This window comes from Neofelis nebulosa, chromosome 1 (assembly GCF_028018385.1).
Source record: "Neofelis nebulosa isolate mNeoNeb1 chromosome 1, mNeoNeb1.pri, whole genome shotgun sequence".
In the NCBI taxonomy this organism is placed as follows: domain Eukaryota; kingdom Metazoa; phylum Chordata; class Mammalia; order Carnivora; family Felidae; genus Neofelis; species Neofelis nebulosa.
In genome coordinates this window covers 92,168,301-92,312,479 of record NC_080782.1, presented here as the reverse complement: position 1 = coordinate 92,312,479, position 144,179 = coordinate 92,168,301, and the positions used below count along the sequence as shown (strand labels likewise).

General features: G+C 35.7%; 1 long non-coding RNA gene across 2 annotated transcripts; it reads left to right on the top strand.

Annotated features, from left to right (window-relative positions):
- Positions 1-59,197: 59,197 nt before the first annotated feature.
- Positions 59,198-108,351, top strand: LOC131510547 (uncharacterized). Of its 2 annotated transcripts, XR_009261091.1 has the most exons (4): positions 59,198-59,575; positions 72,161-72,293; positions 72,424-72,591; positions 108,251-108,351. It is a non-coding gene; the product is annotated as an uncharacterized LOC131510547 (long non-coding RNA). The 2 variants fall into 2 exon arrangements; XR_009261090.1 differs by lacking the exon at positions 108,251-108,351 and having other exon boundaries at positions 72,424-73,105.
- The last annotated feature ends 35,828 nt before the right edge of the window (positions 108,352-144,179 follow it).

Sequence of the window (144,179 nt, the reverse complement as noted above, 5' to 3'; positions counted from 1 at the left end):
AAACAAAGTACAGTAAACTCAATATTACTAAAATATATACTTAGGTAAACTTCTGTTTAACAGAATGAAAGGTGGTCAGAAGAACAGTGAGTGCTTTGAAGAGAGGAAGTAGTGAATCTTTCAACTAAATACAGTGTTTCATAAGTTGACTTTGTGAAAATCAGCACATCAGAGCAATATCAGACACTTTATTCTGCTCTGAAATTTTAGCACTTTTAGGTCCCTACATTGTTCCTGGCCAAATATAAAAGGTGGGAAAATAAAAGACCATTGACCTTCCAAACCTTTACCTGTAAATTTAAGGTACAAGCAAAGGTCAACAACAGTTTCTTTAGGCTTAGAGGTAATTCTTGACAAGTTCAAAAGATGTCAGTGTGAAAAATATGTGAGAGCTCCTATTTTATTGAATTTACTGTGGTGCAGTAAGACTTTCATTCCTGGAGATACCTGAAAGAAAACTGGAGTCCCTGACACAAAAAACTTTTAGGGTTTAAAATTTGGACGTTGTGAGTCAAACACAATCATAATTTAAAACTGTATATGAATGTGAGAAAAAATATGAAATAGTTGAGTAGTATGTATTTATGATCCTGTCTCATCCTGACATTTCTATGAGATGTTGTCCCTGGTTTCAGAAGTACCTGAGAAAAGAGAAAAGGGGTAGGTAATTTATCCAAGATAACAGAACTAAGAAAACATGAGACAGAGTCTGAAATCAAGATGGTGAGGGAGATAAGCAGACTGTGAAAAAGAAACTCATTTAGGTCATTCAAAGGCATCAGTGTTTTCTCAACAGATAAACACAAAAGTTCCATAAGAGAAACATCTTCATTAAAAAGGCAATTGAAAATTTCAAATTTTGCAATAGACCATTTTCTCTAAGTGTGTTTTGAAATGTGTCGCCAAAAACGTTTTTAAAGTAAAAAATTAGCATTTTTTCTAACCTTGTTAGGGGCAGTAGCAGTAAGATACCAGCTCATGTTTATTATGTCCAGCAGACCCAAGGTACACAGGAGCCCAGTGTCTTCAGGCACTGGCACCATAGCCCCTGCAGGTCATCCAAGGTAAGTGTCAACAAGGAGAATCCCCTGCTTCCAAGATGAGCCCCCCACTCCTATCTCTTCTCCCCAAGCCCGCAGCCGGAGCTGGTTTCCAGCCCTAGAAGAACCTGCCCAACTCCAGCCTGTGGTAATTCAGCAGGGATGGCCACGATGTGAGCACTACATTGGTGGAAGCAACAAAGACCTCCAGACACAGACAAGACCCAAAACACTGGAACTCATGCTCCATAACCATCCTCCACTTCTGCTCCAGCTTCTGTAGGCAGAACTTCTGGTGAAAAAGCCAAAGGGCTCCTAGGTCCCCAAAGCAGGTGAAGAGGATTTGTGTATCATCTAAGATATATGGAAACTGATTTGTTTTTTCCTTCAACTGACAGCAATTCCTCAACCTCTTGAGAAGCTCCACAATTTTTAGTAAATACTGTTGTTAGTAGGCTTTCCTCCCGATGTCCCCCCGAATTCTGCTTCATGAAAATTCAAAGCAAAATCCTTAATACCTGTCCTTTACAGAAACAGGGAGTATTTGCTCTATGAATTTTTTCAGTTCTTTCATATACAATGCATACTGAGGAAAATTTACTTTTTCCTTAGTTATTATGCATCTCTATCTAGTCTTAAGATTGTATAGCTTTTAATTTTAAGCTTCTCTAACAACTAGTTCATATTATTCTTTTCAATAATGTAGACTTACATATTTAATTTCAAAATACTATATCACTATCATTTAATATATGACTCCTATCATTTAGTATATAACTCTCTGTCTCTAATCTTAATGTTTCTGGAAACGAGTAAGTAATTCCATATCTTTAAATTTATAATCTTTAATCTCAAAGATGATACCATGTATTTTATTCTGCGGAAGTCAACTTACTCTGGAAAGACCATTCTACAAATTTTACTGCTCTGCAGTAGCAGGGCTACATAAGTACAAGTACTACAAATGTTGAATTCTGTGGAACCACAAAAGACCCTGAAGAGTGAAAGCAACCTTAAAGAAGAATGAAGCTGGAAACATCACACTTTTTGACTTCCAGCTATGTTGCAAAGTTTTAGTAATCACACAGTATGATATTAGTATGAAAACAAACCAATCGATAATGGAACAGAATAGACAGACCGGCGGTAAGCCCACACATATACGGACAATTTGTTCCTGAGAAAGAAACGAAAAATATAAACTGGGAAAAGTTTATTAAATAGTCATTAAATATTATAGTCATTAATATTAATTATTAATATTAAATATTAATTATTTATTTTAATAATAAATAATCTTTACTATTTAACAATATTTAATAATATTATTATTAATTAATTAAAATATAATTATTAAATAATTAATATTTAATAATATTTAATAATAAAATTAAATATTAAATATTAATAGTCATTAAATAAATGATGTTCAGAAAACTGGACAACCACATGCGAAGAAGTGTAACTGAACTCCTTACACCAAACACAAAAATGAACTCCAAATGGATTAAAGACTTTAATGTGAGTCCTGAAACCAGAAACCTCCTAGAAAATATTGGGGGAGAACTCCATGACATTAGTTTTGGCAATGATTTTTTGGATTTAACACCAAAAGCAAAGCAAGAAAAGAATAAAGAAAAAAAAAAAACTGTAACTACAGCCAACTAAAAAGATTCTATGCAGCAAAGGAAACCACCAACAAAATGAAAAGACAACCTACAGAATGGGGACAACATATTTGCAAATCATATATAAGGTGTTATAGCCAAAATATATAAAGAATTCATAAGACTCAATAGGAAAATAAAAACCAAGTTATGAATGGGCAGAACTGAATAGATGTTTTCCCAACGATGACATAACATATGGCCACCAGGTACATGAAAAGGTGATAAACATCGTTAATAATCACGGAAATGCAAATTAAAACCACAATGAGAGACCACGTGAGACCTGCTAGAATGGCTCAAATCAAGAAGATCACAAACGTTTTAGAAAATGTGGAGGAAAGGAAACCCTTGAGCACTGTTGGTGGGAATGTAAATTGGTCACCACTATGGAAAACAGTACAGAGGCTACTCAAAAGTTAAAAATAAAACTATGATATGGTCCAGCAGTTTCACTTCTGGGTATACATCCAAAGGAAATAAAATCAGAATATTATGATATTTGCAATCTCATGTTCATTAGAGCATTATTCACAATATCCAAGATATGGAAAGAATCTAAGTATCTATTGATGGATGGAAGGATAAAAAAAATATATGGTACATTTATACAGTGATTATTCATCCATGAGAAAGAAGGAAAATATGTTATTTGAGCCAACATAGATGGACCTTGAAGGTATTATGCCAGGTTAAATGAGCCGAAGACAAATACTGCATGGCATCACTTATAAGTGCAATATAATCAAAAGTCAAACTCATGGAAACAGAGAGTAGAAAAGAGGTTGCCAGGAGCTGGGAAGTGGCGGAAATATGGAGAGGTTAATAAAGGGTATACACTTTCAATATAAGGTGAGTAAGGTCTGAGGATCTAATGTAAAACTATAGGACTACAGTTTTATATGATATATAGTCAACTATGATGAGTATAGTTGGTAATACTTTATGTACAACAGTAATTCACTAAGAGTAGAACTTAAATGTTCTCACAAGAAGAGATTCACAAATGTAATTCTGTTCAATTTGGTGACACTGGTTTATTAATTTCCTACTGCCACTTAGCAAACTGTCACACAGTTAGGCACTTAAAAGTGCATACATTTATTATCTCAGTTTCTGTAGGTTAAAACAGGCATGGGTTAGTTAGGTTCTCTGCTCCATCCTAGAAGGCAACAATCAAAAATTTCACCAGGTTGTATTCTCATCTAGAGGCTAAACTTGTGAAGAATCTGCTTTCAAGCTCATTCAAGTTGTTGGTAGAATTGATTTCCTTGCATCTCTAAGACCCAGGACTTCTGTTTCTTGCTGGCTGTTGCCTTTGACTTCCTTAGGTCCTAGAAGCTGCCCATAGTCCTATGCCTTGGCTCTTCTTTCTTGGTAGTTTCTAATATGGCTGTTTTGTTTCTTTAAGGCCACTCGTTCCAGTCAGCTAAGATAGTGTCTTATGCAAAAAACGTACATAACTTAGCTTCTATTTTAGTTTTATTACAGGAACAATAAACTTGTAATTTGCTCCATTTTGCATTTATTCATATCTTGAGGTCTTCTCTTCTTGTAGCAAAACATATTTTTGATATTCAGTTATGGTTTCATCTACAATCCTATTTGGTTTTCTTACAAAAAGGGAGAATGAGAGAGAGGAAGCTCTACTGCTAGCAACTGCAGCTTTCAGAATAACAAAGATAGGCATTGAAAGGCTTGGCTGGATTGCCATCAGTAGCAAAAACAAAGCATTATTTATGAAGCCTGCCTGGCTACAATTTTCCAATGGTAATTTCTATTCCCTGACTCATTCCTCTTTTAGCATACACATTTAATGAAAACATTATGGAACAAAATCCAAAAGCAATCCGATACCAAAGCACACTTAAGTATTGCTTAGCAGGATGAAAAATGTGGTAAGAACACATCACTGTGACTGGGATATTAATGGGACAAGCCGTGGCTTCAGAGTGGCTGTGGGTGTAGAACGTGGCACACCAGGTAAACAAAGTAGCAGTCTTTGCTCTTGGACCACACAGAAAACCACACCCCTGTGTACTTGTCAGGCTAAGTCTTCCCTCCTTTTCAGTAAAGCAGTAGCGTTTGTACTTGGAAGCAGTTTCCTTGTGGAAATCGTCACGATGGACCAGACGGCTGAGGTAATAATGTAACCAGGGTTACTGAACATTACACTGCTTGCATTAGCAAGGAGATAATATAATCAATCCACAAATACTTTCTGAATTCTTATTAAATGCAAGACACATGGCACATGGGCCTATAATCAGAGGAGATAATGCAAATGACAGTACCTTGTAAACTGTAAATCTCTGTTAAAATGTGAGTTATGATTATTTAGAATAATATAACTCATTATTTATATTATTTTCCAGCCTGACCTCTAAGTGGGAAGACAGTGCTTTTATTCTGTTGAGAGTGACCCAGAATTATCTGGATTGAAGTACATTTTGGTTACAATAAAGCATCCTGGAAACTGTTTCAAGAGTTTAGCGGTGATGGATGCTAATTAACTTTATTACAGTAATCATTTCACAATATTTCAAAGTGAAAACATTATTCTGTACATCTTAAGTTTATAGGTTATATGTGTCAATTACATTTAATAAAACTATTTAAAAAAAAGGGTTAATAGAAGGCAGGTCAAATTCTTAGGAAAGTACCTGCAAGATTCCTTTATTTTCACTATGTAATTAGCAAGATAAAGGGTCTTTGCTCCCCAGTGAATAAATGGACTAAGAGAGAGAACAGTGCATTTGTAGATGACCAGTACTGTAGACTAATCTACTTTATTAAACAATGTTTTCAATTAAAGGTGTTTTTCTGCTATGCAAAGTGCTATAGGCCTCAGTACCATCATGTTATCAGTACATTTACCTTTGATTATAAACGTGTAGCCTGGCATAACATTGGTGCATTTTATACATAGAGACATTAAGAAATGTTTTTTATACATTTCACCGGTTATGAAAGGGAAGTTATGATTTAGCCTTAAGCCAACTTCCCTGCCTTGGGCTGCAGGCTTTTTTTCTTATTTTCTATTTCTTTATCATTTACTGAGCAGCTTCTGTTATTCTTCGTTTCTCTTCCACGAATGGAGCCCTGGACTCAAGGCAATATATTCAAGAGAGAGCACTAATCCCAGTTACTTATTAAGCGGGCTTTGAATGCTTATAATTCAACGCCATCTCTTTTGACTTGTCAGTTTCGTGTTTCCTTCAGCTGGAGGGCATATACAGGGAATCCCCCCCTTTTTTTTTCTTTCTTTCTTCTTTTTCTTCTCCTTTTTTCATTCTGCTTTGCAGTCAGCACCAATAATAACAGAACATAGACAACCAACGGCTTCCAACCCAGATGGTTTCTGGTGCTGCCTTCATGTTCTTAAGTGAAGGAGAGTGAGACTTTGCAAACCATTATAATATCCTTCCAATCTGTGCATTGCCATTTTGATGCTAATGCAGTATTCCTAAAGAATATTCCCCAAACTGCTAGTTGCTAAACAGATGCATTCTCCTGACATTCCCCTTCAATTCATAGGGAGTTTTGAATTTAAAGATACATAAAATAGTCTCCTTGCAGTGAAGGCACTTGCTTCTCTGTTTGCCAGTTAGCATTGCATACTTTTAAGGAAACCTTAATGTGTCTTGATTTTAAACTTAATTTCCACCTTCTTTATAATATTGCCAAGCTAATAATCAAGATACCATATTTTAGTACTTGGATATTTTTATTTTTTTTATGTAGAAGGTGCTTGGAGCTTAATTAATATCCTTTGAATCCTCAAGGAACCTAGCATACTTGAGCCCAAAGCACATTGGGACTGAGATTCACCTCTTCAAAATAGCCTCATTTTACCCACCTATCCACCTATACAGAGATCATTTGGCCAACATTGTGCAACAAGTCCTGAAAATCTGAAGTTTTCATTTGAGAGACTCTTACAACATGAGTGATTCCATGGTTATTTGGCATTCTTCTCAGAATATCCTGATATTGTGTGGAAAGTTCTTGATCAAGAGTGGTTAAGTATTGAATGCCATATGAAGAAAGCCACCAGACAAGGGTAGGTAACTCCAAGCTCACTGCCTACACACAGAAGATTAAAATTTAGAAAGAAATGAACTTTCCCAGGATAATCTACTTAAAAATAAAAATATGGTTTGATGGTGCATTTTGTACAGTTATTCCACAGTGTAGTGTAGTCCCTTTAATTAAGAACCATAGTGCTAATATGGGTGACAGAGATAATGATAGCAGAGGAAGCATTTTTGTTTTAAACCAGTTAATATTAAGCTAAATTTCGACAAAATGAAATAAAGCTTAATAAATCCAACATAAGAGAAATGTAAATACAGACTTTTTTTCCTTCTCAGGTAAAAGTCAAATAAGCACGCATAGGGCTTATAGGTTGAACTACAGGGTCAGGAACTCAAAGACACCTACAATTCCATTGTATGACCTTAACATCATGTCAAAGACTATAGCATCTGCGTTATAAGCATCAGGGTAGAAGGGACAGAAGGCAACAATGTGTGTGTGTGCTAGCTGTCTCTTGAGAATGCTTTCTGGAAGTAACTGTACTGCAAAACAACACTTTTTTTTTTTATATTATTTATTTTAAGAGAGACCGAGAGAGAGAGGGAGAGAGGGAGAAAGCAGGGAAGGGGCAGAGAGAAGGCGAGAGAGAATCCCAAGCAGACTCCACGCTTTCATCACAGGGTCCCACGTGGGGCTGGGTGCCGTGAACCCTGGTCATGACATCATGACCTGAGCTGAAGTGAAGAGTCAGACAATTAACCTACTGAGCCACCCAGTTGCCCCCAGACCACTTTGTTTTTAATGATTCATTGTCCACACCATACTACCTGGGTGTATCTAGCTGCAAAGGAGTTGGGGCAATGTGGTCTTCAAGATAAAAATTGAAAGATCCTATTCTTATGGAAGACAGAGAGAATAAATTACTGCAGAACAACACCAGCCATAACTGAGAACATATGAAATAAATAGTGACACTTGAAGAAGAAGAATGTACGAATGTCTCCTGAAATGTTATCCAAAATTTATAACAATTTTAAATATATTTTAATAACATGTTTAAAATAATTAAATCCTATCTGAATTCTTGCTATAATAAAACTGTGTGATTTAAAAAAGAGTCGCCATTGTTATAATAGAATTAGAATATTTCAAGCAAAATATAAATTTCAGATAGGTTGATAAAGTTATTATGGCATTTCAGAGGCATTAAATACAACTTGAGTAAAAAAATTAAAATCATTTAAAAAATGTAATTTCTCCTAGAGGCTGAGAGAAATGTGCTATTCCAACACGGTCCGTGAAGATGACAATTTGATTAATTTTAATGAGAATTTTCAACTTATTAATCAAAGGAGAAAATTATTTGGTAAAATTAGTAGATTTAATTGGAGAGGCAAGAATAGAGGTAGGCTGAGGGTTGGGTTAGAAGACTAACCATTTAGGGGTGCCTGGGTGGCTCAGTTAGTTAAGCATCTGACTTGAGCTCAGGTCATGATATCAGTGTTCATGAGTTCGAGGCCTTTGCTGACAGCTCAGAGCCTGGAGCCTGCTTCAGATTCTGTGTCTCCCTCTCTCTCTGCCCCTCCCCCATTCACACTCTGTCTCTATCTCTCTCAAAAATAAATAAACACTAAATCAATTAAAACAAAAAGAAGATTGACCATTTACTAGCAGTGTATTCTTAGGCAAAATAATTAAATATCCAAGCCTCAGTATTCCTATCTCTAAAATGAGAATTAAAAGACCTACTCAAACAGTTGTTACAAAGACTAAATGATAAAAAATAAGCAAAATGCATATAGTAAGGTATTCAAAAAGATAATTATCATTATAATTGTGCCTCATCATTGCTACATATGTCATTTTTTCTACTATCTGGTTGAGTAGAAAGATGGAAGATGAACTATAGTGGGAGAAGGAGAAGGGGAAGCAAATCTGAAATTGAGTTCATTGCACACTAGTTATTCAACCCCCCTCAAATATTTACATGAAATTATAATGAACTTCCAGTTTCCAGTTCTATATGCAAGGAGCTTGGAAGTTGCCACTTCATCTTAACAAGTAAAAAGCTGAAGAAACTGAAAAAATCAACTCCTCTTTAAGTGAAGGAAGAGAAGGAGTAGAAGGAAGAGAAGAGCAAAAAGAAGAGATGGGGGGATACAGGGCAAAATACTGGCCTCCAAGACTGAAGAGAAAAGCAGGTGAATATAAGCAGTTACAGCTTATCAGAGCAGAGACTCACTACCAGAAACAGTCATAGGAACCAATGTCTGGAGAAGAAAGCTGAACTAAAATTACTGATTTGCTGGAGACTCAGTCTGGACACTGAGAATTTAAAAAAATCCAGGGGGTCCCGAAGATAAAGGAACTTGCCAAAATATTTTGAGGTTTACCTCAACCTGGTTGAGCTCAAGCCGGTTGTCACAGTAAATATTGGAGAAAACTCCCTTCCTGCTTCCTATGGGGGTGGGGGTGTGCTGGAAAAGGAAACATTTGAAGTACCCCAGAGCACTCTGTTCTAAACAAAGCTTGCCCTCAGGAAAACTAGTTTAAACGTTGTTACTAACCTTATCAGAATCAAAATAATTTTGGGGATGGGAAATATCCAACTCCAGCCCACTTGTGTTTATGCTTGTGCTTATATATACATGCTTATACAGAAGTGAAATATAGATAGATGACAGATATATAGACAGGGATATATTTATGCTTATATAAGCTTATATATAACTGAAATGAATGGCAGCTATGATATAAAAAATGAAAGGGAATAATCAGCATTTATTTATTATAAATTATTTAAATTACATGTGAAGTGTTACAGTGCTATTTGAAAGCAGAATTAGAGTAGCTATTAAGTATGTATCGCCAACTCTAGAGGAAGTGCTAAAAAAATTTTAAAAAAAGATGTATAACAGACATGGTAGGATAGGAGAGAAAATGGAATATAAAATGCTCAATTAAACCACAAGACTGAAAAAGAGTGGAAGACAAAGATAAAGAACAAGGTCAACAGCAACAACAAAATAACACACATGGTACATATTAGTTCAACTATACCAAGAATGTGAATGGTCAATGTGCATAAATTAAAAGACAGAGATGTCAGAGCGGATCAAAAAACAATACCCAATCCTATGTTGTCTGCAAGAAACACATTTTAATGCAAAGACACATACAGATTAAAATAAAAACTGAATAGACAAAAAATACCATACTAACACTAATCAAAAAAACACAGTAGTTATATTAATTTCAGACAGAACAAGGAAGGATATCAGAAATAAGAGAATATGACTAATGACAGAGGGTTCAATTCTCCAAAAAGTCATGACATGTGTGAGCCTAACAATAGAGGATCAAATTCTGTGAAGCAAAATCTTTTAGAACTACAAAGAAAACTAGATATCCACTATCATTGCTGAAGACGTCAACACTCTTATATTAGAAATGGACAGATGCAACAGACAGAAAGGAAGAACGTATTCAAACCAAACAGCATCATAAATTAACTGGATGTAACTGACGTCCATAGACTACTTCATCCAAAAGAGCAGAATAAACATTCTTTTTTAAGCTCAGATGGAATATTCACTAAGCCCACATAGTAGGCTATAAAATGTACTTTAACAAATTGAAAAGAATAGAAATCATGCAATGTCTGCCCTGAGGCCACAATGAAATTGTACTAAAATCAACAGAAAGATAACTGGAAAATCTCCAGACTCATGGAGATTAAACAATACACTTATAATAAACACATGGATCAGGGCACCTGGGTGGCTCAGTCGATTAAGCATCTGACTACTGAGTTTGGCTCAGGTCATGATCTCACAGTATATGAGATAGAGCCTTGTGTTGGGCTCTGCACTGACAGCACAGAGCTTGCTTGGGATTCTCTCTCTCCCTCTCTCTGCCCTTTCCCTGATCATACTCTCTATCTCTCTCAAAATAAATAAACATTAATGGGGCGCCTGGGTGGCTCAGTCGGTTGAGCGTCTGACTTCAGCTCAGGTCACGATCTCACGATCTCGCGGTCCGTGAGTTCGAGCCCGCGTCGGGCTCTGGGCTGATGGCTCAGAGCCTGGAGCCTGCTTCCGATTCTGTGTCTCCCTCTCTCTCTGCTCCTCCCCCGTTCATGCTCTGTCTCTCTATCTCAAAAATAAATAAACGTTAAAAAAAAATTTAAAAAAAAAAGCACACGGATCAAATTAGAAATCTCAATAAATTTTTTAAAAATGTTTTGAGTTAAATGAAAATAAAAACATAAAAAAAATTGGATGCTATGAAGGCTGTGCTTAGAGGAAAATTTATAGCATTTAATGCATATATCACAAAAGAATAAAAACCTGAAAATGATAAGCTATGTTTCCACCTTACGAAACTAGAAAAAAAAATTTAAATCCATAACAAGCAGAAAAAAATAAAAAAGAGAGCGGAAATCAGTGAAATTGAAAATAAGAATTCAATAGAGAAAATGAACAAAACCAAAAGTTAGTTCTTTTAAAAGTCAATAAAATCGGGGCGCCTGGGTGGCTCAGTCGGTTAAGCGTCTGACTTCAGCTCAGGTCACGATCTCGCGGTCCGTGAGTTCGAGCCCCGCATCGGGCTCTGGGCTGATGGCTCAGAGCCTGGAGCCTGTTTCAGATTCTGTGTCTCCCTCTCTCTCTGCCCTCCCCCATTGATGCTCTGTCTCTCTCTGACTCAAAAAATAAATAAACGTTAAAAAAAAATTAAAAAAAAATAAAAATAAATAAATAAAAGTCAATAAAATCAATATCTAACCAGGCTAACAAAAAAAAAGAGGACATAATTACTAACATCAGAAATCAGAGATGGGACATCTCTACATATCTCATGCTACATATCTCATGGAAATTAAAAGGATAATAAAGGAATACTACTACCAACTGCATAGCCAAAAATTAATAATCTAGATGAAATGGGTCAATTTTTTAAAAAAAACTAATTTGCCAAATGCATATGAGAAAAAATAATTGGCCTTTATTTATTAATGAAATTTAATCAATGGTTATAACCTTATACAACAGAAAACACTAGGTCTAGATGAGTTCACTGGTGAATTCTACCAAAATTTAAGGAAGAAATGATACCAGTTCTCTATGATCACTTTTAAAGATATACACAGAAGGAGTATCTCCTAATTCCTTCTATGAGGCCAGAATTACCCTGACACCAAAACCAGGAAAAGACACCACAGGAAGAGAAAAGTACAGATCTTTCATTCACATAGATACAAAAATCCTCGACAAAATATTCGCAAGTCAAATCCAAAAATATATAATAAGAATTAAGCACCGGGGCGCCTGGGTGGCGCAGTCGGTTAAGTGTCCGACTTCAGCCAGGTCACGATCTCGCGGTCCGTGAGTTCGAGCCCCGCGTCAGGCTCTGGGCTGATGGCTCGGAGCCTGGAGCCTGTTTCCGATTCTGTGTCTCCCTCTCTCTCTGCCCCTCCCCCGTTCATGCTCTGTCTCTCTCTGTCCCAAAAATAAATAAAAAAAAAAATAAAAATAAAAAAATAAAAAAAAAAAGAATTAAGCACCATGACCAAGTGAAATTCATACCAGGTATGCAAGCCTGGTATAACATTGAAAAATCTTTTAACACAATCCATCAACAAACTAAAAAGAAAAGTCTCATGATCACATAAATAAGTGTAAAAAAGCATTTGACAAAATGCAACATCCATTCATAATAAAAACTCTCAGTAATCCAAGAGTAAAGTTTCTCAACTTGATAAAGAATAGCTAACAAATACCTACAGCTAACACCATAGTTCTAACTTTCCCATTAGATCAGGTACAAAACAAAAAATGACTCCCTCAACACTTCTTTTCAACATCATACCTGAGAGTTCTTGCTAATGCAGTAAGGCAAACAAAACAAAACAAACAAACAAAAAAACCCACCAAAGACAGAAATGACACTTCTTTACAGATAACATGGTCATCTACACAAAAATCCAAAAGAATTGACAAAAAAACCCACATGCAACTACTAAGCAATTAGAGCAAGATTGCAGGATACAAGGGACACAGGGTTAATAAACAAAAGTCAATGGCTTTCCTATATACCAGCAATGAAGAGGCTGAATTTGAAATTAAAAATATAACACCGCTTACATCAATGACTCCCCAAATGAAATAGTTATGTTTACATGTAGCAAAACATGTACAAAATCTATATGCAGAAAACTACAAAACTCCAATAAATGAAATTTAAAAAGGAAAACAATAGAGAAAGATTTAATGTTTACAGATAGGAAAGCTCAATATTGGCAAGATACCAGTTCTTTCCAACTTGATATGTAGATTCAAGCAATCCCAATTAAAAGTCCAGAAAGTCATTTTATGGATATTGACAAACTAATTCTAAAGGTTACTGTACAGGCAAAAGACCCAAAATAGCCAACACAATGTTGAAGGGAAAGCACAAAGTCAGAGGATTGACAATAACTGACTTCAACACTTACTATTAAGGTACAGCAATCAAGGTGGTATGGTATTGGTGAAGGAGCAGACAAATAGATGAATGAAACAGAATAGAGAGCCCAGAAATAGACTCCAATAAATATAGGCAACTGATCTTTGATAAAGGAGCAAAGACAACACAGTGGAGCCAAGATGGTCTTTTCCACAAACGGTGCTGGAACAAATGGATATCCACATCCAAAAAGTAAATCTAGACACAGACGCTTACACCCTTCACAAAAAGGAACTCTAAAAGGACCACAAAGCAAATGTGAAATTCAGAAAAACAAAACCAAAACCCTAGAGAGTACCATAGGAGAAATCCTAGATGACATTGGATATGGCCATGACTTTCATAAATATATAGAAAATATAACATCAAACACATAATTCATAAAAGAAATAATAGATAATCTAGCCTTTATTAAAATTAAAAAGTTCTTCTCTGCAAGACATTTTTTTTTAATTTAAAAAAAATTTTTTTTAACGTTTATTTATTTTTGAGACAGAGAGAGACAGAGCATGAATGGGGAAGGGGCAGAGAGAGAGGGAGACACAGAATCGGAAGCAGGCTCCGGGCTCTGAGCCATCAGCCCAGAGCCCGACACGGTGCTCGAACTCACGGACCACGAGATCGTGACCTGAGCTGAAGTCGGACGCTTAACTGACTGAGCCACCCAGGCGCCCCAAGACATTTTTAATAGAATGAGAACACTGTCACGGACTTTGTGACTTTGAAAAAAAGCACAAAAAACATATTACAATCTTATTCAAAATATACAAAGAACTTTTAAAATTCAACAATAAGAATACAACCTGATTTAAAAATGGGCAAAAACTGGAACAGATACCCCAGCAAAAAAAGATGTACAATTGGCAAATAAGCATATAAAATGGTGCTCCACATCATATGTTATTAAGGCATTGCAAATTAAAAGAAGATACCACTACATACCTATTAGAGTGGCCAAATTCTGGAATACTGACATCACTAAATGCTGGTAAGTATGTGAAGCAATAAGAACTCTTATTCATTGAGAGACTGCAATTGGAGAAGGGCATCTTGATGATTTCTTTCAAAAAAAAGTACACCCTTAACATGAATCCAACAATCTTCACTCCTTGACCCGCAGAGAAGTACCCAGTCATGTAAAGATAAGGACAAAGTAGTCCAGACAATGGAACAGCAAAGGAAAGCCTTCTGCAATAAGAATGAACAGAGGGAGACTGTTGGGACTCGTACAGAGTGTGACCAAAATGAATGAAGCAGTTCCTAGGACATAGCCAGGGCCACACTCCCTTATGGTTGAGGGTTCCTTATTCAACAGGACCCACCTTCTGTACTCACAGGTACCACATGTCTTTATCACATCTTTTTCAAGGGTCAGAGCTGCTTTTCATTCATTGAAATAGACCCCATAAATTAAAAAAAAAAATGAAAAAAGGAGCTGAAAACCTATGTCTGCAAAAAAAACCTGTGCACTCAGGTATTTAAAAGCAGCTTTACTTGTAAGTTGTCAAAACTTGTAAGCAACCAAGATGTCCTTGAGTAGGTAAGTGGATACTGTGTTATATCCAGACAATGGAATATTATTCAGCACCACAAAAAATACGAATCAAGCCATGAAAAGACATAGAGAAAACTTGAATTCACATTAGTAAGTGAAAGAAGCTAATTCGAAAATGTTACCATATGATTCCAACTATATGACATTCTGGAAAAGGCAAAACTACGGACACAATAAAAAGATTAGTAGTTGTTAGTGACTGGGAGTGGACGGAGGGATGCATAGTCAGGGCACAAAGGATTTTAGAGCAATGAAAATACTCTGCATAAAATTATAAGGATGGAAACATATCATTACACATTTTTCCAAACTTACAGAATGTACAAAACAAAGAGTGAATCCTAATGTCAATTATGAACTCTGAGTAATTATGATGTGTCAATGCAGAAACTTCATTTGTCATTACTGTAGCACTCTGGTGGGGGGCGGGTATTGATAATCGGAGAGTCTCTGCATGTGTGGGAGGAGAGAGGATATAGGATATCTCTGTACCTTACCTTCAATTTTCTTGTGAACATTAACTTTAAGAAATACAGTCTTACTAAAGAAAAATAATAATCAAGGAAACTATAATACATGGTATGTGTCCTTACAAAATTTGTGATCTAATTATAGTAATATATTGTAAGCCATGAGAAGTTAAATAACAAATGTAAGATGTGATTCATGGTATTACATGCTGAGTGAGTCAAGAAAGAGCGATGAGTTAAGAACAAGGAAATCTCTGAATGACCTGGAGTTTCCCAGGAAAAATGAAATGCTTGAGATATGAGACCCAAGTTGATACTTGACAGATAGTTTGGTTATAGGGAGAGGAGAATGAGGAACAACAGCATTCATACCTTTAGGTAGGGTCCCTGCCCTTCTTGTTCTGAGATAAATACAGCAGTTTGCTGCTCGTGAAAAGATGCTTGTGTTGCTTTTTCAAAGGACTGGTGTGTGATTGTTACATAGTGTGGACAATCTTTATAATATTATAGTACTGGGTTTGAAAATGAATTTGATAGGCCACCTGGGTGGCTCAGTCGGTTAAGCGTTGGACTTCAGCCCAGGCCATGATCTCACGGTTAATGAATTCAAGCTCCACATTGGGCTCTGTGCTGACAGCTCAGAGCCTGGAGCCTGCTTCGGATTCTGTATCTCCCTCTCTCCCTGCCCCTCCCCTGCTATCGCTCTGTCTCTCCCTCTCTAAAAACTAAATAAACATTAAAAAAACAACAACAACAACTCTTAGAAAATGAATTTGAAAATCAATTTTTTTAGAATGTTTATTTTTGAGACAGGGAAAGCATGAGCAGGGGAGGTGGGATGGGGTGGGGGGAGAGAATCTGATGCTGACTCTGAGCTGAGAGAACAGAGTCTGATCTAGACCTTGAACTCAGGATCCATGAGATCATGACCTAAGTTAAAGTCTGATGCTTAACCAACTGAGCCACCCAGGCACCCTGAAAAACAATTTATTGATTTCATGAGAAAATGCTATTCTAAAGGAAATTTTATATTAAGTAAAACTTGTCTACTACTGCCTCATTTAAAATGAAAGGGTAGACCCCTTTCTTACACCATTCACAAAAATAAACTCGAAATGGATAAAGGACCTGAATGTGAGACAGGAAACCATCAAAACCCTAGAGGAGAAAGCAGGAAAAGACCTCTCCGACCTCAGCCACAGCAATTTCTTACTTGACACATCCCAAAGGCAAGGGAATTAAAAGCAAAATGAACTATTGGGACCTCATGAAGATAAAAAGCTTCTGCACAGCAAAGGAAACAATCAATAAAACTAAAAGGTAACCAACGGAATGGGAAAAGATATTTGCAAATGACGTATTGGACAAAGGACTAGTATCCAAAATCTATAAAGAGCTCACCAAACTCCACACCCGAAAAACAAATAATCCAGTGAAGAAATGGGCAGAAAACATGAATAGACACTTCTCTAAAGAAGACATCCGGATGGCCAACAGGCTCATGAAAAGATGTTCAATGTCGCTCCTCATCAGGGAAATACAAGTCAAAACCACACTCAGATATCACCTCACGCTGGTCAGAGTGGCCAAAATGAACAAATCAGGAGACTATAGATGCTGGCGAGGATGTGGAGAAACGGGAACCCTCTTGCACTGTTGGTGGGAATGCAAATTCCCACCGCTCTGGAAAACAGGGTGGAGGTTCCTCAAAAAATTAAGAATAGACCTACCCTATGACCCAGCAATAGCACTGCTAGGAATTTACCCAAGGGATACAGGAGTACTGATGCATAGGGGCACTTGTACCCCAATGTTTATAGCAGCACTCTCAACAATAGCCAAATTATGGAAAGAGCCTAATGTCCATCAACTGATGAATGGATAAAGAAATTGTGGTTTATATACACAGTGGAGTACTATGTGGCAATAAGAAAGAATGAAATATGGCCTTTTGTAGCAACGTGGATGGAACTGGAGAGTGTGATGCTAAGTGAAATAAGCCATACAGAGAAAGACAGATACCATATGTGTTCACTCTTATGTGGATCCTGAGAAACTTAGCAGAAACCCATGGGGGAGGGGAAGAAAAAAAAAAGAGGTTAGAGTGGGAGAGAGCCAAAGCATAAGAGACTCTTAAAAATTGACAACAAACTGAGGGTTGATGGGGGGTGGGGGGAGGAGAAGTAGGTGATGGGTATTGAAGAGGGCATCTTTTTGGATGAGCACTGGGTGTTGTATGGAAACCAATTTGACAATAAATTTCATATATTAAAAAAAATAAAGTTTATTATTAAAAATTTTAAAAAATAAAATGAAAGGCATGTCATTGGTTCAATGTAAATATCATAATTTTATAGTCTTGTGAATTTAAAAACGTTAAATGAATAAAGGAGATTTAAAAAATTAAGTAAAAAAATCTGTAATAAATCCTGGGTACCTTGAGGACAATACCTAGTTTTACTTATTGATGCTTATGTGAAACCTAGCATATAGAAGACACTCAAAAATCTTTTTCTATGTTGATTTTAAAATAATTCTAATTTAAGTCTAAATCTCACATTAAATGGTTTTTTCACATTTTTGATAAGGGTCCTTAAATAACCAAGTCATGGCTATTATACTGTATATATATATTTTTGCAAACCTGCACATAAATATACGTACATACACATTTAGATCTTAAGGGTCTGCATGTATGCAGATTCTAAAATGTGCTCAAAGATAATTATTACATAATATTTATATTTAAGAGTTGGTGATTTATGCACAGAATTTTGAATACAGTAACTTTTATGCATATAAATTTATAGACCAGCATATTTTGATTATGGAATGGGGATTCATCCCCTGTTGAACTTAATTATCTGAATGATACATTTTTCTCATATATATTATTTCATCTCCCCATATTTACAAATTTTTTTAGCTATTTCCTTAAATAATCAAGCAAGTGATTACAGGCCAATTCACTGCTAACAACTTGTTCAACTTAAAACTTAGAAAGAGATTATTAAATTTCTGAGACTCATTCTGCATTAACACTCATTTATACTGATTTTGACAGCTTTTTAGTATATTGAGCTTGATATAAAATTAATATAAATCACTATTCAATGTTATTTAAAAGTTCCTAAGCCTATCTGTTGAGTAGCAGACATTTCTATAAATTGCTCAGGTATCAATAAGGCCCACATCTGAGCTACAAAGACTGATGTATGTGATATAAGGGCCATGTTCCATTCACTTATCTGCTAAAGCAGTCATGCTCAGTCTTCTAGTTCCTTTTAATGTCTTTCACACTTGGTGACTTCCACATCAAGAGTGATGCACCATCTTTAAAATCTCTCACTGACATATTCTACTTTCTGAGCACATTACTGCATCCATTAAGTTAATGTGCTAAAGAAAGCCCTTTCCCTGAGTTAGAATTCTACAACATTTTGAGAATACCAACCTATGAATCCTATTGCTTCTGTCAATTACTTCCTTCCTTTGTTGCTCTCCTCACCACACCTGTATTTCATGATTCCTAATAATCATATTCTTGCAAACACGTTCTCCCTATCTTCTTCATGCTTGGACCCACTAACTGAATAGTTCTGATAAAAGCAAAAAAGTTCAATCCAAATAAATAAGTAAAACCCCACAAACGAGGAGTTTGGTTTCACTGTAAATGTGTGGTCACCTTCTACGTGTTTCTTTCCATCTTCTCCTCTCCCACTGCCACCAACTTCTTTCTCCTGATCTCTTCCTTTATACTAGTCTCCAACCTTAGCTATTGCTCTCCCTACTGCCTAATCTTTGACCCACTTTCATTGTGATCTTTGTGAAATGCAAATCACTTACCACCACTCCTGAGCTTCAAAACCTGTAATGGCCTTCAGTGGTCCTTAAGCACTACCCTAAAATCCCTTAAGGAAGTTTAAAACTTGACATCACAGAGCCTGTTTATCTGCTTCTGCTTCTTCTCTTAGGCTGTTTTCCTCTTCAGTACTCTTACTCCACAATTTTATTTCACTTCCTCAAAGATTCCAAGCTCTTTCTCACCTCATCTTAGGTCTTCTTTCATTCCTGTAGTTAGGTTGCTGGAAAGTCCCTTCTCATATTCAGGGAGACCTTCCCTCTTCTCCAGATCTAAGGTAGATTCACCATTATTACCTCTCAGAGGACCTTGTTCTTCTATCAGTTTTCACCATGGGTGAAACTTTTATATTTTTCTTTGCTGACTTTTATATTTTTCTTTGCTGACTCTTCAATTCTTACAGTAGACTCTATGTTCCAGACAGCAGAAAACATCATTGGATGCCTTTTGCAAAGTACAGTATGTGGAACACAGAGACTGCTCAATAAGTATTGGTTAAATGGATAAATGAATGAATAAAGTGTGCTATTACTTGGCAAATACAGTAACTTGGGAACATTATACTCTAAATACCAGTACCTAACTAGAGAAAGAATCCATTGGAATTTTTTTAAATCACCAATGGATTGACATGTTTTTTCCGAAAATATTCTCTCAATAGGTAATTTGCTCCTAATACAATGAGGTGTACCTTCACTTTTCCCACACAGATGTAATTGTGTAATTACTGATTTTTGTATTTTTAATAGCCAGCAAGAAGTGAATACATCATACGATTCTAATTAAACCTTATTATACACAGGTGGAAACAGGGCCACAGAATTTAAAGGAATCTCCAAATGCCACTACCTACTACATGGCAGAAATGCTACCAGAATCTATATGTAAATCTTACATCTTCCTTTTCATAAACTGTAATAAAAAATCTTCCAAAAGTTGTTTAGGTTTTACCTAACTACTTATTAAAACCATCATGAGAGAGAGTTTTAATAAGCTAAGTTACTGAGTATTTTAGTTCATACAGTGTAACAATAATTAAATACTTTCCAGCTCAATGGAACCCAGTGTCACTCTGCTGTAGTTGGTTTCCACTGAGCCTGAGGCATCCGTCCACATTACCGTCGTCTCCCCTGATCTATGGGGGGTACATTACAAGGATGTCAGTGGATGCCTTACACTGCATACTATACCCAATCCTAAATTCTGTCCTTTTCCTACACATACACATCTGTAATAAAGTTTAATTTATAAATTAGTCACAGTAAGATATTAACAACAATAGCTAATAATAAAATAGAACAATTATAACAAACTAGAAAAAACATGTAATACAAATCTAACAAACATAACAATATAAAAACAAAATAATAAAAATAATGTGAATGTGGTCTCTCTCTCTCAAAATAACTTACTGCCTTGTACTCGCCCTTTTTCTTATGATGATGATGATGATGATGATGATGCGGGATGATAAAATGCCCACGTGATGAGATGAAGGGAGGTGAATGACAGGCATGATGACGGAGGGTGACGATATGTCACGAGGACAGCCATCAGCTTCTGATAACCAGATGACCCTAACTGAATTCACTGAAGGTGAAATTGTAGCGGTGGGGGGACTACTGTATTTCTTTCTCTTCCTTATGTTCCTGGTAGAGGTTTTCCTATATGAAAGATACTTGCTTACTAACATGCACACTGATATTTAAGGTCTATTGAGCCTAATTCAGCTATCACTCTAAACTTATTAAATTGTATTTAGTTCTTGGTTGAGAGCTGAAGATAAGATCAGATCTGTCAATTTAACTGTTTCTCTAAGACTTCCAGAAAGGAATTTACAGAGGAATTAGAAGGAGACAGGCAGCCTTCATACTGAATCTCTGTCCATCCAGAGTAAAAACAATAGGCAGAATTTGTTGTAATTACATTCCTTTCTAAAATGAATTAAAATATATAAAAATAAAAATTACATATATATATTCCCCACAGCTTAATACTTGTCAATATGCTTGGAGAGTAAATTGTATTCAGCTTCTTTCCTTATCACCACTCTTTCCCAATTCTCTCCTGTCCTTGTCTCATTGTTTCTTCTTCCTATGGCTCATCTTTTAGTTAACTCAAAAATATTGAGACTTCAACAAAATAACTGTCAGAGAAATGTTTCCAACTAGGCAGGTTCATTCAATTAAAATAAAGTGAGCTGTATTTCATTGGAATAGGTAATGTTCTAGAGTTCCAAGGCAGAGATAATTGCATCCACATGTCTTACTGTTTTTATTTATGGTTTTATTAAATTGTATTGCTTATTACCATGTACAAGTCTATAACCCACACTCATTCTGCTTTCTTTTTGTATTTCTTTGTTCCTCAAGAATAATATGCCTCTACATCTATTTCTAACCTCTCATTCATAGGTTGTTTTATGTTTTTCCCCTTTAGTTTGTATTGTGATTCTCTCCACTTTGTAGAACCTTTATGTAGAGATCCCTGAGAGCATTAGCGACAGCTATTCATAGCTTGTCTCTGAATTTTAAAAAGGTACAAACACAGTTCTCACTACAATAAGCCTGGCTCAGTTCATCTACATGCCCATCACATTGCAAATCTCTTGATCTACAAGTGGTATGAATCTCAAAATTGAGAAGCATTGTTACCTTGGGCAAATCAAACCTTTAAACTTCAATTTCTTTAGGGATAACAACACTGTCCCTATGCAATCCATAAATTATTATAAGGCTCAAATTACATATTCATTGGAAAGCAATTTGTAACAGATAAATATAATAAAACAAGCTATCATTAGGTCATTGTTCACTAAGTCACATGCAGAAAGTAGGAGTACACACAGGGGGCTGTTCACCAATGAGAAACCTCCAAAATGTTTGAGAGATTTTGCAGTCTTCCTCAGCTTCTCTTCTACTCAAAGAAATGTCAGTATAGAACTCACAGACAGAAGTAAGCATTGTACTTCAATTTTTAACTTGCCGCATTAAGTAAAAGATAGCGGTTTTTTTTTTTTTCAAAGTCAGATTTTCACAAATGCAAAACTTTAGCAGGTACATTAAAGATATTGTTTTTTAATTTTCTCAGATCAAATTTAATCTCCATATTTTAAAACTTTGTACTGTTTTTTAAGGTTTTTTTTTATGAATTTAGCATTAATATCTGTTTGATGGCTTTAATATTGTTAGAGTCACAATAATCTCATCCATTTGCTCAAGCACTGGAACTTACATGTTATCTTATATAAATTATTCTGTTAAGTTGCTTAAAAACATTTTTTTTACATTAAGGTGTGGCTATTTTAATTCTTATACAATTCAGTTAGAATTAGTTAAGTTTCTAAGTTTCTTTCAAATGGTTAAGTTATGTTTGAAGCTTCATTTTAAATATTCATTTTTATTTTTCAAATATATTGGGGATGAAGGTACATGTTTTTGGGGGGAACAAGCCCTTTAAGGCACTAAGTTTTAGCTAACAAATCAGTTTGGTTATTGGCTTCACAGAGTTCTAACCTAACATCCTAAAATTGATGGAATTCAAAAGATACTTATTCCTGGGACACCTGGGTCACTCATTTGGTTAAGGTGCTGACTCTTGATTTCAACTCAGATCATGATCTCACAGTTCGTGCAATTGAGCTGGGCACTGGGCTCGGGGCTGACAGCAAGGAGTCTGCTTGAGGTTCTCTCTTTCCCTCTCCCTCTGTGCCTCTCCCACTCACATGAATGCTCTTTCTCTCTCTCTCAAAATAAATAAATAGACATTAAAAAGGATACTTAATCCATCAAACATGGTTGGTGAACATTGCTGTCCTCATCAGAATTTACTGATAAATACTTAGCATGACTGGCTGTAGGGAAACTGGACATTGCGTGCTCCTAACATGACCATTGTTCTCAGATGTGGCTGCACATTAGAGCTTCCTGAGGCACCATGAGAAAATAAAGGCAGCAATAAAGAATGCCCAATCCATACTTCAGACCAGTTAACTACATCTATCTTTGGTGGTAGAACCCATCCTTGCGAAGATGGAGTGGTTAATTCTCCCAGGTGTGCAGTCAAGATTGAGGATGAGTTTAGCCAAATTTGAATACGATCAAGCCTATAAAGCTAACTTCTATTTACAGAAGGGAATTCAGGTGAGAGACAAGAGCTTTTCAAATTTGAATGTGTACAAAAATCACCTAAGGATCTTTTTAAAATGAGGATTCTAATTGTGGTCTGGGGAATAGCCCAAGATTCTGAACTTATAATAAGCTCTCAGCTGTCTGGAATCCATACCGCTCATTGGCATCCACATTTTAATCAGAACTGGGACAGAAGACATGTCAAATGACACCAGGAAGCACAAAGTAAAAAATGTGAGATTTGGCAAATCAAAATTACTTTAGGCTTTTTTATATCCTTATGGGAATTTTGTTGTTGTTTTTATTGTCATTGCTGTCAGATAAACTTTTTATTATAAAATATAAAATTTACTATAACTATTTTTTTTTTTAATTTTAAAAGTTTATTTGCCATGCATGGCTCAAACCCACAAACCCGTCATGACTCTTGATTTTGGCTCAGGTCATGATCTCGCAGTTTGTGATATCTCCTGGTTTGTGAAATTGAGCCCCTGGTTGGGATTCTCTCTCTTCCACATTCTCTCTCTGCCCCTCCCCTACTCACGCTCATGTTTTCTCCCTCTGTCAGAAGAAATATATAAACAAAAAGAGTGGATTTTCTTTTTCTTTTTTCATATTATGTATCCCTACTGCACCCTTGGATGAAGGGTTTCTTAACCTAATGCTTGTTATTTTTTTAGCCACAGTTCCCATTTCCCTATTTACCTTCCCACTGGCCATGAGATCCAGTTTTAACATGAAACCAGAAGTCCTTTGGGAACAAAAGCTTTTCTGATAAAAAGGAATAGATTTGGTTGGTTCATTTATTCACTTTTTTATAAATGCTTTTATTTTTTAGTTTATTTATTTGGATTGAGAGACAGAGAGAGAGAGAACATGCACAAGTAGGGTAAGGGCAGACAGAGGTGGGGGGAGGGGGGGGAGGGAGAGAGAGAGGGGGAGGGGGAGAGAGAAAGAAGTCCAAGCAGGTTCCCAACTGTCAGTACAGAGCCTGATGTGGAGCTGGAACCCAAGAACCATGAGATCATGACTTGAGCTGAAACCAAGAGTCCAATGCTTAACAGACTGAGCCACCCAGGGCCACCTCCCCCCACCCTCGCCATTTTAACTATTTTAGGTGTACTTCTCAGGGGCATTAAGTACATTTGCATTTTTGTGCAACTATCACTACTCTCCCTTTCTGGAACTCTTGTCATCATCTCACACTGAAACTCTCTACTGATTAAATAATAACTTCCAAATCCCCCTACCCCCCAGCCTCTGCTGACCACTATGTTACTGTCTCTAGGAATTTCACTATTCTAGGTACCTCATACAAGTGGAATCATACAATATTTATCCTTTTGTGTGGCAGTTGAATCACTTAGTATAGTTGTCTTCAAGACTCATCGTTACAGCATCTATGAGAATTTCACCCCTTTTAAGGCTGGGTAATATTCTAATGTTATCTGTATACCACATTTTGTTCATCCAGTGATCAACATTTACCTTCTGCATATTGTGAATGCTGCTGCTATAAACATTACTGTATAGTTTGTCTTTTTGTAAACAACAGAAATATTTGATAATCTGTACTGGATGATTCAAAAGAATGCCAATTTACTAAGGTGTGATTGTGGCATTGCAATTATAAAATAAAATGGTTGGTTGTTTCATTTTGTTTTTGTTTGTTTTTTGCATAGGAGTGAAATAAGATGGTATTTGGAATTAAGTCCTAACAACATTTCAGCAATGAACAATAGGGAAGAAAAAGTCATTAATAAAAGAAATGTGACCAAATCTTGACAAGTGGTGAGTTTGGGTCTTGGGTTTGTTGGATTGATGCTTTCTATTTTTTTGGATATTTAAAAATACTCAAATACAGAACAAGATATATTTGATACTCAATTTCAGCTTCTGTATTTGTGAGTTTGCCCACTTGCTAAAATATATGGGTAACACCAAAGCCAGTGCTTGTGGTGCTTTTGTGGTCATTTGCCAACATGGACAGAGGGCTGAAAAATTTGAGTCCTCCAAAACTGTATTTTCCCAGCTGAGATTAAACAAGGTTACACTCTGCCATCATGATGCACCTCTCATACTATGAACAGATGCCCTTTTTGCAGTTTAGTGTTATGTTTTGTGAATTTTTGTGCTTGTTATTGATGATTTTACTGTTCGAAATGCTGCCCCCCTCACACCAAATATAGCGCTGAAGTGTTTGCTAGTGTCCCTAAGCTCAAGAAGGCTGTGGTATGCCTTATGGAAAAAATACATGTTAGATAATCTTTGTTCCAGCATGGGTTGTATGGCTATTAACAATTAATTCAGTGTTGAGAAACAAAATATAATAAATAAGCCTTCTTTAAACAAAAACACACATAAAAGAAAGTTATGTATTGGTCTATTGAGGAAACATGTGGTTTGTAGAGCCCTAACCCTCTTTCTCCCCTAGGAACAATCATTCAGTATTAGCTGATTTAGGGTTGGCAGTGAATTTATAAAATATAACTACTGTGAATAATTAAGACTGACTATATTTGTTAAATGCCTAGATAATTTATCCACTTAAAAAATTTCAAACTGAGTAGTAAAAATACAATGTAAAACCACACATGATTATTATATTGGTGGCATCACACATAGGAGTTACAGGTAACCAGAGGAAAGTCAAAATGGCAGTGGTGTGTGAGGAGCCTAGACCAAAAACCTGGGGACAGACATTAACTGCTTATTCCCTATTATTCTCCATCTGTAATCAATCAATTTGGACATCATCCAATAAATAATATGTCTGTACAATCCATCATTTATTCTATCATCACTTCTGGATATGTTGAATAATTTGCTGACCATTCTTCCCATCTCCAATATTGTCCTTCTTACATCCATTCTATTGAAAAGGCCATAAGGATACATTATTTAAAGTGCCACCCTGATTAACATAATTCAATGACTCCATAGGACTCTAGTAAGGACTTTTAACCCTGGTCCAAGAATAGTGTTCACGGATCAGTCTCCATGAAACTGTATGCAAAACTTTTAAAATGCTACTAAATGGCACACTCCCCATCCTTCGAGTAGACAATGTTTTATCACATTTTACAAGGAGTCTTGGTTACATATCCTTGCCAAAAATTAAAAGCCCAGGTCCTTAACAAAGCCTAGAAGACATCCCATAATCTCATTACTGCTACTATTCCAGCCTTGGTTTTCACCCTTTCCTATTTATGCTGCAGCAACATTAAACTGCTCATAGTCCCCAGCACACCCCATGGCTGTGTTCATCATTACCACATTCAATGAAGTGCTTTTGATCATACATTCCTACACTTTACTTGGTTAAGTTCTTATTCTTTATAACACCCTTATCTAAAATTTCTAAATAAATTAGATGGGTTAAAGTAATAAAAAGATCAGCATATCTGAGCATGGGGAGGAGGGAGGTAAAGTGGTGTGAAATGATGTCAGAATATCAGAGAGGTAGTCAAGAGTCAAAATGTGTGGAGTTCTGTAGACTGGGCTGGTAAGTTTGGATTTATTTCTTAAGTCATGAAATTCCATTAGAGAACTGTAATAGTAATAAGGGAGTTCACAATATCCAATCTCCATGTTTACAAATATTCTGATATACAGTGTGGACTGTAGGTGGAATGATGGGCTGAAGTAAAGAGATCAATTGGGAGGATGTTGTAATAATCCATTCTAGATGGTTGTAATTTGTCAAGGATGGTAGTAGTGAAGATGGAAAGAAGTAGACCTTGTGGATTTAGACTGGGATATGTTTTGGAGGTCAAACTGACACTATGTACTGATGGACTCTATATGGGAAAAATGGAAGAACTCCTAGATTTTTTACTCCAGTAATTGGATGGATGATTGTGTCTTTTGGTGAGGGAGCAAAAGAAGAAAGGAAGCCTGACTCCCAATACCCTTGCTTGGAAGACTGAGTGGATGGTAAAAGGAATTATAAATATATAATCCATAAGGAAGAACAGATTTTCTAAGAGATAGACTGGATTATATTTAAACATATTGCATTTTAGGTACTTGTGAATACCTTCTTCAGAAATCTATCTCTAATTCTAAGTAAGTTTTGTTTTCAATGAATAAGTAGAAAGACTATCTTAAAACCAATACTCTTACCCTGATGACGTTTATGAAATAACTCTGTGGACATAATAAACTCTGTGAGATGAAGTCTTCTGGCCCATCTGGAGAAGATTCACATTTAATACAATTATCCATACAGTGTTTCAGATTTTCATGTCAAGCTTTTAGGAGTATTGATGGTAGAGATTTATAAACGAATTGACTCGGGTCATTAAAATTAATCCATTTTTGGGGTGCCTAGATGGCTCAGTCGGTTAAGCGTCAGACTTCGGCTCAGGTCGTGATCTTGCCGTCCGTGAGTTCGAGCCCCACGTCAGGCTCTGTTAGCCTGGAGCCTGTTTCAGATTCTGTGTCTCCCCCTCTCTCTCTGACCCTCCCCCATTCATGCTCTGTCTCTGTCTCAAAAATAAATAAATGTTAAAAAAATTAAAAAGAAATTAATCCATTTTTAAACAACTGACCTTCTAATAAAATACTAAACAGATTCTTAACAAAATCCTTTGGAAATTAGAGGCTGTAATTTTAAATCCTGACAGTTGTGAGAGGACAATGGCTGTAATTCTAACTGTTGCATAAAAGTGACAGAATTTATTCTTTTGATCTTACTGCACAAATACTTCAATTTTTTTGGCAACTGTGGAATAAATACTTTGAATTACCTTTACTTAAACTATGCTTTATGACTCAAATTCAATTACCTCATTAGGAAACTACTTTTCTCCGTTCTTTATACTCCTTGGATTAAAACTGCTACATGCCATGCCATGGTGACAATGCTTCCACCTGCCCTCTTTGCAGTTACATATGAAATCCAGAAGGACATTTCCAATCTCAAAATTCACATGGTCCACATGAGCTCCTTATTACTCCTTCAAGTAATTTTTGTCATTTCCCCTTCCATATGCCTCCATGCACTTGAATTTACTTAACCTCACTCATTTAAAAATTCTGGCTGACTTCCCATTTCCAAATGCCAGTATTTGCATCTCTGAGCCTATGGACTCTTTCCCCAACATTAAAAAACCCACTCTGAGAGTCAAATTGCTGTGGAATTAACATCATCCAATGAGTGACTTGGAGTGGACAAGCACTTCAGCTTTTTCAATACCAAGGTGGGATAATTTGGAGCTGAGGTTCTGTTTCCCAGCCTTTTCACATAGCAGTAAGTCTCAGACACTCTTTGCATCAACTGGCTTAATAAAATAGTACATCTATATTGGCAGGCTTCCCTTGTTTCACCTCCACACTTTCCTACTCATGTTCCTTCAACTTCCCAAATACAATCCTCATGTTTCAACAGTGTCCAAACAGAGATGCTCTCCTACAAACCTACTTTTCTTGACATCTTTCCTAGGTTAATCAAAAATGAAGATTTCAATTCTACTAGCTGCTGGGCTAAAAGCCAAGGTGTCTTTCTTGATTCTCCTTTTTTCACATCTCACGTTTGCTTCATCAGAAATTCTTGTAGAATCTATCTCAAGTTTATTTAGAATTTCACCAGCTGTCTCCATCTTTAGTGACTGTGTTCATCTGCTCTGATTGCCGTAACAAAATACCACTGAGGGGCTTAGACAAATATATGTAAATTTTCTCACAGTTGTGGAGACTAGAAGGCTGAGACCAAGGTCCAGTAGGTTTGGGTTCTTTAGAGGTCACTCTCCTTGGCTTACCTTCTTCCTGTGTCCTCACAAGGCCTCTGGTCTGTGAGTACATTCCTGGTGTCTCTTTGTGTGCCCTAATCTCCTCTTCTCATAAGGACACCAGTCACATTGGATTAGAATCCACCTAAATGGCCTGATTTTAAATTACTTCCTTCTTTAAAGGTTCTATCTACAAACAGATTCACATTTTGAAGTACTAGGAGTCAGGGATTCAACATATGAGATTTGACGTATTCAATTCAGCCCAGAAGAGTGAGTCTGCATCTACTGACCCCAGTTTGGCCAAGCCATTAAACTTATTCTGCCTGGAAAATCAATAGCCTCCTGTCTGCCCCACTGCCCTTTTCCTTACTGCAGTGAATTCTCAACACAACAGCTAGAGTTATCTCACTGAAACCCTCTCTACTCAAAACCCTTTACTGGCTTCCCATCTGACTTAGAATAAAATCCTATGGCTAACATCATCTACATTGCCTCCACTCCTTTCCTCTCTGGCATCATATTCTATTACTCTCTCCCTCTGTCACACTCATCCAACCGCAATTGCTGTTCCCACATTAGGGCCTCTACATGCTGTCTCCTTTACCTGAAATGATAGTCCCTGCTACCTCTGCATGGCTGTCTCCATTCCTCCTGCCAGGTCTTTATTCAAAACTCACCTCAGGGAAGCCTTTCCTGGCCACTGTATCTAAGAGAGCAACTCCTTCCTGATACTTCCCACATCCTACTACCATGTTCCATTTTCTTCTCCTTAGCACTTGTCATCTTCTAGAATATATATTTTACATGTTTATATGGCTTCTTGACTTTTTCACGAAAATGTAAGCTTTATGAGGACTAAAATTTTTGTTTGTTTGGTTCTTTTGCTACCACAGCAACTAGAAACATGCCTGCAACATGGCAGGTGTTCGAGAATGATCTGTTGGCTGAATGAGTAATTTTCTTCAGCATGTCAGTAAAATCATCATTGTTCTAAGAATTTGATCTAATATTGATTTGTCTGAGTATTACAGAACCTTTGTGTGTATCTTCACCATAATTTTTAGAAGAGCTTTTTTTAAACTGAGGCAAACTCCATATTTACAAATATAGATTTCTTAACACATGTTTTCCCATCCTACTGAGAAGCCTGAACCTGATTTCTTTCTAGGCATGTGCGTTTGTGAGTGGGGAGAGGGCCTTATTTGGGGGGGGGGTTGCTTAAACCTGGGCATGATTATTCCAGTCCCAATGTTTCCTCACGGGCACATAATAGTTGCTGTTAGCAATGTACTTTTCTAAAGTTCAAAGCTACAGCATAAGTAAAATAAATGTTTATAGATATCAGGCCTACAGCCAGTGAAATTGAAACAAACATTCTTAAGTTGCTCCTTAGAGATGCACACAATTAATTGAAGACAGATAATTGCATGTGTAATGGCTTCTTGTACACTAAGTACCTGTTTACAAATCAAATTATTCAATTTCGAATCTCAAGTGTGTGCTGTCTCTGCTCAATTAACCCCTTATGGCTATGCATAAACACCTAGTTTGTAAAAATGTGGCCTTTAATATTTTTAAGATCATTTAAATTATGACTCAAATTTATACAACCAATTGTGAAGTAAAAATCTGTTCTCATTTCCTAAGTAAGGAGATGTAACATATCAAATATTGCTCTGAGTCATTTGCTGCTATTGGTTGAGGCTTATATCTTTATTTGTAAACTTGTATTGAAACAAGTTCTCTATGCAAGTGATACATACTCTAAGAGATATTAAAACATGCCTTATAAAAATCTAAAAAGGCAATTTTCTAAAGACATTTGAGAGCGACAACCAAGCTTCTCTAAAAAGCTGATGCTAAATGCAAAAGTAGGTGTATTAGAGTTTCTCATTTAATCATATATTCATCTGAATGTTACTGCACACCAGATATAAAGCACCATGGAATGTGTGCAAAGAAAATAAAGATACGGTCCCTGCATTTGACACACATTGAGCTGAATCTGATTCATAATGCTCGATTGCTGCAGGAAGCATAGACATCGTGCTCTGAACTCAAATCCTGTCGTCACACAGCCTTTAAAGTTAGCTCCATATATCAGGAAGTGAAGAAATAAGATTTGCATCATCACTTTTGGCCTCAGTTTTCCTAGCTATAGAAGTAGACCAATAATGTAAACTGCCCAGGTAATAATTTGAGAATAAAATGTTTAGCATATTCTAAAAGAAAAAAAATACACTTCATTGCTGTCAAAGAAAAATTATTTTTTCTCTTTTGCCATGATTTAGTTGCTGTCATCTTGACAGATGGTTAAAACTGGAGGAAAAAGACTCATAAAATAAGTAATGAAGCAAAGTCAAGTAGGCAGGGTAAAGAGAAGCAGAGGTAAGTTTAGGATTCATATAGTCAAGTGAGACTATTTCCTGGAAGGTTGTGGGACCACGTGGCTAAATAAAAGGCAGAGTAATAGGGTTAGAGGCAAACTGTAGAAAGTATGCAGTGGATAAAAATTATACTTGTGTTTATCTTGTCCTTTAAAAAGTTTCCTCTCAATAATAAAATTTGCTTTGGAGAACCTGAGTGGCTCTGTTGGTTAAGCTTCCCACTTTGGCTCAGGTCATGATCTCATGGTTCTTGCAGTTTGAGCCCCACATCAAGCTCTCTGCTTTCATCCATAGCCTGCTTGGATCCTCTCTCCCCTTCTCCCTCTGCCCCTCCCCTGCTAATGCTCATAATCGTCCTTGTTCTCTCTCTCTCTCTCTCTCTCTCTCTCTCTCTCTCAAAAAAAAAAAAAAAAAAAAAAAGAAAAAAGAATAAATAAACATTAAGGGCGGCTGGGTGGCTCAGTCGGTTAGGGGTCCAACATCAGCTCAGGTCATGATCTCGCAGTCCCTGGGTTCAAACCCCTCATTTGGCTCTGTGCTGACACCTCAGAGACTGGAGCCTGCTTTGGATTCCGTGTCTCCCCCTCCCTCTGCCCCTCCTCTCCCCATGCTCTATCTCTCTCCATCTCTCAAAAATGAATAAATATTAAAAAATTTAATAAAAAATCAAAATCAACATTAAAAAAAGTAAAATAAAATTGGCTCTTTTAGTGGTAGCAAATGAAAATACAGACATAACCCTGGCATTGCTTCCCCCAGGAGAGGAAAGTTGAAAGAAGGTTAATTAATTTCCCGAGCATTATTGTTTTTAACATTCACTTTAGTGACTGAGTATTGAATGTTTGAATTGGGTGAAGTTTGCTAGTAATCTATATTCATTTTATTCTGCTTCTGAAATATAACTGCATTGTAAGAGGCTTACAGGTTCAGGAAAAACAAAGCTTTCAAAAATGATTTTCTTTTTTGTTTCATCTCCCTCTCCTCCTCCCCTTCCTTCCTTCTTTCCTTCTCTTTTCCCTCCCTCATTCCCTCCTTTATTTTTCCAAAAAGGTGTAAGCAATGCTCCCTATTTAGGTTTATATTAAAAGGAAGGAATCTTTAAAGTTATTTTTAAATTACTGGTGACTTATGCTCACGATGATTTGACTACATAGGTTTATTGTGTAGTATAAATTAAGTTTAAACAGAAAAGACTGATTCTGTTTTTGTAAAAGCACTAGGGAAACAGCTAAGTTTTATTGCATAGGCTCCCATTGTTATAGTTAGGTAGCAAATATATATTCAAAAATAACCATACATCTGTTGCATGCCTTGTGCTGCTCTTTGGGGATTATACTGCCTATGGTGATTGCACATTTCCAGCAGTGATCCAAACCATAGGCTTCTGTGTCCCTGATGCATCTCAGCCTTTTCTGACTCAGACAGCCTTTGAATATGCTTTTGTTATGGCCATTTTCTCCATGCTCAGCGGTGTTTCACGAATGCATTGAGTTGTCAGCTAAAGTATATTTGTTATATACTCATCACTAGAAGAGGATATGTGTGTAATTCCATTAGATGGAAGAGGATTGAAAATATTACAAATTTATCAAATATTCATTACTGAAAAGATGATATCATTATTGTAGCTTTTCAAAACAGTAGGCTGTGGCTTGGCTTGTGTCTGAAATAGTGGCAAGGAAATGGGAAAAGAATCCTTGACTCCATCTATCTCCTTTTGCACTGGTTCTATTCCTATGTATTATAACTCATTTTTAACTTTGTTATTTTTTGAAGACAAATGTTATTTAGAACATGGTGGTGGAGTAAAATATTTTATTCGAGAAAACTGAAGCATAAAAGCAGCAAATAGCTATCTTAAAAATATCGCGAAAGAAAAAAATGGATATATGTAAAATATTGATAATGGCAGAGCAAGCATTTCTTTTAAAATGCGGATCAGTTTCCCAGAGACAGAAAAATGTGACTTGTTGCCAAAGGTGTCACAGTAACCTTCATATTACTAATAATTAGGTAAGAAGATTTGCAGAAGTAGCACGGAGTAATGGCAAACATCTGAGTCTAAAATAGCATGGCATCACTGAATCTGTTGTTCTGATTTTTATTTCTCTAAAGAACATACGGTATTGGAATATCCTTATCTTTTACCTTTTCTACCTCTTCTGGTAGTGTGTGTGTGTGTGTGTGTGTGTGTGTGTGTGTGCGCGCGCGCGCACACACACACACACACACACACACACAAGGTTTCTTTCACCAACTGAAAGAAAAATATATCAAGATATCTAAACTGCAGATGTCAACTTATTTACTGGATGGTATGGGTATTTTCCACATTTCTCCAAAATTAAAAAATGAAATCTGGCATTTCTCCTGTTTATCTGCCACTTATCATTATGTATCAGAATTCCTTAGTTCCATGGTTTATTTTGTAACAAGACAACAATAATCTTCTGTGTTATAAGGTAGAAGTAATGTCTATTTTAAGTATCTCCCCCACACAAGTAACGGTGCATGAGCTCTGTGTTCCTACAACCGGTGATGATCTCAGATGGCCTGGCGTATTGTGCATGGCTCTCATCAGATTACAACAAACTGAACTAACAGTAATATTTGCTTGTAACTCTAGTAACCATTCTAGTGATATTGGTTGAATATCTGCCTTATACCACGTACTTGATGTTTTGGTCATTTGGTTCCGTCTTCTTGTTCTCTTTTTAGGGTTTTGGTAGCGTAAGCTTTTAACACAAACATGAATTATTAATTGTGGACTTCCTGTAAATTCTACTAGATTACAATAATTCAAGCACAGTTAAAATCTACATATAAAGAATGTCTCTGGAACAGTGATGAGGCAGTAGGTGTTAAGTGTAGCAAGGGAAGTTGTGCGGGAGGGAAAATGCCCGGGTTCCTCCAAATTACATCTAGATAATCAGTTGCACCCTTTAAACAACACCCTTCTGGAAAAGGAGTAAGACTTCACTGTCTAACTCATGTTTATATCCCTTTAACACAAAAGCAATGCATTGTAAGTAGTGGAAGCTTGAGACATACTGACTGAATTGGAGGAATTCTACTTCTGGAGAAGCTCTGGAAAAGGTCCTACTCAGAAACATTTTCTGGAACTTTAGTGTTCTTAGTAAGGCAGTGTTATTTGCCATCTACCTCCCCAGATCCACAAATAAAGTAAGACCATCATAAGGTCAATTTATCAGACATATTAGAAACGGGACCTTTTTCTTAATCAATTATTTGAATATACATCTGCATACCTGCTATATACTAATGACTTTTTACATAGTAGAGATACAACAAAATACACTTAGTACTAAAATTATAGGTATGAAAGATAAAGCTACATCAATGGGAATTAGAGTTAAGCTCTAGGAATGCTTGATGGGTTACCATTATAAACGTCAATTATACTATTATAATTCAAGCAGTCAAGAACATTTACTGAATTCTCATAGGACAGAGAATGTAACAATTTACCTTATTGGAACTAAATAGATGGTCAGTAATTTACTTTTATTTTTAGGTCTCTAGCCTGAAACCAGAAAAATAATTTTCAGAGAAATATTGACATCTTTGCTTTTTAATGTACTTTTATTGCCTTTTGCTAATATTTCTTAAGAAGTTTTACATTTTTTAATTTTTATAATTGCATTTTTCCTTTCTTTCTTTTTAAAAAAAATGTTTAAAAATTTACTTATTTTTGAGAGACAGAGTGTGAGCGGGCAAGGGGTAGAGAGAGAGGGAGACAAAGAATATGAAGCAGGCTCCAGGCTCTGATCTTCAGCACAGAGCCCGACGCGGGGCTAGAACTCACGGACCGCGAGATCGTGACCTGAGCCGAAGCCGAAGTCGGCCGCTCAACCGACTGAGCCACCTAGGTGCCCCTAACATGGGGCAGATTTTATATTCACGTAAGTATCCCATGCTTTCCAAAAGAAGTTTCTTTTTACTAACTTTTCTTCATTGGTTTTAATTTTTCCCTAGGAACCCAAATTGATTATGAGAATAAAAACCTTATTCATCAACCAGCTGCTTAGGTAATGATGTGGTTTTTCTATTTTTATTTTATGTTGTTGAATCATATGATTTACAGAACAGTGCTGAAGATTATCAGGAGAGATGTATGTTCTATGCTTAATAAAGAGAAATTCAAAAAGGTGAATCATCAAGACAGAAATATTTTGAGAAGATAAGTAATATTTTTTCCCTGACTTAACCTAATGAGTTTACATTGATCACACTCTTATATTAATCTACTCACTCCACGTCATTCTTATTGTGTTCTGCTAATATAAAAATGCTACCATTTTAAAATATAATTTCCTCCATAGGGGCTACATATCCATTATGCTATAATATTTGGAAAACAACAATTCTATAGGGTGTCATTTTTTTTTCTGAAAAAGAGTAATGCTTTCTTTTTTATTAGCCAGAGAAAATGTGAAGGCCAATTGTACTATAAAATGTTTCTATGAGTCATGAAACAACCTGATAACCTTGAGCCATAACAAGGAATAAATACCATGAACAGGAATATCTTTAAGGTATGACTATCTTCAAGGTATGACTGTCTTTGTCACCAACAATTTTTATCAAAAAAGATAGTGGCAACAGGATGAATGCCTAAAAAAAATAAAATATGAAATGGGGTTTTGGGGAGATACTCTACCAACATGTTACCAACAAAGGAATACATATTAAAGTGTAAGTACAGTCATTAATTGGAAGGTAAAAAACAACAATATTGGAAGAATAGCTAGTTAGCTAACTTATGCTCTTCAGAATTTCTGAAATACATCAGAGGAAAGCATTAGAGTCAAGAAATCTGTGTCCAGAGATTTTCCAGAGAGTACAAAGAAACATCAGAAATCTGCACGTGTATATTAGATTTATTATTTAAATTTTACTTGGAGTTTTCAGAAGTTTTCACTTAGAACTACATTTTAATCCACTGTTTCTTAACCTTGAAAAATAAACTTAACACATTAAAAAATCATGAATTCATGGTGTTGACATAAAATATTTTAATCACAATGGTATTTATAGTCATAGAAAAATAGGGGCACCTGGGTGGGTCAGTTGGTTAAGTGTCTGACTTCAGCTCATGGTCTGATGGATGGTGGGTTCAAGCCCATGTTGGGCTCTGCACTGACAGCTCAGAGCCTGGAACCTGCTTCAGATTCTGTGTCTCCTTCTCTCTCTGCCCCTCCCCTGCTCACACTCTGTGTCTGTCTCTCAAAAACGAATAAATGCTTAAAAAAATTTTTTTAATATAATCATAGAAAAATAAACCCATATAGAAGTCCCTTGTGCTTACAGCTCTGGCACAATTATAAAGCCAAACAATTTTACAAATTAAATATAAACTATAAAAACAAAATTCAAATTATCAATATCAATTTTGTTTGACAAATAATGTTTTGCTGAAACTAAATTGCCTTTCATGATGCAAATAGCAGCTTCTTACGCACAGGCTCTTCCAACTGTCATAAAATTTTCAATTTCAAGCTGTACTAAGATTTTTATGTGGAGGACAGTGACACTATTTACTGTTCTCTCAGTGTGAATTGTGTTATTGTGTCCACTCAGTTTTTTTTTTTTTCCCGTATTAGCTGGTGACAAAATAGTACTATTGCCAACTCAATCATATAATAAACACAAACAGAGTCACGCAAATACAGTGATATTTGGTCTTAGGCATCTAGATGATCCAATATACACTAAAATAACTTTTAAGGTTTTATTACTGAGTACTGAGTGATCTCCTAGGATATGTCTGGAAAGTCTCAGAGAGCCATAGAACTCAGGAGGGGAATAATAAATCAATTATAAACACAATACAGGAAAAAAAACTTAAAAAAAAACTATCATCTAACAGAATAAATGATGTCAGTAGACAATGTCACAAAAAAAAATAAAAAAACAAAATGAAAAATCTTCCAAACATCATGCTAGAGTATCAAAACAGGAGAAATACAGGAAAAAAAAAATTGTTTTATAAAAACAAAAGCAAACTGAATTTCTAAAAATGAAAATTATGAAGTAGCAGTTACAATTCAAGTCCTTGTATTTTTATTTTTTTCTCCCTCATAGAAAGATAAAGAGTGTTCATTAGGAATAATGCTAGGAGGAGGGTGGAGTCAAATTGAAGGTGGGCCAGGATTAGGACCGGATGCAGAACTACCAGAGCTCAAAGCATATCCTACTTCTAACCGATTCAGAGCCCAAAAGAAACTAAAGTGGCCAGAAAAGGACAAATATGTTCACAATTATTTTTTGGAGATTTAATTTTGTTTGGCAGCCAGGCCTTTGTCCTTTGATGTAAACTGACTTCCAACTAAACTTGAAATGATTTTCATTCTCTTTATTTTATTTTCTTATTTTTAGCATCATGATACAGAATGTTTTCCCTGGTTTTTGTCATCAGAAAAGGAGCTGCCTTGCAGGACAGAAGGAAGGGCCCTAACTATTTGATCTTCCCACAGAACAGTCTGACTATGATGGAAATAAAACCTTCAATGGCATTCCACATGAGGGTTATCTCTGTAGTATCCCAGGCTTGTGTTTTCTCTTCTGTGACTACTGAAATGGTAATTCTGTTGTGGTTTAATACAGAATTTTTGTCATAACATCAGCATTTCAATCAGATTCTTGCAGCATTTACTGCATTTCAATCAGATTCTTGTTTTAATGATTTTCTCGAAATGTGTATACTGGGTTGACATCTGTATTAACATTACAATTTAAAGGAAATCCAAATTTCTAACATTTCACAGGTAAATTGAGTCCCAGATTATATTTTAGTTTGGTAAAAGGTAAAAGTAAATAGTAATCAGAACTTCTAAGATATGTGCCAGAGATTTGCTGAATGTGCAAACTTTTAAAAACAGATTCTTCAACTATGGTAATCGATTTCCTGCTTGTAATAACAAAAATAACCATAATTATATAACTATTATATTTGGGTTTCTTCCTTATGTGTTTGCTTAAACACATTTTACATAGATATAATGCATGCTCTCTGTACAGTCTTGATTCCCATTAATATATCATAAGCAGTTTCCATTCTGCTATGTAGCATTTTATTTTTTTTTAATTTCTTTTTTTTTTTCAACGTTTATTTATTTTTGGGACAGAGAGAGACAGAGCATGAACAGGGGAGGGGCAGAGAGAGAGGGAGACACAGAATCGGAAACAGGCTCCAGGCTCTGAGCCATCAGCCCAGAGCCTGACGCGGGGCTCGAACTCACGGACCGCGAGATCGTGACCTGGCTGAAGTCGGACGCCCAACCGACTGCGCCACCCAGGTGCCCCTGTAGCATTTTGACTATAAGCCTTACCACTAAGTTTTATTAGAAAACATTAGATTATCAGAGAAACCTCAAAACACTGAAAAGCTAACCAGAAACCCAAAATCTAACCACCCAAATATTATCATTAACATTTTTTTAGATTTCAGATTTTCCTTTATCTAAAAATTTACCCCAAATTTCACCTAGACCCTCAATGACACATGTTCATGATGTCCTCTTGAAAACAACCATCAGGCTCTGCCTTCGAACTTTCTTCCCCAGGGAGCAGTCCTTGGTCAATAAAGATAAAAATTAAAAGATGACAAGCTTAGTTTCTTTGAAATTCAGGTGGGATGACTCTAAGATATTGTGGTGGTCCACTCCTAAGAGACATGGGACTCCTCCAAGAAGCAACTAAAGCTGGAGAACTTGCCATGAGCCTGCTAAAGCTCATGGAGTCTCTTTCTACCCAATCCTCCTCCATTCCCCACTTCTTTTCATAGACCTGCACTGTGGTCTGAAGACTTTCCAACTCCTCTTCCTCTACTATATTCTTCAAAGGTATTTTCCCAATAACCTCTCTTATATCTAATTCTCTCTTGACTACTTTTTAAGAAATCCAAACAAAGGTAGTGCCAGGAGTAGTTAGAGAAAATAAGAGTAAGTTTTGGAATTAGCCAATTCATCATTCAATGGGAAAAGATGCCATTGGTAAGATAAGGAAAACATGAATAATAAGTTATAGCCACCACTTTGGGGACAAAGGCACTTTGGACTCCAGATGAGAAAAGGAGTCAACATCTTGGCCAGAGTAATTGACCCTCATAAGCAGAAGGTGGTGGAGCTGTTTTTATATACCTGGGGCAGGTGGAGTATGTATGCAACCTGGTGATCCACATGTGCTCCTCAGTATGCTCATGTCTCTTGTAACTGTGAATGGGCATTTGTAACAACCAAGGCCCAAGAAGCTATGGTTGCCAAGGGTGTAATCCCTCAGGAATAAAGGTTTGGGTCACAAACACAAGGTTAGGCATCAAAACCTGCCAAAGCAATAGCTGAGGGTGAGGACGTTTTAGAATAGAAAGTGGAAAAATAGAGAATAAAGTGGAAAATAGCTGAGTGTGACTTAGGTCTTCAAAACCAATTGCAGTCGTGGGTGCTGTAGGTGATGTCCTCAATCACTCTCTTCAAAGTTTCCCCTCAAAAATAAAGGGCTATGCCAACTGTACTGGAGCTTTTCTTTAAACCTACATTGAAAATCAGATGTATGCACTACAATGGATGGACTACAGAAAATACACTCTTCAGATCTTATTCTGCAGGGATCATAGTTGACTAACAGTTATAACGGCCACCTATCTGGACCAGACCTGATTTTGTGCTGCAGTCATACTTCCCCAGGGCTGTTCTCAGGGAATGATCAAGTGTGGTGGACTGTTAATGTCAGCACTTTTTGCAGTAGCTGAGATAACTTTAATGAGTACTCCCAATGGGCCTGACTGAAAAACTTTTAGAACTGCATTTCTGTTTTGTCTTTTTTTTATTAAAAAAAAAAAGTTTATTTATTTATTTTGTGAGATGGAGATAGAAAGTGAGCAGGTGAGGAGCAGAGAGAGAGAGAGAGAGAGAGAGAGAGAGACCCAAGCAGGCTCCACGCTGTAAGCAGAGCCCTATGCGGCACTTGAACTCCTGAACCATGCATGACCTGAGCTGAAATCAAGAGTCAAATGTTCAACTGACTGAGCCACACAGTCACCCCCATTTTTTTTTAAAGTTTATTTATTTTGAGAGACAGAGAGAATGGGCAGGAGAGGAGGAGAGGGGGAAAGGGAGAGAGACAGGGAGAGAGAGAATCTCAAATAGGCTACACACCATCAGCAGGGAGCCAGATATGGGGCTTGAACCTACAAACCATGAGATCACAACCTGAGCAAAAACCGAGACTCAGAAGCTTAACCGAATGAGCCACTCATGTACCCCTACATTGCTGTTTTAGACTCTGCCTATCAAATCTTCTCTCCTTTCCCTTCTCCCTTCACAGGGTCATGCCTGCATTGTAATCTACATGCTCTCCCTGCCTACTTTTTCTTCTTTTTAATCCTTCACAGGAATTTCCCCAATGCATTTATTACTCATCTAATTTCAGTTTGGTATCTGCTTCTCAGAGCACTCAAAATAACACAGGCATGTTCCACATCATCACCTAGAGGTTCCCAGTAGGAACTGAGCCCAGTTGCACACATTAATTATTAATCTGCACATTAGCATACCCTGTTTTGAATGTTTTCCATTCCATGTTTTATATTTTTATTCATCTATCATTCCTTCTTGAGACTAAATTAACATGGTGGTTTTAAAATAATTCACGCAGGTTTTGAAACATCTTGCAAGATGTGGAACCTAATCCCTCACCCCTTGAGTGTGAGCTGAAATTAATCACACAAGTCTAATAAAGAGAATATAGCAGAAGTGATGGTATGTTCAGGTAACAGCCAGCAAGAAACTAAGGCCTCCTGCCAATAACTATGTATGTGAGCCCTGTTGGAAGCAGAACCCCCTGGTTAAGTCATCAGATGACGGGCTGACATCCTGACTGCAACCTCACGAGAGATCCTGAACCAGAATTTCCCAATTAAGCCATTTCTATACTCCCAACTCCCAGAATCTGTATGAGATAATGTGTGTTTTAAGATGGCATGGTTTTAGGTAATTTATCACTAACAGATAAGTAATGCATCCCTTGGTGCAGGTCCCACTTTCATTCCCATGTTACTATCCCTCCACCGAAGAATCTCCGGGGCCAAAGAATATCCAAGGAGATACTGGTATATACATATCTGGGTTTCTTTGTAATTGCATTGCATCTTGCTTTAAGAGCAAAACTCTGAAAGGACAGCAAGTTTCCAGAAAGGGAACATCTCAAGGGTCTTAGCTTCTTGACAATCTCATTCAGAGTTTTATTTTGAAGAGTGCTGTTAAGTTTCTCAGGATGCACATATGAGTGAAGGCATAGGATATCTGTTCTTCTCTCACTGACTTATTTCACTTAACAGAAGACCATGTAGGAAGGGAAGGGGAAAAAAAATAGTTTCAAACAAAGAGAGGGAGGCAGGCAAACCACAAGAGACTCTTAAATACGGACTCTTAAAATACAGACTCTTAAATACACTGAGGGTAGATGGGGGTTTGTGGGGGAGAGGGGAAAATGGGCGATGGGCATTGAGGAGGGCACTTGTTGGGATGAGCACTGGGTGTTGTATGTAAGCCAATTTGACCATAAATTATATTAAAAAAAAAAGTAATGCATCCTTAAATTTACCACATATACTCAAATTCTTTTCTCAGAATCAGCTTCTGGAGGAATATAATCACACATACTGTCACACATGTGTATCTACATGATATATATACCAAGAATATTATCTACAGGTTTCTTACATGCATGAGTCATTTAGAAACAAGAGTTTGTTTTTTACTATTAACATATTTTGAAAGAAATTTCACAAATGTCTCTATATAGCATCACATAAGTCATTCTATACCATTCTATTGTTTTAGCGTCTCAATATGTTATAGCATCCCCCTTTTTTGTGAGAAAATGAAGATATTTTTCATTTTTAGGTGTCTAATTATTTAAAAAAAATGAATAAAATAATACTGGTTGAAAACCACTGATTAAAAATGTAGAAACTTGGGGGCACCTGGGTGACTAAGTTGGTTGAGCATCTGCCTCTTGGTGTTGGCCCAGGTCCTGATCTCACAGTTTTTGAGATCAAGCCCTGTGTGGGGCTCTGTACTGACAGTGTGGAGTCTGCGTGAGATTCTCTCTCTCTCCCTGCCACTCCCCAGTTCATGCTCTTTCTCTTTTTAAATTAATAAATAAACATTTAAAAATAAATTTAAAAAAATCAAAACATAAAAATGTAAAAAAATTAAATCAGTCTGTTTTGTTTTGTGACATAATTCCTACTTATATTCATACTCATCTTACAACTATAACTAGAACAAAGGAAAGACAGTAAAGGTTTAAAATGATGTGTTTATCAAAATCATGTGCACTGTGACAAAATTTCTCACCATCACAAGTGTCCATTCATTAGCTGCTCCACTGAGACAGGGTCAATAAAATTTCAATGTTAATAGAATAAGTCATTCTATTATCTAAATATAAAGAGCATATTTATTATCTAAGGGAAAGCAAATAATGCCATGAACAAGTGTAACTTATAGTCTCATAGTTTTGTCTTCCTTAAATATAATAAAATGTTGTAAGAAGTCACAGGCTAGTTGATGGATTAAAAAAATGAATAAATGGGATGCCTGGGTGGCTCAGATGGATAAGTGTCTAACTCTTGGTTTCAGCTCAGGTCATGATCTCAGTTTGTGAGGTGAAGCCCCACATCCGGCTCTGCACTGACAGCACAGAGCCTGCTTGGGATTCTCTCTTTCCCTCTCTCCCTCTCTATGCCTCTCCCCCACTTGTGCCCTCTCTCTCTCTCTCTCAAAATAAATAAACTTAAAAAAAGAATAATGTAGATATTATTGTGGGTATATGTTAAGTTTCTCATTTTAGGTATGTCTCTTCTGCTTGAAAAGATATATTTAAAATAATCTTAAGCACACAAAAAAGTCTTATTATGAGACTAGCAGAGTGGCTCACGGGACACCAACAGAGGAATTTACTAGACATCGAAGACAACAGAAGACAAGGACTCCAATACCATCAATTTAGTTATTTCTTATTTTCTGTAAATGAAGGTACACTTGCTCTAATTTTTGGTCTATAGTATTCTTAAGCAACAACAAAACAAAAGTAACAGTAACAACCATCAGTTACAGAGTATGTAATAACTTCCAGGTACTCTACAGATATTTTACCCTATGTAATCCTCACAGGAACCCCAAGAGATAAATACTTTTATTATTACTGATTTACATATGTGGAAACAGACATCAATTACATGATAAAGAAAAGAACCAAACTGAGTCAAGTCTGATTCAGGAGGCTGCACTTATTACTGCTTTTCACACTGCTGTCCAGAATTAACTTGATTTTCTGAGTCTCAAGTTCAAATTCATGAGAAACGTATCCCCTTTACCAGCATGGATCATCTCCCTACACCTATTTACTTAGCTGTGGCTTAAAGATTGGACCATTTTGTGCTGTGACGTCCTCTTGAAACAAAGGATAATGAAATAGTGGAGGCTTTTCCTAGAAATAAAAACAATGTGTGGCAAAGTACAAAAGAATAAAAAACAGATGAGAAAATATGAACAAATATGAAGTTTTTGCTAAATTTGGATGAGTAAATAATAGTAACTATTTTTGGTTTTCAATGGATAATTAAATAGTACAGGAAAAGAGCACACAGCGATTAAAGAAGTGTGACTTCTTATCCAAAAAATACAATGATGACAGATTCAATTTTAGAAGCTTAATTTTTTAAATGAATGTTCTAAAAGCATGAAATATTCTTTGCAGTAGCTCAATTTAAAAGTATACTTTATTATTGAATGACACAAACCTGCACAACATTAAACATCCTTGAGAGTTACATTTGATGCTGGGTAGAGTGCCTATAAGAGGTGAATTTATGGTTTGGGTAAAAAGATACAAGAAGGATTATAGTAAGAGGTGAGTAAAGTGTACTATCTTTTGTATATCCACCTATGTAAATGCCTATCCTCAACGAGACTTTCTAAACTGGTCAGAGTTTTATTCCAAAAGAGCCAGGTATCTTCCATCATTTCCCTAGTATCCAAGAGCATGTGTGTATATGTGTGTAAATGTATGTTTATGTACATGTACACACACATACATATACACACACACAGACATATACACATATACAAACATAGATATACATATATATATATATATCTATGTGTGTTTATATATCTATAGATATATCTATATCTAGATATAGAGATATATAGATATAGATATATAAATTGTTAGTCCAGTTTAGGATTATATGTTGGGCACAAATAGCGAAAAATTGGTGATAAGCAAAGTTTAATGTTACATGGGAAAGTGAAAAACTGTTCCAGATTATTTTTCTAAGTATGGGATTTTTACTGATAGCGTTTTGAGGGTTTTTTTTTCCCCATGATCATGGCTATGCTTATTCATTATTTAATTAAAATTAGTAACAGTATATACAGAGTCTACATATTAAGGCAGAAACTTAATTAACCTGGCAGAGGTGATTTGTTTTTTTGAGATAAAAGGAGAAGAATCCTAACAATACAGACGTATTAGACAAAGTCCAAAATTGAAAAAAGACAATCAACCCAATTGTTAAAATTAAGGGAATTGAATTTAAGAAGCATAATGCATAAGATGAAAAAAGACTTTCTTTTCCTCCCCATCTTCTTCAGCTTATTTTTGTAATCATATTTACAAAGTGCATACCACAGAACTAGTATTCAAAATCCAAGCATGTGTGACCCCCCAAACATTTAAGTAAAAACAGAACATGACTCAGACTCTAAATATGACTCAAAAATGATTTTTTATGTATTAAAGTATTCATCATATATAGTGATTTCTTTGAAGTCTGGTTGAATCAGTTTTAAGCTTTGGGTGTGGGGAGAGATTAGAACTTTGCCTCCTTTCCTTCCATACTTCTGAAATGTCACCCATGGTAACGCCGCTTTTTTCCCCTGAGTCTTCTATTGATTTTCATCCTTCCATTGTAAATAGTTCACATTCAAGTTCTGGCTTTCAGATTTCTATCTTGTTTCTTTTTTTCCTAACTGTATCTAATTATATGTTGCTGTGGAAAAAAAAAATACACCAAAATCAAGCACTCTAAAGCACACCCATTTATGATTTCACACTTTCTGTGGGTCGGGAATCAGGCATGACCTCTCTGATTCATGGTCTCAGGAGGCTGCATTCATTTCAAGGTTCAAAAGGATCAGGTCCCCTTCCAAGCTCACTCAGTGTCTGTTGGCAGGATTTTGTTCTTTGCAGGCTGTTGAATGAAATCCTTTTTTCTGGCTGTTGACCAAAGACCACCCTCATTTTTCCCTTCTAGTGGTCCTCTCCATCACAGCAACCATGTGAGAAGAATGGAAAAATACCAGAAAGATGAAAATCAAAGTCTTCTATAAATGAATATTGGGTGAAATCACATCACTTTTGCCATATTATATATATTAAAAACAAGCCACTGGAAATAGCATACACTCAGGGGAGGGGACTCCACAAAGGTGTAAATATGAGAAGGCAAGGATCATTGAGAATCGTTATAGAAGAGTACCTAACGTATCTACTCTGTACCAGTATCAACCAGGCAACATCAGGATTATTGTGGAGATTTTATTTACTTTCACTTTTTATTATGAAGGGATTTTAGACTTACAGGAAAGTTGCTATGAATAAAATCCCTAGGAATAAATTTACCCAAGGAGGTGAAAGACTTGAACACTGCAAACTCTAAGACATCAAAGGAAGAAAGGGAAGATGACACAAATAAATGGAAAAATGTTCAGAGATCTTAGATGGGAAGAATTAATGCTGTTGAAATGTTCATAATATTCAAAGCAACATACAGATTCAATACAATCCCAAACAAAATTCCTGTCTTCTTTCACAGTAATAGAAGAATCCTAAGATTGCATGGAAACACAAAAGACCCTGAAGAGCTGAGGGAAATCTGACAAAGATGAGCAAAGCTACAGGCATTGTATTTCTTAATTAAAAACTATATTACAAAGTTATGGTAATCAAAACTGTATGCCATTGGCATAAAAACAGATAAACAGATAAATACAACAGAGGAGCAAGCCCAGGAGTAAACCTATGCCTAAATAGTCATTTATGACAAAGGAGTCAAAAATATACAATGAGGAAAGAATAATCTCTTCAATAAATGGACCTCAGAAAACTAGATGGTCACATGCAAAGGAATGAAACTGGATCCCTGTCTTATACCATACACAAAAATAAATTCAAAATGGATTAAAAATATGAATGTAAAATGTGAAATCATAAGACTCCAGTAGAAAACATACACAAATCTTCTTGACACTGATCTTGGCAATTTGTTTTTGGATTTGACACAAAACACCACAAAAGCAAAAATAAACAAGTAAAACTGTATCAAATATAAAAAAAAATCATTTTTGGGTGACAATGGAAATGATTAAAAAAGTGAAAAATCAATGCAGTAAATAGGAGAAAATATTTCAAATCATATATTTAATATTGGGTTAAATCCAAAATATATAAAGAACTCAGATAATTCAAAAGAAAAAAATCCAATAAAAATGTGCAGAGGAACTGAATAAACATTTTTCCAGATATACAAATGGCCAACAGGTACCTAAAAAGATGCTCAGTGTCACTAATTATCAGGGAAATGGAAATCAAAACCACAATGAGATGTTATCTGTCACCAGTTAGAATGACTGTTATTAAAAAATATAATAACTAACAAATACTCAGTAAGATTGTGGTAAAAAAGAAACCCTTGTGCACTGTTGGTAAGAATATAAATTGATGCAGCCACTGTGGAAAGCAGTATGGAAGTTCCTCAAAAAATTAAAAATAGAATGGTCACATGATGGAGCAATTCTATTTCTAGGTATTTACCCCAGAGATATGGAATTGCTATCTTAAGAGATAATGGTATTCCCATGTATGTTGCAGCTTGTTGACAATAGTCAAGAAATGGAAACAATGTAAGTGTCCATCAAAGGAAAGATGGATAAGTAACATGTGGTGTATACATACAGTGGAGTATTATTGAGACATAAAATGGAAGGATATCTTGCGATCCTGCAACAGCATGGATGAACTTTGGCGGGGCACCATGCTTAATGAAAGAAGTCAGAGAAAGAGAAATATTGCAGGGAAACACTTACATATGGACTCTTAATGAAACAAAACAGAATTCATAGATACAGAGAACAGATTGATGGTTGTCAGAAACAGGGTTTGGGGAGATGGGGAAGACAGAGTAGATGAAATTATTCAAATGGTACGAGTTACCACTTACAAGATAAGTAAGTCCTGAGAACACAATATACCATGAGAAGCATAGTTAACAATACTATATTGTGTATTTCAAAGTTGCTAAGACAACATATTTTAAAAGATCTTATCACACACATGCAAAAATTTCTAATTATGTGTGATAATAGATATTAAATAAACTTACTGTGATAATAATTTTGCAATATACACAAATATTAAATCATGTTGTAATCCAAAACTAATACAATGTATGTCAGTTATATCTCAACTAAAAAATATTAAAATGAAAAAAAGTTGACACAGTATTTCAGAGTTCATTTATATTTTTAAGCCTCTTTAAACTATTTTCACAACTTACATAACTATAATACAACTATTAAGAACACAATATTAGGGGCGCCTGGGTGGCGCAGTCGGTTAAGCGTCCGACTTCAGCCAGGTCACGATCTCGCGGTCCGTGAGTTCGAGCCCCGTGTCAGGCTCTGGGCTGATGGCTCGGAGCCTGGGGCCTGTTTCCGATTCTGTGTCTCCCTCTCTCTCTGCCCCTCCCCCGTTCATGCTCTGTCTCTCTCTGTCCCAAAAATAAATAAAAAACGTTGAAAAAAAAATTAAAAAAAAAAAGAACACAATATTAATAATATTAAATGAACTAAAGACCCTGCTCAGATATCACTAATTTCTCAACAAATATCCTTTTTCTGTCTCTGGATCCTATAAAAGATTGTGCACTGCATTTAATTTTATTTCTCCCCCTATAAAATGCAAGGTTCTTCTGAGCCACTCAAATACTTTGAATGTATAGAAAAATTAATTTCATGTAACAAATAACCAACAGAAAAGTTTCAAACTACATATAGAATTGATGATGAGAAAGTAAGAGAACAAAGAATATAACATTCCAATGAACAATCCAAGTCCACTGGACAGATCTACTCATCTGCTCATCTTATTTGCTCACAGAAGAGATGAAAACCATAACCTAGCGTTTCAAACTGATGAAAAAATGACAGAGGCTAAGAGGAAGGAAGAGAGCAGCGGAGCAAGAGGACCCTAGGCTCACCCAGCCTCACAAATACAACTAGATAACTATGAAATCACCATTAATCCCTAGAAATTGACCAGAAGACAGGGAGAACAAACTCCACAACTAAAGGTAGAAAGGAGGCCATATGGAAGAGAGGGAGTGCAGAGATGAGGCTTGGGAGAGAAACAGATCATGCCTTCTGTGCTGGGGAGGGAGCTGTGTTTGCACAGAAGGGTAAGAGACAGTAGCACAAAGGGATTGCATGGGGAAAACAAATTTCCATAGCAGTTGGCTACAGAAATGAGAGGGACTGTACTTTGTCAACTTTTGCAACCAGTGGGGCTTGAAGCCTGGAGTTTTAAAGGTCAATGGAGACTTAGATAAGATAGAGCCTGGGAGTCACTGGGGCTGCTTTTGGAGAGAATGAAGTGCAAATAGCCCACAGACCTACCAGTGCAACCAGTGATCTGAACAGTGCCTGGGGCATACAGGGGGGGAGGTTTAGTTGCTTATTTTAGATCATGTCCCAGAGAAGCAGTGTTCACAGAGAGATCATTCTAGAAATACAAGAAATGGTAGGTGCCACATCTCTCTCCTGTCCTTCAGCATAAACACAAGGCCACCTCTCCAAATTAGGCGAGCCCTTGACCTACTCACTTCAGAAAAAGGAGGGACTTATAGCTTTCTGGGGGAAGAATGTTGCTATTTTGTAAACCAATCAGGAATAGTCAGGACTAAGGTTAAGGAACTCAAGGAAAGAATTCAACGTAGACAACAGGAAAATATCACACAATGGAAAGGATGGGATCTCATGGATTGGGTATCCTGGCTTCCTACCCTGGCAGGGCCCCTCCTTTACCTAATTTTACTTGTGACCATCAGCCCCTGTGTATTAAATACCCTGGTACGTTTTACTGAAAACACTGTTGCTCGCCAATTTGTAGCACTTATCTTAACCCTCCCAGGGGACCAACCCTAGAACTAAAAAGTGATGCCTAATAAAAGATTTTTAAAAAGGCATCAAAGGGGGGAATGTTGGGAAAATGAATAAAGTTTTACACCATAAATGGATGATGGGACTAAAACAAGCTCTGGTCTCTGGCTTCAAAACCCCTCTTCTGAGTTCTTGCCCTGTTTGCCAGGCGCACACATGAGCCCTCCTGCCAAATATGGAGGCTGACAACTATAAATTACCCCTCCCACTTGCATTCGGAGCTCAGATATTTGGAGAAAGAGTCTCTTCTGAGCCCACTGGTGTTAAATAAACCTTCAATCCACCAAAAAACAAAACAAAACAAAACAAAAAACACAAAAGGCCACCTGTGGGAAACAGTGCAGTGTCAACACTTACTACCTAACTGGCTTATACCAAACTCCACTCTCTGGAACCCTGGAAAAACCACCATTCCCAGTCATCTTTGCCTCAGTCCCAGTGCTGTGGGTCTCCTGAGAAAACTGACCTCAAAACCTGCCAATCCTGTGTCTCCTGACCCAGGAGTTTCAGAAGGCCTCAGTTTCATTGGAAAGAGTGACAACAGTTCTCATTTTACAAGCAGGCCAGAGCACACCAGTGAAAACATGCCACATTCAGGCCAGGGACCTATCAGTGCCCACAATAGGCAAAGAGAGACCCTGTACATGACTGGCATTAACATGACACAACAGCAGAGTGCACACATCTCTCGGGAGACACACACATTGGAGACACTCCTGGAAACACCAGGCCCTGGGAAACAGGGGACATTACTTGACAGGGCATTATAAAACCTCTTCTTTAGGAGCACCTGGGTGGCTCAGTTGGTTAAGGGTCTGATTTTGGCTCAGGTCATGATCTCACAGTACATGGGTTCGAGCCCAGTCTCGGGTTCTGTGTTGATAGCTCAGAGCCTGGAGCCTGTTTCAGATTCTGTGTCTCCCTCTTTTTCTTCTGCTCCCCCACTCGTGCTGTCTTTGTCTCTCAAAAATTAAAAAAAAAATGTTAAAAAATTTAAAAAACATATAAAACCTCTTCCTTATAAAGTCATTACCCTCAAGAAGAAGAGACATAGCTGATTTTCCTAACATAGACAATCAGGTAAAGAGACTTACACAAAATGAGAATACAGAGGAATTTGTCCCAAATGTCAGAACAGGACAAGTCCACGGCCAGAGACGTGAGCAAAGCAGATATAAGTAACATGCCTGATGGCGAATTTAAAGCAATGATTATTAAGATACTAACTGGACTTGAAAAGAAAGTGGAAAATATCAGTGAGACTATTAACACAGAGATAAGGAATAACATAGCAGATATAAAGTGATCAATAAGTCAAGTGAGAAATATGATTGATGGGATCAACAGCAGGATGGAAGAAGAAGAGGAACAGATTAATGGCCTAGAAGACTGAGGATGGGAGAGTAATCAACATGAACAAAAGACAGAAAAAAAGAATCATCCAAAATGGGAATAGACTTAGGAAACTCAGTGACTCCATCAACCATAGTAACATTCATATTATAGGAGTCCCAGAAGAAGAAGAGAGAGATGATATCTGACGCCAGTCAGAGTGGCCAAAATGAACAAATCAGGAGACTATAGATGCTGATGAGGATGTGGAGAAACGGGAACCCTCTTGCACTGTTGGTGGGAATGCAAATTGGTGCAGCCACTCTGGAAAACAGTGTGGAGGTTCCTCAAAAAATTAAAAATAGACCTACCCTATGACCCAGCAATAGCACTGCTAGGAATTTACCCAAGGGATACAGGAGCGCTGATGCATAGGGGCACTTGTACCCCAATGTTTATAGCAGCATTCTCAACAATAGCCAAATTATGGAAAGAACCTAAATGTCCATAAACTGGTGAATGGATAAAGAAATTGTGGTTTATATACACAATGGAGTACTACGTGGCAATGAGAAAGAATGAAATATGGCCTTTTGTAGCAATGTGGATGGAACTGGAGAGTGTTATGCTAAGTGAAATAAGCCATACAGAGAAAGACGGATACCATATGGTTTCACTCTTATGTGGATCCTGAGAAACTTAACAGAAACCCATGGGGGAGGAGAAGGAAAAAAATAAAAAGAGGTTAGAGTGGAAGAGAGCCAAAGCCTAAGAGACTCTTAAAAATTGAGAACTGAGGGTTGATGGGGGGTGGATGATGGGTATTGAGGAGGGCACCTTTTGGGATGAGCACTGGGTGCTGTATGGAAACCAATTTGACAATAAACTTCATATATTGAAAAAAAAAAAAAAAGAAGAAGAAGAGAGAGAAAAGGGGCCAGCAAATTTATTTGAAGAAATAGTAGCTGAAAAATTCCCTCATCTGGGGAAGAAAAAAGATACTCACATGCAGGAAGCAGAGAACTCCCATCAAAATTAACAAAAGCAGACCCACACTAATATATATGAATTAAAATGGCAAAATATAGTGATAAAGAAAAAATATTAAAAGCAACAAGATAAAAGAAGAAAGTTAAATACAAAGGAAACCCCATAAAGCTATAGCAGATTTTGCAGCAGAAACTTTTCAAGGTAAAAAGAAGTGTAATGATATATTCATTGAAAGGGGTGAATGGGAAAAATCTGCAGCCAACAATATTTTTCCCAGCAAGGCTATCCTTCATAACATAAGGAGAGATAAAACGTTTATTAGACAAACAAAACTAAAGGAGTTTGTGACCACTAACCCTGCCCTGCAAGAAATATTAAAGGGAAGAGTAAGTGAAAAGGAAAGATGAAAACTGACACTATTAAAGTAGGAAGGACAAAAGCAGTAAAAATTAATATTTCTGTAAAAACCAGTCAAGGAACATACAACATAAAAGTATGTAAAAGATGACATCATATTCCTGGAACGTAGGGAAGAGAGGAGTAAAGAATGGGTTCAAATTTAAATGGCCATCAACTTAACATAGACTGCTATATGCAGGTGATGTCACACACAAACTTAACAGTCATCACAAGTCCAAAACTGCTAATAAATATTCAAAGAATAAAGAGAAAAAAATCCAAATATATCACTAAAGAAAAAAACCCAGCAAACTATGAAAGAAAGACAAGAGATGATCAGAAATGATCTCCAGAAACAACCACAAAACAAGAAATAAAATATGTATCTATCAATAATTACTTTGAATCTAAATGGATTAAATACTCAATTTTAGGACGCAGGGTGACAGAATGGAATAAACACACACACACACACACACACACACACACGACTAATCTATATACTGCCTACAAGAGACTCATTTTAGACATCTTTACATCACCTGCAGATTCAAAGTGAGGGAATAGAGAAACATCTACCATGCCAACGGATGTCAAAAGAGTAGAAATTGCTTATATTGGACCAACTAGACTTTAAAACAGACTGTAACATGAGACAACTAATGACACTGTATCATAATAAAGGCAACAATCCAAAAGATAGAACAATTGTAAATATTTATGCACCCAACATGGAAGAACTCAAATACATAGAACAGTTAATAAAAGCATAAAGGAAATCATCAATAATAATACAATAATAGAAGGGGACTTTAACACCTCAAATACATCAATGGATAGATCCTCCAAAGAGAAAATCAACAAAGAAACAATGGTTTTGAATGACATATTGTACCAGATGGATTTAACAGATACATTCAAAACATTCAACCCTAAAACAGCAGAGAAGACATTCTTTTTAACTGCACATGGAAGATTATCTAAATAAATCACATATTGGGCAAGAAAACAAGTTTCAAGAAATTAGAAGAGATCAAAGTCATAACGTGCATCTTTTCTGATCACAACACTCTGAAACTTTAAGTCAATCATGAGAAAAAATCTGTAAAGACCACAAATACATGGAAGTTAAATAACATGCTACTAAATGATGAATGGGTCAACCAGGAAATCGAGTAAAGAAATTAAAAATCATATAGAAACAAATGAAAATGAAAACACAATGGTTCGAAACCTTTGGGAAGCACCAAAAAATGGTTCTAAGAGGGAAGTTTATAGCAAAATAGGTCTACATCAAGAAGCAAGAAAAATCTCCAACAACCTAACCTTACACCTAAAGGAGCTAGAAAAAGAAAAATGCACAAAACCTAAGACCAGCAGAAGAAAATATTAAAGATTATGGCAGAAATAAATGATATACAAATAAAAGAAATAACAGATCAATGAAACCAGGAACTGGCTTAAAAAATAAAATTGATAAACCTCTAGCCAGAATTAAGAGAGAGAGAGAGAGAGAGAGAGAGAGAGAGAGAGAGAGAGAGAGAGAGAGAGAAGGGACCCATATAAATAACCACCACAAAAATACAATTATAAGAGAATACTGTAAAAACTCTATGCCAACAAATTAGAAAACTGAAAAAAAATGAATAAATTCTTACAAACTTTTTAACTACCAGGAATGAAACAGGAAGAAATGGTAAACTTTAACAGACTGAAAACCAGCAAAGAAATTAAATCAGTAATAAAAAATCTCCCAACAAACAAAAGTCTACAGACATGATGGCTTCACAGAAAATTCCACCAAATATGTGATGAAGAGTTAATGCCTATTCTTTTCAAACTATTCAAAAAAATTGAAAAGGAAAGAAAACTTCCCATTTCATTCCACAAGACCCATATCACTCTGATACCAAAACCAGGTAAAGACACCACAAAAAAGAGAACTACAGGACAACATCTCTGATGAACATAGATACAATAGTCCTCAACAAAATATTAGCAAACTAAATCCAAGAACACATTAAAGAAAATAACCCACCGTGATCAAGCGGGATTTATTCTTGGGTTGCAAGGGTTGTTCAATATTCACAAATCAATTAACCTGGCACATCACATCAATACGAGAATGGTTAAGAACCATATGATCATTTTGATAGACACAAAGAAACCATTTGAAAAAGAACAACATCCATTCGTGATAAAAACCCTCAACAAAATAAGTTGAGAGGGAACATATATCAACATAATATAGGCAATAAAGGAAAAACCCACAGATAACAGCATCCTCAGTGGGGAAAAATTGAGAGCTTTTCCCCTAAGGTCAGGAACAAGACAAGGATATCCACTCTCACTATTCTCATTCAGCATAGTACTAGAAGGCCCAGTCACAGCAACCAGACAAGAAATGAAAGAAAGAAACACAACTGGCAATGAAGAAATAAACTTTCACTGTATGCAGATGACATGATACAATATAAAGAAAATCTAAAAGACTCCACCAAAAAATGGCGATAACTGATAAATTCAGTAAAGTGGCAGGATGCAAAATCAATCTACAAAAATCTGTTACATTTATATACAACAATAATGAAACAGCAGAAAGAATTAAGAAAACAATCCCACTGAAATTGTACCAAAAATAATAAGACATCTAGGAATAAACCTAACCAAAGAGGTGAAAGACTTGTACTTAGAACTATAAAATACTGATGCAAGAAGTTGAAGATGACACAAAGAAATGAAAAGACATTCCATGCTCATGAATTGGAGTAACAAATATTGTTATAATGTTTACCCTAGTACTCAAAGCAATCTCCACATTCAATGCAATCCCTATCAAAATATCAACAGCATTTTTCACAGAGCTAGAACAAACCATTTTTATGCAACCACTAAAGACCCTGAATAGCCAAAGGAATCTTGAAAAAAGAAAAGCAAAGCTGGAGACATTACAATTCTGGACTTCAAGTTCTATTACAAAACTGTAGTGATCAAAACAATATAATACTAGCAAAAAATAGACACATAAATTCATGGAACAAAATAAAAAACCCATAAATGAACCTGCAACTAAATAGTCAATTAATCTTTGACAAAGCAGGAAAGAATATCCAATGGGAAAGAATATTGTCTATTCAACAAATGATGTTGGGAAAACTGGAAAACAACATGTAAAAGAATAAGAGTGGGCCACTTTCTTATACCATACACAAAAATAAAGTCAAAAATGGATTGAAGACCTAAAGATGAGAGGCATGAAACCAAAAAAAAATCCTAGAATTTATTTTGTCTATTGCACAGGCACTAATTTCTCTGACATCAGCTGCAACATTTTTTTCCTAGATACTTCTATCAAGGCAAAGGAAATAAAACCAAAAATAAACTATTGGGACTTAATCAAAATTAAAACTTTCTGCACAGAAAAGGAAAAAAAAATCAATGAAACTAAAAGGTAACCTCTGGAATAGAAAAAGATATTTGCAAATGACATATATGATAAAGAGTATGCAAAATATATAAAGAACTTATAAAACTCAACACCCAAGGAACAAATAAATGAAAAAATGGGCAGAAGACATGAACAGGTATTTCTCCCAAGACAACATAGAGAGAGGCCATCATATGAAAAGAGGCTCAACATCACTCATCTCCAGGGAAATGCACATTAAAACTGAAGGAGTCATCACCTCACACCTGTCATGATGGCTAAAATCAACAACATAATAAACAATAGGTGCTGGTGAGGTTGTGGAGAAAAAGGAACACTTTTGCATTACTGATGGGGATACAAACTGGTACATCCACTCTGGAAAACAGTATGGTATGGAGGTTCTTCCAAAAGTTAAAAATGTAACTACCCTACAATCCTGCAATGATACTACCACATATTTACCCATAGAACATAAAAATAATAATTCACAGTGATACACACACAACTATGTTTATAGCAGTGTTATTTACAATAGCCAAGATACAGGAGCTGCCCAAGTGTCCACTGATTGATTAATGGATAAAGAGGTGGCATATATATATACAATGAAGTATTACTCAGCCATAAAAAAGAATGCAATCTTGCCACTGCAATGACATGGATGGAAGTAGAGAGTATAATGCCAAGCACAATAAGTCAGATACAAATATGATATGATTTCATCCATATGTGGCATTTAAGAAACAAAACCAATGAACAAAGGGGGAAAAAGAGAGAAACCAAGAAATAGGTTCTTAACTATAGAGAACAAACTGATGGTTACCAAAGGAGAGAGGGGTTGGGGGAATGGGTTAAATGGTAATGGGGATTAAGGAGTGCACTTGTGATAAGCACAGTGTGATTAAAATAAAAACTTAAAAAATGATAGAAGCTATGAAAGAACATCACAATTCAGAAAAGAGATTAGAGGAAAAGATTTGATAAAAGGAGCAGTCAAAATAAATTAAAAATTCATTTTATAAATTAAAGCTAAATTACAAAAAACAGTAAATAAAAGAACGTTATTGAAAGAAGAAAGATTGAAGTTATGAAAGTTTAAAAATGAAAACAATATAATTTAAATATAGAAGATAAAGATTATATAAACACTACATATATTTATAGAAAAAATACATATACGGGGTGGGGGGAGGGGGGAGAGAAAGCGAGAGAGATACAGACAGAAATCCTGAAGAACAAAACACTCAAACAATGAAACATAACAAAAGTAGAACTCCAGAAAAACTTCCTGACCTAAAAGATAACTGCAGGCTACATACTCAGCACTGCTAAATCAACCAAGAATTCTAAGACACGTCAAACTTGTCAAACTATGAGATTTTGAAAAAAAATGAAAAAAAAAATCCTTAAGGCATTCATGTATAAAGATTAAGTCATTTATAACTGAAAGAACTTCAAATTGTCATATTTTTCAGCAGCAACACTTCATAGTACAAGATATTGAAATAACATTTATGATAATTCAAGAAATTGTCAGCCATACTTTTCATCTAGTCGAAAGAAACTTTTTAATGAGGAAGCTTCAAATAAACTGAATATACAGACATTCCCATAATTCCTTAGTGAAACATCTATAAACATAAGCCAAAAAAAGAAAAAAAAAAATCAGGATACACTGACATTAAAAAGGGATGGTATTAAATATACATTTAGCTGTTTACCTAAGACTAAATTATGGCTAGCAATACTGTATACTTTGCCAATGTGCATATGCTAAATTTGTTAGAATTGGAGGAAGAAGGGAGGATATATGTAGGTATTAACTGGGATAAAAAGGCTATTACTTCAACTTAGATTCTGGGGAGACAAAAGAAAAGAAAGCAATATGATATAAATGACCACATATAACAATATAAGTTGGCTTAACTCACCTAACACAACACAATTTTAAGAACAACTTCTGATTGGTGATTGGTTAACAAAGCTAATTCAACATTCTGCCATTTATATGAATCTCAAAGATATTTGGAAGAATTAAAAATTTAAAGATAAAAAAAAAGACATTCAAGGGAAATGCCAAGAGAAAGATGAAATTGGTATCTGTTAAGACAGAAATCAGACAAAAACTATTAAAAGAAACAAGGGGGTGCGCCTGGGTGGCTCACTCACTTAAACATCCAACTTTTGATTTCAGCTCAGGTCATGATCTCACAGTTCTGAGATCAAGCCCCAGATTAGGCTTTGAGCTGACAGCACAGAGCTGAGAATTCCTTCTCTCTCTCCCACTCTCTCTCTGTCCCTCCCCTGCTTATGTGCATTCCTATTCTATCTCAAAATATAAAAATAAACATTAAAAAAACCAAAGAAGGATACATTAAAACATTAAAGACTACATTTACAATACAGGTATATTTATATGCAATAACAACCAGCAACTTTTGTTCAAAGCAGAAAACAAACCATGCCAGCAGAAACAGTAATACATCGATTGACATGATACATTCTCTCAAGTTTCAGCAAGTCAATAATCTTAGAGAAAAACTACAACATAATGAATAAAGGAGACTTATATAACTAATCATGAATACAAACAATATAACCTATTATTAAATTCTTTTATTTAATTAAAAAAAATTAATTCCAGTATAGTTAATAGTGTTATATTCATTTCAAGTGTACAATATAGTGATTCTACAATTCTATACATTACTTGGTCCTCATCATGATGAGTGTACTCTTAATCCCCTTCCCTATTTCACTCATCCCCCACCAACCTCCCTTCTAGTAACTATTAGTTTGTCTCTATAGTTAAGACTCTTTTTCTTGGTTTGTCTTATTTTCTTTGCTCATTTGTTTTGTTTCTTCTTTTCCACATGTGAGTAAACTCTTTTGGTAGTTGTCGTTCTCTGACTGATTGATTTCACTTAGCGTTATACTCTCTAGCTCCATCACATTGTAATATAACCTATTTTTTAAATGTTTATTTATTTTGAGAGGGAGAGAGAAAGAAATAGAGAACGAGCAGGGGAAGGGGCGGAGAGGGAGAGGGAGAGGGAGAGAGAGAGGAGATCACAGCCTGAGCCAAAATTAACAGTTGGACCCTTAACCAACTAAGCACCCAGGAACCCTTAATATAGCCTCTTTTTAAGTGCACATGGCACACTCATGAAAATGGACCATATTTTAGGCTATACCAGCTTTGTATTGTATCATTTTAGTTAAGATGGAACTACAGTTGTCCTCTCTGAATGGTTCTGAGTTAGAGTTGGCTACAAGAACACTATTGTGAGATGTGGAATGTGGAATGTGGAATGTGGAATGTGGAATTGAAACAACAGACATGTTTTCACTCAGAAGGATGCTGTAGCTCATGTACCTTGTGTGGGATATACTGTAGCGCTTTGTTGCAGTGAAGTAGCAGCTGTGTCATTAACTGTTCCAATTCATACTGGTTATTCTGCCTCCTTCAGTTTTTCTAATTCCTGGACGAATTTGGGTACCAATGCTTGGCACAGTGCATCACCATTTCTGCATTTCACCTGCATCATCAAATTTGGAGGACTGGAAGCAGTGAGAGACAGATCCCAAGTTCTGGAGAGAGACTGGTGTTAGTTCCAGGTCATCCTTGTGAATTTTAGTTTGTAGCTATACTCCTGTACTTCAGTTCCATCTTCCATGCCAAACTTCAGGTCCTCTGCTGGACTCAGGGACCCAGACTGCTTAATCAGGTACCATTATTATTTAAATTCTAATATCTATCCCTTACACCACTCCCAGTAGAATCAGATTTCTTTTTCTAAAAATAACCTTACAATATTTCCCTTTCCAGAGACTCTTCCAGAATCTTGTTACTGTATTCTATCTCTCCTCTTGCTGAAACTGGGAGAGTTTTTACAATTGCATCAACTATTAAAGTAGACTGGAAGTGACTATTGGAACTTATGAAGTTAGGTCATAGAAAGTGATAGAGCTTATGCTGACTCTTTCTTAGGATGGGTGATGTTGAAATGCGGGTATGATAATGTGAGAAAGCCCAGACCACAAAGCAAGATGCATGAAACAATAGCTGAGACCCTCAAACTTCAGTCCAAGCGGAGTTCCCAACCACATCCTACATACACTAACTGGCAACCATGTTAGTGAATCATCTTGGAAGTAGATCTTTTGCTTTTCAGTTAAGCAACCCCAGCTAATGTAAACAGAGCAGAAATGACCTTTTCCCATGAAGTCCTGACCAAATTGCAAATTTCATGAGAATAATAAATGATTATAGTTGTTTTAACCCACTAAAGTTTTAGAATAGTTTGTTACACAACACTAGAGAATTAAAACAGTCATTTGATATTGCTTTAATGAATCAGCCTACCATTTTCTTCCATCTGTTTTATGCCATGGCTGAATAACTGTAGGAGTTCAGTAAGCATTAGATATCCTTCCCCTCTCTAAAAGATATATTAATAGAACAAAGCCAAAATGTTCAATAGCAAAAGACGCTGTGGTTTGAGGAAAGGGCATATTAATCATTTGCACCTTCCTTCCTCCCCCACTCCAATATTACTGTGTCCCCTTTGTACACCCAAGAGGCTGAGAGGGATCTGACCATCTTAGCCTGGCCTCTCTGGAGTCAGTTAGCAGGCAGGAAATGAGAGCCAACACCTGATCCTTCTAATAAATACAGTGGCAGTCTCTTAAATAGACAAAGTGGAGTTGTAAATATTTTCATCTCACCCAATTATTAATCCAAGGGGTTAATTAATTCCTGTCTCTCAGTAACAGCTTTACAGGAATTAGAAACCCTGTGTGAGAACTAAAGATATAACAATTGATACCAAGATTTCTATTCAGAAGACATAGGGAAAAAATAAGGGAATATTTCTTCATTTATGTGATGATTGTTTTGTAGAGATTACATAGGCTATAATGCTAAATATACCAATGGTTCAGTGGCCAAAATCATTTTTTTTAATAATGTTACTACCACCTGTTTTTAGCTTGCAGCACGTACGAGCTACGAAAATAAAGAAAAATAGAGAACCTAGACACACAAGATTTATTTCCAGTAAAACATGGGACACTGTCATAATTAATTGTTCAATTATATCACCTCAGTTTTGAAGGTGGCAAGAAGAAGGGTTGGAAACTCTGCTTTTCCCTCTTTGCAGAGTTTCTTTTCCACTGTCCATGTGAATTTTCCTAAAACAAGTCCCTACCATTATACTAGCATTTTTAGTCTAAAACAGTATAAAAGTAACAATACTGTTTTCTAAATTAAGACATTATCTGTAATGGTTTAATTCCCTTATGCTAAGTCACTAGAAAAAATTAGCTTTTCCAAAAGAAGTTTGGGACTCACAGAAATCTTGCTGGGAGAATCAGAAGGTTAGTCAATGCTTTATTCATATCCGCTCACAAGACTTTAATTTATTTAAAATACTTTTTCTCCTTATTTTTTCCACTTAGTAAGGAATTAGAATTTCTGAGAAGTCTTTCTGCTCAGATCCTAAAAATTCGTTCCCTAATAGTACAGTACTGAGTTGACTCACTGTTAATTCATAGCAGGTCTTGGGCATGTTGCCTGGAGTCAAAGGTTGTGGTTAGAAATCATACCAGTGGTGTTTTCTAAATGGCTTCACTGTATATTATATAACACAGTCAGAATTTCTGTAAAGGCTGAGGCCAAGAGACAAAATTCACAGTGACTTCTGACTCTACCTACTCATTTGTCTGTGTTTGTACATGATAGAATATTATTTAAAAAAAAAAAACAACTTCATAGGCTATTCTTCTGTAAGATTATATTCACAATTTCCACCTCCCCCCCTTACAGAAGGAATGGAACTAAATTACTGGAGGATTTTGTTTTTAAATCTGACTTGTATTAGTTGGTAGAGGAAAACTGGAATGTAAATATAAATAGGACAAGGACTGGCTCTTGAGAAATTAATAGTGAAATAAGCCATACTGAGAAAGACAGATACCACATGTTTCACTCTTATGTGGATTCTGAGAAACTTAACAGAAACCCATGGGGGAGGGGAAGGAGAAAAAAAAAAAGAGGTTAGAGTGGGAGAGAGCCAAAGCGTAAGAGACTCTTAAAAACTGAGAACAAACTGAGGGTTGATGGGGGGGTGGGAGGGAGGGGAGGGTGGATGATGGGTATTGAGGAGGGCACCTTTTGGGATGAGCACTGGGTGTTGTATGGAAACCAATTTGACAATCAATTTCATATATTGAAGAAGAAAGAAATTAATAGTCAAACAAGGGACAAAGGTACACAACATGATACACTATCAAAGGTGTTCAAAGTGAGATTAGAACATGCTTCTATGGAAGCAAGGAACAATCATGGATTAAGTAGAATGAAATTTAGAGCTCTCAGAAGAAAGGAGAGGAGATATTCCTTTCTAAGAGAAAAAAAAAACAGTAAAATATAAAAACATACCAAGTATATTTTCTAAGGGTAGGTAGCTAAAGTGAGGTTATAGCATATGGATACATAACAGCAAAACAAACTGAACTTATATCCACTTGAAATTTGAGTTCAATGATCCACTTGTTTTGTGTTTTATGCATTAAATTTTCAACAACCTGTTAAAAAATAGGTAGGTATTTAGGTTTATTTATTCTAATGGTTTCACAGACTTCTTTATTTTTTCTATTGTTCGGTTCTGTGCTTCCCTGCACTTCAACCTTAGTTCTGTTAAATTTTATTTTCTCTACCTATGCAGCTGCACCAGGTATCTTTAATTGACATATTTTATAGGTGCAAGAATAAATCAGCTGTTATGTTCCCTTTCCAGACTCCTAGAGGTACTGTTTACCACAATGAATACACCATCATCTTATCAACAACTCCCATGTCCGCACTGTCTGGAAAAAAAGTATACTGGGAAGTTAACCCAACCTCAATGGCAGTAAATCAGGACATAGGATTGAGAAAACATCCCTTAAAGGGACCAAACATTAATATTCTGACACAGAATTAGAAATTAAACTGAAATAGAAAAAGTGATTTGGGTAATAAATTTCACTAAAGAGCAATTTCACTAATAGTTGGCAGAAGGTAAGTTGACCAAAGTTCATCAATAAGTAACAGCATGTTATAGTGACTAAGCTTTCCCAACAGTTCCATTAATCTTTATTCAGAATCATTATTCACTATTTGTGTATATACTACAAAATCCTAATGGTGGAAATACATTTTAGGATTGGGATCTAAGTTAAAATAGTGCACAACTTATTTGACATATTCACATGATTGGCTTTGTCAGAAATGTATTTGGAAACTTACCAGACCAATTGCCTCATTGTCATTTGCAATAATCCAGATGACAAAATCTGTCAGTGAAATATTTTTCCCAGCATGTGGCAGCATCATCAGCTGCTCCACTGTGGACTATTTTTACTGTAGGAAGTGGAAATGTTTACCTTTCTTTTTATACGCAAAAAGGTAAACTGTATGATCATAATCTATACTTCCAATAACTGATAATTTTGAGACTGTGAAAAAAAAAAACAATGGAATACAAGATTATAATATGAGAAAAAAGAGGGGTGAAAGTCAGAGCTGGATCCAGTTATACAAATGAGCAAGGGACGTGTGGATATTAGTATCACACAGACAAGGTATAGAGAAAGACTATTGGGCCCCAGGTTTTCAAAGAATTAGTCTAATAAATTACAATTACTGATTACAATATTCCCACATTCAGGGATTAGTAATCCAATATTTACAATTTAATTTTTATACTTTAAAATAGTTTTAAACATCCTTCATTATCTTCATGAATGTCTTGGCATCTCACTTTTCTATATAGGAATTTCTTTGATTGTCCATCTTTCCAGGATCCAGAGTAGGTCACTGACTTCCTCAAGATTGTATGGGAAAAATTACATAGACAGATGGCAATAAGCAGATGAAAAGATGGCCCACACTGTAGGTCATGGTATTATAAGTTAAAACAGCAATGAGTAGCACTACATACCTATTAAAATGGCTAAAATTTAAAAAACCAAAAATACCAAATGCTGGTCTGGTCATTTTTTTTCCAGGTAATTTTTCCATGTAATCTATCATATCTAAAGTATGTTTTTTATACTTAAAAAGAGTCTCAATTCCCACTAACTTGAAGATGTGACATGTTTAAGGATTCAATTCCTCCTACTACACTTCTGTGTACTTTTATATCTGTAAAAATTAAGTTCATTCTAGATTTCACTGGATCCCCTCCTATTCTATGGATGTTTAGAATAGGTAAGATACAATCCAGGTAAATTGAGTTAACCTCAAGTGTTCCTTTGAAACATTCTGAATATATAAATTGTTTTATGTAGTTAATAAGTCAGCAGGTAAGCAGGGTAATGCTAAATGAGACTGACTGATGAATAATCGTTAGTGTGATATATAATGGGGGGAAATGTTCCTATTAAACATGCAAGTATGCCAAAACATGGCTAACAGTAGCTTTGATTTTCCAATACTATATTGTGAGACTGTAAAGCCAAAGGTCTTCGAACTCTGATTTCATTTTATTCCGAAACTGCCTTTAATCTTCCTACATTAACGATTGAGAGGTACCATACATGCAGCTTAATGAACATGTTGTGAGTTCCTTATGTCATCATGTGCAATAGGAAGGGACAATCAACAATACCTGCCCCTAGGATATATACCAGGCCTTTATAGTAATGACTTTACATTGTATTCTAAGGCTGCCCGGAAGTGAACATTTTTGAGGGGTCCTTTTGGACATAGTTTGATTTGCTTATTCTCTCACTGCTGATTCCATTTAGATACAATCATGAGCTAAAGCATAGCTATTTTACTGCTCAGCAGTCTAGCTTTACAAAATCAAGCTGTCTTCTTTCTACATCCTTGAACAAACAGAATGATCATGGCTTGTGAACTGAGTTTCAGTAATCCATGTGAGGTGATGACATCTCAAACAAAAGCTCATGATTTTTGAAATGTAAGATACATCCTTAAGTGAAAAGCCACAAATAAATTATTTACAAGATACATTTAGCATATTGGAATGAGAAGTGAAAACCCAATTCCAAAATTTCAAATTTTAGCTTTATTTCATAATGCATCAAATTTCAAACTTTATTTCAATACAGATAATCTTTGTTTTCATATATTCACATTAAAGCCAATGTGTCATTTCTTATTTATGACAAAACTCGTTTCCATTAAACATATACCTAAGGAAAAGTCTTTTTTTTTTTTTTCTTTTTTGGCACAGAATACTGAATAGCTCAGAAACATTTTTGGAATAGTATTAAGAGTATAAAAAGTCTCATGACATGCTTAAACTTCTAACTTGGAAATACATATAACATGGTCTTGGTATTCTTGCCCCAATAGTTGAGAAAATAATATCCATGAAATTACATGTAAGACAAAGAAACTTCTGAGAAATATGTGAAATGCTTAGGTTAAGTATACCTTGAGATTCCAACAGAAGACACAATGCCAGTAAAAGATTTTGGTCTCAAGTTATATCTTTCTGAGGAAGACAAAAGCCTGATTATTCAGATCTATTTCTCAGTTGAAGAAAAAACACTGTCTTTCTAAAATTCCCTTTTAAGGAAGAAACTCTTCTTACAAAAAACTGCAGCCAGACCTCATATTTGCCACAATTGAACAGATAATTATGGCTAAACTAGCCCAGGATTTACCACAAAATATTTAATTCTACCTCCAGAATTTTATGGTAAAATATTTTTTCTACTTCTGCTATTAAAATGGAAACTTGTCATAAATTACATTTCAACTATATTTCAAAGTCTATATTTTATTTTAATAAACACTAATGGATTAGTGTATGTCTTGCATAATCTGAATTACTGCTGGATGGCTGAAGTCTCTATAACCACCTACCCTTAAATCCAGTCCCCTTTCCAAACTAAATTTAGATTTAAAAATATATAGTCTTTAAAACTAGGTATGTGTTCAAAACATTGTTTTTCTTTCTTTTAATGTTTTTATTTATTTTTGAGAGACAGAGCACAAGCAGGGGAGGGACGGGGTGGGCGGAGAGAGGATTCAAAGTGGGGACTTCAGCCAATAGCAGAGAACCCGATGTGGGGCTCAAACTCACAAACTGTAAGGTCATGACCTGAGCCGAAATGGGATGCTTAACTGACTGAGCTACCCAGCTGCCCCTCAAAGCTTTGTTTTTCTGTTAGTAGCTATTTATTAGTAGCTATTCTGGGGCAAATCTCTTACGTCATTTGACTTTTAGTGTCCTTGAATGAATAAAGCAGAATGTAGTTATAAACTTAGAGATACTGTGGCTAATATGTCTGTTAAGTACTAGGTGCTAAATACTTCTTAAATTACAAAAGTATTGGAAAATCGGATACAGTATAATTATTCTGACATTCTCAACCAAGAAACTAGAGTTTTTTGATGCTGTATCTACAGAATGAATTCCAGAGGTGATAAGTCTCATTCCTCAGAGATACAAGTGTCTTATCTCTATGACAAAGAACCTCTGGAGCAGAAGCCAGGAACAGTGTGAAAAACAATAATGTTGTGTACCAAAAACAAAACAAAGCTAACAAAAAACAAAATCTTATTTCCCGGTTTTCGAAGCTTAAGCCTTGAGCTATTAACAAAAGAGGACTCTCCTAGTCTTAATCTATCACTCCAGGAAAAAAAAGAAAAAAGAAAAAAGAAATCAGAATTCAAAAGTATATGGATTTAGTAAATTCAAGTCAATCTCAAACTGATTGCTTCATTTTCAAAATATTTTTGCTAAGGAGAAATTGACACTAAAAATACATCCCATATGATGTTTAAAGAAGGTCACGTAAACCTCCTTGAATGCAAGATGCTAAGCCTGTGGCTCAAGTGTCTTAAAACCATGCATGTTCCTATATAGGCCAGGTTTGTATGATGTTCAGTCAGACCACCATCTGAGAGTTGACATTTGTTGTGGTACTAGACACGAATATCACTTTTGCATTTATAATTTTAGAGACACTTTAAACCAATTGCTTCAACTTTTGAAGCTTACAGGCTTGCAAATTTCAAGAATACAAGCCTTAAAAATGTTACTATTTTGAGAGGAGGCTTGGTCGGGGGGAGGGTGGACACACATCACTGATGAGAGTAAAAGGGTTTAAGTGGAGGATCCTTTACTTTCCAAATGTAATATGGTAGGTTTTATAAAACCGAATTGAGAAACAGGCAAGCTTTAACTATGAGGGAAAGGAACAGGGCGTTACATATGAGATGAATAAATGTCTTTAAGAGAAGAATGAAATGGGTATTGGATGAATCAATGCCTGACTCCTTTGAATGAAAAAATTGGGTAACTTTATTTATTTATTTATTTATTTATTTATTTATTTATTTATTTATTTTTTAATATATGAAATTTACTGTCAAATTGGTTTCCATACAACACCCAGTGCTCATCCCAAAAGGTGCCCTCCTCAATACCCATCACCCACCCTGCCCTCCCTCCCACCCCCCATCAACCCTCAGTTTGTTCTCAGTTTTTAACAGTCTCTTATGCTTTGGCTCTCTCCCACTCTAACCTCTTTTTTTTTTTTTTTTTTTTTCCCTTCCCCTCCCCCATGGGTTTCTGTTACGTTTCTCAGGATCCACATAAGAGTGAAACCATATGGTATCTGTCTTTCTCTGTATGGCTTATTTCACTTAGCATCACACTCTCCAGTTCCATCCACGTTGCTACAAAAGGCCATATTTCATTTTTTCTCATTGCCACGTAGTATTCCATTTTGTATATAAACCACAATTTCTTTATCCATTCATCAGTTGATGGACATTTAGGCTCTTTCCATAATTTGGCTATTGTTGAGAGAAAAATTGGGTAACTTTTAAGAAAATAAAACAATAAGAAAAAAAAATAACGATCTGGTAGACAGGAATGAAAAGCCCACATTTGTGAAGACTCAGACACTATGCAGATTTTTAAATGTACAGTCTAATTTTAATCCCATGTGTGCAATAAGAATTTTGATTCATTCTCCTGTTTTCCCGAATAAGTCTTAAATTAGAATGAAGTTTAAAACATAGTAAATGAGTAGTACAATCATTCCTTAAGGGGCTGTTCATATTATTGGGCCACTGGCTCACTTGTTCAGATGTATCTCCATATTTTACGTATTCCTTTCATATAGTAAGTAGGCACTGAAACATAACCAAGAATTAGTAAAACTGGAAAGAATATCCTCATTATCTTCAGTCAATTTAAGAATGACATTGAATGACAGGCATTGTACCAAAATCATACAGAATCAGAGGAAAGCTGCAAAATGTTTATCAGTTCACATGTTAATTTCAATAAATATTGCAATGTGTTTAATGGGATTTTATCAAAGTCATTAAAAGAGTATGCACTTCCAATGTAAAACTTAAAACCAACAGGGAAGTTTAACTTAATTTTTTTTTCTTTTTTTTACTGACAGACTGTAGGAGTTCAGTAAAAATAGACTCTTTTCAATGTTATGCTAATGTATTTATGAGTCTATTTTAAATCAAAAAGATAAAAAAGTATGAAAAATAATATTTATAAAAGGAGAACCAGAAAGCTTATTAAATATTTATGGAGGACTTATAATAATAGATAAGTATTTTAAGGTTTAACTAAACATGATGCTATTCTCTATTTTTATCAGTGCCATGTTTATGTTGAGTAAGAGAAAACCTATATATACACGGGCATCTTTATCTAGGTCTTTCCTATATGCTCTCATTTTTTTAAAAAGCTGTTTTTCCCCCATTAACTGGATTTTAATTATTATATAATAGCAAAGTATTTTAAAAACTGATTCATGAAACCAACAGGGTTTGGATAGGAACCAGCACATTTCTACTGAGATTTATAGGATATTGATATTTTCTGGCACCCTAAGAAACATACTGAAATCCCTCCAAGCCCTCAGATAACACAGTCAGGCTATTAGAATTTTTTTTTTTCAGTTTTGTTTGTATTTTCAGGAAAGATTAGGAGCGGCATGATGTTTTGGATCAAGTGTGAGCCAGAAGCACCGATGTGCTAGTTGGAGGTACAAACAGAAACTTTTTTTGGTGGGTTGTTCCCATCTCAGCTTAGATTTTACTTCCTGTCACTGTTATTTATTTCTTATTTATTTATTTGGGGGTGGGAAGCTATTCTATGCACTGTCTTGGTGGCCAGAAGAACAGCTGGCACTTGCTATTCTTGAAAGAGGTGCCAAGGATAGAAATACGTGGGTAACGGGCAATGTAAAAGACTTTGAAATCTGTCTCAGCAGCTGTCACTGCAATGGACATAGTACAAACACTCAAAATGTTGCTCTTCACTGCCAAGGCCTTCTGTACTCTTGGCAGCATATCGGCAACAGTTCTGAATGCAGTGTGGCTGCCTTCTAGGTAGCAGGGCTGTGTGGGTCAGTATGTAGGAAGATGCTGGAACTTTCTTTTTGGGGCACATTTGCCGAAGGAAAACAAAGGGAAGGTATCTTTGTTTCTCTGACTTCATACATGCCCTTAATTTTGTTTGTGTCTTATGGTCCAGTAAATTTGGTGGTTTTAATAATCCTGTGGTCCTTAAGACAAGATGATTTGGCAGAGGGAAGCTAAATCCATAGGTACAAAATCTGCCAGATATATTAAAAAAAAAAAAAGGGGGGGGGAATCTGCCAGATGGCTCAGTTGTTTAAAGGTAATTTTATGTAAACAGCTATTGTTTCTTCATTGTCTACAATGTAACTTTAAAAAATATATTTTGTGAACTTCAAAGACCATGGGGTGAGAGAATGTAAATGACTCAATGGATCAAACTGGGAAGAACACTCTATCTCTACATTTTTACATTTTCTTTTTAAGTGCCTTTGCTATCTTTGTGCTAGGTCTATAAATGAAAATCATATAATTTGGAAAATATTGTAAGAACTAGGTAAATAACAATCCCATTAGAAAAACAAAACATTAAATTTAAATATATTGGGGGAGCATTTAGTCTGCCAGCCTGGTAACTGCTATAAACAAATACTTTATACAACCTAACACTTTAAATGGAAGATAACACTGATTGGCCAAATACAAGCTGAAAGTTTTTAACATGTATCTGGGCTTGAACCTAAGCACTTAGTAAAAGCCTTGTTGAAGGCTTAACTCTAATAGTAGGGCTTTTCCACATCTCTTTCAATCTATTCTTGCCAGTAGCTGAGTAAGATGCTATAATATACATTTATTGTGCCTCTAAACTCAAGTAAAACATATTTTTAAGTGCATTATATAGTGTTAAGAGACACTTATATTAAATGAAAATTATATTGCCCTTACTTTAAGCAGCACGCTGTTTAGGGAAATATCAATGATAGAATTATTTTTAAAATGCTTGGGTTAAATTGCATGGAGAGAGAGAGGGAAGGGAGTCCCTACGTTTAGTACCTTTCCATTTCCTTTATATTCTGGTGTATATAACCATACTATAGCTTACTTTAGAAAACTTAAAATAATAATTTGTATTTGTCTAACTACATTTTTAATCCAGTAGCTTTTTAAAATTATTTGTTCTGGATTAAATAAACTGTTGCCTTTTGAGAACACTTCTACGTGCACACTGCGATTAAGCGCAGGCTTTTGTATGAAGTTCTTAACTTACTTTGGTAAATACCAAGTAGCATGACTGTTAGGTCACATGGTAAAAGTTAGTCTAGTGTTGTAAGAAACTGCCACCCTGTCTGCCAAGGTGGCTGTACCATTTTGCATTTACACTATTACCTAAGACAAACATAGCTAAACATTAGATAAAGTGGTGAAAATAGATTTTATTCGTTAAGTACTGACGTAGGGGAAAGAGATGAACCTCATTCCCATGTGTGCAAAAGTGATTGGGAGTTTTAAAGGGAAAATGGAGGGGCGCCTGGGTGGCGCAGTCGGTTAAGCGTCCGACTTCAGCCAGGTCATGATCTCGCAGTCCGTGAGTTCGAGCCCCGCGTCAGGCTCTGGGCTGATGGCTTGGAGCCTGGAGCCTGTTTCCGATTCTGTGTCTCCCTCTCTCTCTGACCCTCCCCCGTTCATGCTCTGTCTCTGTCCCAAAAATAAATAAAAAACGTTGAGAAAAAAAAAAATTAAAGGGAGAATGGAATGGGGATGGTGTGCAGTAGTGCAGCAGGGTCAGAGAAATGAAAAATTACAAAGTGTAAATGAGATTAGGCAGGTTGCATTTGCTAAATTGTCAGTTATCAGGTTTAGGATTCTATCCTCCCACAGTTATTGGGATAAAGAGGCCCTATAGTTCCTAATGATTACATTTCAAAGGAATGGATCTCGGATCCTTAAAGACTCTTCTGACTTTTAAGGGATACATATCCTCAGTTCTAAGTCATTTTTAAAAAAATTTATTTCTTTAAATTCAAGTTAGTTAACCTACAATGTAGTATGAGTTTCAGGAGTAGAACCCACTGATTCATCGCTTACATATAACATTCAGTTCTCATCCCAACAAGTGTCCTCCTTAATGCCCATCACCCTTTTAGCCCATCCCCCCACCCCCCTCCCTTCCAGCAACTGTCAGTTTGTTCTCTGTATTTAAGAGTCTCTTATGGTTTGTGTCCTCTGTTTTTATCTTATTTTTCTGAAGTCAGTCAGTCAGAGAAAGAGGAGTATCATAGGATTTCACTCATATGTGGAATTTAAGAAACAAAACAGATGAACATAGTGGAAGGGACAGGGAAAAAAAAAAAAAGTAAGCCACTTGTAGGAAGACTCTAAGAAACTGAGGTCAGGGACTTAAGTTCATGTGTTGACTAGAAGGAGCAGCAAATTCTCCTGACAGTGCCCAGCCTTTTCAGGAACCTACGTAATGGAGGGCTCAGGTCATCTGAGGGACACACCCTTGTGCTGCTAGAAGCCATGATAGAAGCCATTTTTCAGGGCAAAGATTTACAGCACATTATTATGTGTCAAGAGTTCTGCAGTTCTCTTCAGCGTTGAGTGTGAGCTCCTGTTGCTCTCCATCCTCACTGGCGTTTGGTGTTGGCAGAATTCCAGATTGTAGCCATTTTTAAGTGTGTATCGGTACCTTGTGGTTTTAGTTCATATTTGCTTGATGACATACAATGAACATCTTTTCATACGCCTATTTACCATCTATACATCTTTTTTGGTGAGATAGCATTTCGGGTCTTATGCCTGCTTTTACATCAGGTTGTTCTTTTTATTGCTGAACTTTAATAGCTCTTTGTAGATTTTGATTAATTGTGTTTTATTGGATAGGTATCTTTTGTAAATACTACTTCCCTGGCTGTGGCTTCCCTTTTCATTCTCTTGATATTGTCTTTCACAGAGTAGAAGTTACTGTTTTTTAAGTAGGCTCCACACCCAGCTTGGAGCCCAATGCAGGGCTTGAACTCACGACCCTGGGATCAAGACCTGAGCTGAGATCAAGAGTCGGATGCTTAACCAACTGAGCCACACAGGTGCCCTTATAAGTTTTTAATTTAATGAAGTCCAGCATATTATTTCTTTCATAGATCATGCCTTTATGTATCTCAAAAAGTCATTGCCATACCCGAGGTTGTCTAAATGTTCTCTTATGTTATCTTCCAGGAGTTTCATAGTTTTGCTAAAGATCCGGAAAAACAACCACAATACTGAGAAGAATAAAGTCAGAAAACTGACACTACCGGACTTTAATAATTACTAAAAACTGACAGTCATCAATGCAGTGTGATCCTGGCATAAGAACAGACAAATAGATGAGTGGAACAGACCCATGTAAGTATAATCAACTGAGGGGCAAAGATAATGCAATGAATAAATTAACAATCTTTTCAACATATAGTGCTAGACCAACTAAATATATATGAGCAAAAAAAAAAATAAATCTAGCCATAGAATCTATACTCTTCACAAAAATTAACTTAAATTAGATTTTAGGCTGAAATTAACAAAAGAATTATCTTCAAGAAAATATTGATCTCTTTAAATGTATGTGGCAGTTCTTTTTACGCCCAGGCTTCCTACTCCTAAATCTTGAGAATATTTTTTTATAATATTGGGATTATCTTGTTCTTCAGTGTTTGACAGGATTCTCAATAAAATTATTTGGATTTTATCTTTATTTCAGCAAAAATTATTTAATTTCTTGGGGCACTGGAGTGGCTCAGTTGGTTCAGCATCCAACTTCAGCTCAGGTCATGATCTCTCTGTTCATGAGTTCAAGTCCTGCATTGGGTTCTGTGCTGACAGCTCAGAGCCTAGAGCCTGCTCTGGATTCTTTGTGTGTGTGTGTGTGTGTGTGTGTGTGTGCATGTGTGTGTGTGTCTCTCTCTCTCTGCCCCTCCCCTGCTTGTGCTCTATCTCAAAAATAATTACATTTTAAGAAAAATTTTTAATTTCTTAACCTTTTATAGCTAATCAGGCTTTCCCCCACCCTTGAGCCATTTTTAGTAAGTTATATTTCCCTGGGATGTTGCGATTTCTATCCAGAATTTCAATTTTATGTATTAATTTGTTCACAATTGGTCTTTTTAAAAGTGTGCTATATCTACAGTTGTATTTTAATTCCAAAAATATTTGTGGTTTTTTTCTCTCATTATTAATGTCTGAATTGTTATTTTTTATGTATTAGTCTAGCTTATCCCAGAAGCAGATAAGAAGATGGAAATAAATGTGCAAGAGTTCTATTAAAGGAAACGCCTATGTAAGAGAAAATAGGGAGGGGGATGTGAAAATCTGAGAAAGCTGTCAGACCACAGTGCAAGTCTGAACACAAGAAAAGAGGAGGAGCAAAGTTTCCTAAACTGCTATCCAGTCTTTAAAAAAAAGATATGGCAAAGCCTTTGGGGGGTTCCTTGAGCTTAAGTCTGCCGTGAGAAGAGTTCCAGTTCCTCTAGTTGGACGCCTGTGAGGTTCATTCTCATCGCTGCTATAATTAGTCTCTGCAAAGAACCAGTTTTCTTGTTTGTTAATTCTATCTCATTTCATTTGCAATTTCATCATCTCTCCTCTAAACTCTATTATTTCCATTTTTCCTAAAAAACACCTAGTGTTTTTTCTAAAGTGTGATTCTTGCTGAATCTCATAAAGTTTTATACATAAAGCTTTATTGTGCAACTTTAAGAATTTTCTAATTTTTACCATGATTTCTATTATGACCATTACGTATTTGGAGATTTTTCAAGTTTACTACTTTTTAAAAAGTTAACATTTGGTTCAGAAGTCAACAAATGTCTTGAATAGAAACCATATAAATTCTCATTTTTAATTTTTTTTCTCTCAGGGTTTTTAATTGCTCAAATACTGCATGCTTGATAACTCTGAAGACTTTTTTTCTTTTGGTCACCTCAGACTGGTGATAGCAGCATGATCCTTTCATTTGGATTTTAAGTCATTAGCTCCAATAGGCAAATGCCAGCAAAGGGGCAAACTTAAGGAGAATTTAAGGCTCATATCAATGTGTTATTGTCCCTTTTCTTAGCCTCTCAAGTCTGGTTGTCATAGATATTTCCTAGCAATTTTTAAACATCTCTATGTATGTATGTATGGTATACACGGCTTATAAAGTATAGAGATAAATAATATATAAGGTAAACATTAATCTCTAAACATATTTTATATGTACAAATCTAATACAACATATATTTTATAAATATATGAATCAGCATTTTACCCAGTACTCACCTTGTATAACTGCCTTCTATCGGAAGGTTAGTTTTTTTTTTTTTTTTTTTAATAATTATTTATTTATGAGAGACAGAGAGAGGGAGACTCAAGAGTCTGAAGAGCATAGTCTATGACCTGTCAGGGCAGAGGCCCACACTGGGCTGAAACTCAGGAACCGTGAAAAGCTTAACCAACTTAGCCACCTAGGTGCCCCTGGGAAGCTTAGTTTGATACCAGTTATTCTATTATATATATAACCTCAAGTGTGATTTTTAATCATAATTTCATGCTTTATTTGGTCTTCTCAAGGATACTTTTTTAAATACTTTTTTTGGAAGTATGATTGACCAAAATACTTCCTTATATAATATTACTCTTTTTAAATAATTCAAGGACTATAGAAAGTGGTCTTTGATCATTCTTCTTCTCCTGGCTCACACAGTAGTTTAAACAAATATCACAGTTCTATGTTTTCTTCCCTTTTTATTTTAAGTTATCAGTCATTCTTATGTCACATTTTGTAGTCAATATAGGTTGAGATTTACCAAGCTGAAAACTTTCTTTACTTGCCATTTTTTTCTTGTAGTCAGGACTTCCTTTTAGGGGTGCCTGGGTGGTCAGTTGCTTAAGTGTCCAACTTCTACCCAGGTCATGATTTCATGGTTTGTGGGTTCAAGCCCCATGTTGGGTTCTAGACTGACAGCTCAGAGCCTGGAGCCTGCTTTGAATTCTGTATCTTCCTCTTTTGCTCTCTGCCCCTCACCCACTCACACACTGTCTTTGTCTCTCAAAAATAAATGTTAAAAAAGTTAAAAGAAAGAACTTCCTTTTCTACTGCTTTCCTACTCCTTTATATTACTCCTAGAATTTTTAAGATTTTTGAAAACATTTTTTAAATGGACATTTTCTCTTAGTATTTTGGAAAAATTATTCCACTGCCTTTCCAATTCTGTTTTTGTTACTGTGAATTAAACAGCTAACTCTTACTAGGTAATTTATTTTCTGCCTCTAGTCCCTTTTCTTCATCTTTGATGTTTAGTTTTAAAATGAGGGGCGCCTGGGTGGCTCAGTCGGTTGAGCGTCCGACTTCGGCTCAGGTCACGATCTCGCGGTCTGTGAGTTCGAGCCCTGCGTCAGGCTCTGGGCTGATGGCTCAGAGCCTGGAGCCTGCTTCTGATTCTGTGTCTCCCTCTCTCTCTGCCCCTCCCCCGTTCATGCTGTCTCTCTCTGTCTCAAAAATAAATAAATGTTAAAAAAAAATTTTTTTTATATAAAATGATATGCATTTTTTATTGATTTTTTGCAATAACTGTTTGTTGATTTTGAGTGTATATTTCCTCTCAAGAGAAAATACTTAGTCATTACTTCTAAAATGCCTTTTTTCCCTCATTTATTAGAACTCACTTTTTCAAGTTTCAAAAACCGTCTATTTTCTGACATTCATTTTGGATGTGTATGCTGGATAATTTCTTCATATAGTTCACTAATATTCCTGTAAGCTATTTCAAATATCTTACCTCTAAATTTCTTATTTATAAATACGTACATATGTTTTCAAATCTTTTAATAATTAAAAAAAATTATTTTTACCACCCTAATTATTTACAAATATTAACTAACTTGTTTTGCATTGAGTATTTCAGACTTTCAATTCTTGCCTAAAACACTGTGCCATCTTACTAGGAAATAGTAAACTGGTGCAGCCACTCTGGAAAACAGTGTTGGGTTTCCTGAAAAAATTAAAAATAGAATTACCCTATGACCCAGCAATACCTCTACTACGAATTTATCTAAAGGATACAGGAGTTCTCATTCATAGGGGCACATGTACCCCAATGTTTATAGCAGCGCTATCAACAATAGCCAACTTATGGAAAGAGCCCAAATGTCCAAAGATGTGTTCTATATATACAATGGAATACTACTTAGCAATGACAAAGAATGAAATCCTGCCGTTTGGAACAACATGGATGAAAATAGAGAGTATTATGCTAAGTGAAATACATCAGTCAGAAAAAGACAGATATCATATGCTTTCACTCATATGTAGAATTTGAGAAACTTAACAGAGGACCACAGGGGAAGGGAAGGAAAAATAAATTGCAAAGAGAGAGGGAGGCAAATCATAAAAGACTCTTAAACCCAGAGAACAAACGGAGGGTTGATGGGGGAAAAATGGGAGATGGGCACTGAGGAGGGCACTTGTGGGGATGAGCACTGGGTACTATATTTAAATGATGAATCAGGAATCTACTACTGAAGCCTAGACTACACTGTATATGGTGTTATGTTAGCTAATGTGACAATTATTTTTTAAAAATAATAAACACTTTAACATAAGAAAATAAATTTAAAAAATTAAAAAAAAAAGAATTGTAACTGCCTCCTCCCAAAAGAATAAAAAAGAAAACTCATCTATTAAATAAAATGCATGCTAAAATACTTGTCAGAGAAATGTAAATCTGAAACTGTAGTCTAATAGGTAACCTGACATACTTTCTTTGTTAATATATTGCTATAATTAAAAACCTGTGAAAATAATAAATTAAGTTAACAAATAAAAAGGTAGGCTGCAACATGATATGCAAATTAATTTATTATATTAACATTTTTTATAAATTCCTTTCTGTGATACTTTTACCAAGTGCCTGGAAGATAGACACTAGATTTCTATGTTAGCTGCTAAAGCGGCATTTACTTTACTTAGTCAAATGGAGATAACGTAGGAGAAATATATATCCATAATATAATTTATACTACACTTAATAAATTAATAAATCATCTTATGTACATACTATTTGGGGAAGATAAAAATGATCTCTTTTCTTCGGGAGTTTATATTCTATTCAAAAAGAAAATAGAGTAAAACATTGAGTGGATGTTAGCGTTGTCATTTAGGTGTGAGGCTGTATTTTCTCTAAACCCTGCTGTAACAAATGAATGCAGGTAAGTCAGTTCAACTGTCTTTTAGTGATCTTTCTCATTTGTCTATGTCATTACTGCCCTACCTAATTCATGGTGTCGTAGTGAGATACAACCTGGTAGTATACAAAATAGTGCCTTATAAAAATCACAACTATGGTTTTGATTTTTATAGTGGAGACATCACTAACACTGTTTCAAAAAAGAATTAAGTGTTGCTTTGTCTCTCAGAGAGTAAACCTGAGCCCTTAAGGTTAAGTTACTCAAGAACAAAACAAAACAAAACAAAAACTTATAAATACATGTGAAAAGGATAATAAACAACTGGTAGGCAGTCTCATTCTGTTTTCAGTTCATAAGCTAAAGTCTCATTTCCAAAGGCTATCTTGAATATATTTTTATTACAAAGGAGGCTGGAGGAGATTAAAGAATGAGCATAATTAATAGAAAACAATGCATCTCTTCTAAAACCACACTCAACTAGGTAGTCTTTTTTTGGCTTGGTAAAATTGTACCATACCATGCCTCATGGAATGAAGAGTCCAGTGGACTGCAGGGACACTACGGGCAACTGAGAATGGTGTTCCAAGAGCCTCTTGAGAGAAAAAAGGGTTGACAATTTCCCTTTTTCTTTCAACTTCACTACTGATACATTTTTTAGTGATTGAGAAGAAAAAGTTTTACTGATATCGGTGAGCAAAAAAGGTACCAAGCCTTCCACTGTATGAAAGGCAGCGAATGGGCTTTGGTGGTTACCAGAACTCACTTTGCCACCTGGATTATCATGAGAAAAGGCATTATAAGAAGCATGACATTTGGCTGAATCATGAAACATTTCCTGAAAGTTACAGATAATTAATTAGTATTTTTTGATTTAGTGAGTGCAACATATTTCACTATGCATTTCAATAAGTACAAACACCATCCTCTAAGATCTCACATGCTAAAACAAATGTTATAGATGTTAATTATATTATGAAGCAGAAACTAATAAGCAACAAAATTAGACAATTTATATAAAATTAGATTAGCCTTCTACTATTTAAAATTGGGAAAGATTCTACAGATGAAATGGCATTTGAATAGAACTTAAAAAATGTAAAAAGTGGATAGATTAGTATAATATAGAGACATAGAGCAAGGCATTTATCACTGAAGATGGTAGATAAGAAGGGAGAAAAAATACAGAAAAGAGATCTGGGTAGCAATGGTAGTATTTTTGTCAAGAAAGGCATGTATCAAGTCACAATATGCCTTGAATAGCATTTAAAATTAAAATATTCATTTCTTTTATAATCAGGGCTTGTAAAAGACATAAAATAATATAATCTAGCACCATGCCAAACTTGCACTCAATTGAAAGAGTTTATAGTAAGGGTGATCCATTGGGAAGTTTTGTGCCACTGCCCAGACAACAAAGACAACGAAGTTGGAAAACAGGAGAGGGGAGGTGGGAATGGTGAAAACATGCTAATGCCAAACATTGTAGAGAAGAAAGATGGCAACTGTATGGTTTGAACTATACAGAGTCTCTTGTATACCTTGTATACTAACTCTGTCCTGGATTAATTAATTGTATTTTCCAACTTTCCTATTCTCTTTTCTGTTCTGCTCTTTAGTCTTAGACACTTGTCTTACATCATCTTCTCAGTTGGGGGGAGATGATTTTTAAAAACACAATGATACAAAATATATTAAAGGTCTATATTCCTATCAGAGCTGACTAAAATTTTGGTGTCATTTTTAATGTTCTTAAAATAAACATAAAACTGAAAGTTGTATTATTCATCACCCTCCTCATTGCAATTATCATGAGTTCTGATATATACAGTTCATATGTCAGTATCCAACTTTTTAATAGTTTATATTTCTAATGTACATTTACATATACACAAAAAAATCATCTACATCTTGTCTTTTCACTGAACATTAAGCAACAAACTAAATTATGCCAACAATGCCTATGATCCATCAATTGGTCTTCTTGAAATATAACTAAGGAAGGATGAAAACTTATGACCATACAAAAGCCTGCACACATGTTTATAGCAGATTTATAAAGGATTGTGAAAACATGGGAACAATCAAGATGCCCTTCAGTAGGTGAATGGAAAAACTGTCATACATGTAGAAAATGGAGTATTACTCACTGCTAAAAGAATCAGCTATCAAGCTATAAAAAGATATGGAGAAAACTGAAAATACATATTACTAAGTGGAAAAAGGCAATTTGTAGAGGCCACATATTGTAAGATTGTAAGGAAACACTGTGGAGACAGTAAAACAAAACAAAACAAAACAAAACAAACAAACAAACAAACAAATAAAAAGATAATAGTTGCCAGGGGCTGGGGGAATAGAGGATGTATAAATGGAATATAACATTTCCAGGGCAGTGGAACTACTCTGTATGACACTATAATGATTATTAACAACACTAAGAATGAACCTAATATAAACTACAGACATTATGTAACAATATTGTATCAATGTAAGTTCATCGATTATAACAAATATACCACTCTGGTGGAAGATGTTGATAATGACTGAGGCTGTGCACATACTTGTAAAGGCAGAAAGTATATGAAAAATCTGTCTTCTGGTCAATATTGCCATGAACCTAAAACTGCTTTAAAAAATAGTCTAGGTTAGGGGGGAGGAATCAAGTCTAGTAACACACATACACACATGCATGCACACATACACAGATGATGCCAGGGTTTGAGTCTTGATTTCTGAGAGATGGTACAGTCAACAGAAATAATGGTAGAAAAAGGAAAAAAGAGGGCCACGTTGGGATGAGGAGCTGTGTTCAAAGATCACGGGGGATGTGCGTTAAAGTCAATGTGCTGGCAACACATCTTGGTGGAAGGGCACATAAGAAAGGTGGAAATGTGAAACTCGATTTTCAGAAATACATCAGAACTTCATGGAAGTTATTCTCAATAGAAGTAACTCAATGGAGCCATTTACAATTTTGTATTTTAAAACTACTATTCAGACTTCAAAGTTTTCCAGGCCTTTCATTTCCTAGACTTATGACTGAAGGAAAAAAATCAAACTAGGTAAAATCCCCTTGATATATGTAGACCATTCTAATGTATTTTAATAAAAATTAGGGTTTCCTTAAGTTGAGACTAAACTTTAAAATTCCTCTGCCTAGTTTCAAAGTCAAGAGACATTATCATTTTTATATGAGCTACCAATATAACAATAAATAGTTGCTCTGAAGTATTATACTAAAAATGAATTATGCCCTCAAAACAGGTAACATGCCCTGTTTTCTTTTGAGAACTTTTTAATGTGTGTTTTAACAGAAAAATTCTTTTCTTTTTTGCATACATGTAATTTGTTTTCACTTTTGTAGTTTTGTAGCAGAGTTCAATTAAAATTTTATTCACAATCAGGCACATGGTTTTATTTAAGTTACTTATTTAATTCAAATGGAAGAGTGTGCCCGAGAAGCCCTTTCCAAATAATTAAAAACTGTCTTTAGTTTAACCCAGATCAAGTGCTTTTATTTTAAAACACATGTGAATAGGTTTCCTAGCAATTACCTGCAATCTGTCCCTGAGCTTTTGACATTAAACAATTAAGCTCTATTTCTTGACTTTCAATTAGTATATTCACTATCCCACTCCATATTTGAAAAGTTGATTAATGAATCACCAGAGCAATTTCAATCCTGTCAAAATAAGGGAGAATTCATGATGTTTGTTCTTACCGACTATATTTTAAATGTTAATTCAGTCTCTAAGACAGGGCTTAGTGCGGGGATCAGAAAGAAAGATGCAGAGTGGGAGAGAGAAGCGTAGGTGTCTCCAGAAAAGTTCTAGTGGCCATGTTGAAAGGAGATTTAGGTGTGGACCTTCCCAGAGAGCTCACAATGCTGCACACAAATTACCTTTTTTTATTATGGTAAAGTTATAGACTATTTTTGACTATTGAGAGGTTATAAAAATATTTGGTTCAGAAACATTCACTTCCATGTTTCCCAATACAAAGAATTGCTTTAATGATTCTGTTTGGACATCGGAGGCTGCCTCCCATCCCTCTAGGAACCAATTACTCGTGCTGAAACATTTGTTTGCTGTCATGAAGACCTGGGTTAGGTGACAGAAATCACAGAATTTCAAAAGATTAGCTGAGACAGAGGAAGAAAATCTTTAAAGAGCCTGGGGGGCAAACATAGAAATAACCCATATGGAAAAACTGAACCAATGATGAAAAATTCCTCCTTTGATCTTTTACAGAGGCAAAAAAAATGTGGAAATCATGTTGCTCAAAATAAAATTTATTTTGTAGTTGTATGAAGCCACTTTCAAGGATTATATACTGTGGGAGGCGAAAGGTAACAATGGGTTTGTGTAGGAAACGTTTTATCATGGATTCAGATTTACTGATATCACATATGAGAAGATACATGCCACTGACTATTCAGGGGAGAAATGGAGTTTTCAGAGCATAAACATCAGAAGGCCCCCTATATCTAAAATATTAAATACACTAATGAACGTGAAAGATGAGAATTTCAAAAATTCACAAATTCTCTCTAAAAGAGAGACTGGTTCCTCGTTTGGGGCTTTGCAAATATAGGAGGGTCAAGTTCTATAGCTCACTGTACTGTTCCTATACAGTCAGCCAACCTTCTGCTCCCTACTTACATACCTTGAGGTAACCTATTATGTCCTTGTCTTCCAAACTGCTAGTCTTCAGTGTCTCTGCTTTGGCACCAAAATATTTGTGTTAAATGGGAATCACTGATCCTTTAACTTTTTTTCATGAACACATTTTGGCACGGCTATGTTTCCCTTATCTATCCTGAGGCCAAGTCCCAATTTCTAGTTTTACTGGTTCACTATTGGCTACACTTGCCTTTTGTCCTTTTCCATGAATGGTCAATTCTTCCCTATGACTCTCTCCACCCCTTCACTTGGCTGCAAACCAGGTTCTTGTTGTAAAGGAGCAAATCCTCTCCACTTCATTTCCTACTCTAGGAGAAGAACATTTCTTTTCCAGAAATGTTTTCCCTAGTTGTCTACTTCATCGCATTTCTTTGTCTGAAATCCACAATCGTTTCCAAAATAGCAGTTTCCTATAGAGACTGCCCCAAGGAAGTCTTTTTTCTCTGATAGCCTGTGACTTTACCAAAGAAAAGGCTAATGAATCTGGTCCCTGTTCACCAATTTCAGATTGCTATTCTGTTTTCTTAGTTACTCAAAGGATTCACTGTTTTCAAGTATAAGATTCCATCATGGAGTCAGATTCTAAATGTTAGAGCATGTCTATTACAGATGTCTCTGCATGGGCATCACTCTTCCCCCTAATTTCCACAGCATCCCTGTACATCACTGAACAGTCTCTCTCAATGGAGACTGTAGGTAGGGCTTGGTCTCTCTCTACTCTTTCTTCCTTACCATCTGTTATAGTATTGACTTGTGTACCAAAATGACATCAATGGTGAATTGTATACTTTAACATCAGAATTCTCTGACTAAAAATGACCATCATTCTTTGAAAAAGACTCAGATACTTGGATTTAAATTTACACCCTCCATTACCACATGATAAAATCTACTGTTAACTACTAAAACCACTCATTTCTATAATTTTTAGAACATTTTTAATGCATCAAATGTCTCCTTTTCAGTAATGGATCACTCCCAGCTCTTCAGTCACGTATGTCATATATTTCCTTACCGTACTTTCACTATTATGTAATACTAACCAGACCCAAATACAACCTTACTACCTCTCAGCGGTTCTTTAATTCTTGTTTTCTCCCAACTATATTCCCCACAATGTCTGCTTCAAATCTTTTCTGATGGTACATAACTGTGAGTCAGGGGCCCTGTAATCTTCATCTTTGCTTTTTCCATTTTTTACCAGAGAATGAGATGATTGACAGCATGCTTTCATCAACCCCCACAATCAGAACACTTTCCATACAATATCTGTGTTTCATCACTTAATTATTTCTTATCTCCTTTACAAGATAGGTTGATACTCCTCTACTTTTTTAAATTTTTTTAATGTTTATTCATTTTTTGATAGAGAGAGAGCTTGAGTGGGAGAGGGAGACACAGAATCCAAAGTAGGCTCCAGGCTCGGAACTGACAGCACAGAGCCCGACGCGGGGCTCCAGCGCATGGACAGCGAGATCACGACCTGAGCCGAAACCAGACGCCCAACCGACTGAGCCACCCAAGTTCCCCAGCACTCCACTACCTTCCATGGTCTTACTTGTATGCCTCCTTCCCACCATGCCCCGTTTTCCCCCTGTAAGCTTTTATGTGACATTTCTCAGGATAAGCTTGGTATAGAGGTGAAAAGAATGTGCTCCAGCATAGGTCATCTGAATTCAGATATTCATGCTGCCAATTATTAAACCAAAGAACAGTTACATAACACTTGTATCAGCTCCCTCATCTGTACAAGGCACTGTACTCCTATCAGTGGTGAGCACAGTGTTTTAAAAAAAAAAATAAATAATGTTTATTTCTGAGAGGGGGGGGAGGGGGAAAGGGGGAGGGGGGGAGGGGGAGAGGGAGAGGAAGGGGCAGAGAGAGAGGAAGACACAAAATCCGAAGCATTCTCCAGACTCTGAGCTGTTAGCACAGAGCCTGGCTCGGAGCTCGAACCCATGAACCAGGAGATCATAACCTAAGCTGAAATTGGACGGTTAACTGACTGAGACACTTGGGTGCCCTTGAGCATAGCCTTTTGTATTATAAAAAGTATTTTTCCTAATTTCAGCACGACTGATTTTTGTACTCTGCCAGCTCTTTCACCACAATGTATTAAATGGTCAGATTACTCATTTTAAAATAAAATTCTCCATAACGGGCAAATGTAATTGAAATGAAATGACTTGTCACAATATTTTTATTAAGACCTGTGCACTTTAGTTTTAGAATCACACTTATAGGTTACTATATTCTCAGATCAATATATAGAAATTAGTGCTTACAAATATTTTTAATTGATGGAATGGCTTACTTCATCTAAGTATTAATAGTTATAATGGCTAGAAATGCAAAGTATCACTTGATGCTGTGATGTTACTATTAAAGAGCATTCACATATGTTAAATATATCTTTAAACTTTCCTGTGTGGCTTTTAAAAATGTCTTCCATGTATAGAATTGTTGGATCACTATTTTACACCAGAAACTAACACTTTACGTTAATTATATTGGAATTTTTTTTTAATTTATTAATTTCAAACAAAAACAAAGGCCCGTCTTCCATGTTTTGTTCTTGGAAGGAGGGAAAGTCTTCCTTTTAGCTATTCAAATTTTATATTCCCCTGTTCTGCCTAGGATAAAACACATTCATTCTTGAATCCTAATCAAAGCATATAAACTTGTCTGTTACTTCCAACCAGGCAGATGTTACTAGGCTCAATGTCTCTCAGTTGCTATTACTATCTGGCGATAATGTTTGGAAGAGACCTGATAGGGGTGATTTCAGAGTTAGTGGATCCTGTTGGGCACCCACGTTACTCTGAAGAATACTTTGTAATTTGTCTCCATGCACATCATGTTTATTTCCTTAAATGGTAATGAAAATGTGCACATGTACAGATATGAATATTAGGTGTGAAAATACATAAACGTAAATGTAAAGAATATTAGAAAAGAAAAAGTTTCACTACTGTGAAACTCTGCAGTGGTTTAAGACATATAAGCAATAGTTTAAAGCCTTAAAACATCATTTGCAATTCATATTGAAGCCCCTATCTCTGTTGCAGGCATTTTAAAAGGTTGTGTGCATCAGAGTAGAAAAAGAAATTGCCTTAATCTAAATATGGTCTTGCTACAACCGTCTGGGACAAAAATATGAAATTGGATTCTCTTACATTCAGTGTGTTCTGCCTTTGACCATTATTTACAACCCTAGTGGCTGTTTTGAAAGTACATAGGGAATCCATGTTAAATAATCAAGAATCACAAAAATAATATGTTATGACAAGAAAAAGTCACAGTGAATAGTTTTAATGTCTAATGAGATTTGTCTTTAAACTCTTCAATAAGTTATTTAAATCTAAGCTAATAAAAAAAAATCACCTTTTAGCAAAGTTTTGGCCTCGATATACATGATAGAAGGTTCCCTTAAGAAGTAAATAATAAAACTCAAGAGATTGGGAACGCATATTCTTCTAATTTAAAATTTAACTTTAAAGGAATTCTTACAGTGAGTTGCATTCAAATGTAATAAAAAATGGCAACTAATTGTAGAATAAAATGCATGTTAAATTTAATTGTCTGTAGTAATTCAGTTTTGTTAATTTATGATTGAATTAGATTTCAATACTTGGGGAAATATTTTTTTTCTGTGCAACAATTCTAAAGTGATCAATTGTCATAAGTTCCTGATTGAAGGCCTATTTTGAATGTCAGAAAATACATAACCTAAGTATTTCAGAAAAATACTATTTTCTGTGGCATGGACAATTATGCCTTAAGCAACACTACAATATCAATTTATCAGTATAATTGACATAAATTCCTTTAAAAACTGACAGATATTTATCTATTTACTCAGCATCCAATCTAAAGGGCACTGGCATTTTATACAGTACATTATGTATTATCTACCTATTTTCAGATTTATTGAGATTATGCTATTTAACTTGTCGAATTTACTTTATTTACATATTATGATATACTTTAGTAGTTTTTGGTTCTCAATAAAAGGTCTTTCTGTTTCATTTATTTTCTGAGATTTTCACAGTATGTCACAAGGACTAGAATATTTAGATAATGATGGTGATAATCCATGGTATTCTATAGACCTTACAGCCTGAGTACTTTGTCACTTCTAAATCTTCTAGAGCTGAGTATGATTCCTGCAGTTCCCAAGCAGGGAGAAAATGTAATGGATATAATCAGGCTATCTGCTCTAAGAGTATTCTAGTGCTTAATAGCCCTTTATAAACAGGTTTTGTCAGTCAAGAGAAAATGCAGGAACAGACTCTCTTGATTCACTGATAAAAACGGAACAATGTACAGATTATATTGGTTTCTGAATTTTTGATATGGACATCCCTCAAGCATATGAGGCAAATACTATTCCCTTGTCATTTTTTCTTCCCAAATAGGTTTGTATTATACTGAAGGTGTCATTTATTTTACCAACAAGCTATTGTTTCTGTTATTTGGGGCACAAGTGAAGAAAGTATACACAAAAGATCTTAGGGAGGTATATCCTGCAAATTTGATAAGGAAGAACTATTTATCGCTCTTTCCCATCATTTTTATGTTTTGCATTTTGGCAATTGCCCTATTCTAACAGATGCCTGCCTCGTTACTTTTGTGGCTCTCCTTCCCATCTCCTAATGGGACATTAGCGTAACTTCACGGATGCTGGGTCAGCGATGATTTTTCTGCTGCTTGTGGGACAATTCTTGATATGGAGGATAATCTCATGATTGTAGCTAATTACAGTTGATTAGTGTGTGATCTTTCCTTAGAATGTGATTGCCTTTGTGATAGTAATTCAGGAATCATAGGAAAGACATGTGACTACCTAAAATGCATCCTTCTATCCTGGTTAAGTTTTGGAATCCTTGAACAAGGCAACTCCTTTCATCATATAATTTTAAAAAGTTTTCAAATTGAAATACCTCTGATAACATATTCTTCTTAACTGTACACTAATGTAAGGATGTAAAATCATAGAAAGACAAGGAGAGCCAAGTGGCATTGATTTTTGTAATATTAAAGGAGAAGGGGTGAAGAAGGAATAAAAAAATGAAATTGACGTCAATTTACATCTTCAAAATTTTAAAAATACAATATGCATAGATTAATTATTTTTACTCTGCATTGTTGTGAGTGTAGGCCAACTGGTTGATTTTCTGCAACTATTAAATAGCTTCCCTGTTTAATGATGAGTCCCCTTTAGGCTTCTTTTCCTTTGGTCAGACCTTCAGTGTAACTTAACAGCCAGTTAAAAACATTGGTTTGAAATCATTCTGTGTTCTGCAGGTAGTAAACCACACTCACTGACTTGTATGAAGTGTAAAGACTGAAAAGTATTAAAATTACATTTTGATTTAATGACCGATGGCTGATCAAAGGCAATCAAGGAGAGAAATCTTTGAATAATGAAAGACTATTTTTAAAAGGGTAGAAGACCTATCTTCCCAATATTTGTAATACAGCATTATAATGGGCTTTTTTCCTCTTATTTTTATCCTCTTGTTTTTTCCTCTTATTTTTACTTCTTTTCATCCTTCCTCCTTCCATCTCCTTTTCTATCAATCTTTTTCCTCTTCTGATTTTTCTTCAAAAAATAATGTCACACTCTGCCTTAATTTCCTTTCTCTGAAGCTATAGGGAAGCATCAAATGTCAACTCAAAACACCTGAAAACTTGTTTCCATTGTGGTTTGCTGAGGTTTGGTTTTCTTCCTGACAGTAACATGCCAAGAGTGGGTATTGAAATAATCCAGGCAGCAGGCATTGATCTGAAATTTTGATGGTTAATTACTGGATCAGGTATCCACAGGAAGTGTGTAATTATTATGATTTGTGAAAAGTAAGTCCCTTGTAGGCTCCTTACCTATTAAAACTATAGCACGTGGCTGTAATGAGTGCAATGTGTAGCCAACTACATTTCTAAGGATGATAAATGGGAATCAGATGCAATTATTCCTGATGCTTGACAGAGTTGTGCTGAGAGCATGTGTTTAGATAGTGATGCTCTGTTGAGTGCTTTTTGTTTGGGGCACTAGAGCTTCCATTACTGAAAGATTTTAGGCTTATTTTGTATTTAAGGTGCAGACAACAATAAGGGCTATTATCATTAAGGTAATTTGCAAGTATACTCCTCTCCTGGGTTCAAGTTGGTATTAGAGTATTTAGGCCACATATAGTTAAGTGTACAACTCTCAGGTTTCCTTGTTAGATGGGTTCTTTGGAAATTTTAGATGTTTACACTGGAGGAATAGCATGGTATTCATTTGTTATATAGTGAATTTATGTCTGTAATATATAGGGGAGAAAAACATCTGAAACTTTCCTTTTCCTTTCTTCAACCAGTTTTCTACTTCATGCTCATAAATAACAGAATACATCATCTACCCCATGATATTATAATAGTAAATGTTCATATCTTAAAACATATTTCCTCTCTAAAACAACTGCCTACCGAGAACGTAGGGAGAAATTTATTTTCATCTGAAATTTAGGAACCTCATGGTCAGTTCCAAAATGTAAATAAAATGTGTTTGGAGGATGAAAATTGCTGCTTTCCTTCTACCTCACCTAATCACAAGTAAATGGTCTTAGAATTGGGAAATATCTTATTTCACTATTTGTCTACTACAACAAAATTTGTCTTTTAGAATATGAAATGTGTTATGCCCAATACATTTGCAAATTAAGATAAAGAAAACAAATGAGACCCTGGATCAAGGAAAGCTTTACAAAAAGTTTCAATTTTAATAAAAACACAATTTCTTATTTGACTTTTCTTTTTAACGTCTTCCAGCAACCGTACCAGTTGGGTCGCTGGTGATAAAGCTATGTGTAAAATAACCTAGAAATACGTGAATCATGATTTAGAATCTTCACACAATGAAAGTTCATAGTAAGTAAAATTGGGCTTTGGACTGTAGAGAAGAAAGATTAATTCCCAGAAGGGAAAAGTAAGAGAGGGAAGAAAGGACAGGTCTGGTCTGACCAAAAGCATCAAAGGTGAGAAATGGAAGATACAAGAGAGACCTGAGGAGGTGTCTCCTATGACCCTATTCTAAATAGGCTACAGCCATCTCACTGTACACACAAAAGGCAGTATGTCATGGAATTTCCCATCTGCTTTTGTTTATTGTCTTTTTTGTTTTACTTTAACTTTTTTTTCGTGTTTATTATTTGGGAGAGAGAGAGAGACAGAGAGCAAACAGAGGAGGGGCAGAGAGAGAGAGAGGGAGACACAGAATCAGAAGCAAGCTCCAGCCTCTGAGCTGCCAGCACAGAGCCCGACGTGGGGCTCAAACCCACAGACTGCAAGATCATGACCTGAGCTGAAGTCGGTTGCTTAACCGACGAGCAACGCAGGCACCCCAAGTTTTACTTTGTTTTTTAAATGCAAAATCAGACAGTTATCTAGGGAGGCGGTGTGGAGAAATAGGACTACATTCACTTGAGTTGAAACTTATTAGGAAGAGCCTTGAAATACATCCAGGCTAATCAACTATGCACTGCTAGTAATTTTTAGCATTTTCCTTATTTTCTTATAGTCTCCTTTATTTCATTTCCTCTCATCATTATATATGTGGTTACATGTAGTTATTACATATGTAGTAGACATGACTACATGTTATGGTCATAAATATGTATTTAACAAGTTATATATTATATATGTAATAGGCATGTGGCGATATATGGTTATATACAAATAATACATATGTATTCTATGTATTAGGATTAATATGACTTCAAATTCTCAGTTCCTCAGAGTATTTCACCTTTTCATTTTAGAATTTCAACATCAGTACTATTACATTTTATGTAAAATGTTAAGATATTGTGGATATTTAACAGAGAATGCTTTAACATATAAAAGTAAATTAGTATATTGAATTCCAGGTCAAATTTGTGTCCTATAGTATGATTTTCTAAGTGTATACACATTCTATTTATATTAAATGTCTTAAACATATTACATAGGTTTTAGAAGATAAAAGACTAAAAGATTTTAAAATTTTGAACCTAATTGTGTGCATGCATATGAGTGTGTATTAAGAGAGAGAAGGATGAAATATAGAAAAAATAAAGGAGAAAATGCAAATGGGAGAAAAGAGAGATAACCCAGCTTATGAGTCCTATAAATTGGAAGAAGAGAAACAATTTCTTTAACTGAAAAATAGTTTCAGTTCAAAGTATGCAAAAGTTGGTGTGCTTATAGTCTCTAGCAAGGATCAATTTTTTACTTGCATGAATAATGTGAATGATCTGCTTGAGGGACAGGTTGACTAATACAAAAAAATGTTCTGAAAATTTAATTTTAGAAAATTCAGTAAGCTCTCTGAAGTTGTTAATGGAGCATGACAATATAAGGCTGAGAATCTGAATACAAGTACCAGTCCTGCTCATGTAATTTCCAACTCATTGATTCCTAGGAAAGAGAAGGAAGTGTAGGAATTTCCCAAGTATTTTATAATGGGAAATTTTAATTAAAATCCAACAATCTCTTTTGGCAAAGTTCAATACATTTAAAGTGTAAATCAATAGCATATGTCCAGAAATGCTTTAAGTTATAAATACTGAGTTTCTATAACTAAACAATTTCTGTGGGTATAAACTTTTACATCATTCAAAATGTCTATTTTTTTTTCTTCTACTGGAGTTAAAACATCTGTGCAAATATATTAGGGCAATTAGCAAAATTGATATTGGTTTAGCTATTTTGAAACTCACAAAACAAGTATGTATTACTTAAAAATTGACTCACAGTTTACACCTAGAGCCTGCCTAGCTACCTTGAACAATCCTTCTTAATACAAAGATAGAGATATTTGATCTTGTCCAATGAAAAGCATAAAAATACATCAAATACTTTATTATACATTAAATGTTCAGATTTAGCATTTTAATAGTTTTTGATGTTATCTAAAGGCCACAGGATTTACTGAGTTTTAGGCCAAGACATTTTAATAGGATTTAAGATGAGAAATCTATGCTATTCGAACACACAGTTTGACAGTAAAAACTGTAATAGAATCCACACATCTGACTTTATTTTATGTCAAATACACTGAACCTGATTAATCTCTCCCACAATCATGGACTGAAAAGCTGGAGGATAGATGCTATCCATCTCCTTTCTCCACTTACCAAGGTCATAGTCATTCTGTAAGACTCATCCTGCAAACCACATTTTCTGAAAGCTTTACTGTCTCAGGATTATTAACCCATTTTCTGTGCTCACATAGCATTCTGTCCCCCTCTAGTGTAACACTTGCACAATATTATAATTTTTTATTTCATTATGTGTCTCCTCACTAGACAGTTAACCTCCTAGACAGGAGGAGTATCGGGCAGTCACATTTGTAAGTACAGAAAAGGATGATCAAATGGAGCACATAGATCATGAACAGATATTAGCAGAGTCACTCGTTCTGTCCTCTGAGGAACGTCACCTCAGAATTGAGAATCACAGAAAACAGTCTCGATTTTGTTATAGCACCAGGGTCAATGATTATGATGTTTGGCTTAAAAACCCAAAGTATGCTCTCCTCAATCACCACCAACCTTAAATCCATATAGTCTGGTCCTGATTCACCATTGTCTTGAAGTAGTGTTCTGAGGTACATTATCAGCCTTCCCTCATCACGGACTGTTAGCAAGACCCATGATTAACAGGGCTGTGAAGGTTTGGACTCTTGGAGAATACCTGTCTAGATAAACAGTAGTACTGGTTGCTCTTTCTTTTCCCTTTTCTGGGAGATCGATTCAGTCATCGCTGGTAAAGAAAGTATCAGAAAGAGCCTGGTGTATGCATTACATACTGAATTAGAAAGAGAGGAGATTGACTTTATTTTTGTTGTTTCCTTTGCTGTGAAGAAACTTTTGATCTTGATGAGATCGAGTAGTTCATTTTTGCTTTTATTTCCCTTGCCTTCGGAGACGTGTCAAGCAAGAAGTTGCTGCGGCTGAGGTCAAAGAGGTTGTTCCCTGTTTTCTCTTCTAGGATTTTGATGGTTTCCTGCCTCACATTTAGATCTTTCATCAATTTTGAATTTATTTTTGTGTATGGGGTAAGTAAAGCGGTCCAGGTTCGTTTATCTGCACGTTGCTGTCCTGTCTTCCCAGCACCATTTGCTGAAGAGACCATCTTTTTTCCATTGGATAGTCTTTCCTGCTTTGTCAAAGATTAGTTGGCCATACATTTATTTGTGCATGCATTTCAGGGTTCTCTATTCTGTTCCAATGATTTATGTGTTTCTTTTTGTGCCAGTACCATACTATCTTGATGATTACAGCTTTGTAATACAGCTTCAAGTCTGGAATTATGATACCTCTAGCTTTAGTCTTCCGTTTCAGGACTTCTTTGTCTATTTGGAGTCTTCTCTGGTTCCGTACATATTTTAGGACTGTTTGCTCTAGCTCTGTGAAGAATGCTGGTGTTATTTTTATAGGGATTGCAGTCAATGTGTAGATTGCTTTGGATTGTATGGACATTTTAACAATTTTGTTGTTCTAATCCATGAGCATGGAATGTTTTTCCATTTCTTTGTGTCTTCTTCAATTTCTTTCATAAGCTTTCTATAGTTTTCAATGTATAGATCGTTTACCTCATTGGTTAGGTGTAAATGGAATTGATTCCTTGATTTCTATTTTGGCTGCTTCATTGTTGGTTTATAGAAATACAATAGGTTTTTGTATAACTTTGTATCCTGTGACTTTCCTGAATTCACAGGTGAGTTCTAACAGTCTTTTTTTTGGTGGAATCTTTCAGTTTTCCATGTACGATAACATGTAATCTGTGAAGAGTGAAAGTTTGACTTCTTCTTTGCCAAACTATATGCCTTTCATTTCTTTTGTTGTCTGACTGCTGAGGCAAGGACTTCCAGTACTATGTTGAACCACGGTGGTAACAGTGGACATTCCTGTAGTATTCCTGATCTTAAGGCAAGAGCTCTCAATTTTTACCCATTGAGGATGATATTAGCTGTGGGCTTGTCATATGGCTTTTATGATGTTGATATATATTCCTTATATCCCTACTTTTATCAAGAAGGAATGCTGTGTTTTGTCAAATGTTTTTTCTACATCTATTGAAATGTTCATATGGTACCAAAAGAATGAGAGAAGATATTTCCAAATGACATTTTGGATAAAGGGTTAATATTCAAAATCTATAAAGAACTTATCAAAATCAAAATCCAAAAAACAAAGAATCCAGTGAAAAAATGGCAACAGACATGAATAGACACTTTTCCAAAGAAGACATCCAGATGGCTAGCAGACACATGAAAACAAGTTTAGTATCACTCATCATCAGGGAACTACAAATTAAAACCACAATGAGATACCACCTCACGCCTGTCAGAATGGCTAAAATTAACAACTCAGGAAACATCAGATGTTGGTGAGGATGCTGAGAAAGGGGAACGTTTTTGCACTGCTCATGGGACTGCAAACTGGTACAGCCACTCTGGAAAACAGCCCGGAGTTTCCTCAAGGAGTTAAAAATAAAACTACCCTACAGCCCAGCCGTTATACCACTAGGTATTTATCCAAAAAATACAAAAATGCTGATTCGAAGGGGCACATGCACCATATGTTTATAGCAGGGCTATCAACAATAGTCAAAATGTGGAAAGAGCCCAAGTATCCATCCACTGATGAATGGATAAATTTGTGATATATATATATATATATATATATATATATATATATATATACACACACACACACACACACACGTGTGTGTGTGTGTGTGCGCGCACACACGTTCAAGGACACACACATACACACACAATGGAATACTACTTGGTGATCTAAAAGAATAAAATTTTGCCATTTGCAATAATGTGGATGGAACTAGGGTGTATTACACAAAGCAAAATAAGTCAGAGAAAGACAAATATCATATTACTTCAATCATATGTGGAATTTAAGAAACAAAACAGATGAACACAGGGGTAGGGAAGGAAAAATAAAATAAGAATAGAGGTAGGCAAACCATAAGAGACTCTTAAATACAGAGAACTAACAGGTTTGCTGGAGTGGACATAGGTGGGAGAGATGGGCTAAAGGGTGATGGGCATTAAGGAGGGCACTTATTGGGATGAGAACTGGGTATTACATGGAAGTGATGAATCATGGTTTTCTACTTGTGAAACCAATACTAGACTGTATATTAACTAACTTGAATATAAGTAAATAAGTACAAAAAAATAAAATAAACATGAGAAATACCAGGAGTGCCTGGCTGGCTCAGTCAGAAGAGCATGTGACTCCTGATCTCGGGGTCTTGGGTTCGAGTCCCACGTTGGGTGTAGAGATAAACAAACTTTAAAAAAAATAAGGAAGACCAAAGAGAGGAAACCACCTAAATATCTATCAACTTGTAATAGATAAATAAAATGTGGTCTCTCTATGCAATAGATTATTATTCAGTAATGAAAAAGGACAGACTATTGATATACACAACATGATGAACGTTGAAAACATTTTCTAAGTGAAAGAAATCAGCGACAAAGGACCATATACTGTATGATTCTATTGATAGGAAATGTCCACAAAAGGCCGATCTATAGAAACAGGAAGTAGATTAGTGATTGTTAGGGGACAAGAGCAGGAACAGAGAGTTAACCCTCTGGGCAAAAGGGATCCTTATGTCATCCATAAGGAAATGGAAATGTTCTAAAATTTAATTGTGAAGGCTGCACAATTCTGTAAATTTCCTGAACTTATTGTACACCTAAAATGGGTTAATTCTGTGGTATGTAAATTATATCTCAATAAATCTGCTTTAAAAAAAATGAAAAAGATGAGAAATTTGACCTCTAGAAATCATCACTTACCCACGAACACTCACTCCCCAGTCAGTCTTATGCAGAACAATGTATTTTCTACCAAATAATGAAATGTAAACTTGTAAACTGGCATAAAGAGACTAATCTGGGATTTGTTTCTCGTTTTTAGGTTATATATTGCTGTGTAACAAACCACTTTACTACTTACTTAGAGCGACTATGGTTTAGCGTTTCTCACAATTTTATGGGTTGCTGGGGCAGTTTGTCTTTTAGTTTCTCCTGGGTTCATGCACATGAACATGTCTGGCAGTTAACACTGCTGGCTGGCTGGCCACACCTGTCTACTCCATGTGGCCTGTCAGCTTCCTGTAGGACTGACTGTCTTCCTTACCTTCCTAGCCTCTTAAAGCCTAGGTTTTAAAACTCACAATGTTACTTCTACCACTCCGTGAGAAGCTATTTAAGCAGCCATGTTTTCAATCTACTATAGCATTCTATTACACATACAGTGCTCCCAGTATCCAACATCACCTTCATTCTGTCAAGGTCAGCTACTATTCATGGATAGAGATTAAAATCGTATTATTTGTGGTGGTTGTGCTTAGTGCTTTTCTCGTGTTTCCTCTGTTGACTTGCATGAAAAATGAGGGTAGATCAAAAATTTCCTATTTCTTTTTTTAAATGAATACTCTAAATGAGTAAACAATGGATTTCTAAACATTGTCTCATGTTTGTGAAAAAAAATAAAAATGGAGAAAAAACTCAAGAGTGAAAAGCACTTGGCGCAGAATGTTGAAGGGGGTGGGGCGGTTTCTGTTTCTCCTGATTTCCTTAAAGGACCAAAGGTAAGGAAAGTAGTTTTTATTATTGTAGGACCATTATCCTAAAGACACCTCCAATGGATGGCCACTTTCCTAGGTTTATTAAGATACCACTAATCCTCTTATCCTTATCCCCAGTACACAAACCAGTCTACAGAAAGACCATAAATAAGCAGTTCACTAAAACAGGGGATTTCTAGGTGCAGTGTAGACGGGGTAGCTAGTAGTGTGTTTTGGGAGAACAAATTTTCATAAAGTAAGTAGCAGAGAGAAGAAGCATCCGAAAGAACCAATGAATGGGATTGCCAGCACCAGCCAGAAGGCTGTGCGCTTCGTGCTCGCCATACTGCTGACAGGCAAAAGCATATTCTAGGGGTCCCACTGGCATGGAGCACAATGGAAGAATTGAAAGCCTGCAGGTTGGGGGAATATACATTGATGTAGAGACTAAAAACGTTTTTGTTGTTTTTTTTTTTTTTGGGGGGGGGTCTTTTTTTGCTTGGAAAATTGCAAAAGTCTGAGATTACATGGAGTAGTCCTTCAAGTCAACGAGAAGAGAAACTGCAGAAGTGGAGCGACCTGGACTCCCACTAAGGGATTTTCCATTGGGCTAAGTGGATAGTCTGAAAGAAAGCCAGGCTTGAGGTCGTCTCAAAATTACCCCACCCAAAAGCATAACATTTTAGGGTAAGGGAACTTCTGTAATAAGAAGCTGTGAAAGCACTTCATCGAGCATGAGAGAGGTTGGAAGAGATTCATAAGAGTATATTTCATAGACTAAGACCCACAGGACCTTGATGGGCCCACAAATGTGGCTTACAAGAGAACCTGCTGTGGGGTACCTATCGTAAAGAGGTTATCTGTGACTATGTTACAACAGCATGAGCATTCTAAACTTTCTACCTGATACTGACCCTCATTTCTCTATTTTAACAGAATATCAATTTCCTACTTTTCAGCTTAACATGTGCTATTTTAAGAAATGGCCAGTAACAAATTTTACTAAAACATAAACTTAAGGTAGGTCCCTCTGCTACTTAAAGGCAATGACCGGACACTGTTGAGGTGAATAAACCTCTAGGAGGTTCAAACATTATCATCTTAGAATCTTCCCTTTTATGTCGAGACTCGATACATTTACAAGGAGTTATGACAGACCCAACAGCATAAATCTAAACACTAGGTCATAGCCCAGTGATAAAAATAGACTATGACATTTACAGAATAAAATTTCTACAGCTTTTCACTCTAAAGTGTATTCTGTCTTTAGACGGATTATACAAGCACAGTTCCATTGCTTATATAGCTCATTTCCAGGAGCCATTTCTGAAAATATGAAGTATATTAGCTCCTGTCAGAGTGATCCAGGACAAAAGAAGATGTGAATTCAAAGTTATTGCCAGACCTTTTGCATAGTTTCAGCTTTTCTCCCTCTGCTAACCTTGTCCCCCATGTCCACACTGTCTCTTGCATTATTCTAGTCCCCAGTTGTCGTCTTCCTTTGACTGCTTTGTAGCTGCCAAGCCCTGCACTATGAGTTCCTTTACTTCCTTTCCTTGGTCCAAACACCAAGGTCTGCATTACACTGTCCCACCTGCCACGCATCTCAGAGCCTCTGTTCTAAGAAAAAACTAAAATATAACAATACATACTGCTTGATAAGCTAACACTCAGAGGTACAAAAAATGCATTTAAAATTTCATACAAAATAACACTTTTGGGTAATTGAAGTCTTTTTTAACTGCCTCAGATGACACCATTTTGTTTACTGAGTAAGACAATAAAGGGCATTGAAATTGATAACACGTATGCGGCATTTACAACACATTTCCTTCCTTTAATTAGAAAATAATAATTCAGGGGCACCTAGGTGGCTCAGTGGGTTGAGCATCTGACTCATAATTTAGGCTCAGGTCATGATTCTGGGGTAGTCAGATCGAACCCAATGTCAGACTCCATGCTAAAAGCTTAAGATTCACTCCCTCCCTCTGTCCCCCTCCCCTGCTTGCATGCTCTCTCAAATCAATCAATCAATCAATCAATCAATCAATTTTCAGTCTGGAGTTGGTTTGAGGCACCAATTCTCTCTTAAAAATTTTAAATGAATAAAGTTCAGGTATCTTTTTCTCCTCTAAATGCCTAAGTCCTTTCCTCCAAAAAAAAAACTTTCCTCCAACCATTTACTGTATTATAACAACATATGATTTTCATGATTTTCTTGTTCCAAATTTTTATGTATTTATTGAGATATAATTGATAAATTATAAACTACATATATTTATAGTATATAAGTTGGCAAAACTTGACATACATACATACCTGTGAGATCACCACCACCAAGATACTGATCATATCCTCAAAAGTTTACTCAAAAAATTCCCTTTGTAATTCCCCATGCTCTCTCTCCCCACCTTCTACAACCCCATCCCAGGTGAACACTGATTTGCTGCTATCACTACACAAAAGTCTACATTTGTGAAAGTTTACGCAGACGTAATTACACTGTATGTACAATTTTGCTGTTTGTCTTCACCCACTCTGCACAATAATTCTGAGACTTATCCAAATTGTTGTATTAATGTTTTATTAGTTTTTGTTGTAAGTAACATCCCACTGTATAGATGAACTCTATAGATGAAATTTGTTCATGTATTCACTGGTTCATGGACATTTGCGTTGCTACTAGCTTTTTGGCTATTACAATAAAGCTATCTTAGGAACTTCTGTATTTACGTACACACCTTTTTATGGATGTATGCTTTCATTTATTTAAAAAATTTTTAAGCTTATTTATTTGGAGACAGAGATAGCACGAGTGGGGGAGGGGCAGAGAGCAAGGGAGACAGAGAATCCCAAGTAGCCTGTGTGCTGCCAACACAGAATCCAATGCAGAGCTTGAAGTCACAAAACCACGAGATCACAACCTGAGCTGAAACCAAGAGTCAGATGCTTAACTGACAGAGCCAACCAGACACCCCTATATGCTTCCATTTCTTGATAAATACACACAAGTGGAATGGCTGGATCACACAGGGGGTATATGCTTAACGTTTCAACAAACAGCCCAAATATTTTCCAAAGGTGTTACACTAGTTTACATTTTCCTCAACAGTATCTGAGTATTCCAGTTTTCCTGTATTCTCATCAACACTTGGTGTGGTGAATCTTTTTAATTTTAACCATGTTTATGTAGTAGAAACTCATTGTGGTTCTAATTTGTGGTTCCCTAATGACTAATGACATAAAGCATCTTTTCATATGCTTTTCATCTGTGTATCTTCTTTGGTAACGTGGTCATTCAATTCTTTTTCCTTCATTTATTTTTACTTGGGTTATTTGTTTCTTAGTGTGTTTTTAGAGTTTTTAGAGCAGAGACTTTTCTCCCAGGATTTGGCTCATCTTTTCATTCTCTTAATAGGGTCTTTCAAAAAGAAGTTTTGTTCATCAAAATGTGTGAGTTTATTCTTTCCTAACTTGCACATTTGATGTTTTTTCTATGAAATTTTCAGGCAAAGATCTCAAAGCCTTTTTTTTTTTTTTTTTTTTTTTGATATTTCCTTCTGGAATCTTTATACTGCTAGCTTTTACATGAAGGTCTCTGATCCATTTTGAGTCAATTTTTACACACAGGTAGAGGTATGGTGTAAGGTTTTTGTTTTTTTTTCTTTTTGCATATGTCTATTTTTCCAACATCATTTTTTGAAAACAAAATCTGCTTTTCAACATTAATTATCTTTGTATTGTGAAAAATTAGTTTGCTGTATTTGTATGGATTGACTTCTGGACTACTATGTTCCATTCACCTATTTATTTTTGCATTAATGTCACACCATCTTGATCATTGTAACTTTATAATATGATCACCTGGTGTTAATATTTCATACTGATATTTTCAAAGTTGTTTGGGCTACTACAGGTCATTTACATTCCCATATGAATTTTACAATCAGCTTGTGAAATTCGATATCAGAGTCTTCGGGAGATTGTCACTGTGTTGAATCTATAGATGATTTAGGGAGAATTGACATCTTAACAATGGAGTGCTTCACCCCATGAACATGGTATATCTTTCCATTTATTAATGTATTCTTTAATTTCTCTCAGCAATATTTTGTAGTTTCACTGTGAAGGTGATTTATAGCTTTTGTCAAATTTGTACTTAAATATTTCATGTGTTCCATATTATAAATACAATGTCTACTAGGAATGAATAATCCCAAATGGGTATTAATCACTAATCTGAGTATATATCTCATCACCTTTTCTACAGACTCTTATGTCTATTAATAAAGGCAATTATTCTTCTCTCTTTCTAATCTGGATTGCCTTAATTTCTTTTTCCTACTTCAGTTCCAGTACAATGTTGAACACTGGTGGTAACAAGTAGATATATTGGTCTTATTCCTCATTATGTATTCAAGTTCGTGACTTTCTTCTTCGGTAGTGTTAAATCTGCTACCAGTTCCTTCAGTTCATTTTTTATCCTCCACATTGTAATTACCATTTATAGAAGTTCTATTTGGGTCTTGTTTGCCATATCCTCTATGGCTTTACTTAAATGTTTATACATTTCTATTATATAGTTGTTTTAATGTTCTTGTCTGATAATTTTAACATTTGTGTCATCTGGGTGTGTTTAGATGGATTCATTTTTCTCATTATGAGTTTTGTTTTCTGCTTTTTACATGCCTGGTACATTTTCATTAGTTTGAGATACTGTAAATTTTACCTTGCTGTGTCCTAGGTAATTCTTACTGTTCTCATTTTAAGATGAGGAAACTGAAAAAAAAAATATGAGGAAACTGAACCATATGCAAACCTATGGTGATTGCATGCATTTACTTGTCCAGCAAACCAGTTTTAGGGAAATATAAGGGAAATACAATTAAGGGATAATTATAAACAAATTGCTAAAAAAATATAGTATGTATTTAAATAACAAACCAGAGAGATAGAAGATGAAAGAAAAAGTGTAGCAGACAAATTATTAGCATTCAGAAAACTATAGATACATTAGGAAACATTTCTTTTTCCAAAGTTTAAAGGTTTTATTATCAGTACTATCCCTGTCAATAATAGAAGGCAAAAAGAGGGTTTCTTGGAGGTTTTTAATGTTTATTTATTTTTGAGAGACAGAATGCGAGCAGGGGAGGGGCAGAGAGAGAGACACACACAGAATACGAACCAAGCTCCAGGCTCTGAGCTGTCAGCACAAAGCCTAGCATGGGGTCCGAACTCACAAACCATGAGATCATGACCTGAGTATAAGGCGACCGCTTAATCGACTGAGCCACCCAGGTGTCCCTTGGAGGTCTTTAAATAGGGAGTTGACTGGTTGGTGAGGAAGAACATAAGACAGCCATTAGAATAGTCTGAAAATGAATTGGAGTGGGTTGGCCCCAATGGAAATAGTAAGGAAGGACATTTGTGAGAGCTATAGTGATAGCGTAATTTAGTATGGCTAAGTGAACACACAGAGGGATAGACACCGTGGTGGGAAATGACAAGCACAAGAGAAGAGGCAAAGATGGTTCTAATGTTCCAACCCATGGATGATGCTTTAAAATGGTGATGTTACTGATAGAATTAGGGTAGAGAGGGATAAGGAAGATAATAAAAGATTTTTAAAGAATCCTTTTTATGGATGGTAGAATGATCAGGTGGGCACTTTGTAGAAAAAGCTGATAACTCCCTTTTAATCAGTGATGTGATCACATGAAAATATTAATGCAGCTTCCAAAAACATTTTATGATTTGAGAGAGATTCAGTTCCCAGAAGAACTGTTATTTAAAATCATTTGTGATTGAGTGTGAAAAGACAGAATAATAGATAACAATATTCATCAGGGGAAAAAATCTGGCATATACTCTATTCTTATTTTTAAAACCAATTTTTTGGGGTTTTAACATAGGTCTGTGGTTAATGATATGAACTATGTTACATATGTTATGAAGCTAGAGACCATCAGTTTATAGGGAGATAATTATAAAATTATTGACAAGATTTTCAGAAGGGAAAAGTACATTAAAAAGTAGAAAAGTAACATTTCTTGTCTGATTAAAATTGCTGTTAGTTTTGGTATCTAGGTTTTATACCACTATTAAATCTTTATTTGTAAATTCTAAATTATCTATACATGGCAAGAAGATCTACAAGAACATCTACTAAGGATACCCTTATTCTCAACAGTGGCGGTTGGCAATAGGCCACTGGACTCATTACACAGTATGTAATGAATGCAGAGTTGAGAAAACCTTCCATTTGGTGGCTCAGACAAGGAAACCCCTCAAGAAAGCTGCAGAGCCTTACAGTCAAAAGCTTAATCAGTCTTATCTTACTTGTAAAATTCATGCAATTTTATTTTCAGTTTTGGTAGTTTTCTACATAAACTGAATATTTTGATGGTTGTGTATGTGCTTTTCCTTGAAGGTAAATTCAGTAGCTTCAGAATCACTTTATTATATACTAAAAGGTAGAGATTTAATCACTTCTTTACCCCTTGCCTAGATTGATAGTTTCCCAAATTTCATTCTGTTGGTTTTTTTTTTTTATTTTTAACTTCAACGAAATTGTGAGCCATTCATTAATAAAATACTGATCTACTGATGAACAACATAATTCTACTGATTATTATGTAAAAAGGTTTTAACTTCTTAGTCATTTATTTTTATCTCTTATTTTTCATATTTTGTTTCCTTTTTTGAATTTTGAGTTAGTTTCTTTTAAAACAAAACTTATTAACATAGATAAAAAGAATTTTTGTTGTTTTTGTTAGCACAGGTAACTAGTGAAGAGCACTGACCCTGCAGATGGAAGGCCTCGATTTAATCTTGGCCCCCAAATTCCGTTGTGTGAACTGAGGCAGGTTGCTGCCTGTTTGTGCTTCATTTTCATTCCCTGGTAAAAATGAGATTGTAGGAATTATATGTAGCAAGCCAAGCAAAGCACCGATTGCTGAACATATTTTAGGATACCGTTGCTGCCATTGTTAGGGCAAAGTGTCATTTCACTAATTCTGAGAGTGCTCGTCCTGTTTAAAAGAGGCTCACAACGAACATACTAACTGTACCTTTTGAAAGTCTATCTTTTGCCTATAGATAAAAGTAGTGTGTGTGTGTGTGTGTTTGTGTGTGTGTGTGTGAGAGAGAGAGAGAGAGAGAGAGAGAGAGAGAGACAGACAATGGAGTAAAAGGTATACTGAAGTGGCTAATCATATATAAAGAAGTGATTCTGAATAATTACAAAGCTCTAATTATTGAACAGGTTTCCCCATAAATTTCGGGAGTTTTTATTAGCAGAGTTAGTCAAGCAGGATCAAATTACCACTTACTGGTGATTTTTTTGAAGCGAGTCATGCGCTTAAAGAGTGTTGGAATCAATGACCTCCACAATCCATTAAATTAAAGGATTTTGTGAATTATATACACATAGTAACCAACTATCCTACCATATAATCTAGTACCTCTGGCTCTTCTCTCCTTTATCACCTATTAAATTAGAGATACAACTTCCCTTGAGGCAGACTCTCATTTTTTCCCTCTTCTGAATTAAGTCAGAAGATGAACCCTCAGCTCTAGTTAAGTATCATGGCCCCTTTGCCATGCGGCCACCCTGACTCTAATACCTTGTGGATCTGGCTTTAGCAGAATGGTAAACCTACAGACTAAGCCTTTATTTCATTTATTTTACTTGGTGATGAAATTAGGAATTAATTCCCACCTTTTCTCTCCATCCTTAAATTAAATTCACTGAACATGATTAGTAGTTTCAGAGTGCTGGTTCAATATACTTTACAAATATTTCTTTACATAATTCTCCAAATCAACACTGAATATGAAATAATTTAATATGTTACCTTCAAGACAGACTCTTGCATACCAAATGCACCTGACCTACTGGGCACAGATCCTTCCTCAGGGTCTATGTATCATTTACTTCAGTCACAGCTGACACCTACTTTCCACCTACCACTTTATACTCTGTCCTGAAACCTTCAATCTTAGAGTCATTTTCAAATGATTCTTTGTGATCCCATTCAATTTGCAAGCTGATTTACATGCCCTATGTCTGTGGGAAATGGCATGATACTTTCAATCTGTTCCACTTAACAAATTTGTTGCACAGTAGGAAAGCTATTCCAATCATTCTTTCATGATGTAAATTTGCATAGAAAGGAGATGTCCCTTTGTCAGTCTTTTGAAGGTTACAGACTTCACCCTGTTTATTAAGTGAACAATGTCAAGAAGCAAATTTTAAGGCACTATTATCTCTGTCCTTTTATCTCTTCTTCTTGTTTGTGGAATTTAAAATCATGCTGTGCAAGCACAAACAAAAAGTACATCAGAGGGAAATTAGATTATTCAAACAAATATATACACCATTTTTAGAATTCACCAATAATAAGTATCTTGCTCATATCAGCAGGAATTATTTGTCCTCTTCCCCACATTTAGGGGTGGGTATTAGAAATACAAGCTAAAGGAATACAGGTATTCTGTATTATTGAGCTTACTAGAGGACACAATATCAACTTCTACAACTGCTTTATTGTTCTTAATCATTGTAACAATCCTGGGACTTGCGTATTTCTACTGCCACTTTTATTAAAGAGAAATGTGAAAGTTAGAGGAGTTTTATGATCATCTTATGGTAGCATTTGCACAACACCAAAAATAATGGAATCTACTCAAAGCTTCCAAATAAAGAACAATATGATCAAAACAGTGTTTAATTATAACACTTCCTCTCTATATATTTGCCCCAATCATATCCTCTGGCTAATCCTCTTTAACAGAGCTTTGAAACCTTTTATTGCCATTGCCTTTTATTATTTGGCAATAGCCATTAATATAATACCAACAGTATCTATTTCAGAAATTTGTAATACAATTGAAAATTCTAAACCCTAATATGATATTTACAGTCTTTTAGCATGTATTTATAGAAATAAACCTTTCATGGAGTAGGACTTGAGAGGTAAACAAAGGTCTTCTGATATTTCATTATTAAAATTTAACTTCATGCTTCATTGACAATAAAACTTTCCCTACATGTGGTGGATATGTAAAGAATTATTCTTTCATTTCTACATTAATATAAATGTGGAATAGTCTAATAAGGGGCTGAAAGGTAAAAACCTGAAGAAACAGGGCATTTCAAGATTAAGGGAATTAGGGCTATGGCTGGGATGGAGAAGTTAACCAACCGAAGTGGCTACTTGAAAAAACCAAGATGAATGCCAGTGAAGATAGTCTTGCAGAGAACAGAATGGAAATTAAGTGATGGCTAGATAATAAGTGCTACATTTCTACAGCTCTAACATACCATCAATTTATTAACAACCTTTCAGAAGTGTTGTGTCATAATTTTGGAAATGTTAAAATGTACAACTCAAGGAAAGAATCCTTGGACTTAAAATACCTAGGTACCTTAAAAAAAGGTTAACATAAATATTGTGACACTTAGACTAGAAGTCATTTTTCTATTCCTTCTAATAAGATTGTAAATACCCAAGTCTACATCACATCTGCCTTGCCTTTAAAATGCGTAAGGTTAATCCTATATTCATTACTGAAACCTGGGAGATGCAAGGCTTGGAGCTAGACATGTTTTCTAGCAGCAGATAGTGTTGTGTTTTCTGTTTTCTTTTTTGTTTGTTTTTAAGGATAAATGGTATACTGGAAGTCTATAGCATAAGATGGCTTATGATTTTTTTAAAGCCTCTTATGTGCCTAATGAATACCAAACATTGGTGAACCAAGTGGCTGTTGCGAGAGATCACTGGAGGAGGAATAAGGACTGCAAGTGTTGGGATGCGCCAGCACATCTGGCTGTACTGGAAAGCCTACACAAAGAAAATAGCTTGATCAGGCTTTAAATTCCTGGCTTGAGAAATACACAGAGGGCCAAGGAGCTATGATAACTATACTAATATAATCCCTTCTTTCTATTATCACATTGGTTGATGTAGCTGGAAATCAGGCAGAAGTTTAATCCACCATCTCCAATATTTTTTTGTGAAATTTAATGTATAAACTGTTAATGACCAAAGCTCAGAGAAATAAAAGGGTATAGAAGCAACCTAACTGTCCATCAGTGGATGATTAAATAAAGAATGTGTGGTATTTCACTGTGTGCACGCAGTGAACTATTACTCAGCCATAAAAAAGAATGAAATCTTGCCATTTGGGACATGGATGGACCTAGAGGGTATTAGGCTAAGTTAAATAAGTCTGAAAAATGTAAATACCATATGATTAACCTGTATGTGGAATATTTAAAAAAGGAAGCAAACAGAGAAAAAGATTCATAAATATAGAGATAAACTGATGGTTGCCAGAGGGGAGGGGGGGGCAGGTGAGTGAAGGGGAGTAACATATACAAATTTCCAGTTATAATATAAGTCATGGGGATGAGAAGTACAACATAAGGAGTGTAGTTAACAATATTGTAATAACATTGTAGGGTGACAGATGGTATCTACACTGAGGATAAGCAGTGCATAATATATAAAATTGTCAAATCACTATATTGTACACCTCGAACTGATATAATATCATACATCAACTACAATTGAAATTGGAAAACTAAATAAAAAATAAAATGTACTTTAAGTATTCATTGTTTAGCTCATGAATTCATGCATAAGTATTCTTGAAAACCTTATTTTTTTCTAAAGTCTGTATCTGCAGGGGCGCCTGGGTGGCGCAGTCGGTTAAGCGTCCCACTTCAGCCAGGTCACGATCTCGCGGTCCATGAGTTCGAGCCCCGCGTCAGGCTCTGGGCTGATGGCTCGGAGCCTGGAGCCTGTTTCCGATTCTGTGTCTCCCTCTCTCTCTGCCCCTCCCCCGTTCATGCTCTGTCTCTCTCTGTCCCAAAAATAAATAAAAAAAAACAAAACGTTGAAAAAAAAATTAAAAAAATAAATAAATAAATAAAGTCTGTATCTGCAAATGGAACCGGAATTTACCTTCACCCTGCTATAGTATAGAGGATGGAGTAGCCTGAGTCAACCAGAGGAATAGTATTTGTAAAGACACAAGAAGGTGACAACTACGAATAGTTTAGTATGGCTAGAGAAAAAGATCAAAGTTGGCAAGTAAAAGATTACTATAAAATGAGACTTGAGAGTTTGAAAGGAACAGATAATGAAAGACTTTGGATTTTATTTCATAAGGCAATAGTAAGCAATTAAATTTATATGAGAGTAACATCATGTTTTTTGAAAAATGCCTTGAAAGGTATGATCAGAGACCAGGAGTTCAGTAAATGGTATGACATAATAATTCATGTGTGATTATTAAGAACATGGACTTAGGTAGAACCAGTGATGATAAATGTAGTTACCAATTCTAGAGACATTAATGAAGTAAAATAAACTGTTTGGGCATGGGTGGAAAGGAAAAATAATGATGGGCATGGGTGGAAAGGAAAAAAAAATAGCAAAGGATAAAACCTAGGTTTCTAGCCCATAGTTAAGAAATGGTGCAATGATGGTAGTAATAAATATGGAGAAGTTACTAAAGCAAAAAAAAAAAAAATGCTTTTCGGTCCTAATGATTTTTTAAATTATCTGTTACAATGGACTAAAACATTAAACATAAAGCTTTTGTGTCCTTAGGGCTGGAAAAAGATTTCATGGTAAATTAGCATGCAAATAATTACAGCTGCCTCATCTTTTTAAATACTTAATCTCAGCAGGCAAGTGTGCTTGCATGTGTAGTAAGTGCCCCCTTACATTAAATCATTGTGTATAAGGAACCAAGCTGATTTTATTCTAGACAGAGCACTTACAGTAAGTGAGTTATAGTTGTGCCAATATCCTATGAAACCATTAAAAAGAACAGTGGATGCAGGTATTATTTATGAACTTAATGTGATAAAATGTATCTGATATAAACAAGATCCATTCATTCATTCATTCATTCATTCTCGTGGGCAGATTTGGTAATCTCCCTCCAGATCACAGTAAGATATGAACCAAAATCTGAATTAAGGGCTGACTCAAAATAACGGGAATCAATTTTGATGAGGAATTAGCCAATAAATAGAATAGGCATTAAATGTTACCAAAGTCCCAAGTAGAGCTGACAAGAAGCCATTCATATTCCTTGTTCCATTATGGCATGTCCAGAGTTTTGTTAATGCTCAAAAAGTTCTTTGTCAAAAAATGCATTTAGATTCTGATGTCTCAGAGGAAAAGAATGTATTTTAAAGATAACCAATTACTTACCAGATGAAGAAATCAGTGACTTAGGACTTTTTCTTTAAGAGATTTATTTATTTTTGAGAGAGAGCGCACACGTGGGGGAGGGGCAGAGAGAGAGAGGGGGGCAGAAGATCTGAAGTGGGCTCTGTGTGGATAGCAGTGAACTCAATGTGGGCCTTGAACTCCTGAGCCATGAGATCATGACCTGAACCAAAGTTAGATGCTAAACCAAATGAGCCACCCAAATGCCCCCAATGACTTATACCTCCTGTTGTTAGAAAAATTGGACTAGAATCTGAGATTCTATTTAATGCTTGCTTACAGCCTGAAATCTCATGAGAATATACAAGAGGAGTAGAGGGAGCTCTCATTGTCCAAACTGCCTGGAATGAAGAATCAGGAAAAACCGAAGATATTTTCCTGTCCATCAGGGAGCTATTTTCCCAAAGAGTGTGTGTTCTAATGAACAGAGAGATTTAAAGAAAAAGGTGCAAAGACATGACGACCTAAGGGAGAATCTGCAAGGAAGGTCTATTCTTCTTGTGCAAAGTCCTCATCTTAAATATTCTACTGTAATGTGGTAATAGGCAAAGTTTAAGTTAACTGCCTAGTTCTTACTATATTGTAGTTCTTGTCTCTATATTAGTTGGGCTTTATATTTGAATTGCAGTCCTATCATTGGTCTTATGAAAGTTGACATGATAAAATGCTTTTACTATGTTCCATCCAATTTCCTTCAGGGTTCATTGGAAGAGGGGGTGCTAACATATTCAGTGTTCTACTACATGAAGACTAATAGCTATTATTAGCGATGGGCCAACTTAAGACATGGAAAACATCAGAGGGCAAACATGTAGGAGGAACAGGAAAATTAAGCTTTCCAATTGATACATTAAGAGAGACACCATTTAGAAAAGGGAATGGTAGATATTAGGGAGACACATTCAATAAACATTCTTTTGAGCCAGGCCAGAGGGCCAGTGCTATGAGTAAAGATAGAAAAGAAGGGTACCTGGGTGGCTCTGTCTGTTAAGCCTAGGACTTCCCCTCAGGTCATGATCTCAAGGTTCATGGGTTTGAGCCTTGCAGTGGGCTCAGGGCTTAAGGCTTGGATCCTGGAGCCTGCTTCAGATTCTGTGTCTTCCTCTCTCTCTGTCCCTCCCCCATTCTCTCTCTGAAAAATAAACGAAAGAAAGAAAGAAAGAAAGAAAGAAAGAAAGAAAGAAAGAAAGAAAGAAAGAAAGAAAGAAAGAAAGAGAGAGAAACCCTATCCTCAAGGACCTTATGGTTTTTAGCTAAGTAAAATAATATAGTCAATAACTAAAATGGAGAGAAGTATGGGGAAGAAGGTGTGCACAGAGGGCTAGAAGATCCCAGATAACGGGACGTTTAATGTCTGGTGGGCAAAAATAATAGAAGGGGATTTCAAGACGAAAAGTGCAGTGCTTTCTTATTGCCAGGAAGAATTAAATGAAACTTGTGTAAACCATGATTAAATTGTACTTGAGAATGATAGTTTTATGCTAAAGAAGACCTTAATTATCTTATTACTTGACACTTATTCCTCTAATTTTCCCCCAGTTTTTATCTTTTTCAGTATATATGGTGGTCTACCAGCCACTATCTCAGACTTAATATTCCCTTCTTTTTGGGGTGACATCCACAATCATCTATTTCTACTACTACTCGTAGGTTCTTTGATTCTTAAGTCTTCCCAGATCCCTAGACTTTTTAGGGCTCCAGCCTCAGAGTTCAGCCTTGTGTCATCTTATATCATTTTTAGATTTCAAACAAAACAAAACAAAAACAAAAAACTCTGTCACAGGTTTTAACACATATTTGTGGACAAGTCAACTCCAAATTCTTCTCTAGGCTTTAGATCTTAACATCATCCTGAGAAAAACTGAAATGTGCTCCAAATTTATTTTTCATTTTGTATTGCCTCTCTTAATTGAATTGTCACTATTCTCTCACTCTAGCAAAAACCCTTATACTGAAAGCATTTCTCTCCCAGCCCTCAAATACCTTTAATAATGTAAGATTCTCTCTCCTAAGTCCCCTTCCAACCATATCCTCATCTTAATTCTCACTGCCATTGCCTTAATTTAGATCCTCGTTGTCTTTTGCTTAAATAATCAGAATAATCGATTAGTATCTCTAACATCATTCACTTTGACTTATAATCTATCTTCTCTTCTTCCACAAGAATGATCTTAATACAAGTAGAAATGCTATTCTGTCTCTTGCTGGAAACCTTTCTTCAACTCCCATTCATTGGCCCAAGTGATAAATGGTAAGTTCCTTAGCAACTTGCTTCACATGCAGGCCCTATATGAACCGGCCAGTGCACTCCCTTGCCAACCTCAGAAAAAAAAACTACCTTTGCCCCAGGCCCACTGCTCTTTATTCTCTATCAAACCTAAAGTATAGACTATTCCCTTCTACTCCTTTTAGAACTCTTACATTCTGATGAGGCACTTTTATTTATCACCATGGCTATGATTACCAATTCTTTATTCATGACTCCTAATTCTGTATCTCCCTCCTGTACCTATTTCCTGTGCTCCAGACATGGATATCCAACTTAAATGTCTATTTCTGCTAACGCGTATGACAGTATCTAAAACCCAACATTTCTACAAATTATGTTTATAATCTTCCACAAACATAATGCATATACAAGTTTTAAGGATTTGTAGTTACTTCAGGGAAATCCACTTATTACTACAGCAATACTTCATTTTATATGCATAAAAACGGACTCAGGAAGGTTTGTCAGGATGCTTAGTGTTTCAAAAATCCCAATTTCAAATAGCTTAGTGAAAAGGACAAGGATCATGTCCTATAATTTAAAGGCCAAAGTCAAATCACATTGGACTTAAACAATCACTTTGGTCTGTTATTCATATTCTTTTTCCTCACCTCCCAATTCCATTTAGAATTTTTCCTCATTGTCTCCTCTCTCAGACAGAAGTTCCCTTTTTTAAGGTAATATGGAAGGTGACCACTTTAGATTTGCATCACATCCTTTCAGCAGCCATCAGATAAATATAATAGTTTTCCTTTCCTAAGCATTAAAAAGAATTCCAGTGGAAAATATTGAACATGTACATCCTTCTGAAACAATCAGTGTGACCACAGGGACAGGTTGTTGAGAAACATATTATCCCAGAAGCTAGGAGATGGAACCCCAATGGAACCACATGGACTGAATAAATGTTTAGAGCCATCCAGGAGGTAGGGAGGGGGGTGGTTATCACACTGTTAGCCAAAGGAAAAATGAATGCTGAGGAGGCAAAAGCAATAGCTACTTGCACAGAGTTACTAAGCAAGTAAGTGGTCAAGCAAGGACTCAGACTTAGGCCATTTAGTTCCCACACTCTGCTTTTTATGCTCTACAACAAATATAGTCAGCTGTAACTTAGCAACTAGAGACACAGGGAGATGTAAGACACAGCCCTTATTCCTAGGGAACTGTAAATCTTATACTGTGGGTCATTAGATCCCAACCATTTTATCAACAATTTAGTGTTTTCTCTCAAGAAAGCTATGGTTGAAAGAAAAAGCAAGCAAGCAAGCAAGCTAGCTATGGTTTAAAAAGCCTTGTAAATGTCATTTATTATGTATTAATTGTGTGCACTTTACTGATATAGTGCATTGTATTTTATTATTCAGAAAATTACTTACCGAAATTGAGAATTACTATTTTTAGTGAAGAACACCAAAGGCTAGTGAGCTGGTATATTGCTTCTGCAGAAACCCTCCTGTCACTTGGATAGGTACCTAGCCTTATGTTTCTTCTGTGCCTGTTAGGTTTGTCTTTTATACTCTAAAAGCCTATTTTTCCTTTACCCCTCACATACCAATTTCTACCCCTTATTGCAGAGAGCTGTCAGCTAGAATCTGGTATACGAAACTAATTTACGATAGAGTGCTGTTGATCACTGGGGCTGTTCATAAATGTTCTATTCCTTCTCCCTCTGGTTGGACTGTACCTTCCTATCATCTTGAAGTTAGGCATGGTCATGGGACTCATTCTGGCTGACGGTGAGCAGTGGCATATGCCACTTTTCTGAGGAATTTTGAAATCTAGTTTTTAATCCAATGTCTTTTCTTTTCCTGTTCCAGCCATCATGAACACGTGTAAGGAAATGGAATTTCCATGAACCTTCATCCTTGAGTATAATGCCAAACCACATTGGACTGGTAGCATGAGAGGAACACATTTGTTATGGTATTTACCTACTCAGATCCTATGTCATTATAGAATAACATAGCCTATTTGGACCGAATCAGGCATTTTCACTCAAGTCATCCAAATATGAGGACATGTACCTTTTCCAAAGAATTTACAGTGTTATAAAATGTGTGGAGAAATGTACCAAAGGAAAGAATACACAATGGGGAAATTTTAGAATTTAAGAGCCCTAAGGAGTATTCATATTTGAAAGATTCCGTATTAGATAAGTACTCTCCTGCTTGCTAGCAAATAAAAAACAAACCAACAAAGAATAGCCATAAAACTTCAATCTGGAAAGATGATCACAGAAATTTCTTTTAAGTTCATTATTCTCTGAAACAACTGCACACACAGATATGCCCACTTTATTTTTTAATAAAATAAGGCACCTACCAAATGTAAGGAGGTGTCATTTATAGCAACTTCTAATTTAGTGACATCCAGAACATTAAAAAATAAAGTTGAGTCCCTATGCTTCTGTTCAAAATTCTGTCTTGAAGAAAAGAACACGATAAACTGCCCTTTAAACACTGTGAAAGGGAAATAAAACTTTATTATCTCTCTCTAAAGTTAGTTAGGGAACGTTCTTCAGCTTGTCACAGGAATCTGGGAGGAAGGCTGAAGTTAATGAGCTGCTTGCATTGTGATGGGCTTCTTTGAAAGAAGCTGTGCTTCTCCACAGTGAAGCCATCAGAAAAAAAAAAATCAGCATGGTAGCAGGAAGCATCATAATTAATAAGAAGCCCACAATAGACTGCTGTTTAACATTACTACGAACTGTAGACAATAACAGCATGAGTCTTCATTTACAAAGGCAATCTATCACTTTTCTTCCCCAGAAAATGAGAAAGTATCAATCTCTTCAGAAGTTCCAACTTAAAATACCGCAGAACAAAATAAACTTTCTAGAACAAAAAATATTCTAAAAGATGTGGAGACAAATGTGAAAGAGATTTAATCTCTGTATCTGAGATGCAGTAGAGAGTGGAAATCCCATTTACCATCTGTGACTAAATATTCAAATGGCCAACTTCTACTCTCTATAGTACCTTTAAGTGGCCTGTAGCTTATTATCTGAAGGCTTGGGAATTTTAAGTTCTCTCTAATGACTTGATAATTAAGGTAAAGGATAGCTTTAAATATTTCTTGGGGGAATGACTGATTAACCAAGAAACAAAGTTTGCATTCCTCAAATTGGCATTTTGAGAATATGGGAAAGAAAAGCACTGGGAAATGAGAGCTCTTTTGCAACCTTTATTCAGGTGTCCAAATTTGTCATCTTCTTATAAGACCACTTCCTTTCTCTACACTGCTTTCTAAGTAGCAGAGTCCTGAACATCCACTTTAAAAGAAATAGAGGATTAGCAAAAATGTAACTTCCTTTTAAAATTTTTTGTTCCACAGAAAGTAAATGGACAAGGATACATGAAAACTGGATTAATGTGACACAATTCAATTTATTGATAAGTATTAGCATTAATCAAGTCATCTAGTTGAGGACTGTCTTTGGAAGATTAAAAATATGAAAGATTGTCTCAGGATCAATGACCTCCATTATGGACCATCAAAAATTTTACTTTTATTAAAACATGTTTTACAGCACATATTTTGCAGCAAATCTATTTGCAAGTGGAATCACAATTTTTTAAATGCCTGACAGTATGTGTGACGAGGAGGTTCTAAGTGCTGTTAAATGAGCTTTGACTCTTGCCAAAAGCATTAGAAAGATAGGAGATGCACTGTGGTCTATATTTTTTTCAGAATTCCTGGTTATAAAATAAAATCCTTCTCAGGAAGAAAATTACTATAAAGAATTATTCAAAAATTTAAAAAACTTACCAATAACAAATTTATTTGTATCTCTGGAGAAACTGCAAATATATAAAAATTTCAAGTTTGAAATAAATTTCAAGAAGAAATTTATAAACATTTCCTTCTTCCAAGACTTCTGGCAAAGATGAGAGAGTAGGGGGATTCTAGGCTCATTTTATCCGATGGATACCATGAGATAACACTCGTGTGAGTGTAAATAACCCAGTAAATGACCCCAGTGACATCATAAAATCCACAACTAAATGTAGAGAAGAGGCCACAACAAAGAGGGTAGGAAGGGTGGACCTATGGTCAGGAACTAAATGGACTCACAAGACAATCTGTGGAAGGGACAGAAATGGTGGGTATGGAGAGGGGAGAGAAACAGACCCATACATTAAAGAAGCCCATGTGGGGAAGACGAATCCCCATAACATTTGGTTTTGAAAATCAGAGGGGCTGGATTTTGTGACTTCTTATAACCAGCAGGACTTAAAACATGGAATTTTAAAAAAAATCAGCAGGCTGGGCTCTGGGAGTGCCAGGAGGGCAAGAGGAAACTGCATCCCCACCCTTAAAGAGACAACAAAACAAAGAGCCCTTGGAAACAAAACCTGGAAGCAGCACTTAGGCACCTGGGAGCACCTGAGAGGTTCGGTTAGTTAAGCATCAGATTCTTGATTTCAGATCAGGTCATGATCTCACGGTTCATAAGTCTGAGCCCTCTAACTGCTGGCAGTGCAGAGCCTGCTTGGGATTCTCTCTTTCTCCCTTCTCTCTCTGCCTCTCCCCGACATGTACACTACATTCTCTGTCTCTCTCAAAATATACAAACTTAGAAAAAAAAAAAGAGATAAGAAAGGCAACAGGGACATACAAGAGGTAGTTATTTACTAATCTCAGAGCCTGTCTCAGAGGAGCAGAAATTTCTGAGGAACTCCTCCAGAAATAAAAGAACTAGCAGGTGTCATTTACCTCTTCCATCCTCCAGCATAAACAGAGGGCCACCTACAGGACTCACTACCTATCTTGTTAGCACTACAGCTAACTGTGCCCCACTCTGTGCTTCCACTAATCCATTCCTTGGACAGCCCATCAGTCTGGGTCCTATAAGTCCCCTTCCACAGAGGAATCTGGGTGTGCAAAGCTTGTTAGCACCACTGCACTCCCCTGCTGTGATTTGGCAGATCAAACCTCTCCAAGATGCTCTTGATCAGAAGTCATACAGGGTGGTTCCACAGGCCTGGCAGTGTTCACGTAGCTCCTACGATGGCCAGTACCACTCCAAAATGGCTCTTGCCCCAGAGAGAGGAAAATATAACTACATAGATAAGCCAGTCAGACGAAGACGCAGCAGTGGGCTGGAGGCCAACAACTGGTCTGATGGCAGTCCCCATACCTTCCCCTGCCACCAATGAGAGCTTCTCAAGGGACAACACAGGAAAAGTGCCTGCTGTTTGGTGCTACTGCATCTCTGGCAAACACCTTGTCTGACTCAACTCAATCCCAAGGCATCCCTAGACTGGCCCACTAACACCAAAGGGACCAAATATTGCCCATAACAAAGAGAGCCATTACAGAAAACTGGACTGAGGGAAAAAGTGGCTCAGCCACAATAGGGCACATACGAGCTATCCATGAGTCCCAGGTTCAGGTGAAAAGAGGACTCTTCACAGCACGAGACTAGAGGCCCTTTTCTTCATAAGGCCATTACTTTCAAGCAGCAAGAGATGTAGCTGTGTTTCCTAACATACAGAAACAGACACAGAGAGTTAGGCAAAATGACAAGATAGAGGAACATGCCACAAATGACAGGACAGGACAAAAATCACATAAAAAGACCTAAGAGAAATGGAGGTAAGTAATATGCCTCATTAAGAATGTAAAGTAATAATCAGTAAGATACTCACTGGACTTGAGACAAGAGTGGAGAACATCAGTGAGATCCTTAACAATAAGGTAAAAAAGAACCACAGATGAAGAACACAATAAATAACAATATACTAGATGGAAGAAATAATATACTAGACAAAACAGAAAAATAAATGAGCAACCCTGAGGACAGAGTAATAGAAAGCAATCAAACCGAACAGATGAGAGGAAAAAAAAAAAAAAAAGCAAAGTGAGAAAAGACATAGGATACCCAGGAACACCATCAAGCATAATATTTACATTATAGCAATCCCGGAGGGAGAAAAGAAAGTGGAGGTGGGGGGTAGGGGGTGGACGGTATTTATTTGAAGAAATAATATGTGAAAACTTCATAAATCTGAGAAAGGAAACATTCCGATCCAGGAGGCACAAAGATGCCCAAGCAAATTGAAACTAAAGAAGATCACACCAAGACACATGGTAACTAACATGGTGAAAGCAGTTACATACAAGGGAAACCCCTTACAGCTATTAGTTGATATTTCAAAAGAAACGTTACAGGACAAAATGAAGTGGTAGGATATATTCAAAGTGCTATTATAGATGGGTTTTCCTAATTTTCGTTTTAGATTGTTCATTTTTAGTGTGTAGAAATGCAACTGATTTTTTTCGTGGTTTTATATTTTCTAACTTTATTGAATTTGTTAATTTTAAGCTTTTTTTCTCCAATCTTTAGGATTTTCTACATGTATCTATAGACAAAATTTTTCTTCTTTCTAAAAAATGGTATTCTTAACACAAACTTTAAAACTATATGAATTTAACGTTTGTTACCTTCTGTAACATAACTGTAATAGCCTAATAGATCTAAGGAATCATATATAAATAAAATATACTTGCAAGTATAAGATAATCATTAATTCTGGAGAGTTAGTGTATATAATTCCTCTCCAGTTTCAAACACCTTATATAGGACTTAATCCTCTAGTCTATTAACTTCCTTAATTATACTTCTTATAATTACTTACTCTATTACCCAAACTAGTATTTCAATATGTGTATTCTTAATAGTTACTGACATTTTCAATCACATTTCCTGGAATTCACAATTTTCAAAGGACAAGAAGAAAGACTAATCAACATTAATCCTGACAAAACTAAGGCAGCCACTACATATACCTTTCATGAATTAATGTCAATACTGTCAATTCTATAAAACATAAATTCTCCATCAGTGAGAACAGCACTCTTAGCTCTATGGTCCTAATTACACATTCATCTTATCTGTGATTTATGTATGTATTACAGTTTGATTAAAATACTACTATATGAACAAAATTCAAACTTTTATCCATAGCTGGGAGTTTACTTCCCTCTCCACCCCAAAACATTAAGTTCTGTGAAAGATTTGGCCAGTTGCTTCAATTATATGGGCCTTAGTTAAATCAACATCAATGAAAAGGGTTAGACTAAAAAAAGGAGTTTTCAGATCCCTTCAATATGGAATATGTAAGATTATATAATCTCATAACCCATGATTAAAGAGCTTAAGAGCCATCTACTAAGGGTTAGTTACATTGGAGTCTGAAAGGCTACCCATGTTGAATGTTTTTTAAAAAGCACATTTAATGGAACCAAAGTATAAAGTGAAATAATACAAGTTCTTTGTTTTTGGGCATATAGTAGTCCTAAATTTCATTCCACAGCCTTTCTGGAATGCTTTTAAAATAAAAATTTACTGATAAGTTCACATTGATGATCTTATCTACTTTTACCTGTAAACATAAGCACTAGAAAACTTTGGGAAATCAGAATCACTGAATAAAGATGGACTGTCTACAAAAGGAAAACTTCACATCTATTTTACATGTACCATTTCTTTCTACTGAAATACTGATTTATCCAAAATTTTTAATGTGGGTTTCATGATCCTAAAGTTTTATTCAGTAACATAGGAGCTAAAGCATCACTCCTAATTATTATCGCAAATTAAAGAAAAAATAAGTATTATGGTGGTGAGCTCCTAAGAAATCAAAACACCCTTGGCAATAGGTGGATTCTGTCTACATTCACGTAAATTTTGGCCTATTTATAAAAGTTGAATACTCCTACACTTACATATTCATAAATATAGTGTCTGTACTTTATTTCATGTTTTAAATAGGCAAATTAAGCAGAAAAATTCATTCTATCATTATATGACCCCAGTATTCCATTGTTTTTTATATTTTTTTAAAATATTCATATAGTAAAGTCCACATATTAAAAGAATGAACACAGCAAAGGGTCAATCATGTACCTACTCTCTGGCCCCATTTTAGTAGAAATGTAATGCTTACAACTGGATCTGTAGTAATCAATAATACATTCATATAGTACTTCCTCATCTACCATCCCTATGGCAAACATATAAAATATGCATAATATGCCAGGAAATATGCAAAGTGTCTTCATTTTAAAACACAAACTTCTGCCTTCAAAGAGTTTATATTTTCTAGTGACAGATTTGGTGAAAGAAATATACCAAAGTATCTGCATTAATTTTAAGAGAGAGATTTATAGAGCATATAGTAGAACAAAAGAGAAGGTGTCAGTGCTACTTGATGGGGGGATGGAGTTAAGATGAAAAAAATTGTCATAGTATCTAAGATATCACAAAGAAATGAATCAAGGCACAGAAGCATGAAACAGCATGGTTTTCTGGAGAAGTTCTAAATGGATTGTCTTGGAAAAGGGGGTCCTGGGATGAAAGGAGAAGATGAAGCAGACTGAGGTGACCAATCTGTTCAGGGTCTTACAGGCTAAAATATTATTTGGACTTGGTCTCATAGTGGAAAACATTAAACATTGTTAAGAAACAATGTCTTGAGTACATTTATACAGATCTCGCTGGCGGCAAAGAATTTAAGATGGCTTAGGAAAATAAAGATGGCAAAAAGCAAAGAAATGAATAGTTGAGGAAATCAGGGATAAAGCATGAAGATGATAGAGTCTGGGCCAAGCTAGCAAACAATTAGCAAGAAGGGCCAAATTTGATTCTGAGCTTCCTGAATGCATGGTAGAGAAAGAAAGGCAGACAAATGAATGATCCCTAATATTCATGAGCTAAAGAGCTTCCTCACTTGTAAGAGGAAAAAGCAGTCACCTGCCAGATTTTATGACCAAAGAGGGGGAAAAAAAAAAAGCAAATAGTAATTAAGAATGAGCATTTTCTGGAATAGCTGAGAGGGGCATCCGTGTGGCTGAGTTGGTTAAGCGCTGACCTTGTCTCAGGTCACAATCTCACTGCTCCTGAGTTCGAGCCATGCATTGGGCTGTATACGGCCATCTCAGAGCTTGGAGCCTGCTTTGGATTCTTTGTCTCCCTCTCTCTCTCTGGCCCTACCCTGCTCATGCGCTCTCGCTCTCTCTCTCTCTCTCTCTCTCTCTCTCAAAAATGAATAAACGTTTGGGGCACCTGGGTGGCTCAGTTGGTTAAGCAGCCGACTTCGGCTCAGGTCATGATCTCGCGGTCCATGAGTTCGAGCCCCGCGTCGGGCTCTGGGCTGACAGCTCAGAGCCTGGAGCCTGTTTCACATGCTGTGTCTCCCTCTCTCTGACCCTACCCCGTTCATGCTCTGTCTCTCCCTGTCTCAAAAATGAATAAATGTTAAAAAAAATTTAAAAATAATGAATAAACGTTTAAATTTTTTTGTTAATTGCTGAGAAAAATTTCTGAGAGTCTTCTTAGAAAAAGCATTGTATTATACACTGCAGCATGTTCTCAACAGCATCTCCAAAATAGAAATAATTACAAGTTCATAGTATTTATTTTTCATGCCCTTAATTGTCAGTTGGTAGGATAAATCCAGAATCAATTCGATAAAAGCATTTAGATGAAAGACCGAAACGGCAGAATCCAAAGCTCTTTAGTGGTCTAGCCTGATCCAAGGATAAAGTTGAGATTATCAAATGGACTGTATGAACTGAGGATATCAGTGTATCACAGGAGCCAGAGCAAGTATCTTCTCTTCTGAAAGATTCTTCCAGTACTTGGGGATGTACTCTTGTCATTAATTCATGTCATTTATGCTTCATCTGTGTGGAACATAAAAGCTTCATTCTGTCAATGAAAAACTTCCAAGTTCTTGTTCTTCCAAACTACAAGAAATGTGAACATTTCTAACAGTTCACGTGCTTTCACCAATACCAAAGGAGGTACTGTCAGTAAATAGGGAAAACATTATACTCCCCATGCAGCCTCATGATCACACAGTGCAAACTTCCCTTCATAAAATAGTAAAACGGGCGTGTAGGTGTCTCAACTTCCTCTCGGGTCATGATCTTGCAGTTCACGTGTTTGAGTCCTGCACCAGGCTCTGTGCTGACAGCTCAGAGCCTGGAGCCTGCTTCGGATTCTGGTTCTCCCTCTCTCTGAATGAATGAGGGAGGGGCAGAGAGAGAGGGAGAACCAGAATCCCTCATTCATGCTCTGTCTCTGTCTCTCTCTCAAAAATAAATAAACATAACATTAATTTATTAATAGACATTAATAAAAATTTTAAACAATAAATAAAATGGCCAAACAACCTATCTATAAATTTTGAGACAAAAAACAAAAACAAAAACAAACAAACATGTAAGATCTAGGAATAGTGTCAAAAGTAAATAGGGACTCATTCTCTCAAAGCCAAACATAGATGTAAACGTTAGTTTAATGAAATGGTGCAAATTAAGGAAAATGCTATGCCTTATTATTTAACAAACAAACTTGTTCACTCCTTTATTTAATACATCACTGCCAGGCATCATGCCAAGTGTCATGATGTTGGTATGAATAGCATTTGGAGTTTACATTTCATTGGAGGGGACGGTCAAAAAACAAATGAAAAATAAACATGATCTTGACAATGGCTTAACATTACAATATCGAAGGGTATGTCAGCAAAGAAACTAGCAACTTGAATAAAGATTCCTGAGTTACGATGTCAGTTCTAACAGTAGCTTTTCTAGCTTATAATTCATTTTAGGCTAGGCCTAATTTTATTCAGGCCCAAAACCTTACTGGTCTTGTCATTTGCATAACTAAAAAAAGAGACCTTCTTGGAGTAGGATAGAAAAAAACTATCAGCTGAAATTGGTCTTGTAAAGGTTGCTTCAGGCCAAACAGGCAATAATAAGGTAATAAATAAGACTTTATATGAGTACATGGAAAGAACTCATTAAAAGATGACTATATTCTACTCCAGAACTTTCGTCCTAGGTAGTCTGCAAAGTAGAATTTCAGATTTTAGATTATTGCTCTTAATGTGGAGACTCTGGCTGTACTTGTGATATCGTTTATTGTAATTAAATAAAGTGAGATGTGAATTTATCTTTTTTGGTATTTCTTCTCTTTCTTAATAGGATTTTTAAGTGAACATAATTCTTAATTTAAGCTTTATTTTACTAAGTGATACATCTATCAGTGTTTTAGTACCAATACAGATTCTCTCCTTTTCAAAACTGATGAAAAGTTCAGATTCCCTAAGAAAAAAATAAGTCTCTGATTTTTCTCTTATGCATGAATTTTACCAACACTAGTAGGGACTGTTTCCTGATTTATTATGTCTGCGGCCATTCTGTTATTGCAGTGTCCATGAAGGACTATTTTCTGTGCTTCATAATTGAGAAATAAGACATGGACAAGTGCCTTCCTCTGTCTCCAGAGAATATTTACAAGAGTTAAGGCTGAAGTGCAAGTGATTTCAATCATCAGAACAGTGTGATAATCTCAAAGGAAAAAAATAAAAACTTATAGCCTCTTTATGCTATTAAAAATAGAAATCATAAAAATGGAAACATCTCCAACTACTGGGTCATTCAGTAGGTGTTATTAATTCGGGAGGCTGTTCTTGGCAGCAAACCAGAAACTTCCATTTGTGTCCAGAGTCCTGAAGCTGTCCCACAATGAGAAGTTACTTAGTTCTCTACTGACATTCTCAAAGAAAATGGCTTATCCCTGCAATTCACTTTATAGTAAAACTATGCAAATATTTCCCAGGAGAAAATGCTAACTTTGAACAAAGAAGGAAATTTCATTGATTATTTGCTTGTTTCCAGACTTGGAAGCTGGAGAATGACTCAGTCTCTGATAGAAAACACCCTATGTAAATCCTTAATTCATTCCTGAGCTGCAAAAGTTTGTATTTGTTATTGCCTTTTGAAGTAAAAAATATAAGTGAAATCATATTCTGTTCTATATAGTCATTATCAACAGGCATAGTATGAGGCAGAAATGTGAAGCATATATTTACTGAACCTGAAATAACGGAAATCCAAATGTTTGGAAAATACTTAACAAATTTAAAGAAATAATCTGAGATAACTCCAATGCAGATAAAGATTCAACAGCAAGAAAGAAAATCAGAGTATTTACCATTATCTAAGAAGATAAAGTATTAGCTGCAATCATATATATATTTTTTCAATTAACTGCATGGCTGTCAGGGAAGATGACAGTTGTACTAAAAGCTGTTTTGCAGAACCTGAGTGACATGCAAGACTAAGAGGCTTAATCATTGCATTATTACTAGTTGGTGCTCATCAAAACTCTACTAGGCCAGTCAGATGGTCTCTACAGGAAAGGCCAGTGGTAATTCTTTTCTCTTTTTAAAGACAACAAAATATATTGGGGTCCCTGGGGGGTGGAGCGTGGGACTCCTGATCTCAGGATCATGACTTCAAGCCCCACCTTGGGTGTAGAGATTACTTAAAACAAAAACAAAAACAAAACAACTTATATATGATGCAGTTAGAGGAGCTCAAACTCCACTCCAATTGAAGACACTGAGATGTAAGGACATGTTTACCATTAGCATTTGCAGGGCCTAGCACAAGAACCTAAATCAAGGATAGGGTATAAACCTCAATCTTAACAGTTATAAATGAAGCCACAGATTTTTTTTTTCTACTTTTTTTTTATTTTTTATTTTTTTTATTTTTGGGACAGAGAGAGACAGAGCATGAACGGGGAGGGGCAGAGAGAGAGGGAGACACAGAATCAGAAACAGGCTCCAGGCTCCAAGCCATCAGCCCAGAGCCTGACGCGGGGCTCGAACTCACGGACCGCGAGATCGTGACCTGGCTGAAGTCGGACGCTTAACCGACTGCGCCACCCAGGCGCCCCGAAGCCACAGATTTTAAGTAAACCATGTTTCATCTTCCTTCCTGGATATCTACAAGTATCAAAATAATATTTAAAACACCCACGTTTTAACATGTTTAAACTTGGTAAAATATTCTAAAAATTAAATTCAATGATTACTGCACATGTCTGGGTATTCTGGCAGTGTCTGAATGAGTAATGAAGACAATTCATATTTTTGTATTTCTATTAAATGCAGGTGCTTTGATTTAATTTCAGAAATAAAATCTCTTATTATAATTAGGATGTTCGTGTAACTTGTGCTTTGTTGAGAGTAATGCCATATTAAATGTTCTTGAGTGATTCTAATTCTTACATATATATTTTTATTTTAATTCCAATATAGTTAATATACAGTTAGTTTCACTGTATGGCTTATTTCACTTAGCATCACACTCTCCAGTTCCATCCATGTTGCTACAAAGGGCCATATTTCGTTCTTTCTCATTGCCATATAGTACTCCATTGTGTATATAAACCACAATTTCTTTATCCATTCATCAGTTGATGGACATTTAGGCAGATACCATATGGTTTCACTCTTAGGTGGATCCTGAGAAACTTAACAGAAACCCATGGGGGAGGGGAAGGAAAAAAAAAAAAAAAGAGGTTAGAGTGGGAGAGAGCCAAAGCCTAAGAGACTCTTAAAAACTGAGAACAAACTGAGGGTTGATGGGGGGCGGGAGGAAGGGGAGGGTGGGTGATGGGCATTGAGGAGGGCACCTTTTGGGATGAGCACTGGGTGTTGTATGGAAACCAATTTGACAATAAATTTCATATGTTGAAAAAAATTAAAAAATATGTATATATAAAAAATATATACAGTTAGTTTCAGGTGTACAATATAATGATTTATACATATTTTTAATATTAATTTCAGTGTAAAAAAGTTTGCTGGGAACTGGCAGGTGAAGTATCTAAGATTAGCATACTCATATCTCAATTTGGAAAAAGCCATTCATTTTACAGTGAATGTTAAGGGCTCAGACACACAAGACTGCCAAACACTTCAAGGTACAAACACTGTAATGGACTTCTATATGATTAATTTGTTTAAAAAAAACATATATTTTAATTTTTTATATAATTTTCATGTGACTTAAAAATTATATCCTACTTCTGAAGTTCTAATTTTATTTTATTTTTTTTAATTTTTTACTGAGAGAGAGAGAGAGAGAGAAAGACAACATGATCAGGGGAGAGGGGCAGAGGGAGGTGGGGGAGGAGAGTGAGAGAGAGAGTCTCTCAGAGTCTCTCAGGCAGGCTCCATGTTCAGCATGGAGCCTGACACAGGGTCCATCCCAAGACCATGAGATCATGACTTGAGTCAATTCAAGTGTCAGACTCTCAACTGACTGAGCCACCTAGTCACTCCAGAAGTTCTAATTTTAATGCTGGGATATCATAAAGAAAGATTTTAAATGCACTCTGTAGACAACTTTGTTAAAATGTGTCTTCAGTTAGAAATATACCTTGATATATCTATACATTGTGATTGCTAAAATATATATATATATTTATGTATATATATACATATATATGTATATATATATTTATGTATATATATACATATATATGTATATATATATATTTATGTATATATATACATATATATGTATATATATATATTTATGTATATATATATACATATATATGTATATATATATTTATATTTATTTATATTTATATATATGTATGTATATATATATATACATATATATGTATATATATATTTATATTTATTTATATTTATATATATATGTATGTATATATATATACATATATATACATACATATATATATATTTAGTCTTCATCCCTTTCCTTGTAGAGACCTCCTAAAACCCTTGGAATTTCCTGAGTGGTAAGACCCATACAGGTGTCTTTTATTATTCATAATAAGTGCCATTCAACCATATCTGGGTTGATGTTAATGAAATGATTTCTAGAAGCCCCCTGAGGATGGAAGGTGGTTACCAGGAGAACTATCCATATAATTTCAGGGTTGGAACTTTTAGCACTGCTCTCTAAAAACCAGGGCAAGGAGAGGGGCTGGAGAATGATCAAATCATTGACTTTTTGGGATTAATGAAGCCTCCATAAAAGCCGAAAAGGACTGGGTTCAAAGAGTTTCTGGGTTGGAGAATTTGTTAAAGTAGTAGTGGAATAATCCACCTAGAGAAGTCATGAAAGCGTTGAGCCTGAGCTCTTTCCTTATACTGTGCTCTATGCAACTGGCATTTCTGAATTGTATCCTTTTAAAACAAATGGCAATCTGGTAAGTAAACTGGTTTCCTGAGTTCTGTGGGCCATTCTAGCATATTAATTCAACCCAAGATGGGGTCACGGGAAATTGTAGCCAGTCCATCAGAGGAACAGGTGACAACCTGGTGTCTGAAGCAGTCGAGCTGTCTTGTGGGACTAAGCCCCTAACCTGTGGGATCTATCAGATTGACAATTTAAAAATTGAATTGACCGAGCTGGTGTCTGGAGAATGGGCAATTTATTAGCATGGAAAACCCACACATTTGTTGATCATAAGTGTCAGAAGTCAAGTATTGAGAGCAGTGCTTTGACTAGAGAAAGCAACAATAGTTTTGTGTTTTTTTATGAAGGCAAAAATAATGGTATGTGCTGTAATTAATCTCAGCATTCATTGTATGAGCTTCCACTGTCACAGAAATATTTCCTTGCTGTATTTTCATTATATTAGAATATCAATTTTGTCATGTATTCTTGAAAATCTCATTTTCCTGTAAATATTTTGTAATTATTTCAACAATCATTTTAAGTACAATTGTTAGTTTTCTTTGGTAAGTTTTTTACTGACATTAGTACCAAGTAGAAGGTTATACCCAACTGATAAAGTAGGCAGTTAGATGTGAGCAGGGGACAAGAGCTGTCCAGTGATAAAAGGGTGCAAACCAAGTTCAAGTAGCTGGAACAGACCCCAGGGCATATGCTCTCATTCTCTCCTATGACCACTTTCCTCCTGTAACCTATAGCTTCATTATAATGCATTTTCATTGTAATTTTAACCCCCTGGTGGACGAAGACTGCCATGGCTGTTTCCGCAAGGACCACACAGGGCCATAAAATTCCCCCTCTCCCAACAGGTAGGAGGAGTCCCTTAGATGATTGGCTGCAACCTAGTCAGGAACCGCCCCAACTATGACCCATAACCTATTCAAACATAAAAGAACAAGCCTGAATCCGTGCTGCAGCTGTCACCTCTGGGTCTACCCCCCTTTCCCATCTTGAGAGTATATTTTCATTTAAACTACTCGTAAACCCTTGCTTGCTTCAGAGTGTGGCTCTGAATTCTTTCTTGGCAGAACTCAAGAACAGAGGCCAGGGAATGGGATTGCTGTAGAAACGACTATTTATAAAGCAAATGACCTCTAATGACCCTAATTTAGTTTATAGAAACCATGATTTTCTCTTAAAAATTGTCATTTCAGTAGTTTTTCTTATGCATCTTGATAAACTTAATCAAATTGCTTTAATACAAATTAGCTGACAGTCATGTGTCTGAGAGTGTCTGTAGGGTCAGGTTAGATATATGTTCCATTCACCAATATGTTTCATTTTGTGGTTGATTCAAAATATACTATATTGAATGAATTCTTACCAAAAATGTCAGCATTCTGATGATGTCAAAATGCTGATCTTTTGATGATGTCAAAATGATGGCATTTTTGGTAGCAATCCGGTAACAGCCAAGGCTATGACCTGTATAATCAAATTTAAGCTAAGTGGTATATATGGCACACGCACACACATAAAATATGCTTCTGGATTTGGGGCCAAAATGCCAATAAAGCTCATTACATTGTCATATGCTTGTCATTAATATTTTAGATTTTTTAATATAGAATTTTTCCAGTTTCTTCGTGCAGGTTATATATAAATATAGACTAAGAATGTAATTGCATAATATACCAAACATTCCTTAGCCATCATGTGCTACCATGAGAATATGCATTAATTTGTCTTAATTCTAGATAAAGGAAACAAGAAAAAATGGATACTTAGCACTGCCAGAAAATGATACTTCTTTATGAAAAGGCTACTGCATTCATCTTCTCTGAAAGGAGGAATGTGACAATTTGTTTTTATCTGTACACTTCTCCCATTCAAATCGTCCCCATACTCTGAAGCAGCGTCCATCTCCCACTTTGGCTGTGGCACTACCTGCACATCTTTACCTCATTTGAATATTATTGCCATGTGTTAAAGACACAGGGCAAGAGATGTCAAGACTTTTCTGGGCTTCTTTGAAGCAGTTAACATTCTCTGATACTAGCAGCCCAGGGCAGGGTCTAAAAGCCAAACTGTCTACGACAAGGTATTTAATTGCTCAAGATTTATGGCCATTTGGCAATAGTTTCCTCATTCCCTGTGCAATGCTTTCTTCCCCCCCCCCACCCCGATGCCATTTCCAGTGTAAATCTATATACAAGTATTTTAGTATTTCAAATTTTATCATTCAAAGAAAGCATGAGATAGACTAAAAATGCCCTCCAGTAAACTGCATTCTGTGACTCTGGCATATCATGTATTATAGATATTACACACTTTACATAAAATGAAGAAAAATTTATGGGAGAAAAGGCCAATGAACTGAGAGTTCAGAAACCTTAATTTTAATTTCACCTTCATAACTGGTTATGCAAATCTTCTAGTCTCTCCATTTCATGTTTTCTTATCTACATATTTTCTTATTTGTTTTGCCTAAGATGGTTTTTAATGTATGAGCCTATGAATATTTGTAGTTTATGGATAAGTTCGAAAAAGAAGTCTTAGATAGAACTATTATTTAATTACATGTTGGTGGCGACTTTTTTCCACACAAAAAAAGAAAAATGCCCTGCATTTTCTTCCAAAGGTGAAGTTTTCAAAATGGGCCCCCAGAAAGAGTATTATCTGCATCATCTGACAGTATGTCACAGAAGTAAATTCTCAAGTTTGAGAACCTCTACTCCACAACCACTGGAGTACCACTGCTCTAGATACATTTATATTTAGAAAGATTTAAAGAGCAAGTGATAAAATTTGAAGGAACTAATTATAGAAGCATTTGACAGATATTAAAGATAGAAACTGTAGGTTTATATAAATAAAGCTGTATAAATGTAACCTTCCCAATATATAATACATAATTAAATGGTAATGCTCATCACCTATTTTCTCTGAGAAAAGGGTAAATCATTTGAGGCCCTAAGTGTCTTTCTAATAACCACAATAGCTCGTCCTTCAAGTAATTCAAACGAGGTCTACATTATTCCAGGTGGCACCAAAATCCCAAATGTGGCCAAGTGAATGCTTGTAGCCAAGAGTCCAGGAGTCCCAGAGAGCTTAGATTTAAGTATACAAAGAGGACCAGCACTCTCCATCATTGTGAAGTGAGAAGCCAATATTTCCAAGTTTTTTTTTTTTTACAAGAAAGCAGTAATTTTTGGATTAATGACTCAAATTTCAAAAACCATACTTTGAGAAACGGCATTAAGCCCAATAGGTAAGTTATCAATGTTCAAAGAAGCAAATATCTAGGATATGTGAGTAGTAAGAAGGACAGGCTCATGGAGAGCCAGTCTCTGGAAGAATAACATAACTATCCTTGCTTAATCTCATTTAGGTTAATCAGGAATTAAATAGAGAAAAAAAATTAACTACTGATACCACAAATCAGGGTGTGTTATGATGCAGTAGGTTTAGGAAACTCATTTTACTGTGTGATTTTAGTCATTTGATGTTAATTAGGAAGCATGTTTAATAAAGCTACATGTGCAGAAGAATCAGCTAGATATGGTTATTCATAAACATGTGAATTGGGTGGATTGACTATTTTAGTTCACATAGTGCATGTATAGAACGCAGTAACAAGTCTCATTGCTTCCTGCGCATGTATACCTTACTTCAGCATGATAGAAGTAACAAGGAAGAACACATTTATGGACTGAGGAGCTAAGAATAGCAAAAGATTGGGGTGCCTGGGTGACTCAGTCAGTTGAGCATCTGACTTCGGCTCAGGTCATGATCTTATAGTTTGTGGGTTCGAGCCCCACATTAGGCTCTGTGCTGACAGCTTGCTCAGAGCCTGCAGCCTGCTTCAGATTCTGTGTCTCCTTCTCTCTCTCTGACACTCCCCTGCTCATGCTCTCTCTCTCTCAAAAATAAATGTTAAAAAAAATTATTTAAAAAGAATAGCAAAAGATTAAAATAGAGGGGCGCCTGGGTGGCTCAGTCGGTTAAGCGTCCGACTTCAGCTCAGGTCACGATCTCATACTCCGTGAGTTCGAGCCCCGTGTCGGGCTCTGGACCGATGGCTCAGAGCCTGGAGCCTGCTTCCGATTCTGTGTCTCCCTCTCTCTCTGACCCTCCCCTGTTCATGCTCTGTCTCAAAAATAAGTAAACATTAAAAAAATTTAAAAAAAAGATTAAAATAGAGATAACTTTGAAGAAATGGAAGAATTAAAAATTTTGGGAATACACCAATATCCCCTTAAGAGATATTGATTAGCGACAGTTATGTCAAAACGTAGTATTATTAAAAGCTAGATAAAACCTGAAGTCTCTCAAAAAAATAAATGAGGAAGTTGAACATACAGTATGAAAACATCAGAAAGAACTATGCAAAATAGATACATAGTTTAATAGGACAATGTTAATACAGTTAATATGTAGAACATTTTCCCTTTTTGAAGTATACAGAGAAAGATGGAAAGAAGTTGGTATCATTCTATAGATTTCTATTATTACTATCAAAAGTCCTATCAAACCAGACTCCTTAAAATTACTATTTCTCTAAACTCAAATTATAAGTCCCAAGTATTTAACTGTTCACTGATATTAAAGTAACTTTGGATCAATATTATTATGCACTCTTTAAAAGGCAATTAACAATATGCAAAATATTTTAATTAAGATTTCATATATTGATATTTGCATTGAGAGTAAAGCATATTATCAGTGATGTTTTCTGGCATACCAAAATATTCTCATATAGCTAAAAATTCATCATTTTGTGAAATTCAGTATTCAAGTTCAAAGAACTATTTCTAAAAATAAAATGCATCATCAGATTTCTTAAGCTTTCTACTATCTTAACTATAGACACGTAGAAGAATTTCAAGTAATTCCTTTTAAAGCCTAGTTTATCACTGCAGTTGTCTTCATACTAAAAAGTTTTTCGTTTCCATTCTGGCATGTAAGAAGCTTCAAAGTTGCTATTACATCCTGACATGAAGTAGAAAGTTAAACAGAAAAAATTCAACTACTCTACTTAGGATCTTTATGAATAGTAAGGTCACAGAAAACAGTACTACCCCCCAAATTGGAGAGACAGGCAAACAGAGCATTACAATTATCAGAACAGAAATACATGAGCAGAAGCCTCCTTGGGAACCAGTGCAAGGTAAGAAAATCTACACTGTAACAGACTAGTTCTGGAGACTCCTTATGGCCAACTTTAAGACTAAAACCTCCAGGGAGATCCAGTCACAGGGAGACTTCCCCATTTTTGTGGAAAAACTTACAGTGAATATGAGAGAGAAATCAGTTTATGCTTCCAGCAGGGGAGAAGAAAAGCAACCATTTTGAACAATACTAGAGTACTCTGTTCTTAACAAGGTCTCCCTTCACCTAACCTGCTGGGATTTTATCAAAGCCTAAATCAGGAGAAGGGAAATGCTCCATTGCAGTCCACTCTAGACATCCTGTCCTGCTTAAGTGGTGACTGGACTGAGAAACACTTGTCAAGTCCACAGTCTAGAAGCATAAGCTCACTAAAAGACTGAATCCTAATCCAAGGACTATAGAATGCTTTCCCCTTTGCCCCACACTTCACGACAAAGCCTGTTTATAGCAGTTCTTTTTACCTAGTGCATCATGTCTGGCTAAGATGAAAAAATTTACAAAGCATACCAAAAAGAAAAAAAAAATAGAGCAAGCATTAGAACCAGATATGGCAGGGATATTGATTTATCAGAGTAGGAATTTAAAACAACTGTGATTAATTATCTAAGGGCTCTAAAGGACAAAGCTGACAGCATGCAAGAACAGATTGGCAATGTAAATGGAGAGGTGGAAATCCTAAGAAAATCAAAAAGAAATTCTAGAGATCAAAAATACTACAATAGAAATGAACACCTTTGAAGGGCTAATTAGTACACTGGACATAGCTGAGGGAAGAATCTGAGAGGATTTATCAACAGAATCCTTGAAAACTGAAAAAAAAAAAAATATCCAAAACCTATGAGGCAACTGCAAAAAAGCATAACAAATGTGTAATGGGAATACCAGAAAAAGAAGAAAAAGAAAATGTTTGCAATGATAATGAGTGAGAATTTTCCCAAATTAATGTCAGACACCAAACCACAGACCCAACAAGCTCAGAAAACATCCAGCATAAAAGTGAAAAAAAACTATACCTATTCATGTCATTTTAAAACTACATAAAATCAAAGATAAAAATTCTTTCCTACACAGGGACAAAGATAATTACAACCAACTTCTCAGAAAATACGCAAAAAGCAAGTGGAGTCAAGTATTTAGGGCTGAGAGAAAAAACCCACCAACCTAGAGGTTCTATACCCTCTGAAATTATTTTCACAAGTGAAGAAGACATGAAGACTTTTTCAGACATACAAAAATTGAAGGAATTTGTTACTAATATGCCTGCCTTGCAAGAAATGTTAAAAGACGTTCTTTAGAGACACAAAACTAATATAGGTTACAAACTCCAAAGTATGTAAAGAAAAGAAGAGCACTGAAGAATGAATAATTGAAGATAAAATAACAACTTTCTTATTCTTAAAGTGATCCAATAGTTAAAGTTTCCAAATAATAGCAATGATGTATTCAATTATGTTATACTTATGTGTGCATATATATTCTTGTATCCTTATTCTAAGTTATGTGAATTGCAACAATGACACAAGGGACAGGAAAAATAATTAGGATTGTTTTTATAAGGCATACATACTACACAAGAAGCAGTATAGTGTTATTTGGCAGTGTACTTGAATTAGTTTTAAATGTATATAGCGAATTCCAGAGCAGCACCAGTGACAATGAAAACAATAAAGAAGATATAAAATTGATACACTAAGAAAGGAAAGAATGAGATCCTAAAATGCTCCATTAAATCCATAAATGACAGAAAAAAGTGAAATTGAAAAACAGGATCGAGAAATATGGGCAGCAAATATAAAAGTAACAAATATGGTAGAATGTAATCCAACTATATCAATAACTACTGAAAAGTGATCTACATGAACAAATTAAAAGATTCTCAGAGTAGATCAAAAAAGACCCAAATATATGTTGTATACAAGAAATCCATTTCTATTAGAAAGACACATCCTTATTAAATGTAAAGGGAGAGTATCAAAACAGTACAGTCCTGGGCACAAAAATGAACACATAGATCAATGGAACAAATAGCCCAAAAATAAACCCACACTTATCTGGTCAATTAATCTATGACAAAGAAGGCAAGAATACACAATGGGGAAAAGCAGTAATTTTCAATAAAGGGTATTGGGAAAAGTCAATAGCTACATGTAAAAGTATGAAACTGGACCACATTCTTATACCTTACTCCAAAATAAACTCAAAATGGGTTAAGGATTTCAATGTGATACCTCAAACCATAAAATTTCTCAAGAAAATGTAAGTAGAAATCTCTTGGATGTCAACCTTAGCAACATATTTACGGATAGGTTTCCTGAGGCAAGGGAAACAACAGCAAAGGTAAATTAGTGGGGCTAAATCAAAATAAAAAGCCTTTGCAAAGCCAAGGAAGCCACCCAAAAAATGAACAGGTAACATAGTGAATGAGAGAAGTTATTTGCAAATTACATATCTGATAAAGGGTTAGTACTCAAAATACGTAAAAAAACGTGTACAACTCAACACCCCAAAACCCCCCAAAAATCTAATTAAAATGGGCAGAAGTCATTAACAGACATTTCTCCAAAGAAGCCATACAGATTGTGAACAGACACATAAAAAGATACCCAACATCACTCATCAGAGAGAAATGCATATCAAAACTATAGTGTTATATCACCTCTTATCTGTCAGAATGGCTAAAATCAAAAATATAAGAAACAAGTGTTAGTGAGGATGTGGAGAAAAAGGAACCCTTGCACACGATTTGTTGGAATGCAAACTGGTACAGTCACTCTGGAAAACAGTATGGACATCTCTCAAAAAATTAAAAATAGAACTACCCTACAATACAGCAATCACATTACTGAGTACTGTCAATTGGATATAATGGACATCTATACACTCCATCTTCCAACAACAGAAATATACATTCAAGCTCACATGGAACATTCACCAAAACAGACCACATCTTGGGCCATAAAACATATCTTAACAATTTAAAAGAATAGAAATCATAGAACATCTGCTCTCAAACCACCATGGAATTAAACCGAGAATCAATACAAAAAGACAGCTGGAAAATCCCAGAATTCTTGGAGATTAAGTAACTTCTACTTAACACATAGGTGAAGGAAGAAGAAAAATGAAAAAAAATGAAAACACAAATCAAAATTTGAGGTATGCAGTGAAAGCAGTGATTAGAGGGAGATTCATAGCATTAAATGCATATACAGTAAAACCTTGATTTGAGAGCATAATTTGTTCTAAAAACATACTTGTAATCCAAAACACTTGTATATCTAAGTGAATTTCAAGAACTGCTGGCTTAGTTGTGATCATGTGACGTTGGGCATCACATACTACTCATATTTTAAGACATCACTCATTCATCAAGTTAAAATTTGTTAGACACGTTTGCCTCTATTCCAGAACACTCAGAGAACAAGTTACTCACAACCCAACGTTTTACTATATTAGGAAAGATATCTCAAATTAATCATCCAAATCATTCTACCTCAGGAAACTAGAAAAAAAGAGAAGAAGAAAGAATTAGAGTAGAAATCAATGAAACTGAAAACAGTTAATCAATATAGAAAAGTCAACAAAACCTAAAACTAATTCTTTGAAAGTATCAATAAAATCAATGAGCCTTTAGCCAAGCTAAGAAAAAAAATAAATGACACTAATTGCTAATATCAGAAATGAGAGACAGGATATGACTATAGATCATGGATGCTAACAGGATAGAAAATAAATACCATGATCGACTCCAGCCCACAAATCTGATACCTAGATGAATGGACCTATTCCTTTAAAGACAAAATTATTTCTACACGAAGTAGTAATCTGAATAGGCCTGTATCTACTAAAGAAATTGAATAAAAAATTAATAACTTTCCAAACTAGAAAGCATCTATTACCCTAATACCAAAACCAGTTGAATGAGTTGCAAATACATACCAGTATCTCTCATGAGCATAGATGAAAAAGTCAATAAAATCTTAGCAAATTGAACACAAAATTAAAAAAAAAAAATACACACCATGATCAAAAGTGATTTGTCCATGTATACAAAGCTGATTCAACATTAAAAAAAAAAATCACTAAAAGTCTTATCAACAGGCTAAAGAAGAAATCACATAGTCATATTACAAGTACTATAAAAAGCATTTGACAAAATTCAACATCCATTCATGATAAACACTGTCTGTAAATTAGAAATGAGGGCACGACTTTTCAACTTGATTAAGACTATCCACAAAAACCTACAACTAACATCGTACTTGATAAAGGTGGAAGCTTTTCCACTGAGGTCAGGAACAGGCAAGCATGTCTCCTCTCATAATTGCTTCCCAACACAGCACTGATAGCACTGGAAATCCTCGTTAATACAACAAGATTGCAGTGGGGGGAGATAGACAGCTTTGAAAAAATAAACTGTCTTTATTTACAGATGACATGACTATATTCAGAATAGGCATGTAAGTATTGACAAAGTAAGACCCCCCCCAAAAAAAAATCCTCATGGAATAAGTGATTGTACCAAGATTGTGGGAAAGAGGTCAACATGCAAAAGTGAATTTTCTTCCTAAATACCAGCAATGAGTAAGTGGGATTTGAAATTTGAGACGTAACTTACATTCACACCACCCATTATCTACACATTAAATTCAATTCCAATCAAAATTCCAGAAAGTTATTTTATGCCTATCAACAAAATGTTTCTAAAGTTTGTATGGAGAGGCAAGACAGAGAAGAGCCACCACAATATTGAAGGAAAAGACCAGAGTAGGAGAAATGCACCTGCGTTCAAGGCTTACTATAATGTTATTATTCATCTGGAATTGTAGAACTGGTGAAAGAATAGACAAATACATCAATATAAGAGAATAGAGAGCTCAGTAATAGACCCACATAGCCAACTGTTATTTGGCAAAGAAGAAAAGGCAACACAATGGAACAAAGATAATCATTTTAACAAATGGGGCTGAAATAACTGGTCATCCACATGAACAAAAATGAATCTAGACATAGACACTACACTCAAAACAAAAATTAACTCAAAAGAGATCACAGACCTAGATGTAAAAAAGTCAATCTATAAACCTTCTAGAAGCAATCTAGGGGGAAACCTAGTTGATCTTGTGTTGGTAGCGTCTTTTTAGATATGACAACAAAGCCATGAAAGCAAGAATGGATATGCTGAACTTTGTTAAAATTCAAGTTCTCTGCCAAAGACACTGTCAAAACCATGAATAGACAAGCCACAGACTGGGAGAATGTATTGTTAACAGACTTGTATGGTAAAAGGTTATTACCCAAAATTACAAATAGTTTAAAATTCAACAAACAACCTGATTAAAAAATGGGCCAAAGACTTTAAATGACTCCTCACCAAAAAAAGCAGATACACGGGGTGGCAAATAAGCATATGAAAAGATGTTCAATATCCTAGGTCATCAGGGACATGACAATTAAAACAAAGAGATACTATGAGAAGCCTAGGATAATGGCTATAATTGGGCACACTGATAATACCAAATGCTAGTGACAATGTGGAGCAATAGTAATCCTCATTCATTGCTGGTGGAAATGAAAAATGATACAGCCACTTTGGAAGTCATTTTGGCAGTTTCTTATAAAACTAAACATACTGTTAACATACAGTCTGGTCAGTAACCATGCTCCTTCATAATCATTCAAAGGAGTTAAAGTTATATTCATACAAAAATCTGCACATGGACATGCTTCTAATGGTTTTATTCATCATGGCCCAAAATTAAAAGCAACAAAGATGTCCTTTAGTAGGTGAATGGATACCTAGACTGTGGTAGAAAAAATGGAATGTGACTCAGTGCTAAGAAAAAATGACCTATCAAGCCACGAAAAGACATGCAGGAACATTAAATGTCAATCCAAAAAGTCTCTTGACTATATTATTCCAACTGTATCATATCCTGAGAAAGGCACAACTATGACAACATTAAAAAAATCAGTTTTGGGTTTGGAGAAAGAAAGAAATAAATAGAGAGGCAAAGACAATTTTAGAGCAATAAAACTATTCTCTATGATGCAATAATAGTGGATACATGTCATTACGTATTTGTCCAAAGAATAAACACCACAAAAGAGTGAACCCTAGGAATAAATGTGGAGTTTGGGGATTATGACATGTCAGTACAGGTTCATTAATCGTTAACAAAAATATCACTCTGGTGGGTGATAATGATAATGGGGGAAGCTATGCACATGTGGGCCGGGGACTAAATGGGAAATCTTTGTACCTTCTGCTCAGTTTGTGGTGAACCTAGAAGTGTTCTAAAAAACAAAGTCTATTTAACCAAAAATCCAAGTACTAGGTACAACAACAAGTATTGACTACACTTCTGAAAAAAAGGAGTGGAATAGGTTTCAAACCACTCTCAACTCTTTAAAAAACAAACAAACAAACAAACAAAAATGAAAATCTGTAGTTTAATATCAGATAAAAGTAATGTGGGGGTGCCTCACCTGGGTGGCTCAGTTGGTTAAGCATCCAACTCTTGATTTTGCCGCAGGTCATGATCTCACAGCTCCTCAGTTCGAGCCCCACACTGGGCTCTACAATGACAGTGTGGAGCCTAGTTGGGATTCTCTGTCTCCCTCTCTATCTCTCACTCTCACTCTCTGCCCCTACCCTGCTCATATGTGCTCTCTCTTTCTCAAAATAAATAAATAAATTTGAAAAAAGAAATAAAAGTAATGTGAACACAGTAGTGCAGAGGGCCAAGTGATGAAAGTAGCCATTTACTAGGAAACTTGTAATTTCTTAACTCTTATAACCATAATAAGAAGTGTCATGTTACTAAAATATAAACTATCTTTGTCAAACCTCAAAAATGAAGTGAGCTGTGATCTTGGTTTATATGATCTCGCTATTATTAATCTTTGTTTTCTACTTGAGAATGATGGTGACATTTTAACATAGATATAGATTCGTGACTTAAAAAAAGTTTTAACTTTGTTCTACCACATTATAGTGTGAAAAGTTAGTTACAGTACTTTAGATTTTCTTTCAAATTTTATGTATTTACCACATTCTATTATATTCTTATACGTAAAAATAAGTATAGATTACAATTTACAGATACATTCTTTAACAAAAGCACTTCAATTCTTTTTTTTTTTTTCTTTTTTAACGTTTATTTATTTTTGAGACAGAGAGAGACAGAGCATGAGAGGGGGAGGGTCAGAGAGAGGGAGACACAGAATCGGAAACAGGCTCCAGGCTCCGAGCTGTCAGCACAGAGCCCGACGCGGGGCTGGAACTCACAGACCGCGAGATCGTGACCTGAGCCGAAGTCGGCCGCTCAACCGACTGAGCCACCCAGGCACCCCACTTCAATTCTTTTTTAATATAAATCATACTTAACTATCAGTGTTCTGTTAAATATTTATCTTTACCTCCAATACGTCCAGCCCAACTCACATACAATTGGAGTTCAACTTGTGTTACTAACTCAATACACCAATCCACATCACATGAGGTTTATGCAGTTCTAGATTAACCACAGTTTGGAGAACAAGAGAGACAGTAATAGCCATGGAGACCTTAGAGAAATCATTCATATTGGCATCAGGATAGATACAGAAATAACTACTGACCTCAAATCTCCAGAGCAGTCCAAATACTTGTCCTGACTGACCAAACATTTGCACATGCTTTTTCTTTTTTTAAACAGTTCTCAGAAATTATAATGGATTTGGAGAGAAGTCTGCACATGAATGTATTTGTTAGTTTAAAAGGAGAGTTCCACTTTTTTCACTGGATTATTTGATATGTTGTTTGTTGTGGGAGGACTCTTGTGTCTTAAATTACAAAAACATCCTTGAAGTTGGGATTCAGAAACTTGAATTATAAATAAGCACACACTTGGGATCACCAAGTTAACCTATGATCTGATTACTGCTGCTAGTAATGTTTATTGTACAACCACATCTAGAGTTTGGTTCTTCGCATAAATGAACTTTTTAAAGGGTTTGTTTATGTAATGGGGCACCTGGATGGCTCAGGTGGTTAAGCGTCTGCCTTCAGCCTTGAGGCTGAAGGAAGTATCAGAAACACAATGATTTTCTCTGAAGCAATTTCCTTGTACACAGAGTCTGAGCAGGGACAGCTCCAGGCATTTCCCTGTAAAGGCACCTACCAATGAGGATTTGACTGGAAGAACCTAGGCAAGAAAGGGGAACCTGTCACGCAGTCTCTGAGGGCAGGCTTGGGCTTAGCTCTTTGTACAGGGTGTGCTTAGGCCACACATGATGCTTGCCTTACTGTAAAGCTATTTGCCACAGTCCTGTTAAATAGTGTGGTCCTTTTGCAGTCTGGTGTGCATGCCATATGATCAAGACAGCTTTTCCACCTTATTTGGTCTCCTACGAGCAAGTAGGAAAAATAGTGAATTTACCCTAAAATGTCCAATCTGTATTTATGTACCTTGTCAGTGTTTTGTTGCTGGTTTTCTAAAACAATCTGATCAATAAATCTTATCCAAATCTAAACAAAACAGAAAGAAAGAAAGAAAGAAAGAAAGAAAGAAAGAAAGAAAGAAAGAAAGAAAGAAAGAAAGAAAGAAAGAAAGAAAGAAATGCCAGCCTTGAGATTCTCTGCCCCAACGCTGCTTGTTGCTGGATCCTACAAACCATGACATGATGTCCTGAGCTGAAATTAATAATCAGACACTTAACCAACTGAGCCACCCAGGCACCCCAAGGAAAAAATTAACTTTAATATCTCGCATTAGTAACTGAACAAAGAAAGCTACATTATGTCCGTTAGTTTCATTATTAGCTCTTAATTTTTACAGAAATATGAACATATTTTTTATAATATAGCAGTAATACTTAAACTATTATAGAAAAACTCAATCTTCAACTCAAAATGGGGTGAGGAATTTTATATTACCTTGGAAATTTTCTCAGTTTTATAATAATACTTAGTCTTTAATTCCTTTGCTCAGGTACCTTCTGAAGTTTATACCCATAAGAGAGGTAGAGGTGCTTGACAAGCCCCACACTCCTAGACACAACCCAGTGATATGTGGTCAACTTGGTTGAAGTCTCATTAGTGAGTAGTTAGAACTCTGCCTTTCCAAATATACAGGAAAAAAACATTCTTCAGGAGAATAGAAAAAGTGAATTATTTAAATTATCAAGACTAATTAATGTCAAGTTTAATGTTCTAAATATTTAAAATACAAATCATATGGCAAAAGTGTAGTCACCCAAGTGGAGAAATGGAATTTGATACTGTATAAGCTTCTGACCAAAAAAAAAAAAAAATGTAATTCTAACCACATAGAAGTATGGACACCTGTTAGGGAAATAAAAACAAGCTACAATGGCTGAGAATCCAGATAGATGTGTTGCATTTTTCATTTTGAATAGAAAACTCGTCCTAATTTGATGACAAAGGAAAGTGAATAATGTAAATCCCAGAATAAGCCAGGTATCTAAAAGCACCATAGGGAATATAACAGAAGGACACACAAAACTGAAAGAAACAGGTCTTCTTAAATTACTTCTGGTAACCACAGTACCAGAATCCAACAGATTGTGGTGTCCTCTTCATCATAACCAACACAGTGATTGATTTGGGGCTGTTCCGGCACCTATATTTGGGGATCTAGACAAACAAATGGAATTATATCTTTTACATATTTTTCTTATAAATAGTGCTCTCCCAAGATTACTTTTCATGCTAATGAAGATATATGTATATATAATATATATCTAACACATCATGTAGAAGTCTATGCTTTGTATTAATCTATACAATGTTGAGTTGGATACCCTATTCCAGATCTTAAAAGATAGTACACGTGGTAAGTATGAGAATTATTGGTTTCCTAATTACAGTTTGCCAGACATAGATTGCTTTTCAATTTTAATAAATTATGGATTTTAAGATTAGACCCAGTATTAATTTGTCTGAGTCCCCAGTGCCTCAGTATAATGTAAAGTCTCAAATGAGAGTGTTGGATGCAAAGGCCTGTCTTTGGGGCCGGGTAGAACAGGAAGGTTATGTTTTGGTGTCTATTCTGCTTGCATGGAGACCAAAATTCCAAAATCTTCTCCTGAAGAGTAGCTAGCTGCTTTCAATTCTTCCAAGGTCAATACAATTTGGCCATGAAGGAAGTCACTGAGTGGAAAGTAGAACGATGGTCAGCATAGAGAAAGGCTGATATTTTAACCAGTTGAGAGTTCTACTGTATAAACTTATCGGCCATGACTGAGATATTAAAGTGTCTAGAAAGACCAATTTGCCAGTAGTGACTGCAGAAAATTGGTGACTAGAAAGAGAAGGCACATATATCTCTGAGCATGGCTCACTTCTGCAGGCAAAAACATGCAATTTAGGGCCCCTATCTGGCTCTCTTTCCAAGACTATGAAAATCTCTCATGGGTAACATCAGTTTAACATTTTTTTCCTACATCAAACTATTCTGCATTTGAACATACACACGTTTTCCAAGATTAAAAACATCCAATGAAAAGGGAGATTGTTGGAAAGATTATCAAGATTGCCTTGACCTATGGGGCACCTTCACAGAATTTTTATGTCCAGACTTCCTATGATTTAAGATACCTTTCACAGGTAAAGATCTTGCAAATGGGGTTTCTATTTCTCCACAGAACAGCCTCTGTAAATTTCCTGGCAACTCCAGCAAGTTAATCTCTGCTGTTGCTGTTTTGTGGTAGGCCTCTCAAGTACTAGATAGGCAATCTAGGATGATTCATTCTCCAGCTCTTACACATTCTGTTTGTGATGAATGTTCAAGAAATTCATTGATGTTCTGCCCCGATAATAAAGTTTTTGGACTGGTTTTGCAAATCTTTTAATTTAACCAAAGCAACACTGTAATACTTAAGTGCCAGACAGCATCACAGTCAAATTACATTGTCTAGAGCTGGAAAACAGTTTTTGCCGGTAAGATATAGGCTGACATAAATGAGGTGAAAGACAAATGAAGATATGCATGTATTCTGTTTGAGGTATATATTAACAGTTTTGATGTAGTATTTTCTTTGCACAGCTTTAAAAATAGACTTTTTTATAATCTTAATCTAAGTTAAGGTTTGAAGGACCCAAGGCAGACAAAAACAAAACATTTGAGTAATTGAGTAATATTCAGACAAACCCAAGCAATGCATAAAGTAGAGAAATCCAGTCACATCTATGAAGAAGTGGAATAAATCTTTAAGGCTTTCCTTATAAATATTCATTTACACAGACTACACCAAGTACTATGTATGTTCGTGTGTCTGCGTATCTATCAAATGCCAAAAGTCCACTAGCTAATCTCCACAAAACTAAAACTAGCTAATCTCCACAGACTATAAACCATTAGGTAATTCCTCTCTCAAGTCTAAGATTTGCTCATAATTTTTAGGCAGCCATTTCTTTTTAAAAAAAAATTTTTTTTTGACGTTTATTTATTTTTGGGACAGAGAGAGACAGAGCATGAACGGGGGAGAGGCAGAGAGAGAGGGAGACACAGAATTGGAAGCAGGTTCCAGGCTCTGAGCCATCAGCCCAGAGCCTGACGCGGGGCTCGAACTCACAGACCGCGAGACCATGACCTGAGCTGAAGTCAGACGCTTAACCGACTGAGCCACCCAGGCGCCCAAGGCAGCCATTTCTATTAGCTCCTAATAGTGTATGTGTTTGTGGTGCTGGGAATGTAGGGAGTTTTATTTTTGTTGCCTATCTTGTTTTCAAGGTTTATTAAACATGTATTAAGTGGCAGCTATGTGAGGACTAAAAAACCAAAGTAACAAAAACAGACACAGACCCTCCCATTAATGAGCTGTAAATAAGAAGGGGGTCTAGAACAAATAGCATCATTCCAATAGGGCAAAGTAGAGAGTATAGACATAGTATCAAACTTCCTAAGAAAGTGAGATTTATTACACGTAGGGAATTAGTTTACCAAAAGAGAGACTCTACAAGAGGGATGACCATGCTTAATTTTGGGTTTAAAGCATTAGGAGAGTTTCCATTCCATCCTCATTTACATGGAGTTTTATACTTTTTATGCTACTAAATCTTGGGATTTAAACAGTGAAGTATAGGATCTGCTGCATATTGGGAACAAAACTTTCTCCTTTTTGCTGATAAACTTTGTACTGCTGTCAATACAGCATTTGATATGAAGTCTATATTTACTTTATTCACCAAAGGGACATTTTTTTTCTTTCATATGAAAGGTAATTGCTACAAAGGATTATATATTGCTTGCTAATGGAAAGCTGAAAGGAAGCGGTTTAATTTTGGAGTCTGAAAATTAACCTCAGTGGATGGTCTTAAAGAGAGGTTTGTTTTTTAAACTATCCTTTCACAGTAGTTCTTTACTGTAAAATATTTCAACTAGATAAAACTTCTTTTAAATGATTATTTAAAGCATATAGAGATGGGCCAGTTTGAATTATAAACAAATTTCTTAATTCAGGGGGTAAAAGGGCCTAAAGAATGGGTAAACAATTCAACAAAGTTCATTTTAAGAAGCCATATGGGTAAATAAAAAAAGCAAGAAAGTATTTTCAGATAAAAGGAATATTCCACTCCCCAATACATCTCACTTTTTAATTTACCTACTAAGGTCTTATTTGGATCAATGGTCGACCCTCTCCATGAAGCTCTTAAGTATATGTTTGCACAGGTTTTCATAAATGAGTAAATTATATGTATATCTTCAATTTGGTATCATCAATCTTACTTCATTATATTAACTAACATTCCTGATGCATTTTTGCTTATACTCCCATATCATCATCACACCTCAGACACAAAGAAGTTCCTTGATTTAACGTAGTTTTATATGCATGTATATCTTTTTATACAAAGATTAAAAATATGTATGTATACATAGATGCATATGAAGAGTTTCATATAATTAGTTCATTTATTATCATAATTATGCTCAAACACATGTTTTTGTTCTCAAGTACCTCCATTTAGAAAAATAATGGTTTTCTTATGCAATAATCCATCACAACCATATATGAAGTGATACAGTTTTCACAGCAAGATTAGATAGTGTTTTAATCTCAAAGGTTATAGTAATGCATCATACCAACAGAAAAATAGATCAAATCTCCTTTGATCTAATTTTCATTCCAGCACACTCACATGGAATTTTCAAAAGCTTATGTCTCAATTTCCCATTTAAGGGTAGCCTATTTCCATAACCCCAGAATGTTCTTTCCAGCTCTTTTTCAGTTAATCCTCACAACCTTTGCTCCATAAACCATTACTGTTTTCTTACAACATACATTAGTTCCACTTCTTCTAGAGCTTCATAAATATAAATCACATATTATATAATTTTTGTTTCTAGTTTTTGTCAACAAAATGCTTTTAATATCCTTCATGCTGTTGTATCAGTTTATTCTTTTTTATTGCTAAGAAGTGATAAATTACATAATAAAATTAGTTGATCATTCTCCTGTTACTAGATATTTGGGTTGTTTCCTAATTTTGAATATTACTAATAAAGCTGTTATGAACTTCTTTGTGAATTTTCCCCATTTCTCAGGTAAGTAATAAGATTATAATTGGTGAGTCACAGGTACGTTTATATTTATTTAAAAAAAATTTACAGAGCATTTTATAGTTTTAACTTCCATTTTCTTGACGACTAATAATTCTGAGAACTTTTCATGTGTTTATTCATCATTTGTAGGTTTTTGAAGTGTGTTTACATCTTTTGCCCTTTGTGGGGGTTTGTT